Raw genomic sequence first — 144,179 nt, 5'->3', positions numbered from 1 at the left:
TCTTATATTACTTTCGTTCATTATGTATTCACGAGGGAGGAGTGGAAATTGTCAATTTACATGGGAACTCAGCACGGAAAGCCTCTTCATAGTCTTTGGATAGGCATCCACTTCAAAATGGATTCAAGGACATGCAAAAACGCAGGGAATCCAGGCAGAAGCCGGATAGTTATTCCAGACTAGAATAAATTCTATGGAGCCCCCAGATTATTCATGTAGTACAATGAGTACTGGTACTCGTTACTGATTTGCGTACGCGGTGATGGCGCCCGATATCGACACAGATGGCTTCCAAGGGATTTACATCAGGCAAATCTGGTCGCCGTGACATTAACGTGAGTTCACTATTATGCTCCTCAAACGACTGTAGCTCCGAGATACGAATAATTATACTGCTAAAAGAAGACATTGCCGTCGGGGAAGACATCAAGCATGAAGGGATGCAGGTGGTTCGCGTCTGTCAGCGTGTCTTCGATTACTACCACAGGTCCCATGCAAGTCCAGGACATAGCCTCCCACAGTATAATACTGGTCCCACCAGCGTGCGCCCGTAGTGCACTGTACTTTTCGAGCCGCCGTTCACCTAGATGATGGCGTATGTGGAGACGACCGTCGACCTAGTGTAGCAAAAATGTGATATCACCCGAAGAGTCGACACGTTTTCATTGATGGACGGTCGAATCCCTATGTTCCCCTGCCCACTGAAATTTTAATTGACGATGTCATTGGGTGAAATGTGAACACGTAGGGGATGTCTGCTGCGGAGCTCTGTGTTCAACGTTATACGATGAACAGTGCGCTCCGAAACACCAGCACCAGTATTGTGCTCTTTCGGCAGAGATGCCACGGATCACCGTCTATCCTACGTGGACGTCCAACCACTTAGCACCTAGTCTTACTTTCACTGTCCTACCCCTTTCCGTATACGCTCACGACAGTAGTTTGTGAACACTCGATCACACTCGATATTTCGAGGTACTCGTTCAAAGGCTCTGCGCAGTAGTAATCTACGATAAAATGAACAGTCGAGATGGCAATAAAATTTCTTTGTTAGCATAAGCTGCAACCGGTTAGTAAAGAAATATTATTGCGATATCGACTGTTCATTTTAACGTAAATATAGCATCAGGTTGCTGCTCTCCATAGAATATGTTTCCAAAATTTATAATAATAATGTGCCCTTTGTCAAAGTCGCTTATCTCCATGCATATCCTCATTTACAAGCCATATCTTCGCTAGTTTGATCCCCCGCCCGTGTCTGCTCCGCTTACATACTTATGTTACCGCAGCATGTGCACGCAATGCCATCAGGCAGCATCCAACGTCACGGTAGGCAGTGGTCATACTGTTTTGACTGATCAGTACATGCATGAAAAGGTTGCCCGCAGAATCGCAGGGTTTGTGGGCGGGGGGGGGGGGGGGGGGGGGGCTTCTTGGTGTTCACTTCCTGTTTGAGCCACAAACATGGGGTTAAGCCTTTGGCTTAGCCTGGACCAGTGGCCATTTCTACAGCCATTCGAACATCTGTTACAGTATATTAGACAAGGTTTGAATCGGAGATGGCAGCCAGGTAAACTGTGTGAATCGATTTATTCCTTTCCCAAAATATTTTAGTTGGGCTGAAATTAACGCCCGGCTGATGGCACCATTTCGATGTGCATCGTCCGGATTTTAGGTGTAAAAACAGCTTCACACGTTCGGATTTTATGTGCAGTAACAGTCATCCGTAAGCAAATCGGACTGGAGCGAAACTGATGGTTCAAATTTGGTCCACCTTTCTATCGGACCGTGGACTAAGATAAGTTTTACCGGCTTGAAGAGTCTTGCTTCGTTTGGATATTAAGTGAAAAAAAAAGTTCTGGAAGGTTTTTGAAGTGCGTCACTTTCACACTTTAAAACTGTACGGATCGGTTCAAACGTTTCGCGGGGATATATATAAAGGGGAGGAAACAGTAAAATATCCGGCTGGTATTTACTTCGTGTATACAGAATGGCAGCATCCCAACCAGCTGGAGCAAAGCAAACATAACCTTACTACATAAGAAGGGAAGTATTCACGATCTGAAGAACTGCCGCCCCATTACCTTACTTTCTGTTATATATAAAGTGTTCACTAAAGTCTTGATAAGTCGCATTAAAATGGTAGTGGAGACTACACAGCCCATAGAACAAGCTAGATTTCGCAGTGGTTTCAGTACAATTGACCATATAAACACACTGTGAGAGGTAATTAGTCGAGCCGATGAGTATGAAATGCTACTATGCATAGCCTTCATTGACTTCGAAAAAGCATTTGATTCTGTCAGCCACACTGTTGTCATACAAGCACTGGCTGACCAAGGAGTGGAAACAAAATTTATAAACATATTGTGCAACATTTATGACACGTCAGTAACATCTATCAACATAGGAAAAAAGTGCGAATTTCCCATTGGAAAAGGAGTAAAGCAGGGCGATTCTATATCTCCGAAGTTATTTATAGCAGTTCTTGAGACTGCTATGTCCAAAATTGTTTGGAACAATAGAGGAATAAGGATAAATGGTAAAAGGTTCACCAGCCTGAGACTCGCTGACAGTTTTTGATCAGTGTGTCCTACCGGTCTTAACGTGCGGGTGTGAAACATGGACTTTAAATGAGTTTTTCAAAAGGAAACTTAGAACTGCTCAGAGAGCAATGGAAAGGTCTATCTTAGGCCTCACTAAGAAAGATCGACAGAAAAGTCAAGACATTCGAGCAATAACAGGAGTAAAAGATATTATAGAACGGGTTAAGATTCTAAAATGGCAGTGGGCAGGACATATTGCACGAACGCAGGATGAAAGATGAACAAAATCAGTTTTAGAGTGGAGTCGCAAAGGAAAACGAAGACCACCAGGGAGACTACCTGATCGCTGGGATGAGGAACTCAGGGAAGTTGCGGGCTTCAACTGGCAGAAGACAGCAGCGGACAGAGATGCATGGAAAAACCTCTTAAAAATGTATTTAATAACTTAAAGAGGTTACATCTAGTATAGAGTCAATAGCTGAACAATAAATAAATATAAAGGATATGGTAAAAACCAGTTTTTATTTCCATATTCTTTTCCGTTTAAAGTCGTGCTAAATGTAACATCTAAAATTCGTTCTTACATGAAGTGAGTGAGCGATAACGTCTTAAAGTGGATATGGTAATTCCATAATCTTTCCCGTTTAAAGTCGTGCTAAATGTAACATCTAAAATTTGTTCTTACCCGAAGTGAATGTGTGGTAACGTCTTAAAGTGATTGAAATAAATAAATAATGCATTCTTATAATAAAATTGAAAAAGAGGGAGAAATAAGAATTGAAGGTCAGTGGTCATACTAAGTAGTTTTGCAGTGTAAGGATGAACTATTTGTTCCCTGCTGTTCAACCCTTTCGTAGGAGAAACAATGATGGAGATAAAAGAAAGGTTCGGAAGTAAGATTAAAATTAAAATTAAAAGGATGCTGACGATAAAATAAAGAGCAGAAAAAATGGGACTAACGGAAACCACCACAGATAAACTACCCATTGCTAGCTAAAAACTATTTTCTAATTAAAAAATAGGCATTAATTTGTGAAGAAATACCTGAAAATGAACTTTATGTGGAACTGAATGATGGACAGTGGGAGCACCTGGAAAGCAAATTGAAGCATTTCATATGTGGTGTGACAGTAGGATACTGAAAATTATGTGGGCTGATAAGATAAGAAATGAGAAGGTCGTCTGCAGAGTCGGTAAGGAAGGGAATATGTGGAAGAAGGGGCAGGATGAGAGGATATGGTTGTGTTAAGACGTCAGGGAATCATACTGGATGTATTTGAGGCAACCGTAGAGTGCTGAAAACTCTAAAGGAATAAATCTAGCCGGCCGAAGTGGCCGCGCGGTTCTGGCGCTGCAGTCCGGAACCGCGGGACCGCTACGGTCGCAGGTTCGAATCCTGCCTTGGGCATGGATGTGTGTGATGTCCGTAGGTTAGTTAGGTTTAACTAGTTCTAAGTTCTAGGGGACTAATGACCTCAGCAGTTGAGTCCCATAGTGCTCAGAGCCATTTGAACCATTTTTTTTTGAATACATCTAATATGCAATTGATGAGTTCAGATTTATGTTCTATTACCTCCAAACGATTTAGCACAACTACATTTTCAATCATCACAATGAATATCCAGGATGCAATAATGACAGTACTATGAAAAGCATAGATTGCTACTCACAATGTAGTGGAGATGTTGAGTCGCAGATAGGCACAACAGAAAGGCTGTCAAACAAGTGCGCTTTCGGCCGAAAAAGCCTTCATCCGAATTAGACAGTAGTGTGTACGTTGTCTAATTCGGATGAAGGCCTGTTTGGCCGAAGGCGTACTTGTCTGACAGCCTTTTTGATGTTTCAATATGCAACTCAACTTCTCCGCTTTATAGTGAATAGTAATCTATCCTTTTCATAGTATTTTCAATCATCTTAGCAGTTGTAAAGCTGCTCGGCCTGGCAGAATCAACGCAGGACTCCTTAGCTAAAGAGGATTAAAGCTACAGTTGGGGATATTACACCTCTTAAACAAGTGCCCAAAGACAATGGTAGTTAGTGAATCGTTGAAGACAGCGGATATGATGCCAGTCTATTAAAAAAGGGGAAGATATACCTGTGAGACCCCGGAAGAACAAGCGTACTAAACGATTCTTACGGACTTTGCCAAGAATTATTAAGAAGAGAATCGGAAAGATAAATCGTGTCTCTCTAATGGAGGAACAAAATGGATTTACAAAGAGACAATGTTACAAATGCTCACTAGTTAAGTGAAAAACGACGAGAATACAACCTGGACATATACATCATTATGAGAAGGCTTTCGATAAGGTGAACAGAAGCAAGCTTTGGAACATCACAGAAAAATGAGGTGTTTTAGCACACAGAAATTAAAACAAACACAAGAAACTGAAGATAGAACCAACAGAGATCAGTACTGTGACAAGGCCGTAGCCTTTCACCTACTGGATCCCTTATACATACCATGTTGTTAAGACAATGGAATCGAGTTAGCTAACAAGGTGTCAGATTTATACCAGGACATTCACAAATAAGCGCTCTGTACCTTGCTGATGACCAAATAATTATTCAGAAGACAACATTATCTCCTGTTTCCAATAATTTGCCTAACTGAAGTACGGTATGTACTGACTAGTAGTGTTCTTAGGCTAGCATTGCTAGCTATTCATCAAAACGTCCTAAGTCCCGAGTCCGAACCTAGTCACTGTTTGCATTCTGAATAAAAATCGTCAGCAACTGCGCTGTCGAGGAGGGCATGCTGCCAATCGGAGATCGGAATGTCGGAACTTTGAAGCTAGGAAATGTGAAAAAGTGTAACGCAAAGGTTCATTCGAGGTATAGAGGGAGTCAGTGACGTGAAATGGACACCTTGAATATTTGGATAAGAATTAATTGCATTATTGATTGTAGTCTAGAAAGATATTATCATGATATAATTAGCTCACAAATTCACAAAGACTTTCAGTCGTCGACAGTAAGAACCCGGAAGTATGAAAGCAGATGTCTTAGTTGATCATGTGACTGGTGAATGATTAAGATCACCGCATGGCGTGGATCATGTGACGATCAGCTGGTGTGCACTACTGCGATAAGCTTCTTCGCCGTATCCATGTGGCATCTCGCAGTCAAACAAGGCTGCTTGTTCATTGCAACATCAGACATCACGGTAGCAGTCCGTGTTGCGGGGACGAGTAGTTATCAAGATGATGAGCTAATGTCAGATACGAAGCGACGGCGACCAGTCAGACTTTGAACGACGCTCTGAGTGGCACTCCTCAACTGCTTCAGAACAGTAGGACGCTACTCGGCACTCGTGATTGGACACAGTAAATTCTGCAGGTAAGAAAATACTTCACTAGTCATCATTTCGTCTCTTTATATTGTAATGTTTTATAATTGGTGAGGTGTGACCTGCTGAAATGCTAAGATGGAATTTTCTTCACCGTATTATAATATGTGTGTTTCGTGACGATTACTGAGGAATTCTATAGGAAATATTATTTGGTTATGGGCTATAGCGAGTATGAAGGAGAAACACTTAAATTCTACTGCCACCTCTTAGCATATTTGCTCCAACAGCGGGGTAAAGAGGTATCCTTCTGCTGGGTGCCTGGTCATGTCGGCATATGGGGCAATGAACAGGCTGATCGGGCTACCAAGGAGGCCTGCAGGGAGCCGGATGTGGTCCAGTGTCCTATCCCCTTGCAGTCAGTCATCGCTGCACTCCACAGGAAGTGCATGGAATTGTGGGAGGACGAATGGCTGGCGGTGACGGCCAATAAACTGCGGTCGGTAAAGTCAACCACTCGGCCGTGGCGTTCCTCCTGCCGGTTGCTCAGGCGGGAAGAGGTGGCCCTCACACGTCTTCGGATAGGGCACTGTCCTCTCACACATAGCTTTTTATTACGGCGGGAGGATCCTCCGTTTTGAGATGCTTGTGGTGTGCCCATCTCTGTCCGGCACATTTTAACAGACTGCATTTTATACCGTGATGCACGGGCAGAAGCACAAGTTGATGGGGATCTACCTTGTGTTTTAGCTAGCGATGAGGCGTGTGTGTCTAGGGTTTTTAAGTTTTGTGATGTGTCTGGACTCTGGCCTACACTTTTAGGCTGGAGGTTTTAGTGTGTTGCAGAGTGGCTGACTCCTCCCTTTTTTCCTTGCGGTCAGCCAGCCACTTCCATCTGCTACATTGTTTTAGCTCCCTCTCCCATTTTCTTCCTGTGTTGTCCATGTTTTACTGCTGACGCCCTGCTTCCTCCCACGCTTCGGTGTGGGTGAGCACATTTTTTCAATGATTGTTCCCCCTGTTTTATGTTCCGTTTTATGTCACTGTTCTGAGGTTTTTTTTTCTTGACACCCGTCTCACTACGATGCTGCACGGGCGCTGAAGACCTTGCTGTCGTGCGCCCACAAACCCCTCTACTACTACTACCCCCTCTTAGCATATTCCTTTCGGACAGTACCAAGAGAGCCATCGAATTTAATAACTCCGTCAGCGTTCACAGATGCTTCCACAATGCGTAAAGGTTTGCGACGAACATCACTGGCGCATAGTGATTGTAAATGTTGAGTCACACTTTCGGTGCTCAGATACTGGTGTTGGATACTTGTTCAACAATTAGGATTCGAAAGAGTTATGCTAACATCGTGTACAAACACCCCAAAGAATTCTTGTGAATTTCTAGGGACTGGATTAAGAAAAGATATCGAACTCCATTAACGTGCTGTAGGACCGAACAAAAGGGAACACTTACCGTCGCAGTATTTCACGAAAGATTTATTTCAGATTCTCCGTAGTTGAAAACGAACAGATTCTTCGATGTTCATTCCACATTTCAAAAAAACTTCTCAACATTCGCACTTACTACCGGCAAGTAGGTGACGACCAAACCAGAAACAAATTGTGTAAAATATAATGAAATTCTATAGCTTCCATGTCGAAAAGTAAAGGTTGCAAGAGAAGAAATTCGACTTAAAAGTTATTTATGGATTCTTCCGTTACTTCCTGGTAGAACAATTCCATATTTAAGGTTGAATAAGAAGTTCACTTCCTTTGTTCTTCTGACATTTATTTCTAACTAGTTTTCGGCTTATTAGGCCATCTCCGGGAAGCAACTGACTTGCGTATATAATGGACACTAGTTCTTAGATAACCAAACATTATAAGAAAAGATACAATTCAGTGGCATACGATTTTGTACACCAAACTCTTTGGTTGAAATTACACTTTAAGAAATGGACACTATTAAGGGCAACAAATAATTAAACTACAAGCTATTACAGGTTACATTTTCATAATGCTAAAGTTTGTAAGGTCTTGACAGTGGTTGAGAAACTGTCAAACTAAGCATTCTTCATTTATGTTGTGCATCAAACACGTTTTTTAACATGAGGCGGAAATGTTACCTGCAGAAGAGTAAACTGAAAATACTACATACGAATTCATACAACATCTCCATTCTAGGAAAAGCGCAGAAATCCGTAACATCATCATAGATATTAAGTAAGGCGGGTGATAACTTCAGATTGCATTGATAGAACCAGTAGTCGTGCTGTTATCACACGTTGCCTAACGTCACCTCCACAATGTGAGTGAATACCTCCTGCTTGTACAACAGCACTCTGTGTTGTATGTGTTCTCCACGTATTAGTGTCTCCCTTGTTATTAGTTTTCCAGTAATGTGGCATTGCACATAAACTACGTTCGTGTTGAGAAAAAATAGAACGCTTTGACCGACTGGAAATAGATACTTATATGGATTTGGTGTCTGTTTTTTCGGACATGACATATAAGTATATAATTCTGGCAATACTGACCATGACCTTCTTCTTCTGTGCCGATGCACACATATTCCCCGAACTCTTACGGGATTTGGTAAGAATGTCTTCCACGAGTAATGAGTGTGTTGGGGTGAGGCACTAAGAAAGTAGTGTGCTGACATACAAGGTGAGAATGTCGGCCTCGCAAGAGGCGTGTTTGAGATAGTCCCTGCAGTCGCACTATCCTCTGCGTCCTCAGTGGCTCAGATGGACAGAGCGCCTGCCATGTAAGCAGGACGTCCCGGGTTCGAGTCCCGGTCAGGGCACACATTTTCACCTGTCCCCGTTGATATATATCAACGCCCGTCAGCAGCTTGAGGTATTAAAATTAATTCTAATTTCGACTAGAAATAGGGCGTTCATATTCACAGGACGTGCATATTAGTATGTTCTGCAGAAATGAGTAGCATTTGAACCATGTCAGCCCACCGTGTCAAGGTCAACATCGATATCGCTGCGCAACACCAACTACCCGTAAAATGTGCTTACGGCTGTCGTTGTCGCTATAAACCCAAGGTAGTGGATCAGTGTGACTTGAGCAGATGTGCAGGATGCCGCGCACCGAACCGTACTGTCAGATCAGTGAGTCTGAAAGATGGCGCATTATTGTCATGAAAGGATGAGCTGAACAGATTCGGGAAGTTACTGTTCATGTGGGAAGAAGTGTTTCGGCAGTGCAACGGATGTGTGCAGAATGGTTCATGGAAGGCCGTTGAACACGACGAGATGGGTCTGGGCGCAACAGTGGAACAGTGTAACACATCGTACGCCATCAGTCTGTGTGCGTTATTACGACATGGGTTAAATGCGCGTCTCCACTTCTCCGCCTACACTTGACGAAAGTGCAGAAATATACTAGACGCCAATGGTATACGGAACGACGTCACTCGGGACAGGAATGGCATCAGATAGAGTTTTTGGACGAATCCTGTTTTTCTCAAAATGATGGCCACATTTTGGTTCGCCGCAGGCAAGAGCAGCAACATCACAGTGACTGCTTTGGCACAAAACATACTGAGCCATCTCATGGCCTTAAGGTGTGGGGTGCTGCTGGGCACAACCGCAAATCACAATTGGAGGTTCCCAGTGCACTGTAAGCAGTGTCACCTTCGTGGATGAGATCCTGCAACCCGTAGCCATACTCTCTCTGCACAACTCCCCAGACGCCATTTATTAGCAAGAGAATGCACGACCACATTTTGTTGCACGAACACGTGACTTCACGGTGTCACAGTATGCCGGCCTTTTGCCCTGGCCCGCTAGATCACCAGACTTGACGCCAATCGAAACTGTATGGGATATGGTGAAAAGACGGACACAGCGCTGTGACCCTATGCCAACCGCCACAGATGAACTTTGGAACTTGGTGAATGCAGCATGGATGGCTACACCACAGGACGCCATTCGCGCCTCATACGCGTCGATGCCATCACGCATGAAACAAGAAATCAGAGCCCATAGCGGACCCTGTGCCTTGTAAGCAATAGGATACATCTGATTTGATCCATTATAAATGGTTTTTGAAAGCCTGCGACTGTAGATACAATAGGTTTGTTTATAAATAAATAAATCTTCTGCTACCAGTCACGATTTTCTTTATTTTACTATTTGCACGACGCGTTTCGAGAAATAATTCCCATTTTCAAGTGCGTTTTTATGATGTGTGTTAAGCCATTTCTTTTGATGTTGTCAGTCTGTCACACAAACACACACACACTGACAACATCAAAAGAAATGGCTTAACACACATCATAAAAACGCACTTGAAAATGGGAATTATTTCTCGAAACGCGTCGTGCAAATAGTAAAATAAAGAAAATCGTGACTGGTAGCAGAAGATTTATTTATTTATAAACAAACCTATTGTATCTACAGTCGCAGGCTTTCAAAAACCATTTATAATGGATCAAATCAGATTATTAGTGCCAAGCCAGGCAATGAAAGCTATATATAAATACAAAAACCTCAAAATGAAAGTACTAAAAACAGTTGCACACATAAGATTCAACAAGCACTGTCAACAACTAGGCATAATTCCGAAATATATAAAAGTGAAAATATGTTCTAGCAGCAACATAGCAAAACTTATAAAACATAAAGCAGAAAAACTCTGGCTGAAAACCGAAATAAGGCAGTTACATAAGAAAAAGGACTTACTAAACAGAAAGCTACTCAACATGCAGATAGAAGCAGCAAACAACATGGAACCTACAGTTTATGACAGAATTTGCAGGCATATCCAGGAAGTAGTCGACAAAGAGTACTTGACGATTTGCAACACACATAACAAGAAACTACAGACCTTGACATCCAAACAAGACAAGAGATCCAACCTTGAGATAACTGACAAAAACAAACACACATTTTACAGTAGAGTGGTAAACAACACTGACATAAAGTTCAACCAAAGAGAAAACGATCTACTCCAAAAAGGACTAAAATACAACATAAAACCTAACCTCAACAACCATACACTGAAACAGGTTATAGCTGCAACTAAAAGTGCAGCAGATGCTGCAAAATTAAATTCAAATACAAAAGCAGCAATAGGACACAAAGTAAGCAAGCTTCTTGAGAAAGAAATGAATAAAGATAAGTTTAGATCTAAATATACAATAAATGATACAAAAACTTTAAAATCTATAAACAATAAACTGGAAAACAACCAATCCATAGTTGTAAAGTCAGACAAAAGTAATACATTAGTTGTGATGAAAGAAAAAGAATACATAGACAAAACAAATGAATTTTTTGCTGCTAATAACATTCAGCACATTGAAAAAGACCCAACCAAACAATTCCAAAGTAAAATTAAGGAACAATTAAAGAACACACATTTCCTGTTGACAGAAAATGAAAAGAAATACCTTACATGTATGAATCCAAAAGCACCACGCCTAAGAGCACAACCAAAAATACACAAAAATGGATACCCGATACGTCCTGTGGTCAACTCTATAAACAGCCCAGCATACAAACTGTCTCAAAAACTGAATAACATACTGGTGAAAAATTATACATATGAAACAACATATGCCATAAAAAACAGCATGATTCTAGCCAAAGAACTAAGAACCAGAAAGCTCCCCCAAGATGCACAGTTTATATCACTTGACATCACCAACCTTTATTCAAACATACCCATACAAGAAGCTCTAACAGTAATACAAAAGAACCTTATGCAACACAAGAAACTTTCATACACAGAGATTGTAGAATTTATGGAACTCCTTCAGCTAACCCTAAGTTACAACTACTTTACCTTTAATGACAACATTTATAAGCAACCAGATGGCCTAGCAATGGGATCATGTATATCCGGTACCATAGCTGACATATACTTAAATCACTTAGAACAAAAATTATTTGACAGCCAAGAACCCTGCCTAAAGAAAATAGAATTTTATAGGAGATATGTAGATGACACACTACTGTTAGTGAAAGGAGATACCAAAGACATCACAGACATTCTTAATCATTTCAATAATCTAAATGAGAAAATCAAATTTACAGTGGAACATGAGCAAAATAAAAATATCAACTTTCTGGACCTAAATATTACAAGACACAACAACACATGCACATTCAAAATTTATAGGAAAAACACAATGACTGACACCACAATCCCTGCAACCTCATGTCACCCAAATATTCATAAACAGGCAGCTTACAGGTCAATGCTGCATAGGGCAACAAAAATACCATTGAACCAAGAAAATATGCAACAAGAAATAAACACAGTGAAGAAGATTGCAGTTGCCAATGGTTACAATGCTTCCATGGTTGACACAATCTTAGACAAAATGAAGAGAAACCCAGGTACAAACTGCACCACAGAAGAAAAAGAGAAAAACAAATATATATCTAGCATTCCATACATAGGCAATGTATCACAGAAGATTGCAAATATTTTCAAAAATCACAGAGTAAAAATTGGGTTTTCTACATCCAATAAACTACACCAAAAACTAATACATAATATAAAGTGTAATCATGATCCATATTCAGACTCTGGAATATACAAGGTAACATGCCAGGAATGCTCCAAGTTCTACATAGGACAAACAGGCCGAAATATCAACACCAGGTACACAGAGCACATTAGAGCATACACCCACAACAAACACGCTACATCACACATACATAATACAGGACACCCATTTGGAAAAATTGAGCAAAATGTCAAAGTACTCCACCGACTAGATAAAGGACATAAAATGGATTTGCTTGAAGAACTGGAGATATATTCACATTATAGAAAATATGAAGATAAAATATTAAATGAAAAACTTGAAAATGAATCAGTGAATTTCTTCAGATGTTTTGATAATATACTTAAATAAAAATAGTAAAACATAGAAATAAGCACAAATGTAAAATCAGTATAAGTAATTCATGAGCCAAATTGTAAAGATAAATTAACCTCTGTACAAAAGCATATCATAATCTGTGGAAGACCTATAATGTTATCTCTGTGAACTACCTATAAGAAGATCTTTGCAACTGTTTTGTTTATATCAGATATTTTCGATGTGTAAAATGTACAAGTTGTGTGTGATGTTAAGTGTGTGTGACTCTCTACACAAATGGACCATTAGAAAATTGTAAGTACAAATTGTTCTCAAACTTTAGCCACTAACCTCACAGAAAATATTGACACCCAACTAAAAATCGCGTTTCTTATGTATTACAGTAAAAGTCAACAAAGTGAAGCAGACACACACACACTGACAACATCAAAAGAAATGGCTTAACACACATCATAAAAACGCACTTGAAAATGGGAATTATTTCTCGAAACGCGTCGTGCAAATAGTAAAATAAAGAAAATCGTGACTGGTAGCAGAAGATTTATTTATTTATAAACAAACCTAATAGGATACATGTTGAACTGAGATGACTAAATTGCTAATCATTTCTGCAGACCGTGCTAATTTCCATGTCCTACGAATATGAGCATCAATCTCTAGTCGTTTAAGGTGTTATGCTTTTCCTAAACATGAGTGTGTCAGTATTTCAAATAATAAAACAGATGAAAATTTTTTGAGGACAAACTAGATTTAACTACTGTTCGATCTTATGTATGATATGATTTCAAATCACCATAATAAGTGTATGTTTCTTTGTCTGCATGTAAAACCCGCAGGTGGATTAACTTTCGTGTATCAGAAAATTTAAGAAAAGAATGCATAATCTCAGTGTAAGAGGCAAAGATCATTTTATCACTTTTACTAATGAATTCAGTCTATTTCACAAATAACTAAATTCGGCATTTGCCACGATGAGATCATCAGATTTGTGTTGTAGGACGTGTGAGAAAAGATAGTGAAGTGATGTTTGAAAACGCAGAAACAGTGACGTGTAAGATATGTATAAAAATCGCCGTCCAGATTGAAGTCCTTAGTAAGATATGGCATTTAAATTGACTAGGAGTGTCAAATACTTAGCAATATGGTCGTCCACCTTGAAATATGAAATATCGTTCATCCACTGAAGAAAGTAATTTATTCTGTATAAAACCCATATCTCGTATCTTTATCATGTAAGATTAAAGGAAGGGAGGGAGAGTTTGAAAGAAACGCAGCGCGATGCGTCACTGCGTCATTTATTCAAAGACGAACACTTTCGAATGTGAGACGGTACTTATCGACAGTTTTGTCCTTACGATTTTGGCTATATCACACGCCCCCAAATGCATTTCGCGTAATTAGGCCTACCATGAGGTTAATATTGCATAAATTCGGGATTATACGTATGCAAACCGTCTGTTGCACATTCGGAAAGGAGATGTTTGGAGAGAGGGATGAGGAGGGAAGACGAGAGACAGAGGGATGGAGTTATGGAGTCACTTTTACACCATGTATCCTCCACGACACACCATACGTAGCTTTACATCTACATCTACATCTACATTGATACTCCGCAAGCCACCCAACGGTGTGTGGCGGAGGGCACTTTACGTGCCACTGTCATTACCTCCCTTTCCTGTTCCAGTCGCGTATGGTTCGCGGGAAGAACGACTGTCTGAAAGCCTCCGTGCGCGCTCTAATCTCTCTAATTTTACATTCGTGATCTCCTCGGGAAGTATAAGTAGGGGGAAGATTAAAGATGTTCTCTTCATTTACCTATTTGTTTCTGGTCACAAACACAATATCTTACGAACTTCCTTATTCATAATAAACTTCAGCGCGAAACAAAAAACACCCACAGCAGGGTGACATTGTAGGGAGTCACCGTTCTCATGGCCGAATTTAAGAATAGCAAAACGTATTTCCCAAGCCTACAAGTGAATAGTTCAGACTGAAACACAAAAATCTAAATTTCACAAACTTCTATTTGCTGACGACCAGATCATAAGGGGAAGTGGTGTAAATGAAATAGAAGGAGCGATGTGTAAAACGAACCATATACAGGACACTGAGCACTATGGGCCTTAACATCTGAGGTCATCAGTCCCCTCGCATGCAGGGAATAACTAAATTCCCATTGCAGTACAGGTTCCTTATACCAAAACAAGAAAAAAATGTTTAGTAAACATGGGCTCTAAATCCATGCCTTAAGAGTTATAAGCACTTGTTTAACAGAACAGATGCGTTTCACATCAGTGAAGATTAACAAGTGCTTATAGCTCTTAAGGTACGCATTTTAGAGCCTAAGTTTCTTGTTTTGGTTTAAGAAACGCGACAATTTCCGTAAGTAAATCTCAAATGATGGCATTTAGTGGATTATAAGCAATAAGAGCAAGGATTGTGATAAATGGGTAACTAATCGAACAAATAATTGAACTGAAATATCTGGGACATGATTGTAACTATACAAAATAGGACGATTATGAAATTAATCTTCAAAGATTTAGGCATTTCTGTGGCACAACTCGACGAACATTAAAAGGTAATGTTCTTAACGAAACACTGCCCAAATTCAACAAAGTTGTTCTTCCGTCGTTGTTGTATGGGTGCGAAAGTTGCATTCTGTCTTCCGACCATATCAGACATCTTAATTTTCTCGGAAATGAGGTTTTACCGCAATGTGGCAGGAGACTCGCTCCTAGATCATCAGAGTAACGTTGGTATTAGTGGCAATTAATTACGCGCTCGGATACACATATAAAAAATAAAATACGGAATAAACAGAACGGTCATGTTCAACGTATGGAAAAAGAACTGGTGTGCAATAAAGTCCGTGGGAGAAGGAAATACTGACCACCTTTAAGAATATGGTGTGAACAGTTTTGTGGCGTATCATGCCACTAGCTCTAATATATGACGACGATGGTTATGATTACACTGATGAAAAAACGAATTTGGTGACCAGCTGTGTTACTGTTAGAGAAAACAGAATAAAATTTCCCTGAGCCTTAATACCAACACACTTATATTTCCTTGTACATATTTATGAAATCTGATGTTGTTCTGTTATAGTCTTCAGTCCAGAGACTAGTTTGATGCAGCTCTCCATGCTACACTATCCTGTGCAAGCCTCTTCATCTCCGAGTAACTACTGCAACCTACGTCCTTCTGAATCTGCGTGCTGTATTCGTCTCTTGGCCTTCCTCTACGATTTTTACTCCCCACGCTTCCCTCCAGTACTAAATTGGTGATCCCTTGATGCATCAGAATGTGTCCTGCCAACCGATCCGTTTTTCTAGTCAAGTTGTGCCACAAATTCCTCTTCTCTGATGTATGTAATCTGAAATAAAAAATGCTAAATGGGTCATAGATTGTGTCGTCGATATATCGCGGAAAATTACTCTTGTCAATAAGAGACGTGTCGGCGTTATCGGTAGTTATCTGGTTATTTGTCAGAGATTGCTGGCTGTAATCTGTTCGTCATACCCTCATTTACAGTCTGACACGCCGCTTCCTGTCACTACAAAGCGAAGCGTGCACCTGGCAACTCAGCCTCAGGGTCAAATGGGCAAGGAAAGTGACGAAGCACGGGCGCTGCTCGCCAGTATGCGGTGGACCCTCTCGCTGTTCGGTCAACCTACACTCACCTACACTAGTCTGCAAAACGTAAGGACTAAAGTAGCTGGCGCGTGATGTGTCACTGCCAAGTAATATAAGTCGATGAAGCTTGGACCATACATAGAAGTAACTGCTGTAGTGTACTGTTATATCCTAGTCGCCACTGTAGAGTCTTGTAGTAAGGAAGCGAGGGAGAGGATGTGGTTATGAATAGCTGGTATCCCCTTTCTACAACACAAATGCACACGTGGATTAATATGGTTCTTTATTTACAGGGACAGATAGCTGCTATGTAACTTTAATAATGTGTTGTGGCACAAGCTCTTCCTTAATAGTCCTCTTGCAGACAATATCGGTACTGGGTTATTTCGGAAATCCGCCTTATGCAAAGAAAACTAGTTTATTTTTATATTTCCCCAGACATCTGTAAATTACAGTATCACGTTTGTAATAATTTAACTACTCTAGACCTAAGAAATACAATATTTGCAATTAGCTACGTTTTGTTTGGACTCTCACCTTAAAATTAAAGCGCTAATTGAGTTGTATTATTAAACGCCGATTTTAGAGCTCGTTTCCGTCGTCTTTTTGACAGCATGTCAACTGCGAACTAGCCATGAAGAAAAGCGTTGCGTGTTTGTGGAGAGTTGTTTCGAGGTTAGAGGTTATGTACGTTTCTGTACTTACATTTTCCGTCCTGTTTTGTGTCCCTAGTTGGTGTCTCACTCAGCTACTATTTAGTGCATTGCTTTCACTCAGTTCTTCATAAATTTCCACTCACTACTTCGCCTCACAAGCGCTTACACAAAGTGTGGCGAAATGTGATCTGAGCAGACACTTCTGGCAATACACTCAGTGAGACGTCTCATGTTATTGTCGTTGCTCACTTGCTCATCTTTCGTCTTGTGTGTGTTATGGCGCTGATTTTGAATATATATGTGTGTGTGTGTGTGTGTGTGAGCAAGTGAGCAACGACAATAACATGAGACGTCTCACTGAGTGTATTGCCAGAAGTGTCTGCTCAGATCACATTTCGCCACACTTTGTGTAAGTCCTTGTGAGATGGAGTAGTGAGCGGAAATTTATGAAGAACTGAGTGAAAGCAATGCACTAAAAAGTAGCTGAGTGAGACACCAACTAGGGACACGAAACAGGACGGAAAATGTAGGTACAGAATCGTACATAGCCTCTAACCCTGAAACAGCTCTCCACAAATACGCAACAATTTTCTTCATGGCTAGTTTGTAGATGACATGCTGTCAAAAAAAACGACGGAAACGAGCTCCAAAATCGGTGTTTAATAATACAATTCAATTGGTGGTTTAATTATAAGGTAAGTGTCCAAACAAAACGAAGCTAATAGCAAATATTGTATTTCTTAGGCCTAGAGTAGTTAAATTATTACAAACGTGATATTGTACTTTACAGAAAATTAAAGTTAACCCACAGAAGATGACACACTGGTGTCGAAACATGTCTGGGGAAATATAAACTAGTTGTGTTTGCATAAGGCGGATTTCCGAAATAATCCAGTTTTTAAATTGTAAACTCAGAAGAACGAGAAGAGGAGCTTCAAACCTTAGTAAAATAAATATCGGTACTCTTGCTATTACATTAATCTGAACGCCAAGTACTGGCGTAGCCTGTGCTGAAATATGCCGCTCCGCAAATGAATGACAGATACCAACCTGGAGGACTGAGTTAGTGACCGTGGTAGTGAGTGAAGCCATCCGGTCAGCGGCGGCCGCCTAAGAACTTGCGGTCGAGAGGGCGTTGTAGCCGTTGCTCGTTGATGCGTCGCTGGCCTCTCTCGTGATAGGCGTTCTTGATCGATCGCCTGCTATCTATCTTTGCGCCACATCTTTGGCGCTACATCTTTGGCGACAGCTTAAACCAGCACATATATTACAGAAGGTAACTGAAAGAAGTACCCAATGATACGAACAGAATTGACGTTTTTATTGAAAGACGATAAATACCCTGAAGCAACTAAGGTTTATAATCCCCCCACTTGCGCGGATCACACCAGCTGTATTGCCGTTGGTGCATATACACCTGATGCAGTATGTCTTCCTAACCCATCCTACACATGACTGATCACATTTAAGTCGGGGGAACGACAGAACAGCCATTCACCGAATATCCTGTTGTTCCAAGAGCTCTTTCATCTGTCTGTTCGATACGGTCGCGCTCTGTCATCCATAGAAATGAATCCGCCCTCTGACAAGACACAAATGGGGAACGAGTACAAGCTCACAATAGCGTTCACTCTTCAAAGATGTCGAGATCAGTACGCCCGTGCAACATCATGTGTCTGAACATTACAACACCTGGATCACCAAATAGTCATTTCCGATAATGCCTCTGGGTGATTATGTGTTCCCGCCCGTCGATGTCGTTTTTTTTTTTTTTGTCATCAGTCTACTGACTGGTTTGATGCGGCCCGCCACGAATTCCTTTCCTGTGCTAACCTCTTCATCTCAGAGTAGCACTTGCACCCTACGTCCTCAATTATTTGCTTGACGTATTCCAATCTCTGTCTTCCTCTACAGTTTTTGCCCTCTACAGCTCCCTCTAGTACCATGGAAGTCATTCCCTCATGTCTTAGCAGATGTCCTATCATCCTGTCCCTTCTCCTTATTAGTGTTTTCCACATATTCCTTTCCTCTCCGATTCTGCGTAGAACTTCCTCATTCCTTACCTTATCAGTCCACCTAATTTTCAACATTCGTCTATAGCACCACATCTCAAATGCTTCGATTCTCTTCTGTTCCGGTTTTCCCACAGTCCATGTTTCACTACCATACAATGCAGTACTCCAGATGTACATCCTCAGAAATTTCTTCCTCATATTAAGGCCGGTATTTGATATTAGTAGACTTCTCTTGGCCAGAAATGCCTTTTTTGCCATAGAGAGTCTGCTTTTGATGTCCTCCTTGCTCCGTCCCTCATTGGTTATTTTACTGCCTAGGTAGCAGAATTCCTTAACTTCATTGAATTCGTGACCATCAATCCTGATGTTAAGTTTCTCGCTGTTCTCATTTCTACTACTTCTCATTACCTTCGTCTTTCTCCGATTTACTCTCAAACCATACTGTGTACTCATTAGACTGTTCATTCCGTTCAGCAGATCATTTAACTCTTCTTCACTTTCACTCAGGATGGCAATGTCATCAGCGAATCTTATCATTTATATCCTTTCACCTTGTATTTTAATTTCACTCCTGAACCTTTCTTTTATTTCCATCATTGCTTCCTCGATGTACAGATTGAAGAGTAGGGGCGAAAGGCTACAGCCTTGTCTTACACCCTTCTTAATACGAGCACTTCGTTCTTGATCGTCCACTCTTATTATTCCCTCTTGGTTGTTGTACATATTGTATATGACCCGTCTCTCCCTATAGCTTACCCCTACTTTTTTCAGAATCTCGAACAGCTTGCACCATTTTATATTGTCGAACGCTTTTTCCAGGTCGACAAATCCTATGAAAGTGTCTTGATTTTTCTTTAGCCTTGCTTCCATTATTAACTGTAACGTCAGAATTGCCTCTCTCGTCCCTTTACTTTTCCTAAAGCCAAACTGATCGTCACCTAGCGCATTCTCAATTTTCTTTTCCATTCTTCTGTATATTATTGTTGTAAGCAGCTTCGATGCATGAGCTGTTAAGCTGATTGTGCGATAATTCTCGCACTTGTCAGCTCTTGCCGTCTTCGGAATTGTGTGGATCATGCTTTTCCGAAAGTCAGATGGTATGTCGCCAGACTCATATATTCTACACACCAACGTGAATAGTCGTTTTGTTGCCACTTCCCCCAACGATTTTAGAAATTCTGATGGAATGTTATCTATCCCTTCTGCCTTATTTGAACGTAAGTCGTCCAAAGCTCTTTTAAATTCCGATTCTAATACTGGATCCCCTATCTCTTCTAAATCGACTCCTGTTTCTTCTTCTATCACATCAGACAAATCTTCACCCTCCTAGAGGCTTTCAATGTATTCTTTCCACCTGTCTGCTCTCTCCTCTGCATTTAACAGTGGAATTCCCGTTGCACTCTTAATGTTACCACCGTTGCTTTTAATGTCACCAAAGGTTGTTTTGACTTTCCTGTATGCTGAGTCTGTCCTTCCGACAATCATATCTTTTTCGATGTCTTCACATTTTTTGCAGCCATTTCGTCTTAGCTTCCCTGCACTTCCTATTTATTTCCTCAGCGACTTCTGCTTCTGTATTCCTGATTTTCCCGGAACATGTTTGTACTTCCTCCTTTCATCAATCAATTGAAGTATTTCTTCTGTTACCCATGGTTTCTTCGCAGCTACCTTCTTTGTGCCTATGTTTTCCTTCCCAACTTCTGTGATGGCCCTTTTTAGAGATGTCCATTCCTCTTCAACTGTACTGCCTACTGCGCTATTCCTTATTGCTGTATCTATAGCGTTAGAGAACTGCAAACGTATCCCGTCATTCCTTAGTACTTCCGTATCCTACTTCTTTGCGTATTGATTCTTCCTGACTTATGTCTTGAACTTCAGCCTACTCTTCATCACTACTATATTGCGATCTGAGTCTATATCTGCTCCTGGGTACGCCTTACAATCCAGTATCTGATTTCGGAATCTCTGTCTGATCATGATGTAATCTAATTGAAATCTTCCCGTATCTTCCGGCCGTTTCCAAGTATACCTCCTCCTCTTGTGATTCTTGAACAGAGTATTCGCTATTACTAGCTGCAACTTGTTACAGAACTCAATTAGTCTTTCTCCTCTTTCATTCCTCGTCCCTAGCCCATATTCTCCTGTAACCTTTTCTTCGCCTCCTTCCCCTACAACTGCATTCCAGTCACCCATGACTATTAGATTTCCGTCCCCATTTACATACTGCATTACCCTTTCAATATCCTCATACACTTTCTCTATCTGTTCATCTTCAGCTTCCGACGTCGGCATGTATACCTGAACTATCGTTGTCGGTGTTGGTCTGCTGTCGATTCTGATTAGAACAACCCGGTCACTGAACTGTTGACAGTAACACACCCTCTGCCCTACCTTTCTATTCATAACGAATCCTACACCTGTTATACCATTTTCTGCTGCTGTTGATATTACCCGATACTCTTCTGACCAGAAATCCTTGTCTTCCTTCCACTTCACTGACCCCTACTATATCTAGATTGAGCCTTTGCATTTCCCTTTTCAGATTTTCTAGTTTCCCTACCACGTTCAAGCTTCTGACATTCCACGCCCCGACTCGTAGAACGTTGTCCTTTCGTTGATTATTCAATCTTTTTCTCATGATAACCTCCCCCTTGGCAGTCCCCTCTCGGAGACCCGAATGGGGGACTATTCCGGAATCTTTTGCCAATGGAGAGATCATCATGACACTTCTTCAATTACAGGCCACATGTCCTGTGGAAACACGTTACGTGTCTTTAATGTAGTGGTTTCCATTGCCTTCTGCACCCTCATGTCGTTGATCATTGCTGATTCTTCCGCCTTTAGGGGCAATTACACACCCCTAGGACAAGAGAGTGCCCTGAAACTCTATCCGCTCCTCCGCCCTCTTTGACAAGACCGTTGGCAGAATGAGGCTGACTTCTTATGCCGGAAGTCTTCGGCCGCCAATGCTGATTAATTATCAAAATTTAGGCAGTGGCGGGGATCGAACCCGGGACCGAAGACGTTTTGATTATAAATCAAAGACACTACACTTTTTTTTTATTCACCAAAGACAATAACAAAAATGGCTACAATGAAATGACATAAATAAGGTGACAGATAATTGCAGTCATAAATTACAGCATTCAAAAGATGAGTCTTTAGCAGTAGCACAATTTAGCACCTTCACTATCACCTTCAACTGGTGGCGGTTCAGCATGCACATTTTCTTCTTCTGCAGCCGGTTCCTCATAATCACTTCCCAGACCAAAATTAATCATTCAGTAAATCCTTGATGTGTGTTCCTTCCAGGGTAAATTACGTGGACAGAAGAGAAGTCCCGAACAGCGACATCGCAAAATATTTCACTGTCTTGTTATTTTTGTCAGTTCCAGCCTTCTAAACGCATCTATAGGGAGTTCAAGATCTTCCTTTATATCAGACACCAGATGTTTCTCGCCATATTCTTGTATCTGCTGTACTGCTGATTTACTTTTCATGTGTGACTTGCAGGTGAGGTTAGGGTCGGGAACGTGACCCAATCCATTCCCTCTCTACTAGGAATCCAGTTCCTAACCTATACCCATTCGGTTGAAGACAATTCGGAGCATGTTACCATATTTCTTATTGTGATTCTGATATTTGAGTAGTTTCTCGAATTCATTTTCCATATACATCTTGTATTCAATATGTTCATCGCTCCCAATATTGTTAAAAACATAACTTGCATATTTGCCCATTAACCAAATCACTGCGGTATTTTTTGCCTGAGGGTACTAACTTTCCTCTGGTCTGAAGAAAATGTTAGTCGGTACATTGTTTGCTGAAGTTCTTGTTATTTGAGCAATTTTCTCCCTGGTCCACCTCCAGTTGATAATCCGATCTCCACAAGTGTAACGATGAGGCACACTATCAACGAGGTTGCATTTGCTGCAGAGGTTTGTGTCACTTAAACCGATGGCAAAGAGACGCTCATTAGAGCTGATGATGTTATTGACTACCTTGTACCACGCTGTTCTCACGTCAGACGAAAGAACATCACTACTGGTGTTTTTTCCAGACCACATTCCATGCTATTCCAGCATATTTGGTTTCTATGTTATTTTTCCTTTCATGTTTCCGTCTTTCAGCTAAAATCGCCTTTGCTGTAACGTTTTGATAGTTTAAAATCTTTTTGCTGAGATAACGTAGTTCAAGATAGTACTCCCTAATGTGTTTCAGCTTAAAACTTATTTTTTTGTATATTTATCGGCGGCTCTACACTTTCTGGCCTGACAATATCGTATAGTTTTGCTGTAATGCACCCTGGATCATTACACATTATGCTCCATGTTCGTTTGACATACAACGCCATCGCTTTACCTAGACCACGGGTACTTCTTTTTATGCATCCCTAAATATTACATTTGGCCTTCAAAAGATAAACGTGAGATTTTCATATTCTGTCGCTCGCTACGTGCCAACTATTTGTATTACAAAAATACAAGCTCGACTTTTTGTATAATATTTAATGTACACTCATGCTCATAAATCAAGGATAATTGCAGAATGTAGTGCCACACAACGTGACACTACACAAAACTGGCGCTAATAGCATAGGCACATAGGGAACACAGATCTGTAAGTCCACTGTATTGGTGATAAGTTGAGAAAACTGTCCCGAAACACATATGCAACAAAACGCCACTTTTTCCTGCGCATGTACCCCGACATCATAATGGGATATGATCACCTTACATACGTACACAAGCCGCACGACGCGTTGTCATACTCTGGACCAGGTGGTCGAGCAGCTGCTGGTGTACAGCCTCCCATTCTGGCACCAGTGCCTGTCGGAGCACCTGAAGTGTCCTAGGGATTTGAAGATTTGCAGCGAAACGTCGACCGAGAGTATCCCATACGTGCACGATGGGGTTTAGGTCTGGAGAACAGGCAGGCCACTCTATTCGCCTGATATCTTCTGTTTCAAGGTTCTCCTCCTCACTGGCAGCTCGGTGGGGCCGTGCGTTATCATCCATGAGGAGGAAGGTGGAACCCACGGCACCCCTGAAAAGGCGGACATACTGGTGCAAAATGACGTCTCGATACACCTGACCTGTTACAGTTCCTCTGTCAAAGACATGTAGGGGTGTACGTGCACCAATCATAATCCCACTCCACATCATCAAACCATGGCCTCCATACAGGTCCATTTCAAGGACAGTAAGGGGTTAGTACCTGGTTCCTGATTCACGCCAGATGCAAACCCGGGGATTATCTCTGTTCAGACTATACCTGGACTCGTCCGTGAACATAACCTGTGACAACTGTTCCAATGATCATGTACAGTGTTCTTGACACCAGGCTTTACCGACTCTCCTTTGACCAGGGGTCAGTGGAATGCACCTTACAGGTCTCCATGTCTGTTCAGTCGTCTGTCGACTGTGTGTCTGGAGACAACTGTTCCAGTGGCTGCTGTAAGGTCCCGAGCAAGGCTACCTGCAGTACTCCGTGGCCGTTTGCGGGCTCTGATGGTGAGATATCGGTCTTCTTGTGGTGTTGTACACTGTGGACGTCCCGTACTGCAGCCACTGGACACGTTTCCTGTCAGCTGGCATCGTTGCCACAAGCCTGTGATCAAACTTTGTGGCACACGGAGGTCCTGTGCTGCGACCCGCTGTGTTTGACCAGCTTCCAGTCGCCCTAGTATTCTACCCCTCATAACGTCATAAATATGAGTTAGTCGGTGCACTGTACTCAGAAACGCACCAACAAACCTCAGCATATGTGGACTGCTGCCAATGCCACCGTGTGACGACCGCAGGCCAAATGCACCGCATGGTCATACCACGAGGTGATTTAAACCCGCACACCACACACCAGAACGCTGTTTCACCATGTATCAGCATTATCCTTAATTTATGAGCATGAGTGTAGTTATAATTTCTACTGGGACACATTTCCACTACAGGCCGTAGTTTTCAAGTTATTTAAGAAAAACGTACAAAAGTGACCCTCAAAAGCATCTCCTCGCCCACGAATCTCTCACCAGACAGGATTTCTAGTACACTGTTCATGGCACTCTCTAATAGTGCTGTAAAAAAATTTGCGACTCCACGAATTATTTCCCACATTCAACCCTTTTTGATCTTCATTGAGTGCCCTTATTATGCCACTGGCTTATTCGAGCACTTATAAGTAGTAAAACTGAAATTTTTCTACATTGTATGACACAATTTTCTGAATTTTAACGGTATAAAATGGACACAATGCATCGTTGTATTCGTCAGGCACCCTGACCTCCTGACTAAGACACTACAGTGTTTTTAAGTGATAAGATTGGATCGAATTGTCGATGCAATTAGTTTTAGCGTAACGCTTACGAAAGTCATTTTTGTTTAGGTATCCTCACGGGCGCGTTTGAATTAATAGTTTTAACGAAGTGCCCAATTATTCTGGTGGCGAGAAATCGCAGTCAACACAGACAAAAAAAAGGTCGAATTTCGGGGATAGGTTATGTAGTTGGAAACTGTTGCACAATTGGTTTCCGTATTTCTTTTTTCCACTCTTTTAGTAATTAACTAATGCTCACATAAGTTAAAGCCAATGTAATCTGATATATCATCTCTGTCTTTTAGTCTCGGGTTTATTATTTTAATACTTTTGACACGTTTTTACTTTAGGTTTCGCCTCATTGGTTCCTACTGACTTCATGTGCAGGCGTTGTGTGGAGCTTCTCCCACGCTATTCAGCAGTTGACGTTTGTGCCTTTTCACGGGTAATTGACCTTTGTACCTTTACACAGGCACTTCGCGCTTCGCCCGCTGTCTCCGTTCATCACCTGAGAGCATAAATGTTCCAATGATTTTTATAGGTCTTTTTTTTTAACTTTCATTGTTGCTATGTCCCTCTAAATTGTAACGTTCTCTGCATTCCTAAGCCTGGTATGAAGATGATCGTAACTTACTGATATCTTTTATGCGATGAAGACTGTTGTAAATAATTTTTAACTGAATGTGAGTGGCTCGAATGTGAGTTAAGTACAATTTGTGCCTTCGGAGATGTGAATTAATTAATTGTGACCTGAATCGGTATCGCAGTCGATGGAAGTGCATTACGCAGTATCATCGGGGGAAAAAACTAATCAGAACAATGTAATGTATATGTGAAACGGAAACGCGTGTGTTTTGGAATCCGGTGTATGTGGACCCGTGGGTATTTTCAAGAAGTGGCAAACACATAATTCTCTGTTATGTATCGCCATTGTGAGGAAATCATGCCTTAGTTCACTCATGGTCTTGCGTGACAGTGAAAGATTATGCAGCCGGCCGAAGTGGCCGTGCGGTTAAAGGCGCTGCAGTCTGGAACCGCAAGACCGCTACGGTCGCAGGTTCGAATCCTGCCTCGGGCATGGATGTTTGTGATGTCCTTAGCTTAGTTAGGTTTAACTAGTTCTAAGTTCTAGGGGACTAATGACCTCAGCAGTTGAGTCCCATAGTGCTCAGAGCCATTTGAAAGATTATGCACTCGAACGGTAAGCACTACTCTTTAACCAAAACTTGCCGCATTTTCCTTATAGACTCCCTGTTCTGCGTTCATAGGTAGCAAACCGCGCTTATTACACGTCCACCGCGGCGCTCGGGGGCCACAGTACAGTTGCGACTCCTGAGGATGGTCTTATGAGAGCCCGAAACCGGTCGTGATAATAAGACAAATTTACAACTGAAGCGGTATTTTCTACCTCTAGCTTATAGAAAAGGCTGCTATCTATTAGGACACTTAAGGAAACTCGATATGGTTGTCGCCCTGAAGTCGGGGAGACTGCAAAACTTCGTACATAGTTTATTGAGATGAGCTCCAGAGTTTCAGAAGGCTATTTCGCGAAAAGTACAAGGCCTACCAAAAACAATGACATCAGTAGACAGAGCTTCTCTCCAGGCTACGAACCGTAACACACGTCGCGGCGTAGATGCGCACCATTAGGAGTCAGGCGTGTCAGAACAGGTAGTCATATCATCCACTCCATACTGTCAGATCGAAATAGTTCTTGCCTGCAGATAGGCAACCCAACTAGCAGTTTACCAAAGCTGACTTCTGTCGTAGCGACCTCCGTGATTTCCTCGTACGTAACCTTCCGTCCCTATTGACGTTTGTCGCATCACGAATGGTGTCAGTACTGAAACCTGTAATATGAGTTAATCCTCTAAAGATACTACATCCACTGTCACGTGGCTATTTTCAAGTAGTTGTCTTGTGAGACCCACGAGGACCAAAGATGACCACTTATTTCGTTGTTCTGCACTACTTAACAGCTATTTTGGAACTGATAACAAGTGCTCATTGACGCCGCATATTTTAGTGCTATTTAGAGTTATGTTACGTGGGCTAATTCTAGTTAAGTGCCCAACAATTTCTTATTGAACACAATACGTAAGTTTCTGAATGTCTTCATGGATGACCAATGTGCTGTCGTACTTGGAAGGTGCTTATCCTCCAACAGTAACAACTGTTAACGTATTTTTTCAGATGCGAAGATGACTGCGACGAAAACAGCTGAATATGAAATCATTCCACCTGATGGAGGCTGGGGTTGGATGGTGGTCCTGGGGGTCGCCCTAAATTACGTAAGTACTGCGTCTCAACTTTTCAAGTCATCAAATTAATGTCTTGTTCTAATTCTATGGAACATTGGTTCTAATGGAATACAAGGAGAACAATTAGCGGTTAATGAAGTTCAAAGCAGACATTTGTTTGCGATACCCAAATAGTGTGTAGAGAATTGTTGTCGGTACCAATTCTCAAAATAACAGTCATTTACAGAGAGAGATTATCTTAGCTTACTTTCAACGAGAGGCAATCGTAAAGTTTTACTTATCACCTAGGAATAAAGTTACGTGATTAATTTTTTGTTTGACTACAGATGCATGGAAGACATTTTTTGTTTTTATTTAATCGAATTTTTAACTTGTTCACAAATTTCAACATATTTGAAGGTTTTCACCTTAATTAAGATCATATCAGCGTGGTATTTTCCTAATATACTTCTGACCAAGAAGCAAGTGTTTTTGTTAATTGTGCATTTTGCGTTCCAGTTGTCACAGACGTAGCATTGAAAAATCCTTTAGTAGTTCTTTAGTAATTATTTTTAGCCCGCATCTCGTGGTCGTGCGGTAGCGTTCTCGCTTCCCACGCCCGGGTTCCCGGGTTCGATTCCCGGCGGGGTCAGGGATTTTCTCTGCCTCGTGATGGCTGGGTGTTGTGTGCTGTCCTTAGGTTAGTTAGGTTTAAGTAGTTCTAAGTTCTAGGGGACTGATGACCATAGATGTTAAGTCCCATAGTGCTCAGAGCCATTTGAACCCAACCATTAGTAATTATTTATTTTCGCTATTTTATCCCTTTGGTGGCTGAATTACCAAATATGCTGAAACACATATTATTTTATTTTCTGACTGATAAACCAGATACCAGTTTTCATAGTTCCAGTTTCAAAATTCCCTTAACACCGACTTACTTTTAAAAAGGTCTTCATCGCCAATTTCACCCCCTTAGCAGTGAAATTTCGAGCAGTCCCTTCTTAAATGGTGCCTACAGTTTAAGATCTACACCCTATCCAAACCTGAAGTTTCTATCCTTAAAGGTTTGGGCTGGGCGATGATGAGTTAGTGAATCAGTCTGGCCCTATTTCGTCCCCTAAGGGTCTCATTTTCGAAAAAAGTTGAAACACGTATTTTTTCATTTGTAACCGAGAAGTCACACATAAATTTTCAGATATTTATCTTTAACAATGTTTTCGCAATAAAATATTTTCATAAAACGTTTCACACTCTGTTTCACTCCCTTAGGGGTTGAATTTACAGAAGCATTCCAAGCGTATCTCTTATTTCTAGCAGAGAAGCCAGTACAAACGTTCATAGATTCATCTTCAAAAATGCTTACACAATGAAATATTTGCATGAAAACTTTCATCCACCATTTCACCCCCACAGGGTCCGAATTTCCAAAAACAGTGAAACACTTATATTTTTAATTATAACTGAAACCGAAGTTTAAATTTTCATAGATTTAGCTTTGAAAATGGTTTCGTAATAAAATATTTTCCATAAAGTTCTCATCACCTATTTCAACCCTTAGGGGTTCAATTACATGAAACACTGAAACACTATTTTTTTTTATTTGTAACCGAGAAGTCAGATACCAATGTTCATATATGTAGCTTAAAAATACTTCAGTAGTTCTTCAATAATATATTTTCAAATAAAGCTTTCACACACTATTTCGCTCCCATAGGGTTACATTTCCTAAAATACTGAAACACGTATTTCTTTATTTATGACCGAGGAACCAAATACCAATTGTCGTAGGTCTAATCTCCAAAGTACCCTAATAGCGACATTTCTCAAAAAGAAAAAAAAAACCTGCATCACCTATTTCACTCCCCTTAGGGTTGGAATTTCGAAAAATCTCTCCTTAAACGACACCTACAGTATAAGATCCACGCCTTCTCCAAATTTTAAGTCGCTGTCCTTACCGGTTTGGGCTGGGCGATGGTGGTTCATTCAGTTTGTTAGTCATGTCATTGCCTTTTATATGTAGAGATTCAAATCTTCGCCCCACGGTATTGAAGCACGTCACTAGACGAGCCAAAAACATTCGCCAAACTTATTGATAAAGTCGAGTAACGGGCGGTAATTCGATTTCTGCATTTGATGGGGAACAACGTTGCCACAGTCCATGCATTGTTGGTGGACGTGTACGACAACAATGCACCGTCATATGAGACAATAGTTAGTTGACGTAGTCGCCTCCAGCTTAGTTAAACAAGCCTGTCGAAATGTCATACCAACTCACTGCGAAAGGAACTAGATTGGAAAGACAGGCGATCCACAGTCGAGGTGACAGTGAAAAACGTGAAAGATCCCTAATGGATTAATTTTTAACATGTTTTCGTGACATTTTGAACATGATTCGTCGATTTCTGAGTGCCACGACAGCTCACAGCTGTTCAAAAACCCCGGCGAACTCAGACAGGAGCGGAAGTAGTCTAACTGTCTCAGGTCAATCCAGATGGCTTCCTTTGGCCTCCTAGTCACTATGAAATTGTGCTGGGAAACAAAACAGCAAAGTAAGCAATGGCAACATGAGGTTTCAACATCACCAAAATGGAAAAGACTCAACCACCGTGAGGCAAGGTGATTCACAGTGTTCCTTGGGACAGCCATGGTGTGGTGCTAATCGTTCACGCTCGCACTGCACAGACTGTCACAAGAGCATCCTGCGGAAATCTTATGGAAGGTTACCGGATGCTACCAAGTCATACATAATTGACGACGTAGGTTGCAGGCTCTAGTTTGGGATGAAGAGTTTGTCACAGGAGAGGAATTGGTTACGGGCCGCATCAAACCAATCAGAAGACTGATGGTTCGGATAAAAAAAATCATCGATGGGAAAAATACGTCACACTGAAGGGTGAATATGAAAAGACTGATCGACACCAAGACTCATATTCGCATCTCTATAGTTTAGATTTTTTGTCCGATTTCTTGGACACTGAGATGGCTAGTAATAACACAGTTAGTTAGAGCACTCAGAATAAGTAATACTTTATTAGTCACAACAAAACTTGTCTTTCCTCGCCAGGCTCGGCTGTAGCTATGAAACTGCACACGTGGACTTGCGGTTCAGAAAACACTAAATGAGCCACAATTACTGAGTCGCAAATTGATACAAGTTCATAGTGGCTGTAACGTGGCTTTACTACAGTCACTAGGAAACGCTAGTTCGTAGACACTTGCTGACACAGTTCTGATAGCAATGGCGCGCATACACAGATCACAGGAGAAGGATGCCTCTTCACTCCCCGACGGTTTGTACGGGCTGTGTCACGGCGAGAAGGCAGCACAACGACGTTACTCCGACAGGAACTTCCTGGAAGTGCGTAGGATCCGACCTCGAACTGAAGTGCCCTCCTGGTCTCTGACGACGCTATCTCATGGCAGGGGCGCGGCCGTGGCCGCTCGGAACTACGGGACGCACGGCTTCTCCCTAGCATCTCATTGGCGCCTCGTGATATGGCTTTGCTGTGCAGTATCTCTGCAGTGGTCAATACATCTTGCACCTCTCTCGATACTTGACAACACCACAAATACGAATACTAATAGAAATAAAAATTAATGACACATGTAGTGATTTTTCTGGAGAAAACAATGAGGAATGTTTAGGTACCATCTCCTTACGAACTTAAGGGTCCATAGTAATGAGCAATGGGAAACAACATGAACACACAGGCTCGGGGTAAGGGTTCCTGTACAAATGATGACATGAAAACAATAAATAAAGTAAGAAACTTGACTCTTTAATACGAATGAAGGAAACAGACCATTAGACAAGAAAGGCAGCAATTTTATTAATATTCTCATTCTCCGTATGCCTCCATCGTTTCCCTGAACATGTATGTCCGCTCTTCTTAAAGTAAATGCATTTGCTGTTAAGCACTGTTCTATTTATCTTTTAGTGAAAATTTTTCAGATTGTCTTATGCAGTTGTTCTCAGACAAGCCAGTAGCATTAAAAGCAGTCTCAAGTCCTGATTAAGATAATGCTAGTACACTATCCGCAGATAATTTCCGACGTACATTTTCTTGTTGAGCACGTCAAGCGACAATGAAATTTCGACATTACACTGACCGCTGAAAAGCCTTCATGGTAGGTTTTTAGCCTTGGCTGTGGTGAAAAAATTTAGAAACAGCCATAGAATTTGGCGCTTGTATTCCCAAAGTGCGAACAGCATTTACGAGTATGACCACGTATGAACAACAGCTGCTATCCCCATTTGTGGAATAAGTTTTCAGCCTTATTTATATGAACTGTCTTCAGACACTTTTTTTTTAGTTTGTCGAAATGTTACACGCATCTGAATTAAACATAAACCCACTTAAAATAACACATAATGCAAAATGATTTACATCTTCAGTGTCTTACAAGAGGTCTGTTCGCAAATAATGCTAAGTATAGATATAAATTCATCTTCTAGGTTTTTGTGTTTAGTTATTTTTGGAATCGCAACAACTCAAGTTTGGCCAGCAACAGCTTATCCCTTTGCTTAACAAACAGAATGATCGTATTTGTAAAAGAATCTCAGTACAAACTAGATGACTGTCAGTGGAACTCACACTTAAACAATATTGCAGCCACGAAAATGTAGGAATTTAAATAATCAGTAGGGTAGTCCACTACATCTAGTAATTTTCCAGTTGGCTCCTCTCTTACTTACAGAAGATCAGTAGTAATTAATTATGAAACTAAACCATACAATACGATCAGACTGTGGTGCTTAATGCCTCTCCCAAATGCCTGTTATGAAAACAATAGTTCTTTAATAACCTAGCTACTCAGTGTTTCCGATAAACGTAGCATTATTTTTACATTAAAAACACTGTGGGGAAACTTGCATTCACAAAACAAATCACCTTCCGCAAATTCTTGTGAAATTGTTCCTGAAACAAGTTCATACCGCTTTTCCGTAAGCAAGTTTACTGACATCACATGATTAAAGAGGAACCAGCTTCGCATTTTTAACGCCCTCTACCGATAGAACAGCCATTTATCATGTAATCGACACTAGAGATAAAATCACCGATTATTCTTTGTATATACCTTCCTAATCTATGACTGCAGACTGTAATTGCAGATTTGTCATTGTAAATAATCATTTGAAAGGCGTAAAATATCGCCGAGATACAAAAATTAATATAAGTAACTAATATTTGAGTCCTGGGACAATCAGGAGTAGAAGAACTAAATAGTATCGATACATGATAATGAAACGTGGTATTACTACAACGTGCCATAGTCAATATCCTGTGCAGACGACTCTTACGATGCCATTGCTTATGTTTTATTGTTTCTCTGCAGATGACCAGTCAAGCCCTCATCTCCGTGTTCAGCGTGTTGTTTGGACAAAAGCTGATCTCGATGGGACATGAGACAACAAGTGCAGCCGTCATAATGAACGTCATGACGGCAGTCATGAACTTCTCTGGTGAGTGCGAGAGATAATCTCCTCATTATATTGTTGTCTACTTGTTGCCGTCTTTTTTTCATTTCTTATGATATATCCAAGTGGGCAGGTTTAGTTGTTTTTCAGACCTTATCACAGTGAACTGGCAATGGAAGGATTCGAAGTTTTAAAAGCGGATGTACCGGATTCGTCTGAAAACCAAAGAAAGCCGTTCTGTATCCTAGGTCGAAACTGAGATTATGAAATTAATTTTAATGTTGGGTTAAAACTATCTCAATCAAACCTATGTGACCTTAGCGCTCTACTAGTTGTTACCTACAGTTTATTTCACATACCAGTTGTTCTGATACACACACGGAAAAAAATCGCAGTGCCAAAAAATAACTAATGTAGAGTAATGAAATTTCGGAAATACAGTAGAGCGTCGATTATCCTTAGAAACTGGGGGACATGGGTGTTCGGAAAATTGGTTTGTTCGGATAATCAAACTGTACGTGCTTATTTGCCAAAAAGAAGTACTGTACAGTAAATTTATTCATAAAAACAGGCATCTCTTTTAGTATTACGAAGTGACATACAAAAGCTGCTTCAGTGGGAATATATAGTAATAATCTCGTACTTGTCCCTCTTAGAAAGGACAACCCGTTTACGTTTAAGCATTTTGTATCGCCAAGTTCACTTCTTCACGCAGCAGCACACAAGTGGTCGTACCAGAGAACAGAAGGTGACTGTTTGCACCGTGAGAAGCTCTTCTTGGGGGCGCGCAGTCCTTCAAACTGCGCGGAGCGGCACGCCTCAACTCTAAGCTGGCGCAGCTGTTGCTGTGAACAGCTTTGATACTGCCGCTACTTCTACTGCCAGTGCCAAGCCGACAGAAGCGTGCTGATTGTTGAAACACAGCGACTGGCGGCTTGGCCGGTCAGCAGCGCCTTGTGAAGGCCCCATTAGAAGCAATGTTCCGCTAGCGGTGGCCCAGTGCGGCGACTACTGTGGGAAACTTGGTTTGGGAGTGAGGGAGATGATGGACGGTAGGGTGGGAGAGTAAGAGGCGCGAGCGAGTACACAGTTCGGTTAGGCCGGTATTACACTATCAAATTTCTTTGTCCAATATCTTTGTCCAATATCTTTGTCAAAGATATTTGATAGTGTAATAAGGACTTTGTCAAATGTCGTCCAATATTTGATCAAATCTAGGGCCTCGCTGTATATTTGATCAAAGAAACCGCTTGTCTTCTCTTCACTGCAATGTGACATGTTACCACATGGAGCGCTAGCATCGCTGTAGCGTTCTGTCGTCTGTAGTTTTTTTATAACCATTGCCGGTAAATACCATTGGTGTGTGCCGACAACTACAAAATTAATAGAGATGTCTGAAGCTGATGAGGCGCTTTACAACGTGAGGCACCCTGAATACAAAAATAGATTAAGAAGATTGGAGACCTAACCTGACCTAACCTAACCCAACCTAACATAACCCTCTCCTGTAGCAAGGAATCGGAGTGTTATAGTGAGCCTGTCTTCTGAAGATGTAGCAGTTCTTAAGTGAATGTTGTGCTTTGTGATAGGAGGATACACTTCATTGAGCACATACAGAAATGTATGCTCATCCATTCTTAAGTAATTGATGTACGACTTGACGTCTTCCACTGTAAGCTCACGTAACAAGTTTTGTTGAATGCTTTTATCGTGTCGTCGTAAAACCCACGGCTTCACCCAGATTAGATTAGTTTTTCGTTCCATAGATCCGTGCTGAGGAGATCCTCGTGGATGTGGAACATGTCGATTTTTCTCAGCTGAAATAACAATACTAATAGTATGAATAAATACAATACATCATTTGTTTCTATTAAAAATTTCGCCAATGGAGTAGAAGGAGTTGGCCAGTAGTAAGTCTTTCAGGCTCCTTTTAAACTGATCTTTATTTCTAACTAAATTTTTTATGTTTGCTGGCAAATTATTGAAGATGAGTGTTCCTGAGTAGTGGACCCCTTTTTGAACTAAAGTAAGTGCTTTTAAGTCCTTGTGCAGATCATTTTTGTTCCTGGTATTGTATGTATGAACTGAGTTGTTTGTTGGAAAAAGAGATATATTATTTACGACAAATTTCATTAAGAAGTAAATATACTGAGAGGCAGTAGTTATTATACCCAGTTCTTTGAAGAGGTTTCTGCAGGAGGTCCGTGAATTTACTCCACAAATAATACGTATTACACTCTTTTGGACCTTGAAAACTTTTGTTTGACTTCAAGATTTACCCCCAAAATATTATCCCATATGACATTATGGAATGAAAGTATGCAAGCTTTTTCATTTTTATGTTGCCTGTGTCTGCTAACACTCGAATTGCAAATACAGATTTGTTAAGGCCTTTCTGCAGTTCTGTGGTGTGCTCCTCCCAACTGAATTTATTATCAAGTTGTAATCCCAGGACTTTTAAGACTGTCAACCTCGTATGTATGGTTCCATTTTTCCTCCCCCACTTCTTTTCCGCATGTGCACACAATGCAATTGGAGTACGTAGAACTGCTGCGGTTAAATAACAAGTTGTTGTCAGCCATCTTGAACTTTGACGAAAAATTTGATGACAGTGTAATACCCCTTCTAGCGCTACGTCAAAGATCTTTGTCAAATATATTGGAGGGAATATTGGATCAAATCTTTGACAAAGAAATTTGATAGTGTAATACCGGCCTTAAGCGGTCGTTTGGTTGACTGACGTTCGGATAATCGACGCTCTACTGTACTTTTGTCTAGATAACATATATAAGTGATTAACATTGCAATATCACGGGTTAATGTAAGCGTGAGATAAACCATTGCAGATATGAAATTCTGGTACATTAATAAACAGCCAACAACCAATATAATGAAGGCAGACAGCCATGCCTTGTGTTGTACAGGTGCCGAATGCCGGTTTGTGGGCTGGAGTTCCATGCCTGGTGCACCTGGTCGGTCAATACAGAAATGGTTAGTGCTGGTTGTGGATGACGTTGGATCCGTCGGCCGGTGATGCCTCAAATGTGATCTATAGGAGACAGTGACGGCGACCGATCAGGTCAAGGCAACATGTCGGCACTCTGTAGAGCATGTTGGGTTACAGCTGCAGTAAATGGGCGAGCGTTATACTGCTGGAAAACACCCCTTAGAATGACGCTCACGAATGGCGGTACAACAGGTCGAATCAACAGATTGACGTACAAATTTGCAGCCAGGCTGCGTGGGATAACCACGAGACTGCTCCTGCTGTCTTAAGAAATCTCATCTCAGACCGTAACTCCAGGTGTTGGCCGAGTGGGTCTAGAAATGGGCAGGTTGGTTGTAAGTCCTCTACAGTTCTCTTTCTAACCAACACACGGCCATCACTGGCACCGAGACAGAACCAGTTTTCATCAGAAAATACAACAGACCTCCACTCTACCCTCCAATAAGCTCTCATTTGACATCACTTAAGTCGCTAATGGTAGTGGTTTGGGGTCAGTGGAATGCAAGCAACTCGGCCGCATGGCTCAGGGCCATCCGTGAAGTACCCCATTTGTAATATTTCGTTATTTTTTATCTAATTATTTTGAATTTTCTTACTCCTATATTAATATTACCAATGGAGCATTATTATTATTGTTGATAATATATAAATCATTGTATGTCACCATGATTATTGAACATGTACGACCTGTTTAACGTTTCCAGATAACAGGTAAAAATTCGAGGCAATAAATTGAAACGGAATTGAACTGAACTGTCAGTGTTTATTGAATATGTATGACCCGTTTAACGTTTCCAGGTAACAAATAAATTGAAACGGAATTGAACAGAATTGTCACTGTGGTACCAACTGCTGTTCAAATTGCTGCTGCAGATACAGTGCAATGCGCCAGAGCCATACATCGAACTCGATGGTCTTCCTCTCGGTAGTGCCACGTATCCGTCTCGAGCCCGATCTTCTTGCGACTGTACATTCCCCTGAACACTGCTTTCTATAGTCATGTGCAGTGGCTACATTCCAGAAAAAGTCTTTCTGCAGTATTGTAGGAGGAACATCAAGCTTCTAGCAGACATATTACATGACCTCGATCAATCTCAGTGAGGTACTCATAATGGCGTCTTTGACCCCTGAAGGGCATTCTTGATTAACATCGTCTCACCATGTCCAGTCTCAAAGGTAACTAACGCACACGAACGTAATAGCGTGAATTTAAAGAAAACCTGATTTGCATCCTCATTGGTGTGAAATTTGAATATAAATCACCTTTCAGATGTAGAAACACGCCTACCAACTTCCGTTTATTGCACAACTTCTTCTTGGCTTCGCAATTTTTTTCTGTCTGTGTATGATGAGTGATGACGAGAAAGTAATCTATTGTACTTGCAAAAATGACAGGTGGCCTCAAGTGTCTACATGTTTGGGTAATCATAGCTCGTGATGCGCAACCCCCCCTCCATGCTTAGCCAGTTACCCATTGCATGATAATGCAGCATGCACGCAGAGTTGCCACCGTGAGGTGCATGGGGACAGGCATGGGCAGAAGTGTGCATCTCTGCACAGTGCTACTGTAGTAGGTGTACATTATACAATGTGTACATTATGCAACAAATTTAATTATTTTTGATGTGGTTTATGGTCACTGACGTAAAAAAGATATTCCGTCCGTTACTTCACACTATTAGGTGTCGACTTTTCTTTTTTCTTTTTCTTTCTAAAGCAGCCTACGTTTCTCCTCATGGTTCAAGCTCCATGCCAAATTTCATCGAAATTTGCTCAGCGGTTTAGTCGTGAAAACGTAACAGACCTACTCTCATATGTATTATATTATAGTACAAAAGTGAGGATTTAACACTTTGAGGATTACACAAGCATTGTATTTGTTATAGTGAATCATATTATGTAGAGGGCATATCAATCAATACAAGTATTTTCCATTAAAAGCATTTTCATAAATATGATAAAACTCAAAATCCAAAGAATAAATAACTTTTTCAACAAGTAAATATTTTTCCCTAATTCGGGTAATACTCTTCAAATCAATAAATATCTCGTACGACACACTTTCTGAAGAAGCCTACGTTCTTCTTCTGCGTTCAGGTTATATCCGCACCAAATTTTTTCCATATCGGTTCAGCGATTTTGTTGTGAAATGGTAACAGAAAAAAAGACTTTCACGTTTATAAAATTTTTTCATGATCCGCTTTTGATGAAATGAAGCATATATGTTCCCGCAAGCTACTGTCAAATTACCTGTGAAAACACCATTAAGGTTCTTCTAATATACTTGGAGATTAGCGTGTTCAAAGAAACAGACACGACGGTTTTACAGTTTTTTATTTGTATAGAAGAAGATAACCATTTTCATCTGAGTAAGTAAGAAGGAGGCATGCAAAATTTGTGCTTAACACATCAAACCGTTTATCCACTGCATGGAGATACTGCAATATCTATCAAACGTAATGAAGTTTCATACTGTAGAACACTCAGTCTATGTAATTGAAACTGCGAATTCTTATTTATAATTTTATTTTTCATCTTTCATTCTTTACCACAGTGGATGGGAACACAGGTGAAGAGCTATCGCTGCTATTCAATCAATCTCCAGTGAGACAGGAATGGGGCAAAGGGGAAACCTCTTTTTATATACTTCATTGTCTACCTCGAACGCTGGAACGAACTGTCTGAGCTCCACACAATTCAGATAACGTTTATTATTTCCTTTATTTTAGTTGTTTTAGACATATTTAAGCATTCTGGAAGTGAAGCAGTCGGGTTCCATGCTAGGAATACTAGGCAGGTCACTACCAATTCCGCCATCATGGGAAATCTCCCGGAAACATTCATAAGAACCGAGGGCCTACGTTTGCATTTGATAAGTTTCTGGAACAATATGTTCTGGATAAAATTATGAAGTCCTAATATGCCTATTTGATAGCAAGATACTAAAGGCAATGAATTGCTTTGCATATACTGTGCATCTACCTCTAATGAAGTAATTCCAAATTTCTTCTTTATATATTTCATTCTTTGTCCCAGAAGGTAGTGCACGCTGGTATCGAAGCAGAGATAGTATCAATTGGAACCGTTTGGGAGGGGACTTCCAGTTCAGGGAACCGCAATAAAACCAAGCGAAACGTTTACCCCCTCCCTCCCACCCCCCTCCCCCCAAAGCTGTCCCCTTTACTGCTGCGGTAATGTCTTTTGTCCCAGACAACATAAAAAGAAATTATATCCCAGGAGTGGAGGTGGCTATTTGAGATGCCATACGAAACAGAATAAAGAATTCATTTCTAATGTTCAAAAATGGTTCAAATGGCTCTGAGCACTATGGGAATTAACATCTGTGGTCATCAGTCCCCTAGAACTTAGAACTACTTAAACCTAACTAACCTAAGGACATCACACACATCCATGCCCAAGGCAGGATTCGAACCTGCGACCGTAGCAGTCGCACGGTTCCAGACTGAAGCGCCTAGAACCGCACGACTACACCGGCCGGCCATTTCTAATGTAGAGAAGTCATATAGAAGGTACAGATTTGATGGAAGGGTTCTGGAAAGGTGTAGCACATTAGTTAACGTAACTAGATAGATAACTCTTTAAGGTTCTTATCAGATATGGTTGCCAAAGATGTCGAAGGAATCGAGAGGTATGATGCAAGTGCCGTAACAGATCAGTACGTCTACACAATAGTCTAACAGAGGTGATTTTGTGACTTAAATTTGACCAGATTCAAGAAAGATGACATTGATTTAGCGACACTATTATAACAGGATAAACGATTTCGAGCAGAAGACGGTTCTCCAGGACACTGAGCATCGCCTGCTGCCACTCACCGACCTGCATGATCAGCACCCCAGTAGGAGCAAGACACTTCTGTGACACTCATTCATGTCAGTGCCGAGGCACTTGCCTTGCAGAAGCCTCCTGGATGTGACCAGCTGCCGTGGTCGACGATCATTGGCTCTTTTCCAGAAAAATTACGCTTCCCCAGCGTCAGACAGCAGCAGCTGCATTTAAGGCCGCCCTTGTCCACCACATGACCGTGTAACAGCTGACATCAGTGTGACGTCCAGCGTGTGTTGACCAACGCCGTATCGATGATACTGCTGCCACTATAATCACCGGGCCCGGATCATCTGTCCATCCTCTGAGCATCCGAACTGTCGGGCACACTGCAGCCTTTCACAGACTACGAGTTCGTCAAGCCATTTCCTCCTCTGCCAAGATGTCAGTGGAGGACTTCCATGTCTGACGCTTGGCGCAGTCTGATGTATCCCGGGGAAAAGTACACATTCCCGGTTTCTTGTAGGTACAGTTCTGCTGAGGTACGGATAACCGGTGCATCACAGTTTGCGAGTTAAGTGGCGCCTCAACGTACTCGAGGCCTGACGTAGGCAGAGCAGAACGACTGCTATTACCATAACGTTTATGTTACACGCAGATTCACCTTGAAGTTATGGTAGTACATTGTCCAATTATATTAATACGACCACCACCTAGTTTCGTCCTCAAAGTCAAGAACTACTCACAGCCGGAAAGTGGCAGCACTAGCAGTGAGGGTACTCAAAGCCTGTCGAAGTGACGCAGAAAACAGTGCAGTCGTAGTCGTAATGTGATTTATCTGACGTCCATCGGGGTATGATCATTGGCTTTCCGGAATAGGGTGGAAGCATATGTGAAACGGAATGATATGTTCACTCTGCAGCGGAAACTTCCTGACAGATTAAAACTGTGTGCCGGACCGAGACTCGAAGTCGGGACCTTTGCCTTTCGCGGGCAAGTGCTCTACCAGCTGAGCTACCCACGCACGACTCACGCCCCGTCCTCACAGCTTTACTTCTGCCAGTGCCTCGTCTCTGCCTTCCAAACTTCACAGAAGCTCTCCTGGAACCTTGCAGAACTAGCACTCCTGAAAGAAAGGATATTGCGGATACATGGCTTAGCCACAGCCACAGCCACTGCCAGGAGATTTCATATGAGAAACGGCTAAGTTTGTCAACGGGTCGCCGTGGCCGGGCGAATATAGTGTAACTGTTGAGCCAAAGACAGCCCAAGTGAATCAAGGGGCTACCAACAGCGTCTTTTCAATTAACATTCGGCAAACGTTGCTGTATATGGGGCTCTGCAGTAGGCGCCTTGCTCACGCACCCATGCTGACTGCTGTTCATCGGCGACAAAGGTTGGGATTTGCGTGCCAGTACTGTAACAGAACGTTCACTGAGAGCCGACATATAACCTTCCAGGCTTTTGGTAGGTGGTCACATTAATGTCAGTGGACAGTGAATACAGACCAAAGCAATGTGGTGTCCAGCCACTGTGAAATAGTGCCAAGGCGACAAAGACGTGGGTGAAGCAGATCAGGAAAGAAGAACATCGACATCGACCACAGACAAGAATTTCACACAATATTTTTGGCAAGCTGAAAGAACATCTGGGGGAAGGTTTTCCAACGATGAGGACGTACATACAGCAGTTTTCGAATGGTTCAAACACCATAGACTCGATTTCTATCGTCGAAGAACTGAACGTTTGCTAGAACTTTCCTACCCTTGTTTACAGAGATTAAGTGACTGTGTTGAAAAAGTGTGTCATGTACCTGTGTCATTTCCAAGTATAGTGCAGCATTCGCTGAAAGTTACTCTATCTGCCATAATAATGTGTAACTTTGCTTTTTGAAGTTAACTCGCACTATTTCATTTTCAGATCAATGAATAACACATTTTCAATTCGGAACACAGTTTTATCACTCCTAACTTTCTGAGCTGACGGGAAGAAACGTGTCTTTTCAGGTCTACTTACCGGACCGCTGCTGAAGAAGTTCTCGATGCGGCAGGTGGCTGTCATTGGAGGGTGCTTTGTGGTGACCGGCCTGGTGCTCACCAGCTTCGCCAATTCCATCATTCACATCATCATCACCTACAGCATCTTCGTTGGTAAGACAAAATCAAAAAGTTCAATGTACACTTGCGAGCAATCGCATAATCGAATTCTCATTGTTCAGAATTTAAGCTATTCTGCTACTTTGAATAACTGGTTTCGATTATGAGCTGCTATTCTTTTTGTCCACTGCGATAATCGTGTTCCTTCGTTCTAGTTTTTCACTCTGTGTATACGTATCACTGTTTTGTTGAATGTATGGGTTTGCGTGCACTTTGAAGTTAAAGTACCATTTGTAAACTGTTTCACTGTACTACTTCGTAATCCAAGGATGACCTAAACTACGCGTTGACCTTCAAACATAGTACACTCTAGGTATTGTGTGAGGGCGATGTTTATTCCAGTTTCTAGTTTGCTTACTACTACAAACTTTACATTAATCATCAACAATTTCCTATTCAAAAGCACGTTACATAATATCGTAATTACATCTTTATTTTTTTTAATTGTGTTCTCAAGACACTAATGGTAGTAAAAATACAGTAAAAGTGCATTTGTCTCTTTACAACGCCATGCAGGCATCTTGGGTCCAAACATACAGGGTGTTTCAAAAATGACCGGTATATTTGAAACGGCAATGAAAACTAAACGAGGAGCTATAGAAATACACCGTTTATTGCGATATGCTTGGGACAACAGTACATTTTCAGGCAGACAAACTTTCGAAATTACAGTAGTTACAATTTACAACAACAGATGGTGCTGCGGTCTGGGAAACTCTATAGTACGATATTTTCCACATATCCACCATGCCTAGCAATAATATGGCGTAGTCTTTGAATGAAATTACCCGAAACCTTTGACAACGTGTCTGGCGGAATGGCTTCACATGCAGATGAGATGTACTGCTTCAGCTGTTCAATTGTTTCTGGATTCTGGCGGTACACCTGGTCTTTCAAATGTCCCCACAGAAAGAAGTCACAGGGGTTCATGTCTGGCGAATAGGGAGCCCAATCCACGCCGCCTCCTGTATGTTTCGGATAGCCCAAAGCAATCACACGATCATCGAAATATTCATTCAGGAAATTGAAGACGTCGGCCGTGCGTTGTGGCCGGGCACCATCTTGCATAAACCACGAGGTGTTCGCAGTGTCGTCTAAGGCAGTTTGTACCGCCACAAATTCACGAAGAATGTCCAGATAGCGTGATGCAGTAATCGTTTCGGATCTGAAAAATGGGCCAATGATTCCTTTGGAAGAAATGGCGGCCCAGACCAGTACTTTTTGAGGATGCAGGGACGATGGGACTGCAACATGGGGCTTTTCGGTTCCCCATATGCGCCAGTTCTGTTTGTTGACGAAGCCGTCCAGGTGAAAATAAGCTGCGTCAGTAAACCAAATGCTGCCCACATGCATATCGCCGTCATCAATCCTGTGCACTATATCGTTAGCGAATGTCTCTCGTGCAGCAATGGTAGCGGCGCTGAGGGGTTGCCGCGTTTGAATTTTGTATGGATAGAGGTGTAAACTCTGGCGCATGAGACGATATGTGGACGTTGGCGTCATTTGGACCGCAGCTGCAACACGGCGAACGGAAACCCGAGGCCGCTGTTGGATCTCCTGCTGCACTAGCTGCGCGTTGCCCTCTGTGGTTGCTGTACGCGGTCGCCCTACCTTTCCAGCACGTTCATCCGTCACGTTCCCAGTCCGTTGAAATTTTTCAAACAGATCCTTTATTGTATCGCTTTTCGGTCCTTTGGTTACATTAAACCTCCGTTGAAAACTTCGTCTTGTTGCAACAACACTGTGTTCTAGGCGGTGGAATTCCAACACCAGAAAAATCCTCTGTTCTAAGGAATAAACCATGTTGTCTACAGCACACTTGCACGTTGTGAACAGCACACGCTTACAGCAGAAAGACGACGTACAGAATGGCGCACCCACAGACTGCGTTGTCTTCTATATCGTTCACATCACTTGCAGCGCCATCTGTTTTTGAAAATTGTAACTACTGTAATTTCGAAAGTTTGTCCGCCTGAAAATGTACTGTTGTCCCAAGCATATTGCAACAAACGGTGTATTTCTATCGCTGCTCGTTTAGTTTTTATTGCCGTTTCAAATATACCGGTCATTTTTGAAACACCCTGTATGTAGTTCTATGAGGAAAACTGTCGTGCATATAATAAGAAAACTGTGGAGACAGCAGTACAGTTCGTAACTTGTCTATATGGATTTACAGGAAGTTCCATTTTTTGATGCGTTATAAATGGTTCACTATACATCCATGAACACATCTAAGCTGAAGCACGTAAAATTTTCACGGAAAATATTTCGGAAATGGAAAGTACTATTGATGTGCAGCTTCTACAGTATGGACTGATAGTCGGGTCTCGTATTGTTAGCCAAAAAACATAGTAGACGGAAAGTGTTTTTGTGCAAACATGCACTTTGTTAAATGCAACAATGCCTATTCACACGAACTAACTAAAAGTAGGGCAAATGGCACGCCGACACTTGTTTGTACCATTCAACCGGCATAGTTGCTAGGTACGATGCTGTTGTTTGCTTATAGTCTGCTTGTGTGCTCCTTACGTGAGACGGTCGAAGCAGTAGGTCGTGAGTGGACCATTTCATTTACCAATGCAGAGAAAGCCGGCATGCTCGTGGTATTCAGAGAGTGTAGGAAGAAAGCAGTTCGTTATTGTACGGTGTTTGTAGCAAGATATCCCAATAGACGTCAACCATCTCGGCAATTACTTACCAGTCTCTTCAACCAGTTATGAGAAAGTGGTATTGATCCGCACGTTAGCTCCCGCGTTATCGCACAGGGAAGTGGCATACTAGTAAGTCAGGCAAGTGTCCTATGCGTTCTCCATCGGCATACATTTCATCTCGATGACATCTCACTCCATCAAGAGGGGCTTGGAAACGATTATGAGAATCATGTTAACTTCTGTACATGGTTATTAAGACAGGGTACTCCAGATGTATCACATGTGTTGTTTTGTGATGAAGCTACATTTACCAATAGTGGCCAGGTAAGCCACCGAAACATGCACTACTGGTCTGTTGACAATACGTCAGATGGAACATCAGCATCCATGGAGTGTTAACGTGTGTTGTAGTATAGTGTGCCATTAGACGATGCACCTGTTTTTCATAGATATCCTGTGTGCATGCTTACAAACCACATCACGTGCGACCCTCAGATCGGTACAGCAGCAGACACAATAGCGACACACCTGCATGACACATCGAGATGACTTTTGTTGATGTTTGTTCATATACAGCTTCCACATCATCTTTTCATGTTCAAATTTGTACGTAATTATTGTCTGATGTATGTACCTATCAGTTTTGAACGCTTTTGATAATCAACGAGGGGGGGCTGAACTGTTCGAACGCACAGGGCAGTAGCAGGGCTGAGGGAGGGGGGAGGAGGGGAGGGGAGGGAATCGACGACTCGGTGAACAAGGAGTCGAATGGTGGATGGTGGTAGAGGACAGCAACTCTGTCTTGGAGCTTATATGACTTGGAGGGGATCGGTGGAACAACAACGCGGTATCACAGTAGAAGCTTCGAGTTCTTTCTAGAAAATCCGTCAGTTGAAAGGGACGAACAGGGGATCCATAGGGACAACTTTTGGCGTGAGCCAATTGGGCCGTTGTGTTGGTCCCAGAAGCCAGGCCCATGATTGCCCGAAATGTGCGCCAGAAAGTGCTTCCTCTCAGGGTTAAAGAGAGCTAATGGTATTTAGTGGAAGGCCGGACAAGCTACAGTATGGACGTGTTGGCCGGTGGGGACGCACTGTGCAGCCGTACCACGGAGCAAAGCCGGTGAGACGAAATGCAAATGCTTGCTGGCCGAATTGCTGAAATATTTGTCATGCCTGTCGCAAGCTAAATTCTTTACGCTGGCTGTTTTAGGTTGATCAATACAATTGTTCTCTTGCTTCAGTATTGTTACTTATCCATTTTTCACTCTCTCTGTCCTCATTCTATGTAAAGCGATTAACAAAATTGGAAGTTGGTTAGCCCCACGAATCTCTGTGAATGACTAATAGCAATTTTCTCTCTTGTTCTTTGCCCTTAGCAACGCTTATCTCTGTTGCAGCATGTTGGATCACAGATAATCTTATAAAATTGAAAGATGATGGTGCCTTCTGGGCAGGCCACTGCCCTGGTAATACCTGTCAGGCATCTCCCCTTTCATTTTGTTTCGGTGATTGTCATACATCTTCATACGTCTTTGATGTATCTAAATTTTCCCTGATTGATATTAATCTGATGGACTATTGGGGGCCGGCCGTGGTGGCCGAGTGGTTCTAGGCGCTACAGTCTGGACCCGCGCGACCACTACGGTCGCAGGTTCGAATCCTGCCTCGGGCATGGATGTGTGTGATGTCTTAGGTTAGTTAGGTTTAAGTAGTTCTAAGTTCTAGGGGATTGATGACCTCAGAAGTTAAGTCCCATAGTGCTCAGAGCCATTTGAACTATTTGACTATTAGGGTTAGCCGGTCGGAGTGGCCGAGCGGTTCTTCAAAAATGGTTCAAATGGCTCTGAGCACTATGGGACTCAACTGCTGAGGTCATTAGTCCCCTAGAACGTAGAACTAGTTAAACCTAACTAACCTAAGGACATCACACACATCCATGCCCGAGACAGGATTCGAACCTGCGACCGTAGCGGTCTCGCGGTTCCAGACTGCAGCGCCAGAACCGCGCGGCCACTTCGGCCGGCCGAGCGGTTCTAGGCGCTTCAGGCTGGGATCGCGCGACCGCTAGGGTCGCAGGTTCGAATCCTGCCTCGGGCATGGATGTGTGTGACGTCCTTAGGTTAGTTAGGTTTAAGTAGTTCTAAGTTCTAGGGGACTGATGACCTCAGAAGTTAAGTCCCATAGTGCTCAGAGCCATTTGAACCATTTAACTATTAGGGTTAGGGTAAAGCATTGATTGATCTCACGGTACTTGCATGCAGTAGTAGAATTAAGCTCGGCTACAGAGATAGATTTTTGGACCCTGGAGAAGGCCATTACATTAGGGGCAGCTTTACAACTTTTCTCAAGCAGCAAGGAAGTTGGCGGATTCCTTTGCAGTCAGCGAAGCGGGCCGTGGACCCGGCGGGGCAGTGTTTTATGGGCACCCATTCTGGTGGCCGACCTTGTTTCACTAGCGGCCGAGCAAGAGGGTGGGAACACCATGGTTGAATGCGAAATGACACTTCTTTAGAAACTGGCGGCGGCGGGAGTCCTGCCGACTGTCTAAACGCTTTATTTGAGGGTGGACGTGGTGTAGGAGTCTGGTCTCCTCATTCCGCGTGTGGGTCCAGGTAAAGCGGCGTCGGGCTGGCTCTCGCCGAACGTGTTTATTACAAGAACAGCGTATCTTGTGAAAAGCGATGACGAATTTCTCCGGAAGTCGCGTTTCCTAGATTCCGCAGCGCCTCGCCAAAATCGCGCCCTCTAAATCGTTTTATGGACGAGACAGAGCTTGTTTCCACCAGGATGTTCCTCATCTTGTGAAATGTGTTGGGGGTCTGGCTGCAGGACCTCCAGCCATTGTGTGCTGTTTTTTCGGAGAACAAATGTGTACTGCACTGTAGTGATTGGTTCAGGAAGATCGGGTCTCCTTGCTAGTAAACATGATTAGCACTGTAAACACTGCTGGCCTAGGATGGGTTTATTCGAGAACATCGGGGGAATGGCTGTTTTCATAAGGTTTTGAGCAAAAGGGAGAAGCGACTTGCTTCTCGACCTCTGTGGTGTACAGTCGCTAGAGTTCTTCCATTCCTACGAGGAGCGCAGTTAGTTGTAAAGACGTCTGGATACCCGGGCGAAACTTTACATTTTCACTGACGGGAGACAATCACTGGCGGATGTAGGGTCATCTCGCGCAGTACAGCACTTCGGCAGCGCCTGCATGCAGACGACAGCATCTCGTCTTTCACTAGCAATATCGGTAATGTTGCGCAGCTTCGGCAAATTCAGACGCCTGTCAAACGCTTTCACGATCATCTTTTTTCATAGTAGCCTTGTACTCGCAGTAGTCACTACCAGTGTCCATTGCATGGTTAATCGTATGTTGATGTGAGAGCAATCAGTGGAACGATACAGCAGAGTCTGTTTGCCTAGATTGGCATCTTTCCACTGACAGTAGCCAGTCTCATTTACACTTAAATTCAAGTAGAGTCCCCAGGTCTATTGCCAACCAACCTGAGTTCATGTTAATGAAATGTTGCATGGTTGAAGTTTCTGTTTATATATTTGTTTTCTCTTGACCTTGATATTAGTTAATAAATCTATTTGTGATACCATAGGTTCTTGTTATCAATTTCTTCAGTGACAACCATTCTCATTCCCTACGATGTCATTTATTTTGTTGCAGGTTTGAAGAAATTAATATAATTTTGTGTCAAGTTAGCCAACTCAGAGATAATCCGCACTGGGGCCACTAGTTACAAAAGTAAGATATCCTTACGCTATTGATAATCGTGGCACCTGATGAGTATGGAGGGTACGAATTTTTTTGTCGTTTGGCAGACGGAGAATTGCTGCCACCACAAGCTAGCTTGCAAAACCCTCAAATGGTTCAAATGGCTCTGAGCACTATGGGACTTAACTTCATAGGTTATCAGTCCCCTAGAACTTAGAACTACTTAAACCCAACTAACCTAAGGACATTACACACATCCGTGCCTGGGGCAGGATTCGGACCTGCAACCGTAGCGGTCGCGCGGCTCCAGACTGTAGCGCCTAGAACCGCTCGGCCACCTCGGCCGGCGCAAAATCCCCACCAATGCTGATCATTTTGTCTGCTAAATTATTGTCAACTCTTCATTTCGTAGCGGATAGTATCACTTAAGAACATTGTTTGTTACGCAGTTAGAATTTCCTTGATGTTAAAGTAACCATTAATAATTTCAAAGGTTTGAATTCACTCTTTTAGTTCAAGTCCCCCTTCCCCCCCCCCCCTCATTTTTATATGCATCAGTCAATATCTTAAGAAATATGTGAGGTATGGCTTAACACTGTTCTTGTCTCTTTAAGGCCATTCAGTGCTACTTTTTCCATTACGTTAGGGCAAACAAATTGTATTACCCGTTTTCAAGGCAGAAGTTCCTCCTACTTTAATTAACCACTCCATGCTATCAAATATGAAAAGACAGCCCACATCTTACTGCCTGAACATGGCAGCCCGTTACAAGTAGACTGTCTTAGGAATATAAGATGGTGATTTGTGTAAGAGCATTGATCATATCACAGCGGAAATTATGCATTAATTCGGCTGTCCTAAGTAAACTGTGTCCAGAACAGATGTTCAGTATTGCAGAAACCATGTTTCCAGATGCGTAAAGTGCCACACAGGATGACAGCAGAGCCGTCCAGGGTGACGGATGACCATCACACCAAGGGGCTTCCGCTGACTGTTGCTCACTCAACGTATTAGGTTCATTAATATAGTCAATCATACAAACGAAGAAATTAAATGCATAGCTGATAAACTACTAGTTCCATATTAGTTTCATAAGAATTGTCAGCTGGTATGTGGAAGAGGTAAGCGCGAGTTCCTGCATTTCATTTACTTGCTCTGGTGCACCTAGTCATATGTGTGTACTCGAATCCCGAGGCCGCACTTGACTGTACCAAGCTTACAAAATGGATGCCAATATGTAGCAATGTCACTGCCCAAGTGCAGCGCAACACACACAGTTTCAAGTAACTGTGACGAGCCCCACGTAATGTGACGACCTCGTTGTTGCGCTGTACCAGGTCTGGGGATGGGCTTGTTCACGCCGTCGGGCTTCCTGGCGGTCAAGACGTACTTCGTGGAGTCTCGCGGCCGCGCCGTGGGGCTGTCGATGGCGGGCGCCAACTGTGGCCAGATGGCGATGCCTCACGTGGTGCGGCTGCTGCTAGAGACGTACGGCTTCAGCGGCGCGCTGCTGGTGCTGGGCGGGGTGGCCATGCACGGTCCGCTCGGCTCGCTCTTCTTCCATCCCGTGGAGTGGCACGCCGAGCGCCGCCCTGTGGCCAACGAGCTGACGCTGCTCAAGGGCGAGTCCGACCCTGGCGAGGAGGTGCGGCCGCGCCGGCCCAGGAGGAACGCCTCCATGGCGTCGCTGGCCAGCTCCGAGGTGGGCGACATGGCCGACGTCGTGCCCGAGGACCGCCGCATGCGCCTGGGGCCCACCTGGGAGGAGGACGAGGAAGAGAGCGCGGGAGCGGCAGCGGGCACCTTCCAGAAGAGTGAGTAGCCGCACCACTGCCTCATCCATCTCTCGTCATGGTCTTCAGTCCAATAATTGGTTTGATGCACTTCTCCATGCCTGTCTATCCCGTCCATGTTTCTTCACGTCTGCGCGTCTACTGCAACCTTCGTCCATGTCAGCCTGCTTACCACAGTCTTCAGACTCGCTCTAGATTTTTATCCCAGATACTTCCCTTGATAAACAAACAGGCTATACTTTGATACCCAAGAATGTGTTCTAGCAACCGAGGTTAGGTTAGGTTAGGTTAGTGTTGTTTAACGTCCCGTCGACAACGAGGTCATTAGAGACGGAGCGGAAGCTCGGGTTAGGGAAGGATGGGGAAGGAAATCGGCCGTGCCCTTTCAAAGGAACCATCCCGACATTTGCCTGAAACGATTTAGGGAAATCACGGAATACCTAAATCAGGATGGCTGGAGATGGGATTGAACCGTCGTCCTCCCGAATGCGAGTCCAGTGTGCTAACCACTGCGCCACCTCGCTCGGTCCCTAGCAACCGAATCTTTCATTCAGTTCAGTTATACTGGAATTTTCTTTTTCCTGCAGTTCGATTCAGTACCTCTTTGTTTCAGGAACTATCCCTCTAATCTTCAGCATTCTCCTAGAGCAAAATATTTTCAGAGCTGCTGTTCTCTTCATATCTGATCTCTTTATCGTCTGAGCCGGCCGAAGTGGCCGTGCGGTTCTAGGCGCTGCAGTCTGGAACCGCGAGACCGCTACAGTCTCAGGTTCGAATCTTGCCTCGGGCATGGATGTGTGTCATGTCCTTAGGTTAGTTAGGTTTAACTAGTTCTAAGTTCTGGGGGACTAATGACCTAAGAAGTTGAGTCCCATAGTGCTCAGAGCCATTTGAACCAACTTTATCTTCGGAGTTTCACTTCAGTATCATGCAATTCAGATGTAGGGTAGTTAACAACATTCCATTATCTCACACAATTATATATAGTGAACCAAAAGTCCTAACAATTTGAAAATTCTTTCAATACTTCACGGTAGAGAAGTAAAAATTGATAACCTTGCTTGAAATGACATAAGAATTTATTGAAACCGATAAAAGTTAACCAACAGATGGCGTTTCATATGATACAAAATCAATAATTCGCATGACAATTGATTTTCAGCAAAGACCATCTCTTTTTTATTTTTAGCAAAGACCATTTCTTTCAGCATCTCGGCCGTCATTCGTCGACAATACTTGTAGTCGAAGGACAAAGTTGTGAAGAGCACTGCACATCGTATCAGTAGGTATGGTGAAAAAACTGCCTACGGAAGTTGTCTGTTATCATCCGTAATGAGGTCGGAAGACCACAGTGGACTTGCGACTTAAGGTAACCCCACAATCAGTAATCACACGGATGCGGTCTGGGAACGTGGGAGGTCAAGAATGATGGATGTGGCGACAATACGAGATCCTCACCAAATGATGTGCACAAGAGATCTTTGATATGTGTAGCAATATCGGGTGACATACCATCCTGCATAGAACTCTTGCCTTCCAGCAGATGTTTATCAGCCTGGCTAAAGATGATCTAACTACACGTCTCTTACTACAGCTCATTTTATACACGATTGTCATGCGGCATCCGGCCTCATCTGTTCGTCAGGTTTTGCACTCGTAGTTGGTTTGAACAAAACCGCAAGTCATTTCAGGCATATGTGTCAGTTTTTACGTCTCTACCTACGTTTTTCTGTGAATTAGTGGATTTTCAAATGTTAATAGACTTTTGGATCACTCTATAAAACTTGCGCCGCAAATATTGCAAAAACGGAAAATGCTATTGACGTGCCGTTTCCATAGAATTGATTGGTAGTCAAGAACTAGTACTGTTAGCCTATGAATAGATTGTAATAACACTTAAAAAGTGTATTTTTTGTGCAAACATACACTTTTTTAAACGGAACAGTGCCTATTGAGATTAACAAAGTAAACGTAGTGTCCAATATTTTGGAAGGTTGTGGTACCCACCTCTTCATACGGACTGAAAACAAAAGTGCCAATTATTGTGAGAGTTAGGAGTATACATCGCAGCATGAAAAAAGATCATCACACTTGGGTCTGGAAACGCATAGTTTCTCAGACATGTTCACCTGTTCATAGTGGCTGACACCAGTACCGTCCAGCCGTCCACTATTGTACGAGGTTGTAGTATCATAATAACACGAAAAAAAAGAGTATGCCACATGGGTCCAGAAAATGGTACTTTCTGCGACCTGTACACGTCTTCATAGGAGAGGTTGAACCTGACGTCCATTCATGACACTTGTTTTAGAAGGTGCTCAACATGACATCAGTCCATGGTAATCCATCCCTCTGCCCTTCGGCGTAAGGAATCAAGCACTATTTTGAAATACAATTGTATTGTGTGTTAACCGGGGACCTAGAAACGACGGAGAGGCTCCGTCCCCGCCGCAGCCGCAGTGGTCCACAACCCCACGACGACTACCGCAGTCCCACACCGAACCCAGGGTTATTGTGCGGTTCGGCCTCTGGTGGAACCCCCAGTGAAGGTCTCACACCAGACGAGTGTAGCCCCTATGTTTGCGTGGTAGAGTAATGGTGGTGTACGCGTACGTGGAGAACTTGTTTGCACAGCAATCGCCGACATAGTGTAACTGAGGCGGAATAAGGGGAACCAGCCCGCATTCGCCGAGGCAGATGGAAAACCACCTAAAAACCATCCACAGACTGGCCGGTTCACTGGACCTCGACACAAATCCACCGGGCGGATTCGTGCCGGGGACCAGGCGCTCCTTCCCTCCCGGAAAGCCGTGCGGTAGACCGCGCGGCCAACCGGGCGGGCACGAAATACAATTAGTTGCTGTACGTGCAGGCACATCTTTGAGTGGGGTTGCTTAAACTAATACCTTCAAGTGTTCCCACAACCAAAAATATAGAGGATTGAAGTCTTGGAAGCGGGGAGGACAAGGTGTTAGGCCTCCCCGATCAATCTAGCGGTCCTGATGCTGGTGTGCCATCGTGCTTAAACGACACCTTTAGTCTTTGCTGACGTGGCGCATCCTCCAGAAAGATCTGCAATACATTGATAAGTAATTAATAATATTGAGCTCCATTTAATCTTTGAGGTATGATGTATGGCCCTAGTATGTTATCACCCAGAACTCCTGTCTACACGTTGACGTTGAAACGATGTTGATACCCTCATTCTGCTATTGCATGGGGATTTCCATCAGCCCACAGTACTGGTTATGAAAGTTCACAACGCCAACTCTTGTGAACACGGTCACGTCGGTAAATAAAATCTTCGACGAAAACAGTGCATCTGCAGCATACTTCTGCAAGAGTCACTGACAGAACTGCGGTCTGCTACGGTGCTCCTCTAGCCTTAGTGCCTGGGTTCGCTGAAGATGCTATTGATGCAGCGGTTGTTCACGTAGTACCGTCCAGGCAGAAGGATGACTCACGCCTCCTGCTACTGTCAGTCACTGCACAGTAAACGTAAAACATGCTTCCCCACCTGGTTGCTCACTGTTCACCCTGCGGGGTGCTGGAGAACCTGTGTTCTTAAGACACGGCGAAAAACGGCCGAACAACGTATCGGATGGCGCTTTAGGGGTGGGAAAAACCGTCCGGTTGAAACTGATACAGGTATTTTAGTTCTGAATAATAGGTAGTTTTCGGTATTTCTTTGGTTTCAGTTGTAATAGATGGTTTTTATTTTTTACTAACAATCGAGAAAAAAATGAAAAATCAATTAGCCATAAAAGCAATCTTAAAATTTTTCGTTTTTAACTAAACCTTTTTTGAAAGACAGAGTAAATTTCTGCATTGGTTTGAAACATTTAGTTACTATAGAGAATGGGGAAAGCTAACGGGGCTATTGTAATAACAATGACGATAGAAACGAGCAATAAACTAGTGGCATAATATCTGATACTGTACTGGTGAGACAGTATTGACCCTGTTGCCGTGCTTCGTGGCATATGTACTGGTGTACGTGTAGAGTCCAAGATATGTCCCCACCTGGTCCACACGGTATTTTCTCGCTGTCGCCGCCGTCGACGGATATCCGCTGGTTGTAGTATGAAACTAGTCCTAGTCAGGAAATATTTTTACGAAGTGACGTAGCAATGAAGTAGAGTGCTTCAGTTGCCTTAAAAATATTAAAAACGTGTCTGCCATATCTATGCGGTTTTTGGCTCCAGGACAATTAAAAACTGATGATGTTTTCCTTCCTATGCAATTTTTGGCCTCGAGACAATTAAAAACCGATTTTACCATCCGATATGGTACGACCTCCCCGTGGTAGATAACTACTTAACTAACAATGCCACAACTGTTGACTGCCGTACTTGCGCAGTTATGCACGTTGAATAGTTCGGATGGTGTAATGTGCAACTCAAACCGCAGCCGTCGTATTGCGATTCATCTGCCATTCGTAGCTGACCCCATTCACGTTAAATCTATTGGTAATATTTCCGATAATTTTCTAAATCGAGGATTTGTAGAGGGGACTGGTCAGACAATTTCTGAACTGGAACCCACGGCCGAAAACGTACCGTTTCCATGCCACAGCCGTTTGAAAACATGTTTGCGAGGTATGTATGTAACAGGGTAGTCATGGTAGGGAGTACTTACGTCAGATCGGCTGATATCATTAGACGTCTATTCTGCCTTTCTGGCCTGGTTCGAACGTCATTCACGTGTCTGTGAGCGTTAGAGGAACATGCTTGAGTACATGTTTGTAGAATACACCGACATGATCCGTATGGTGAAGCTCACGATAATGGTCGCCTTTATCAAGAACATTAGCGTCCGATTCCATCGCACACCCCTTCCGCCACAATTACGCACCGGTTTCGCGAAAGGGGTACCTTCATCGTCAGCAGGCGTGGTTGTGGTGCTCCAAGAAGACGCCGCACACTGGAATAAACTACAAACAACAGTGTTTATGAAAACTGATTACGTTTTCTTTTTGTTTCTTTGCTTGTTAATGAGTGGCATTGTAAAACAAGTGGTGTACTGAGTCACGCCTAACAAATAACTTGTAAAAGTGGTCGCGTTACAAACATGGTTTCAGATGGTGGTAGCACGGAAACGGTACGTTTCTGGACATAGGTTCAAACTCAAAATATGACAAACTTAAGATACAGGTTCCATACAAAAAATTAGAGAAAATGTTTAGTAAACAAGGACTCTAAGGCTCATATGTTAAGGGATATGAGAACTTGCTTATCTTCAATACTTGAACAGCATCTCTTCTAGTGCAGGCTTTTTGCTTTCCATATTTTAGGAGGAAGTAGAGTGGCCCAAGAGAAGAAAAAATGTCTAGTAAACATGGGATCTAAAATGCGTACCTTAAGAGCTCAGTAGAAGAGACGTGTTTCACACTAGCGAAGATGAGCAAGTATTCACAGATCTTAAAATATGCGTTTTAGATCCCACGTTTACTAGATAATTATTTCTTATTTTGGACAATAATTCCTGCTCCCAAAATATGTAATGCAAAGATCTTGCAGTAGAAATTCTGTTTCATAGTAGTGACGATGAAAAGAGCTAATACCTCGTAAGTTACGTATTTTAGAGCCGATGTTTGCTAGACAGACAGTTTATACTTATTTCTATAAGTTACATGGAATCTTTCCTGTCCCTGAAGTTTTCCGGTGTTATTTGATACACACGTAAAATATGTATATGAAACTGAAAATCCTTAGGGGCAAGATCTTGTACAGAAATAAGTGAAGTGAAATGAAATGTCGTGTGCCTAGGGTCTACCATCGGGTAGAACGGTCGCCTGGGTAGTTACAGGGGATGTGCTCGCGAAGGTGAATACACGTGAAGAACTTGCCGTGCACATCACCGATCTGTTGCCCGAATTAAGGCCCGCCGAGTTGATGTTCGATACGCAACGAAACACACCTTCCAACGTGTTGACAAGTGCGTTGATATGGGTGGAGGACTTCCTGAACACCTCTTGTAGGATACATCAGTCATGTGTCCCACCATCATTCTTTCGACCACATCGCCTACACGGCATTTCGGTTCGTAATATGCACACGTGTTTCATAACCATTCATGGATGTGTGTAACCTTCAACCTACTAAAGTTCCGTAACGATCGGAAATCAGACACATGATCACAGGATTCTTTCGGTTTACTTTCACTAAGGAATCAAATGACAAATTATGTGCCATTCTTCCTGAATCACCATAGAGAACCCCACGTTCTTCCTAGCAGAAGGTGGATGCGTCAATCCAGATATGTATTCGTATATTTGAAACTTTGCCAGGAATGTGACCGAAGCATTACGACAGGCTTGCCGGTGAGAAGCTGCATATTGAAATGCGGAAGACCGTGGCCTTCGAACTTTGCTCACGTCGTTGCATATATAGGGTGGACCATGGGGGCAATGACTCGGGATAGAGATGAGATACAACAAAATGTTTTAGATAAATGTCGTAGGTGGCAATGAGGGTCACGCATTGCTGCTAATGGCTGTGACCTTGAAAGTGATTTTTTTTTTCCAAATGGGAACGCTAATATTTGGTTCAAGATTTGGCGGGAAATTTTACGTATAAAATGACGCATTATTCAAGGTTATGGCTAGTTCAATGAAGGTCAAATAAGCAAATATGATTTTAGTTCTAGTACGGAGTAACTGATAATGCAGAAGGGATACAGCAAATGCAATGTTGGGTACAAACTGGAAGGGGCATTCCGACAAATGATATTTCAGGAACTCATTCGACGATTTGTAAATCAACGATCTACTTTTTATTCATGTTTTTTTCTGGCTTGAAAATGCCACAATGACAACGAAGAGGAACACCTGTGGCTAGGACTGTCAGATAACCTGATCTGACACCATCGGCTTTTTTCCTATTGTCCGCCTGCTAAGCTGACTGGTAACGTGTGTACCTACCATGCAGCAGGTCTGGGTTCGATTCCCGGCTAAGTTGGAGATTTTCTTCGCTTTTGGACTGGGTGTTGTCCTGTCCTTCTCATCGTCACCGACGCTCAAGTAGCCCAATGTGGCGTCACCTGAAATAAGACTTGCACAATCCACACCATTATTTCATTACTTCTTCCTGTTGGGGTATTTGAGACACGTAGCTTACAATCAGGTGCCGGAAAATTCCGACCACCTCCGGCACCTCATCACGGAAACTTACAGGTCAGTAGTACCGCGAATGCTTCGGTGCGCGAAAAGATGTATGCAGCATTGTACCCAGATGTGTGTAAACCAAAACGGTCATCACTTGACCATCTGCTGATATGATAAAATAAGTACAGTTTTATACTCCTTATTTCTCTTTCATATTTGTCCGGCCTGCTGTCAAATAGGTCCTTCTTATGGCACGTCCATTCATATAGAGTTTGCGTAAAAAGATATTTCACGTACATTGCGTGCGTAGTGTAAAACCAAACAAATGTAAATGATTCGAACGCCGCACCTTACACGCAAGACTTGTCCGCAATGTTCGGTCCGTACTTACCCAATACGCTGCTGTTCAGTGCAACATAACTGTTGCAGAGTATAGCATGTTTAAGTAAGTCTTAACGTGGTCACAATGTCACCTCAGTGTTTCATCGGCGTTTCAATGTCTAATTATCTAGACAGCACACTCATCATTTCCATTGTTTAACAATATTATAACAATAAGGCGTTCTATTACGGTGACGCGGTAAATCTAAGATATCTGTGTTTGCTGAACATACCAGACGGACAGATGTTTTCGGGTCAGATATAAAACTGAGGGCTGCATCACCTTGTATATGACAAGAGTGGAAATGTCAAACATTCTAAATTCCATATTTGATATTAGTCTGGAGAACCTTACTTGAATCCAAAAAATTGATAAGGCATTCTGATACCGTAGAAATATGCTGATCACCTCATCAATACAAATATAATGAGACAAATTAGAAAATAAACCTTTAATTATTGATTTCCGTTCTCTGCGAAATAATTATGAACTAACTTAGAAAATAAATCTTTCAATATTGATTTCTCTTTTCTTCTAGCGACCAGATGTTTTTAAGTTTACTCTAGAACTTCCAGTGCTGTTGAGGAAGAAATGTCAACACCGTCAACAGGTCTACATAATCATCGGGTCTTCCTGTTTCGTAACAGATAAAAATGGCTGGTCCTTGAGATGAAGTACGGCATGGCATACAGCAGCCTTGGTCTTTCCTCCTTTGAAGACAATGAGTTTTTCCATTATTCTGTTTCAGAGTAAGAATTTTTTGTAGCTGTTTGAGATGGATAAGTATGAGACACACTGATCACACTTTATTTCTAGACCTTACATGCGTGCATTAACAACAACGTCTCAGCACCGGTTTCAAATCAAAGAATGCCTTGCTTGCATTTCTTCTACCATGCATTTCTGGTTATATGTTTGAAACATTGTCGCCGTGTTTTGGCATTAGGAACAAATTTAGAACGATTCTAGGGACATACAGCACAGCAGAATAATGAGAACACAGAAGCCCTGAAAGCCATGTACTGCTTTACCTGAGGCTCCCAAAGTCAGTTTTCGCAAACCTGCTTCCCAATGCAGTTTCTGATTTTTCTTTTAAATACTTCAATATTGATATTGTAAATCCAGTTCTAGCTGCCAGATTTTCTCTTCCACAATAAATTTGAACTTCATTTAAACGCTTACCCGATTTTAAAATTCTTGGGTTGTCAGGTTCCGTCTCGTTTCTAAAAACCATGTTATTTGGACGGAGTGACTCTTTGTGCAGCGAAGGAAAAGAGATATTAGCCTGAGGAAGGACTTATGTATGTCATGTATTGAACTGAAGCGAAATAGTCATCGTCCTGACCAAATGGATGACATGAACAACTGATTTCTCAAGGTCATTCATGTTACCAAAATCGATCCAAGTCCTTAGCTATGAACATTACACCGAAAAACTGTTCCTGAAATTTGGTTTTCCTCCTAGTGTCCGTCGGACAAAGCCATTAAGCATCGCAATCACCTTGGTGCTACCCCGCATTCACAGCAACATAATCACTTCGTCAGACTGTAAATAACTCATCAACCGCGTCCACGCGACACACATGTGGAATCAGCAAACGAACCCCAGTAGGTCCTTGCCCAGGATGGAAATGTGGTATTTTCTCGTGGTCTGTTCCTCAGACTAGGGCTGACTTTACCTTTGAATCTCAGATGGGGATCGAAATGAATACCAGTGTAAACATTATGAATTGTTTACTCTGTTTGAGCCAAATCTTTAGGATCAAGATTATACAGACGTCAGAGGAATAAAAAATTTAGTTCTTTGAAATCTTAAAAGAACAGTACTAGTGGTGTAAGTGTTTGTAACCTGTTCTCGTACCATAGAAAAGAACTGCCTGCGACAACGACGCTGATTTAAATACTTTGAAGAACCGTACGCAATCGCTAGAGATGCTTCCATGGTGTATTTTACTATGGTTTACAGTTCGTGACTGATTTTCGAAGGAGGAGCGCCACTTTCTATGCAGACTTGCAGATATACGTTTATTGGACGGCGCGGCAGGGTGCGCTGCCAAGAAAGCCAAAAGGAAGAACAATGAGAAGTTTCGCACTTGCCGTCATCCTGTTTCAAAAATATTAATAATGACTGCTGTGGATGGAAATTTACAATAATCTGGGATCTTCAAGTCACAGAGATAAGTTAAAGATTATTGGCAAAGAGCTAATCCCGCAGTAGAATCGTATCATGTGAAGGAGACTTATCAAGAAACATCCATCACTTAAACTGTGAAATGCAGATTTCGAAGAATAAATATGGAGAGTCTGTCGAGTCATGTCGTCACCGTGCAGTTTAAAGGAGTGTATTCGACTCATTAAAGCGTAAAATGTATCTGTTTCTTTGTAGTAATGCTATGTAGCTGAAAAGTTGTTAATAACAATGGAGAGCTCCTATTATTCAGGCAACTCGCTTGCGTTTAGAAAGGGAATAACCCGTTCTCATAAACACATATCAAACTATTTATCCCTGTTCTAAATGGTGTTTCTGTTCACTAAGAACAAGACGTCTTTAGTTACCTGATCGTTAAAACATGATAATTCCAATAGTAATGTGTGTGTGATCTTGGGCACTAATCACCTCTTATTTTATTCCACCAGTCAAACACCTGGACTGCACTAACTCCGAGTCTTTCCTCCAATTACCATTTAATTATTGAGACTATCACAGGAAGAAAACGAGTAACAAACACACACACTCGTATCACTTATACTCTCTCAGTCAAGAAAAACAAGTAAGACAATGACGATAACAATAACAATAATAGCAGTGAGCTACAGCATGAAATAAAATTTATTAAATAGTGTGGACATAAGCTATATTGTTATGAGGCAAGTTATCCGTCAGTTCTTCATGCAACTGAAGGATCAGTGAAGTTTTTAACGGAATTGCACTGTCTTATAAAATTCTAACGTATGTCACCCCTTTCATTAATTATATGATATATGACGAGGGTAAATGCGTGCGAGTAATCAGCTACGTCACATCAGATAGCTTCATCAAATATTTAAACTGTGATACTATGTACACGTTGCTGTTGAATGTTATGACACAGTGAAGTTGAAACCATTCGCGAGGTTTACAAAGAAATGCGTTACTAAATAATTTATTGTAATTTCCTGCTGCTACACAAATGTTTCGTTTCCCACTAGGGTCAAAGACGTTTTTACGATCCTTGCAAAATACTGTCGGTTATACACTTGAGAAAATTTCGTACATTTTATTTCCTACGACGCAGTTGGTTTGTTGTAATTGCCTTCTCCAGAGATGGAATTGCAGTGTAACTGCAAAGACATACCATCATGCTACGCCTGCGTTGGGAGTCAGTTCTCTGACGTAGATAGCAATAATCTTTGCGTCTTCTGCTGGACCAGGAAAGATGGCGGTCGACCACAACGGCGAATTACTTCTTACTGTGTTGTTGATACCGAATGAAACACGAGTTTTGACCAACCGCACTATGAGAACTTTACGTTCATTCGATCACGACTCAGATTTCTGAAGCAAGACGAAGCATCGATATGCAACTGAAACACTATAAATCTGCACACAGAACGTATACGCCCCCTTCCACTTCATCTTCCCGGGACAAGCATATTTATTCAGGCTTTCGTAACAAATAAAACTTGAAAATGATCCTTACAATTTCGATTCTAAAGTTAGTCTGCTGTTACCGTGCACTTAATCGTTGATCGTTCGTTTCTTCTGTTGCCCTGTACCACAGTTCGGAAAGTCACAGTTTATGGTTCAACACCGTTCGAAGTAGCTTCACTTAAGTCCACACACTTCAGCCGGTCCTTTTACTAAAGGTTTTCTTCCTCTCCGAAGTCCATATCCACGATCTAAATTACCACCCTGTCTCCTTTAATAACGGAACAATCTGCCTGGTGCTTAACGATGCATCATGCTGAATCGCGTTTCCACATCTTCCAAAACGCAGTCGACAAAACACTTCCACATTCTTCTGTTCCTTGTCTTCTGTAATAGTTCCCGGTTCGTGTTAAATCCTAACTTCAAATTCCCGCACAACCTTAATAAAGGTTCCGAAATCAGCGCACACCGAGTTCACGTGCAACCACTGCCATCTTTCGTTGCAGCATATCCTACAGATGTTCTTAATATGACTAATTGGGCTATCACGCTACATTAAATACAGATTAGGTCGGTTTGCATCACACGTTGTATGCAATCATAACAGAAATTTACGTGAATACGCACAACACAGGGAATATTTTGTTTTTTCAATTTGTTTGAAATTGAACGCAATGGAAGTACTGTGTGATGACTTAGAATGTCGATTTCGTACCGGATGCCACCTTCAACTACAAATCACTACCTTCTTTAAGTTCTCGCTTCCCACGCCCGGGTTCCCGGGTTCGATTCCCGGCGGGGTCAGGGATTTTCTCTGCCTCGTGATGGCTGGGTGTTGTGTGATGTCCTTAGGTTAGTTAGGTTTAAGTAGTTCTAAGTTCTAGGAGACTTATGACCATAGATGTTAAGTCCCATAGTGCTCAGAGCCATTTGAACTACCTTCTCTAGTTTTGACTCTCGAGGACTGCTATATCACCATAGACATTCAGATATCTCACTGAATGTGCCCCAGCGGACTCCAAGTATTCAAAAGGCGAAGGGTGGACACAAGCCATATAAATGTCCATTAACACAGTCCAGATACTTTTGATCAGGCACTGCGTACGATGGTGGCAGCAGAATGAGCCCACAGTCTCCTTCTACTACTGGCTCTCTAGATATACCCAAAGTATTTTCGTGATAACTACGCTATCTTCCATGACTTCCCATTTATGTTCCCCGAGTATTTTTGTTACATTTTCGTAAGGGCTACACCAAACTGTTACGATCCTAGATGCGTAACTTCATAAGGAATGCAAACGCTACAACTATGTAACAGAATCATTAGTGTACTGGATGCGATTTCTTTTACAGATGCATTGCAGTTTTCTAGAACCCTTCAGACACATCGTTCTATTCGCATTCCCTAATACTGAATTTACGTCTTCGTCACGTTTTATATCGCTTCTTAGTATTAACCCTTAACACTTCAGCGATGCGAATTGCGCAAGAAGCACACCATTAATCGGATACTATGGGCAAATTTCTCTGTGTTGTGGCATTAACTTGTAACCAACCACTTTAAAAGAGGACTTCTATTCATTATGTGAAACGGAAGTTTTCTCCAAGGTATTCTGCATTTCATTGCGATCGTTCAACAACGGTACTTTCCTGTTGATCATAGCATCATCAGTGAAAAATATGATGGTGCTGCAGATCCTCTCTGTGAAAAGGTTTTTTCTATATGATGAGAACGTGGTTATACTTTTCCTTGGGGCAGATCTGACATTAATTTCGTTACTACTGAATATTCGACGTCTTCTTTAACGTAATGGGTTTTATTAGTCAAGTATTCACCGAACCAGTCACTTATCTGTGGTGATACTCTATATGATCCTATCGTGGATAGTGGTCAGCCATGTTGGAGAGACTTGCTGTGGGATACGCAAAAAAAAAAAAAACTGTAGTGAATGAATGACTTTCTTATAGTCATTTTTTAGTTTTTTGCGGAATTACAGACAATGTGTCAGTTGTGGCCTTTATGGAACTGTTTCTAATGTGGGACGTAAAGAACGACAGTTAAAGTGGAGGACTCTTAGAACCTGAAATTATTGTTTGCGTTGTCAAGGAATCGCAGCCTTTTCGACGGGTCATTGTGGCTTGATCGAACTCAACCTACTATAATATATCAAAAAGTGTAATAAAGGGTGAACAACAACAACAACACAAAACTATCTGCTCGTGGTTGCAGAACTGCAGCCATTTCGGTGGCATGTTGCGTTCTTGATGAAACTGGCCCTATTGTGGGACGTTCAAAAAGCGTTATAACGAAAGAAAAACCTGTAGAATCTGTAACAGTCTGTTTGGTTGTTGCATAGTTGCAACCGTTTGATAGAGCGCAGCGGCCTTAAAGGACCTGAACCTACTGTGCTCTATCCGAAAGTGTAGTACGGCATGGGAAACATACAGAAAGTCAGACTGTTGATCGTTGCAGAATTATAATCGTTTTGGTATTCCAGGACCTACTGTGGGTTGTCCAAAGGTGCTGTAACGACTTGCAGAACCTGAAACTATCTTTTGCGTTGTAGCAGAATCACAGTCATTACGGAAGGGGGCTGGTGGACTTGATGGACTACGCCCTACGCCCTACAGTAAGACATGTATGGCGCAGTAAAGCATCGAAGACTCGCTGAATCTCACAGTATCTTTTGTGCTGTTGTAGAGCCGCAGCCGATCTGGCGGCGTGTGGTGGCCTTCATGGACCTGGACCTGCTCCGCAACCGTGTGTACCTGAACGTGCTACTGGGTACGGCGTGCATGATGACGTCGACGGTGAACTACTCGCTGCTGCTGCCGTTCTACCTGCAGCGCCACGTCGGTCTCTCGATGACCGACACGGCGCTCTGCCTCACCATGATGGCCGCCGGCGACTTCGTGTCGCGTCTCACCGTGCCTCCCATCACGGACCGCATCAAGGCCAGAGCGCGGTACACCTTCTTCCTCGGAGCCTGCTTCATGGCCCTCACGCGATCAGGTGAGTGTACGACCAACCAGCAAGTCCCAACACATGTCCTTCACTTATTGGAGTGTGAGGCATGTTATCACCGAAAATGCTGTTCCGATGGGATTCAGTTTTTCCACTCCCTTTCATCACTACTCACATCGTGTCGTAAAGCACGAAATGGGGCTAGATGAGTTTCCACTACACCAATCTGGTGGCAACTAAATCACTGCCACACTGGCGTGAATTGATGTTCGGCTTCAAAAAAAACTTACGGGTTGATAGGCCATGATCGAAGCATAAAACTTTAGCCTAACGTTTCATCTCCAACTGCGAGGGACATCTTCAGAAACAAAACTGCGAACTTCAACCAGAATTCGAGGGAGCACCGAATATATAGGCAATACTGAGGCCACTACACTCCATCACATGACGTCGGCTACAAGAAGAACACTAGTAATGCCGACGTTCTCGACTGAAAATCATCGATCGCCATTTTTATGGTGCTACGCTGGCGCCCAAATTTTATCTAATTCAGCACCTTACTCTTTTCTGTAAAATTATTCCACTGTCTATTAATTTCAATAGTCCCCGTACATACGAGTGCATGATAATGTGATGAATTCAGTATGACGCTCGTCTGACTGCATTTTATTTCGTGATTACCTTCTTCGTAAAAATTTTCCTCTACGTCCGATTTATCCATATGTCCCAGACGGAAATTCCTCTTCTGTTCGAGCATACGAGTGTTAACACATCTTTTCGTGGTACCTATGCAAACCATTTCACAACTACAGGGAATTTTATATACACCCAATGTAGCCAAACGATGTCATATGTCTTTTTTAAAAAAGATTTTTCTGTTCGTGGTGGGTCAGATGATAGTTTCCACGCCTTACTTACTCAACCCTTTCCCAATTCGATCTGTAATCTTCCTAATGAACGCAAGAAAACCTTTCTCTTTGGGAAGCAGTTGCTCCACGTTGATCTTGATTCTCTCGTTTGGGCGATGCGCTCGATCTGTCTCTTTGTTGGAATAACGATTCTTCTTGAATGTCGACGGGAGATGTTCAAGTGTACCGAGGTCTTAAACATACATCTTTTTTGTCTGGGATGATAGAATTTTTATGTTATGCGTAGCCTTCCTTGGACATCTGTGGTCGACACTTCTCGATTTGGATGTCAACGTTGCACTGTGAGAATGATGATCATTACTTTCGATCAAGAATGTTGCTATTACCACACATAATATCGTAGCCGACATAATGTGATGGACTGTTGTGCCCTCTACACTGTCTATGCATTCGGCGCTTCCTCTAATTTTGGTTGAAGTTTGCCGCTTTACCTCTGAAGATGTCTCCCGCACTCGGAGATGGAACGTTAGGGGAATTTTTTTATGCAATGACCACAGCCAATCAGCCCGAAAACTTTAAGGAAAGACAGTACCGGCTCTGGAAACTTACACTGATTGACGTTCGGTTGTTGTGCTTTCGGCCATCAGCTGTTTGGACAGTGTGGTATATGAGCTTTTTTCCATTTAGTTTCTAGGATGCAGAGCTGCAAGGAGCTATGGACTCGAAAGTATTGCACGCAAAGCTGATTCATTTTGTTTCCAGTGCTGTCGGGTGTCCAGGCGGATGCGAAATTTTTTGAATCAAGCAGTAATGAAGTGATGCAGTAAAGAAACTGCCAGAAAATTTCCCACACTGATTGTCAATGCCTCTCATAGCCTCCAAGTATCCACTGTCTACTTATTTATATTCTCACCCAATGTACCATCTATATGAAGATGGTATCTATACTTTTGGACACGTCAGAAAGAACAGATACCATTGGTGATATTGCAGCTCTCGAAGAATGAAATTTAAATGAAATCGAGACCATTAGCTTCTTGCAGTCGTTGATAAATATCAACAGGAACAGTTGAAAATATGTGTCCCGATCGTGACTCGAACCCTGGATCTCCTGCCTGCATAGTAGACGCTCTATCCGACTGAGTCATCGAGGACACAGAAGATAGTGCGAGTGCAGGGACTTACCTCTGGCATGCTCCGCGTGAACAAGAAGTTTTAAATGTGTGTCTCACGCGGAGCATGAGACACACATTTACAACTTCTTGTTCATACACTACATTTGTAGTGCCCCTCCCCACTATACTCATTACTCGTGGCAGTCAATCTACCGATTCCCGTAAGAGTTTACCAATGTGAGTGCATCCGCACTGAAGAAGATCATTGGCCGGTAAGCCTTATCTGTATGAAGATGATATCTGTTCTTTCGGACATGTCCCTACTCAAACTCTTACGGAGTTAGTTAGACGGAGTTAGTTAATCAACGGAGATACTGCAGCTAATACCTTTTCTTAAATAGAATCGTATAATTTTTATAGCTGCATTTGATAGATCTTGAGAAGGCAATTACAGTTATATAGAGTTCGTTAATGTTCACGTTCAAAACAGTCCTAAAAAAATTCGAGACATGTCCTACAGTGCAAGAGCACATGACCGGAAATGGCATTTGCGGTGCAAACACTGTCAAGTAGGCGTCTCGAACTAGGCTGGGTAGTTGTATACCGTAAAGGTTGGCCTGAGCTTCGAGAATAAAGATTTATTTACCCTTCAACCAACTTACGACCTAGATGCAAGTTCACCTACGAATGTTAGATATGCAAACAGGACATGAGCTAGAATCTAGGGTATCACAAAGGGCTTAGGAAAACTATTTCACATTTTTCTATCCTCCCAGATTTACGTGAGCTGAATGAAAGAAATAAACAGTTCGTTTTTCTAAAATGAATAGGTTTTGCACGCCGCAAAAAGCAACATCTGTATATTAGAACGAAGATTTCACCAATTTTTTCCTGTGCGTGGCTGTGTGCTTCTTAGAGGTAAAATACATGCTGTCAGACAACTGTCTATACCTACACTGCACTAAATTGTATCATACGGGGTACCTTCATTGAACTAGACGCTTTATTAAAAATAATTTGGTCACCACCTGTACACCGCAAAATAAAGAGACCTCGTTTCATGCTGAACGTAAGCGCGTAAAGACACAGTTTTCAGCTACGTGTAGTAAATGTTGGCGACTTATTTGAGATTGCAATACAATTTCGTGCACACGTAAAAGAATAAACAAATTGCTAACAATGATTTGGTAACCACACAAATCACATAACATAAATTTTGTCTTAAAAAATAGCTTTATCCTTTATTTAAGCTTGTATTGAAACTGTTGACGATGGATTCGAAGTCACATTTGCAATCGCCGTTCGAAAGCACGATTAACAGATGTAATTACAGTAGATGACATGGTAGAGCATGCACTGGCGATTCGACAACACATATAGTCTCGCGTAGTTGGGGCTTCGCCATAGACTGCATCTTTGAGTGCTTCCCAAAGAAAGAAATCAAGATGAGACAAATCGGGTGACCTCACAGGCCATTTCAAAACAGAATTTAGCCCTATCCAACACCCAGGAAAGTTGTCGCTCAGTATTTGCGTTGCAAAACAGGACGAATGAGCCGGACAACCGTGTTGTTGCAGCCAAATATACAGTCGAATATCGAGTGTATCTCTTCTAGAAGAACCAGAAGAATATTCATCAAAACGTGTGTGTAAGAATGACCATTTAGAACCCCTGAGATGAAGTGAGGTCCCACAATGTAGCTTCCTATGATGCCGCACCATATGTTTACGCTCCACGGTCGTTGATGTTGCGCCTGATGAAGGCAGTGTGGATTTTCAGCTGCCCAGTAGCGCACGTTATCCACATTCACGTTAGTGTGGTTAATAAACGTTGCTTCATCGGTAAACAGCACACGCTGGAAAAACGTAGGATCATCTCTGTTTCTGAAGGGCAAACCGACGAAATTCTGTACGACATTCGAAATCACGGTCGTCAAGTGCTTGATGTAGTGACAGATGATAGGGATGGAAATTCTGTCGATGCGGGGTGCGAAAGACACTCTGATTCCTCATTCCTTGGCAATACGTCTCGAACCATGGTGTGGATTCCTAAGAGTCGTAGCCAGAACAGCTTCTTCGTGGCCTCTGTCAGTTGCAGTCTTCTTTCTTGCCCTGTTGGTGACGTTCAGGCAGGCTGTCCGCAATAGCGTCTAAATAATTCGTTCAATTGCCTGGCGCGTCGGACATAGGCGATCGGGATAGGTAGCCCTATATAGCTATTCTGCTTTACGTCGTTCCTTTTACATTCACCATATAAAAGTAGTATAGACGGCCGCTGTGGCTGAGCGGTTCTAGGTGCTTCAGTCCAGAGCCGCGCTGCTGCTACGGTTGCAGGTTCGAATCCTGCCTCGGGCATCGAAGTGTGTGATGTCCTTAGGTTAGTTAGGTTTAAGAAGTTCTAAGTGTAGGGGACTGATGACCTCAGATGTTAAGTCCCATAGCGCTAAGAGCCATTTGAACGATAAAAGTAGTATATCCGACTTCTCCTCATCTGTGTACACGTCTCCAACCAAACATATGTTGAAGCAGAAATGAGCGGTCTGCAGTGCAGACAGGGAAAGAGGCAAATGTGTTGACATTCTGACACAGTGTAGCACCAGAGCTCTGCTTGGCGGTATTTGGACCGCTAATGCCGATTCCGAGCACCGCGCTCTCCAATACTAGGACATGCTTCGAATTTTTTTTACGAAACGTATGAACGTCAACATTGACAAATGCCTAAATCACCGTAATTGTGTTGTCAAGAACTAGCGAATGCAGTTATAAAAAGTATACGTTACCACTTAAAGAAACATACTTGGTTCAGTATCTCCGTTGGTACAAAACCATTAACCAAACAAAAGATATGTTCCTCTCCACGCTTTAACACTTGCCGAAAACCACGTTTCGATATGAATAACTTTAACAACGTATTACTCACCCTCTATTTATGTAGAGGAGGTGGAGATAGAGAGAGGGGACAAGAGGATATACAGAATTCAATCTTGTGTCAAAATTTCAAACCAATCGGTCAAGAACCTTCTGAGATACACGATTTTGAGAAAAAAACGAACATTTACATTCTGATTTACACTGGAGAGCCAAAGAAACTGGTACATCTGCCTAATATAGTGTAGGGCCCCCGCGAGCAAGTAGTAGTGCCGCAACATGACGTGGCAAGGACTCGACTAATCTCTGAAGTGGTGCTGGAGGGAATCCTGTTTGGCTCTCCATAAATCCGTAATAGTACAAGGGGGTGGAGGTATCTTCTGAAGTGCACATTTCAAGGGGTCCCAGATACGCTCAATAATGTTCAAGTCTGGAGAGTTTGGTGGCCAGTGGAAGTGTTTAAACTCAGAAGAGTTCCTGGAGCCATTCTGTATCAGTTCAGGACGTGTGAGGTATCGCATTGTCTTGCTGGAATTGCCCAACTCTGTCGGAATACACAATGGACATGAATGGATGCAGGTGATCAGACAGGATACTTACGTACGTGTCACTTATCTGAGTCGTATCTAGACGCAACAGGGGTCCCATATCACTCCACCTGCACACTCCTCACACCGTTGCAGAGCCTCCACCAGCTTGAACGGTTCCCTGCTGAAATACAGAGTCAATGGATTCATGAGGTTGTCTCCATAACCGTACACGTCCATCCGCTCAACACAATTTTAAACGAATCGTCTGACCAGGCAATATGTTTCCAGTCATCAATAGTCCAATGTCGGTGTTGACGGGCGCAGGCGAAGCGTAAAGCTTTGTGTCGTGCAGTCATCAAGGGTACAAGAATGGCCCTTAGGCTCCTAAAGCCCGTATGATGATTCGTTCAATGGTTCGTACGCTGACATTTGTTGATGGCCCAGCATTGAAATCTGCTGCAATTTGCGGTAGGGATGCACTTTTGTCATGTTGAACGATTCTCTTCATTCGTCGTTGGTCCCATCCTTGCAGGCCGCATCGATGTTGGAGATTTGGAGTTTTACCGCATTCCTGGTATTCACGGTATACTCGTGTAATGGTCGTCCGGGAAAATCCCCACTTCGTCTCTTCCTCGGAGATGCTGAGTTCTATCGCTCGTGCGCCGGTATAACACCACGTTCAAACTCACTTAAATCTTGGTAACCTGCCATTGTAGCAGCAGTAACCGACCTGCCGTATTCTGCTTGTTTACACATCTCTGTATTTGAATACACATGCCTATACCAATTTCTGTGGCGCTTTGATGTGTATAGACACACCCGTAAAACTACAGATGCCAGCTACTTCCGAGATCAACACTTCAGCCATCACTCAACGTCTCCTATGCCACACATATAAGATCACTGGATAAGATATCAGTAACACTGCTCTAATTGGAATTCAGTTGATCGTGTAGAGATGACTAACCATCACAGACGTTAGTCATAACACTGAAGTGATCTCACTGTGCCAGTTGGTGTGACGGAATCTCCACAGTAAGATGGGTCGAAATAGAAACGTAACGGAATGGTAGAAAGGTGGCAGTGGTAAGTTCGTATGGGAGCAAACTGCTGAGGTCACCGGTCCCTAGGCTTCCACATAACTTAATTAAACTACCCTTGGACTGCGCGTTTACCCAACGCGGCATGGTAGAACGGAAACATCGTGTTTGCTCGTCCCATGACCACATCACGACTGAAGTTGCCACAGTTGGCTGTGTTCCAACGCCTACTCTCATTGTGTCGACAAAGAATTGTGTAACAGTCATAGTCGCCTAATACGTAGTAAGCAGAGTGATCTTCTCATTTACCCCTTACTCACAAAAGTATGTAGTTATTATGGTATGCCCAGATTGTAGCATTTCTTCACTAAAAATTGTTTATAAATGATGAAAAGAGATGTATTTTATAAAACTGTTATAAATTTGTATTTGGTCCCATATAATTGACGCTGCATGTGATTTAAACAAAGCTCACTAAAGTCTCCAAAATCTATAACAAAATCGCTGAATAAAGTAACCTAAGAAAAATAAAGTTTTCGATATTATTTGCAGGGATAATAATTATTACAACTGGACAGTACATTACAGTCTGCCTAATGTCTGCAGTTCTTTATCACCTAACACTTGTGTTTTAAACCAGAGTACATTTTACTATAGCATGGAAGTGCCTTAGATGGCTTTATCCTCCAATATGAAAACAATGTAGGTCTTTTGTTGAGTACCAAATTCAGCAATCATGCTATAAAACCTCTTATCTCATTTATTGTGACTTTCTTCCATTTTTATATGGGCTGGATATAGGCGAAAAATGTTTAGAAATAAATTCCTTAGCTGAACGATTTGTTTTGGTGACAATTACCTGCAGTAACGTTGCAGTGAAAACTAAATTGGAATATTCAGCTGCAGAAAATTCCACTGGCGGCATATGCTTCGGTCCACGCACATCGTGAAATGCATGCAGCAGCGACTGTAGGGTTTCAGGTGGAATCACTTCAGTACACTGTGTATTTTACAATCTGTCTTCACTTTCAGTCAGTGTACCAGAAAGAACATCACTGTCACTTTATGAACCGCTGCTACTTTCACTAAAATAGTATGTTTCACAAGTATTTTTCTGTAACTCACGAACTTCATTGTTGAACACATTTTAAAAACATTGCAAAATCGAATGAAATAAACAAACTGAAAACATTAACTAAAAGAGAAACAGCACAAAAAGAATATTAAATAACCATACTGCAGAAAAATAACGACGTCAGATGAAATGAAAATTGTGAGCAAGTATTACGAAGTATCATGTCACTAAACGAATAATGCAGTAGCAGAGCTATCGCTGTACATATAAAGCGAAACGTTGAGCATCAATATTAAACACGCTACTTACGTCTAGCGGCAAATTTATAGAGAAAGCGGAGGTGAATAATGGGTTAAAAACGTTGAAAACTATAGGGGCTGTCGATGACTGTCAGGCCTTTTCAGTTACTGTCCATATAAAAAAATGACATCACTTGCTGCTGCCAGTGAAAGCAAATCCTTCTTAACCAAAGACCAAGCCAGCTTTGGTTGTAATGGACGTCTGAAGTCGTGTGCCTTGCAATAGCCGTTGCTCACAGACACTGGTAAAGCTGCATGTCTTCTTTGTGGAAAACAACACAGACACGAGAAAGCGATCGACTGGAGGAGTGTGACGTTTTGGGTTCAAATGGCTCTGAGCACTACGGGACTTAACATCAGAGATCATCAGTCCCCTAAACTTAGAATTACTTAAATCTAACTATCCTAAGGACATCACACACATCCATCCCCGAGGCAGGATTCGAATCCGCGACCGTAGCGGTCGCGCGGTTCCAGATGAAGCGCCTAGAACCGCTCGGCCACTGAAGCCAGCGACGTTTTGGGGTGTTTTCCGTACCATGACTAGGGCCTCTCATACATGTTACCGTGAGAATGAGGCAGAACATTTGTTTGAACATTCTTGGTGACCAAGAGTTGTCCTTTCTTCTGCAGCTTCGTGATGAGAATGCTGTTGACATTGCCATCTTCCAAGATGACAACATCTGTGTTCACAAGAATGCACACATATGTTTCCAGACTGATGAATACTCAGGGACCCTATCGCACATCTACTGGACTCTTCCACACCTGATCTGAACCCCACACAAAATTCTGGGATTATTTGAGAGTTGTACATATACTGTCAGAAAAAATAGCAACACCAATAATAATCTATGTAAAGTAAACAAATTTCGGGAATACATTTATCTAGGTAACATATTTAAGGCATCAACATTACAAGATCACAGATAAATCAACTGCAACATGAGCCATTCCAAAAATGTTGGTACATGAAAAACCGGTGTAGTCGCTAGAATGTTGAATGGAAGTATACAAATGTGCATACATTGCGTCGCGCAGATCTCAGTTTCTGGGATGGAATTTCATGCCAGCTGCAGTTGGTTAGTCGGTACTGGGGCAGTTAATGCTAGTTATGGATTAGTCGGTACAGGGACAGTTAATGCTAGTTATGGATGACGCTGGAGTAGCCATTCGACGATATCCCATATGTTCTCAGTTGGAGACAGATCTGGTGGTCGATCAGGTCGAGGAAACATGGCAACTCTCTGTAGAGTATGTCAGTTTAGAACAGCGGTATGTGGTCGACAGTTACCCCGCTGGCAAACCCCGCTGGAATGGTGCTCGTGAATGGTAGCACAACAGGTCGATTCACCAGATAAACGTACAAATATACAATCAGAGTTTCTTCCTGTCATACAAAAACGCACCCTAGATTATGACTCAGTGTACAGGTCCAGTGTATCTAGCATGCGAACAAGTTGGTTGCAGGCCCTCAGCTGGCCTAACTAATACTCGGCCATCATTGGCACCGAGAAGGAGCCAGTTTTCATCAGAAAACACAACAAACTTCCTCCCTGCCCTCCAATGAGCTCTCGCTTGACACCACTGAAGGCGCAAACGGTGGTGGTTTGGGGCCAGCGGTATCTCCACTACAGGGCATCTGACTCGGAGATGTCCCTGAAGTTATTGATTTATATCTGTTCTTTGTGTCACTGTGGTGCCAGCTGCTGCTCAGATTGCTGCTACAGATGCATATGATGCGCCAGAGCCATACGACGAACACAGTGGTTTTCCCTCTCTAGGTCAAGTGGCCGTCCGGAATCCAGTCTTCTTCCGACCTTGCATTCCCGCGGTCAATGCTCCCACCAGTCATGTGCAGTGCCTACATTCGTACCAAGCCTTTCGCAATATCGCAGAAAGAGCATCTCCTTTCTCATGTCCCTATTACACGACCACGTTCAAACTCAGTGTTGATAATGGCGTCTTTGACACCTTAAAGGTGTTCTTGACTAACATCAGATCACCAGGTCCAATCTCAAATGTAGCTAATGCTCACGACGATTTAGGCGTGTATTTTCAGTAAACCTGCTTTGCGTCCTACTAGCGCCACTCTTATGCGACTGGCGTAAAATTTGAATAGACTTAATATTGAATATATGTGTAGGGTGATTCAGTTCCCTCTACCGTTGCGTATTATGCAACCCGTAACACCTTCAAATACTAGCGCAAGATTTTCATATTCTCTCGCTCTCTTTGTGCGAACTATTACTCCCACAGAAGAAATAAACTTTCGTTCTCGAATCATCGAAGAAAAACGTACAAAATTAACATTCAAACGCGTTTTTTCTGAATAACTCGAAAACTGTGGTCTCCAGCAAACACATATTTCCCTGTAATTAAACTGCGTCATATTTCCTATCAAAAGGCCTTGTTTTTTTTTGTAGGGCTAACAGTTTGCGCGTAGCGAGTGATATAATATGAAAACCTTGCGTATGATATTTGAAGGCGTTGCATGTTGCACAAAACCCAGCGGTAGGGTCGGCTGAATTACCCTATAAACGTATGCGAGTTTAGTACAACTGTCGTCATTACTCGCTTCCCATTTTTAGTTGCATCCCTTCCATTCAGTGTCCATATTGATAACCTGTATTCTGCATTGCTTAATCTATACACTGTTTCCATGTTCTTGCCGGTCTACCACTTTTCCTTCGTCCAGGGGATATCCACCGCCATAACCGTCTCTACCTTCTTGCGCCACGCATCCTTTCAAGCTCTCCATACTAAAATAGCTTTTCTGTTTCAGTTGTCTTTATAACAGTTTTCCAACTTCCGTTTTCCTACGTATTTCGTCATTTCTTGTAGGATCCAATCTCGATATTCCGCTACTCCACTTTCTGTAGTCCATTTACATTGCAAGAATCCTCTTTTTCACTCTTTCATTAATTTTCTAGGTTTCTGACTCATATGTAGCAATAGTTTCCACAATTGTATGGTATATTAATTTTTTATATTGATTATTAGTTCTTTATTCTGTAAGGCAGAATTCAACTGTCGTTCTGCCTTCTCGCTTTGTCCAACTTTATTTTATTTCTTCTGTGCTCCTTCCACAAACAGGTAGTGTTACCCAAAGCTTTGCTTCTGTCAACTCGCCAACATCTGTTACCGGATCCATTGTCTCATTTTCTCTCATCGTAAGATATTCTGTTTCGCAAGATTTACTGAAAGATGGCAATTGTCATATCCTTCACTGAGTTTGCGTAGCATATATTCAACATCTTCAACATTTGTTAGAATGATCAGTTTGTCGTCTGTAAAAAGTAAGAAACACAACGTTTCTATTCCAACAAGAATTCCTATACCACCGCATTTACATTTACATTGTCGTAAAGCAACCTCTAAATAGATTTTGAAGAGAGTTGGAGTCCTTTTTTGATTTCAAATTCAACGGTTACCTGTTTACTGGCTTTGTATGACTGGTGCATCGACTATAAAATTCTCTCACGGCTAATGCATATCTTACAGATATCATTCTTCAACATTCTCTCCCACATCTTACTTAGCAGGACTTTGTCGCAAGCTTTATGTATATCCGTGAATAACAAATGAGTAGTCGATTTCTAGCCATTCTCTTCTAAGTTAAATTTCGTGAAGTAAATATTCCGTCAATATAGGAGCTTCCAGGTGGAAATCCATTTTACTCTTATCTTTCTCCTACGAGTTCTTCTATCCGCTTCTTTAAGGCTCTATCGTACCATCTAGCTTCTGGAGGCATCGCATTAAACCCTCTGTAATTTTTGCATTCTCTCCAGTAATATTTTCATATGTGGAAGCAATACATGCTTTTCCCGATTCACAGGGGTCAGATCTACTTTTAAACATTTATCAGAGAGCCTTGCCCCTCCGAATTGAGGCCATTTTGAAGGCTTTGTTACACGGTATTAGAGAAACGTATCTTGGGGTTAATAGGTTTTTGTCCGTTGTGTTTACGTATACAGTGTGTAATAAAATTATACCGAGAGACTTCGAGGATGTCTTGAGGGTCCTGAGGAACAAATTGAGCACAGAGACTTATGGTCAGAACCGTTGTTGAGCGACACTACAGAGTGTCGAAGTTGGAGAGCTGAACAGTTGCTGTTACTTCGCCTACCTAAGTATTTCTCCAACAGTTTCGCGCTAACTAGATCCTTGATAAAGCCAACAGTTCTTACTTAAAGCCTGTCTCTTCTGTTTACGCAACTCGATAAAAGCCCTAGAGCGAGAATATTGGTCGCAATAGCGATGTATAAGTGACCATCTTAGCGCATTTCCTTAGCATTCCCTGAAGACGAAAGAAAAATTAAAAAACTTATTTACGATTTTTTGGCCTAGAGGAAGTGCTGGAAAAGGTTAAGTGGAGCAACTTTTTGTAAATCCTCGGAAAAATAGGTGAATGCTGTAGGCAAAAACAGGTAATACACAATAAGTAAAGAACCTAAATGGAACCACTATAAGAATGACTGAACACGATCTGTGGCCACATAGGGATGTGTCTGCGATAACCATTCCGATACTGATCAACACATTCCGCTTGCAGATTTTACTTCGTTTTTGGTTTTGTCTTTAGAAGAAATGCGTTCTGGTCGTGGTTATCAGCAACCACGTTGGTAACTGAATGGTACTCAAAGGGAATGCTGTGGACTTGAGAGAGCGTTCGATGAAAGTCTTTCTGAAAATATTGAGAAATTGTTCGCAGAACTTTAGATCTTTTAATTTCGCAATACTCTCTGATGACTCCTCATAATAACTTAATTTCAAAAATCAGTAGGTATTTTTAACAGCAAAAAATACACTATATTGTTTTAATGCTAAGAGAACTATGGTAAAAGAAACTCCTTCATAAAAGAGGAAGGGCTTGAAGGTGAACTTTCCATTGCTCACAGAAGGAGATGAGACCCAAAACTTAGACAACGTTACTTGTAGTCAAAACGGCACTGCCGATCAGAAGGTTGAACATGTGATAGCTATTGTATTTGTCAAAAAAGCTTCAGTAAGCAGGTGATACATTTAGAGATAATTTACTTCGGCAGATAAGCCATGTTACAAAATTCCGCGGAATTTCCAAGGAAACACCTTATCTCATAACAGGAAAGTACCACACTAGAACGCTTGAAATATCGCTGTGCGGGAACCAGCTTGCTATCATATTGATTCGTACGATATAGAGGAGTGCTATATGTAGGGCAGCAGTAAAAGGCACGCATTGTATATTGAAACGTATCATCCCTAGATGCATTAACTAATAATTAAATAACAGAGTGACGGAAATTCGGAAACAACAGCACTCCAATAGATTGAAGAATTATTTAAAAAAACCGAATGTTAAATTAGAAGTAGTTATTATTTACGGCGTTCATAGAAGACCCAAATCGAGTTATAAAAAAGATTCTAAAATACTGTACGACAGCGTTATTTCATATTTTAACTTAGACACCTTATCGGACGAATGTGATATGCAGAAGATTGACAGTAATCCGACCACAGTAAATACACAACACAGTTTGTAATTTGTTTGTCTTTCACGATTTATCTAAATTAGTACAAGTTGATGTCACTAAAATGTAATTTTTGCTTTAGAAAAAGTTCTTTTTCTTTAACTTGCACATGATTAAATATTGTGGCGCTATATCAGTGAACAACTTTGTTTCTGAGCGCAACTCTAGCGAGAAGCTGGGCCGAAATGTACCAAGCACGAGAGCTAGGAGTGTGGTTTACGTATCCTCGTTCGGACAATGCGAATAATATGCTGATTACATTTTTTCTACCAAGCACTAAGTACGAGCTATTATCATTCATGTATGTTAAAAAAGTTCACTGATCTGTCTACCAGTGTGCTGCAAGATAACCTTGCTGAGTGGGATCATGCGCATAGAAAGCGGAGCTTCTGCACGGAATATTCACTTGATCCTTTAAAGGCCGAACCGTGAAGTGCAGATAGCAGTCAAGCATCAGTCACACTGCACGCAAGTAGGTGAAACCGTCCTAGGTATAATATGGCACGAAATCGTCTCCCAGATTCTACACTGATCGAATACTAATGAAATGACGCAGTGTCACAGTTACTGGTCCCATAGCGGTATGATTTTATGCATGTAGTTTGAAGCGGCGAATGAAAATTTGTACCAAGGCCGGGAATCGAACCAGGATTCTATTCAAATTTTCTCTCGCCACTTCAGTCTGTATATATAAAACCGATCGAATAGTTTACAGGAAAGCTACTAGATGGAGATGTCCAACTCAGACAGTCATTTGACGGGTACCCTTGTCATTATCGTCAAGACCCTAACTACAGTACCTTTCTGAAGCCCTTCTTTGAAGTCTGAGGTTCGGCTTATGGGTCAGTAGGAACAGGTTTCAATGACAGTTTTGTTGGTTTTTATGAATATCGAAACTCAGTCCTCTTGGTTTTAAAGCGACATGTGCGCATATTGTAATATAGCTGAAGAAAAGTTTTATTCACAAGCCGGCCGGCGTGGCCGAGCGGTTCTAAGCGCTACAGTCGGGAACCGCGCGACCGCTACGGTTGCAGGTTCGAATCCTGCCTCGGGCATGGATGTGTGTGATAAACCGTTAAAAGAGAACTAGGTCCGCGTTATATTCTTACATTGAACTTTAAAACTGGCTTGGCAGCTAAGGGAATTTAACCTTTGTGGGTACTTTAGAACTGTGTGATGATGATAATGAATATCGTTATGCCTTCAGCTGCCAGAGATGGATGGAAGGAATTGGGATATCAATTGAATGACTGTAAACAGTGAGTTCTAGTGCAGTAGGAGCAGGTTTGTTCTCATATTTTGGACGTATATGGGATAGATCTTAGTGCAGTTGTGGCAGGGAAGTGTGTATTTCAGGTAGGAGCTGATTTTGTGGGGGTGTTGGTACTTGAAATAAGGACGGGTGGCAGAGTTTTCGAACTGGATTTGATGGTGCTCAAAGTAATGTAGGCATTGGCAGGATATTAGTTTGGGTAGACGGAACGAATGGTCAAGTGGTTAGCACCAACTTCAGTCAAGTTGTCCTACATGACGGAAGCAGTGATGAAAGGATTGGAAGGTACCGGGCTAGTGTTAGATCTGAGTGTAGCTGCTCTCACTATAAAAATTCCAATCAGCATAGAAGTAGCCTTGGGTTCATTTAGGTAGGATATTCCGGGGCTGGGTTCGTTGGTGTGGAGCAAGAGTTAGAATTGGCAGTAGTAGCGAGGTCTTCCTCTGCTTTTGTATCCGCCCATTAGTTTCCACAATAGTGCTGTTTTGAGAATAATTCCATCTTTCGTGTGTAGAACATGAAGCGCAGGCTTCAGTCTTCTTTCAGCAACGATTTTGTGCAGGCAATTGACGTTCAAAATGTGCTTCAAACATCGTTGGTGAAAAACATTGAGCTTATGTGCCGAATTTCCTGACATTTTCCAGGTCTCACAAGCTTACATGGCCATTAGTAAGATGACAGAAGAGCGCAGTTGGAACTTTGTGGACGTAGTTATAGAGCTATATGGATCGCATTTGACTGGAGACTTTAGAAGCGTTCGCATCTAAGCTGCTGATGTCTGCATCTACGTTGCCGTTGTTACAGATAAGGCTGCCGAGATATGGTAAACGATGGGCACCTCGCGGTACGTTCTATTGCACTGCAATTTGAGTCCTGTTGAACTGCCATTCCATCCAACATCGTACTCATTATATATGTTTTTAGATAGGGTCTGCCTTTAGCAAAACACGGTTTTGTTTTTTAACCCAAACATGTTTCACTGCAGTTGCAGCATCTTCAGTGGGCTTTTATTTTTCATCTTTTAAAGATAAAGAGTATTATTTGTTGTTTCTATACATGTACCTATTAGTCTTTAAATCGTAATTACAGATATTTGAAAAAAAACACAAAACTTATGAATTCATACCTTTTTTTTTACCACATGGTGTGGTTTTTCTGATGTGTTGTGCTACAACAGGGACCGTTTTGTTCCACATTTTCTGATCTGCAACCACTTATACCTTAAATAGATAAATTGTTTAAGTTAAAATTACGATTTCAAAACTTGTTATTTATATGCCTGAATTTATTTTATTCTCTCTCTCTCTCTGTCTCTCTCTCTCTGTGTGTGTGTGTGTGTGTGGGTGTGTGTGTGTGTGTGTGTGTGTGTGTGGTGTCTATTTACATAATTTTTCACTTACATTTTCTTTTTATTCATCATGTCACTGTAGTAACACAACACATCAGAAAAACCACACCATCTGATACGAAAAAGGTATGAATTCGTAAGTTACGTGTTTTTTCAAATATCTGTAATAACGATTTAAAAACTAATAGCTACATGTATACAAACAGTAAGTAACACTCTTTATCATTAATAGATAAAAATAAAAGCCCACTTAAGATGCTGCAACTGCAGTGAAACATGTTCGGGTTAAGAAACAAAACTTTGTTTTGCTAGAGGCGGATCCTATCCAAAAACATATGTATTGTTAAAGCAAACACGGAAGAAAAGAGCTTCAACCCCAAGATGATTATTGTACTCATTAGTTGTACACTTTGTGGAATTTTTGCCAGAAAAACGATGTCGTCAGCAAAATCCAGATCCGTAAGCCTAATTTCCTCATTCGTACGTATTCTCGTGTTGAAGTTGTCTGCGGTTTTTATGATTATGGAATCAACGACTAATATAAAAAGCAGTGATAACAAAATGCAGCGTTGTCTGACGCCTGAGAGAACAGTGAAGAAAGGGGCGTTCCTCTCCTCTATTCTTACACAGTAACTCAATCAAATACCAAGTTCGGCTTCGAATACATCGCTCTTTCTGTGTTCCTCTCCGTCGTCCAATTGTCTCTTCAGCACGTGTACTCACACTATCTTCGAATTTAAATTACTGCGCCTCATGTCTTTAGCTAGATTTTTAAGTGTCTAGGTTCGATTCGTAAGACTGATTATGAATGGATTTTCCACTTCCTTGCGTTTTATCCTTCGCCACATCAGATGGTTACTTAGATTGTCGGTATTGCTGCGATTTGAATTTCACTCGCTCGTAGAAACGGCGCGACGCAAGATCGACAACACAACAGGTAGGTGTATTAGGTGACTGTTAAGGCAGTAAAAAAAAAAAGAAGGTGGAAACAGTTGGGTACTTGGCAGAACGATTAAACAAGTTACAAACATTCCTGTTGGCAGAACATCCACAACTCAGCATTGTAGAAGAGATTGAAAATACCGCTTCAGTTGTAAATTACCTTATTTTCACACGACCGGTGTCGGACTGTTATAAGCCCATTCTCAGGTGCCGTAGCTGTGCTGTGGTCCCCGAGCGCCGCGTAGACCAGTCAGGGAGTTCTGCGCTCATAGGCAGCACACCGCGCCTGGTACACGCGGCGCTCGGGGACCACAGCACAGCTACGGCACCTGAGGATGTGCTTATAACAGTCCGACACCGGTCGTGTGAAAATAAAGTAATTTACAACCGAAGCAGTATTTTCAATTTCTGCCATTAAAATAGCGTTGTAGGCGAACCGAATAGTGTTTAGGGTTGTCAGCCCTTCTATACTGACTACCCTTGGATGGTGCTACCTTGTGACATTTCAGGTATGTGAAGGATCATTTATAGATAAGATGATCGTTGGGGATTCTCTAAAGAGGAAAATGAGATACGTGGAAAAATCATTGTTACAGATGCGAACGGCAGTCCAGATTTCAAGATCTGTCATTATTTACCGTTCGATCTCATCAGCTGTGATTCCATTCCTGACCAGTGAGATGAGAATCAGCAACGTCGGGCATATTGTACTGAAATGTGATGGGGATGGGACAGAGAGCTGAGAGTGGCACGGAATGAAGCATCGCTGTTCTGGTCACAGACGGGTAATCGGTCGGACCGACCGCCGTCTCATTCTACTCCAGTGACGTAGGGTTGAAGGCTTAGCAGGCCTGATGCCGCTACTGCTATTCATGTAGCTTCTATTTGGTATTACGATCCTGAGTGCACCACTTTTCTGTCCTCCCACTACGAATAAAAACCTGATAATACCAGGAGTCGAACGCGTATCACCGCATGGCCATTACCACTCCGACCACCAGCTTCAGAGGCAGACTGGCATGGTACTGGTGGGCTTCAAAGTGTCCCTTAGTAGAATTGCCAGTAATGAAATCTTTAGCCGGCCAGAGTGGCCGAGCGGTTAAAGGCGCTGCAGTCTGGAACCGCACGACCGCTACGGTCGCAGGTTCGAATCCTGCCTCGGGCATGGATGTGTGTGATGTCCTTAGGTTAGTTAGGTTTAAGTAGTTCTAAGTTCTAGGGGACTTATGACCACAGCAGTTGAGTCCGATAGTGCTCAGAGCCATTTGAACCATCTGAATGAAATCTTATCTATGTAAGGTTTGGTAGATGCGAAGTTTAAGTGAGTGATTGCAGATCTTCTGGACATTAATGGTTCAGGGACGTAGGATAACCTTGAGATAGCTGGAAAGTACATGTAGTGAGGTAGTTGATTTGAAGGAGTGCGCAGATGTAAGATGATAAACAGGCATGGGATTGGTTAGGCCTACGATGCATATATTATACACTACTGCCCATTAAAATTGCTACACCACGAAGATGACGTGCTACAGACGCGAAATTTAACCGAGAGGAAGAAGATGCTGTGTTATGCAAATGATTAGCTTTTCAGAGCATTCAGACAAGGTTGGCGCCCGTGGCGACACCTACAACGTGCTGACATCAGGAAAGTTTCCAGCCGATTTCTCATACACGAACAGCAGTTGACCGGCGTTGCCTGCAGAAACGCTGTTGTGATGCCTCGTGTAAGGAGGAGAAATGCCTACCGTCACGTTTCCGACTTTGATAAAGGTCAAATTGTAGCCTATCGCGATTGCGGTTTATCGTATCGTGACATTGCTGCTCCAATGACTTTTAGTAGAATATGGAATCGGTGGTATCCCAACGGCCTCGTATCACTAGCAGTCGAGATGACAGGCATCTTATCCGCATGGCTGTAACGAATCGTGCAGCCACGTCTCGATCCCTGAGTCAACAGATGGGGACGTTTGCAAGACAACAACCATCTGCACGAACAGTTCGACGACGTTTGCAGCAGCATGGACTATCAGCTCGGAGACCATGGCTGCGGTTACCCTTGGCCTTGCATCACAGACAGGAGCGCCTGCGATGGTGTACTCAACGACGAACCTGGGAGCACGAATGGCAAAACGACGTTTTTTCGGTTGAATGCAGGTACTGTTTACAGCATCATGATGGTCGCATCCGTGTTTGGCGACATCGCGGTGAACGCACATTGTAAGCGTGTATTCGTCATCGCCATACTGGTGTATCACTCGGCGTGATGGTATGGGGTGCCATTGGTTACACGTCTCGGTCACCTCTTGTTCGCATTGATGGTACTTTGAACAGTGGACGTTACATTTCAGATGTGTTACGACCCGTGGCTCTACCCTTCATTCGATCCCTGCGAAAACCTACATTTCAGTAGGACAATGCACGACCGCATGTTGCACGTCTTGTACGGGCCTTTCTGGATACAGAAAATGTTCGACTGCTGCCCTTGCCAACACATTCTCCAGATCTCTCACAAATTGAAAACGTCTGGTCAATGGTGGCCGAGCAACTGGCTCGTTACAATACGCCAGTCACTACTCTCGATGAACTGTGGTATCGTGTTGATGCTGCATGGGCAGCTGTACCTGTACACGCTATCCAAACTCTGTTTGACTCACTGCCCAGGTGTACCAAGGCCGTTATTACGGCCAGAGGTGGTTGTTCTGGGTACTGATTTCTCAGGATCTATGCACCCAAATTGCTTGAAAATATAATCACATGTCAGTTCTAGTATAATGTACCCTTTTATGATCTGCATTTATTCTTGGTGTAGCAATTTTAATAGCCAGTAGTTACATTGTATTTATTGATTTGCAGAGTTTTTGCTTCATCTATATAACGGCATATTTGGTGAAGTTTCTTTTGTTTTTGTAGTGGCTGACTTGGTAGGCTGTTTCTGGCAGCATAAACAGCCCCTCGTTTACTGGAACATCGGGTGGGTGGAGTTAACATCACAGTTTGTTCTGTTACTGTTGAGTGGCACTGGTGTACAAGATATCTAGTTTCCCTTCGTGCATACTCTTCTATGTTACCCGTGCTAGTGCAACGCTACCTGATATGGATTTACATTACGAAGCGCAATCAGCTCCAACCCTCTACGATACATGCCTTGAAATTCTAGACAGACTTGGACATCGCTTCGCCTTCCAAATCCGCCTACCTTCCCCAACCTGTATCCTGTACCCACTCATCCAGTGACCACATCTTCGTCTCTTCCTGGTCACTTTCCAAACCAAAACAATAATCGGAAAACCCAGTTTGCAGAACCCTATATCCTACCTTCTGATCACCAATGCAAGTACACTTTTGGGCTTTCAACCTAGCTACTGGCACCCGCGAAAACGGACGAGTGGGAGAGACTGAGGCAGCTGCATACATTTCGTACTTGGGCAACGAGTCGAAGAAGATCGACAGACACCTATGACCGCGTAACACGAAGTGTGTGGTTTCGGCTCACTTCCCGAAACATTGGATTTATGATGATCAGTGAAAAACGATCCAGTCCACTGTAAGTTGTAAGTCTCCGGTATCCCCTGCCAGTGTGGCAAAGCATATTTTTGGAAGTCTGTGCGCACACCTGAAGAGCGATACGCCAAACGTAAACAGCGTTCGCACAGCTCCCACAGCCACAGACTCGGTCGTTATGGGGCCCCACGCAGGAGATGGCCATGCCGTAGCCTATGGGAAAACGATGCTTCTCGGAGAATTATTTATTACGGTTCATTGCAACACAAGCGTCTAAAATCCCGAATAATAAGAATCTGATATACAGAGAGACGAATTACGTCTTAGGAATCGTCGGGAGTCTCGGATAGGCGTACTGCGGACAGTGTGTCGAGCGGGATAAGTCACAAGAATGAAAACCTCATTGCTGTTGCGGCAGCAGCAGTTGGGAGAGCCGGTAATAGAACCAATAAACGTTCAGCCGGAGTCCATCAGTCGTCAACAGTCACCTGAAGATGACAGCGAGCCTCCTTGGCAAAATTTCGCACAGAACTAACGTTTTAGCTCACCAATAAACCTGAGCAGAATTAAAATCGTCATTCAGTAGTTAATTTTTTTTCGTCGTTTTGCCTTTAGTGATAATATCTATTCCACCTTGTCATGTGTTACGAACACTTCAGCTACATTGATATTGTGTCCTGAGATACCACATCCCTTAACAGTTATTATATTATTAAATATGTCAACATTAATAAAGCGTCAAGAACTGTGATAAACCAACGTGCTGCCACACCTGTGTTTATACTGGAGAGTTCTTTCATATCCCTTAGTAATACCGGAAAGACAATCCGTGTCTTGCACCTGCACTCCCTAAATGATTTCCCAAATCGGAGTTTCTACAAAAAAAAAAAAAAAAAAAAAAAAAAAAAAAAAAAAAAAAAAGGAAATTAAAAAATATTTCCCCATTTATGTACCAAGTAAATCCGCTCAAAATACCATACTGCAAGTGAAAGAGATACACCACAGCATTTCTCAGGACAGACCTGCTGCACTTCATGCTGTAAATGAAAGTGGTATATCAGAGCATGTCTCGGTAGAGATCTATTGCATTTGAATACAAAATTTACAAAATCCAAGATTTAAGTAGATATCTTACTATTAAGGTATGGAGACCTATGGGCTACCGTGGTAATTCTATGTCAGCGATATGTCCAGCTTTTAGACAGAAATCCACAGTGGAACGCCTCTGCATGCTCCTCTCTTTCCTGCGGTAAGCAGACGTGCCCCTTTTTATGTCCCATGTCGTAATTACAGAAGACACTTACGAAACATAATTCTTATTTTTCCTGTATCTTCACGGTGTTGGCATGTTACTTGCTGCTGTCGCCACCCCTTCCACACCTTTGGAAGGGTGTGTTGGATTTTCGAAGAAAAGTGAGTAAGGAAGACCTACAGTTTTGGTTCCTAGTCGTCTCTGATTTCTTTTCATGTCCTCAAGAGCACCTTTAATTGCCAGTCATAATCAGCGAATTCATTCATCGAGTGAATTTACGCTGAAACAAATCTTGAGAGGATCATACTTATCGTGCCGTTTGGTAACGATCTGGCCGCCCATACTGTCGCAGTAGCTACAAAGTTAAATTTTGGATCAAAATCGATAGATAAACAATGCACATGGCGATGCATTTAAAACATGTTCCATCTGTTTTCGAAGAGACAGTCCAGTATTATGCTTGAAGTAGCTATGTATCTGAAAACGTTCGGAAACCGGTTCATGGAATGAATAGATAACTATTCGAAAAAAAACGTGACTGGTTGCTGTTTTATGTGGCATGCACTAATTCCACGAAAACGTCTTGATTACTAAAAACTTCATGTATGAAGCGTTTCGAGTCATCATCATCACATAAAATAAGCTTAAGAAAGCACAAATAAGGGAACAGTACAAGGAAAACTAACAGTCTCACACACAGTTGCCATTAGGTGATATTTGCAAAAGATGTTATTTGTAGACTTACTTTCTTTCATGTACTTACATGTTTAATATATTTCCACTAACACAATGTGGTTCAGTCCTGGAACTCTGCACACTACTCTCAATCATCAAAAGCTACAGTGAATATACAAAAATTCACAGACACTATGGTGCTGCAGTCATCAACTGTGCGGCTGGTCCCGGCGGAGGTTCGAGTCCTCCCTCGAGCATGGATGTGTATGTTTGTCCTTAGGATACTTTAGTTTAAGTAGTGTGTAAGCTTAGGGACTGATGACCTTAGCGATTAAGTCCCATGAGATTTCACACACATTTGAACATTTACTGATGACCTTAGCGGTGAAGTCCCATAAGATTTCACACACATTTGAACATTTTTTTTATTCACAGACATACCTCTCATTACGTAAATACAGTGCTCGAAATACATTGGTATATTTCCGAAGCTTTAAAAGTGACTGTTTGGATCCAAAACACGTTACGGTATCAATACAATGGTTTAAGTAGATGTTTCTACCGTGAGTGGGGCAATATGTGCAGTCTATGGCCACCGCGTCACCTGTAAACGTTGCAGTACCCTAGAGCTGTGTTGCTTCAGGATTGTTTGGACAACAATAATGTGCGATCAGAGGTTCCGTATAGCTTCCGAGTGGGGCAGCAAATGAGACAGGCGGACGTCGCAGTGAATGCCACTGTGGGTCAAAGTGGCACCTCTAGAATCTGCAACAAGTTTCTAGCGACAGGGTCACCTGATGACGTGGCAGTAGTGACCGCAGAACAAAATGAAGCAGGTGTGCAGGACCGACATCTGTAAATAGACACCCTCAACACAATGCGACACGTCTACGCTGACAGTTCCAAACAGCTATAGGAGTCCACGCGTCAACACAGATGATACAAAGTAGGCTCCGTGAACAGGGATTACGCGTCAGAAGACCTTTCAAGATTCCACTTCTAAATTGGGTTAGATGTGGGGCTTATATCGCATGGGCACGAAATCGCTTTTTTCGGCTAAGCAGCAGTGGGACCCAACCCTCTTTTCTGATGAGACCTGCGACTGCCTCCACACTTATAATACTGATATTCGTGTGTGGAGGCTACAACAACAACGTCCACGTCCCAGCTGTATCGTAGATCGCCACCCTTATCAAGACCCTTGTGCCAATACATGGGAAGATGACTGGTGTGGAGTATCGGGACGACATCCTTGCAGGCATTGCGGCTCCATTTGCTGAACATATTTGAGCGGAATTAAGCTGATTGACGACAATGCGGGCCCCCACCGTCACAAGCTTGCGATAACTTTCCTATAGGAGAATACAGTCGGATGGAATGGCTCCCGTATTCTCCAGATCTCAACTGCATTGAAAATGCATGGGCCATGCTAAAAGGAGCGGTTGGTAATCTTTCCGTCCCACCAGAGATTGCAGAGAGGCCGCTGTGGAGGAATGCAGGAATATCTCACAGACTTATCTGGACAATTTGGAAAGGAATGCGCCTAACAGATTTCAAAAGTCTCTCCAGTTATGAGGAGGGTCAATGCGTTCATAAACAATGTTTTATGCAATATGAAATTGAAAATAAACTGTAGTGACTGCTTGAATTTTTTGTAAGACTTTATTTCTGTTCCTTTGATAGTGTTGATCAAGTGTAAATGTGCTTATCTCCCTTTTTTCGTGTTCTTGTGGCTGTATCTGACAGTACAAAACCAATTCTGTTTCCTATTATGTCCAGTATTGGGAATAAATCAAAATGCAACATTTATTTTGACGACTGTGCATTATTTCTAAGAGGAGTAGGTATATTTAAGTAGCCTTGTTGACCATACATTATAACAAGTCGTGACGCTTTGTTCTCAGCAATCGCGATGAGCACCGGGATGGTGCCCCTGTGCGTGTGGAACGCGCTGTGCGGCTTCTCTCGCGGCGCCGCCGTCGTCAACAACAACCTGTGCGTCGCCGAAGTGTGTCCCGAGGAGAAGCTGCCAGGCGCCGTGGGGCTCAACATGGTCTGCACCGGCTTCATGCTGCTCGCCGTGGGGCCCATCATAGGTAAGGGTCGGGTCTGGCGTCATACACTCGATACCTAACATTTACCAGTACTCAACATTACGCATATCGTGAGGGTGTACCGCATGTAACGTTTAGCCCGATAGCTGAATGATCACGGTGACGGACTGCCGTCCTAAGGGGCTCAGGTTCGATTCCCTGCTGGGTCGGGGATTTTCTCCGCTCAGGGACTGCCTGTTGTCATCATCATCATTTCATCCCCATGTGGCCCGTAGGTCGCCCAATGTGGCGTCGAAGGTAATAAGACCTACACCAAGGCGGCCGGACCAGCCCTGTAAGGGCCGTCCCGGCCAATGACGCCAAACGCTCATTTCCATTTCCACCGTATGTAGCAAGTGCGTCATTTTAAATGAACGATCTTAGGCAGGACGTTCTTTAGTTAGTGACCTCCACTGTTGCTTAAATCGCTCAGAATCTCTCCGAAGGTTCATTTAACCCCTACCAACCTGTACCATACGACACAGAGAATGTATTAACCATATGCCACGACAGTCAGTAGATGCTCAATTACGTCTCGTTAAAGCCACATTAAGGGGAACGAAACGGTAGATGTTTTTGCTAAGGAGTTCACATGTGACAGAGTAATAATAGATTATTATTTACTATGAAGAACTAGAGACGAAGCCGGGAAGATGTGGAACAAATAATGTGAGGAGTTTTTCAGATATAAAATTAAACGTTACTTTATCCACTTTAATACTTGTTGAGCTCCATGGCTCTCTATTACAATACTTAAGAAATACAGCGACTGGTAACTTCTTTTGTATTCTTATTTATGCCAGTAAACGTTACTGGGTTTCGCCCATCTTCGTTTGACGTGGTACACTGCTTGACAATCGCAAGGAACGACTGACACTATCTAAGGAACAACGGCCAGTTGTTACAGAACACCGATAATTGCTACGAATACCCGACCGATGGTCGTAATAGAAAATGTAGAGGGTGGGATGTGTACAGCGAAGCCTGTGCACGAACGGTCTACATTTGACACATCGTGCAGTACGTTGTTTGACGAAGGTTGTGGTGAAACCAATTAGTAAGACTTTGCGTGTGATACGGCAATATGTCTGCAACACATCATTCGAGAGCTTACGATCGGGGACGAAGGTTGAACGCCTCGAAATCAGTCAAAGTATAGCCTGTGTGGCCACAGTGTGTCCAGAAGTGGAAATTTGAAAATTTGTGGTAAGGTCTTATGGGACCAAACTGCTGAGGTCATCGGTCCCTAAGCTTACACACTACTTAATCTAACCTAAGCTGACTTACGCTAAGGACGACACAAACAACCATTCCCAAGAGAGGATTCGAACCTCCGACGGGGGAGGAACCGCGCGGACCGTGACAAAACGCTTGAGAACTCGCTGCTACTCCGCGCGGCCCAAAAGTGGCACGTTGCACTTAGAAAAGGCAGCTGAAGGTGGGAATGCTCTGCGGAAGCATATCGGTGGTCGTATATGGAACACCACACCGTAGAAGGATCGACAAATAGCTCTAGTGACGAAAAAGAACAGACATCTCACTTTTAGTCATATCGCTGAAGACATAGCAACCGCTATCTGTATATGAGTCTCTTTCAGAGCCATTTTGCGGCAATTAAATCAGGCTAGCTTTTATACTCGGAAGCCTGTTCCACGTATACCCCGTCAACCACGCCATCCTCAAGAAAGAGTTCGTTGGTCCACGGAGCGTGTTGGTTGCGATCGACAACAGTGGTGCAGAGCGATGTTCTCAGACTAACACCTCTTTACTATTGCAAGTGATTCTGGCCACCAGTTAGTGCTGAGAGAGAGTTGAACACGCCGTACACCACAGAATGTTCATGAACGTTATCCGCATGGCCTAGGCGTTATGGTGTGGGCAGGTATTATGCATAATTGCCGTACGTCGCTGCGTATCTTCGTGCTAGGTATCGTTACGGCACAGCGGTATTGCAGGTAGGTTGTTCTTAATCTTGTCCGCGTCTCTTTAAGGCAGCGACAGGACCGACTTACTTTTTGTGGATGATAATGCGCCCGTAGGAGATCGCTGATGTATTGGACACAATTGAAAGTTAAGATAGTGAATTTATGGAATGGCCTGAATGATCCCCGGACCTAAACCCTGTACAGAATGCTCCTGGCAGACATATTTTTCATAGAATACCCGCTTCCCGAACCGTACAAGAAATGAAAACCGAAAGACTAGAAGAGGAATGGCACAACGTCCCCCAAGGAATCCTCAACATTTGGGTAGCTAGCACGAGTAACAGGCGCAAAATGTGCGTTATTACCCGAGGAGGGCATATTCCTTAGTGAGGGTCCGATATCGACGTTTATGTAGGAAGTCTGACATGTGTTAAACAGGAACGTTATCCCGCTTTCTCATATTGTGAAATGAGTGTAATGAGCAAATCTACCACCCGACTAGTGTCACGCATGTACTGTGCTTCAAGAGTGCATTATTGCCTGCGATTATTCCTGTCCAACCACGACTCTATTCCTTAGCAACTGTTAAGCAGCGTATATATTTAAATCTCAGCTTGCATATCGTTGAAAACATACTCTGTAATTTGCATGCTGCAGGTGTTCTATGCAAAACAACTATTTCGTTTAACTCCTAAACTTAGCGAGTTGTACATTCACAATATATTGCTCGTTAGATAGTTTAATTTCTGTTCTTCTCGCCATTATCATATTTTCCGGATAAATAATCGTCACATAAACACTTTCTCTTTGTAGGTTGCACAAAGACAGCGCAGTATACGCTATTTTTCCGACTGACATGTATGTTTATAACGAAAAATATGTCTATGGTCAAAACTGCATCTTGCTTACGCGTTCTGAAAGTACTACTTTTGAACTGATACATTAAATGTTTTTAATCTAAGCTTTCACATGTACTACAAAATTAAATTCTATAATATTCATTATAATTCAGTAAACGTGTCACTACTGCAGTTAGTAGATTAACATACGCAGCGTTCAGTTTATTCCTGGTAAACAGTTTCTATTATTTTCTCACACAGAAGCGTCAATTAAAAATATTTCATGTATACAACCAACCGACTTCAGCAGGAATTTCAGAACCTGTCGGCAGCACATAGCTTTGACCATAGTCGTAATTTTTCCATGTAAACAAGTACGTCATTCGGTAACATGATGAATACTGTGCAGTTTTTCTGGAACGTAAAAAGAAAAAATATCTGTGTCACGATTGCGAATGCGAAAAACTGGAGCAATATCAAGCAGAACAGAAAGTGAGTACAAGTAACGAGTAATATGTTGTAAATATACAACTCGAGAAGTTTAGTAGTTAAATAAAATTATTATTTTGCACAGGGAAACTGCAGCACTCAAACTGCAGTCGTTGTTCTTAACGATGTGCTAAGTGAAGATATAAGTATGTATTACGCCGGTTGAAGGTGGGAGAAACCCCGAAACGTGTACTGGTATAAAAAATAATAGATAAAAAAATGGTAGTTGCTGTATTACTGCCGCCGTTCAAGGATTCTCACAATCACTATGTAAGCGGCTGCCTCAATAGACACCCACACTGAGTTAGTATTACACCATCCACACAGAGTAAACATGGCCAAGAGGAATACACTGACCTTATCTCCTTCGATTGAATAAAACAGTATTTCAATTTCCTGAGTCTGAGACATCCGTCTTCTAATCTTGCTCCTTGAGAGAGCAACTGTTTTACAAAACGAATTTCCGCCGGATATAAAAATTTCGTGCTAGCCACAAACAGTTCTTTCCAAAATTCTCCACTGCTGAGAGGACGTGCTGACTTCACTGTTTCAAACGCTGTGTGACAGGTTAGTTTCATTTCAGCATCAATCTGCAGCACATGATTTTTTCCTCTAAATCATAAGGGGGAGTTTAAATCGATGTCAGAACCGTATAATGCGTTATAAATAATAGTAACCAATTAAAAAAACTGCCATATTCCCTCCTAGCTCGAGAAGTGTGGCTTTATTTTCTTCAGTATTCAAACTGATGATTGGTTTCTCATAGTGCGATTGTAAAAGTCACCTCGTATGATTTTTGTCTTGTTTTACTGGCTTTGATTTTTACAAACATACAGCCATAATGAATATACAGGATGTAACAAAAATGTACGGCACATATTGAACGGCACATTCCTCACACGTAGATGAAGAAATTGAGTTATACTGTATGAGCATGTGTCTGGTTCAAGTGGTTCAAATGGCTCTTCTGAGGTCGTAAGTCCCCTAGAACTTAGAACTACTTAAACCTAACTAACGTAAGGACATCACACACTTCCATGCCCGAGGCAGGATTCGAACCTGCGACCGTAGCGGTCGCGCGGTTACAGACTGTAGTGCTTAGAATTGCTCGGCCACTCCGGCCGGCCGTGTGCCGGAAACGCTTTTTTCTATGTTACAATTCGTTTTTACAAACACATTAATTATGGGAAACAGGCAAGGACAGAACTTTAGAATCGAGAAAGTCATGCGCTCTTGGTGATGTCTGGTTACTTTGTGCATCACCTGTGTTTTGTTTCACATCTCCCTGTTGCCATGCAACATACGTCATTCCTTGTTTGCAGGTAACATCAACTGTTCCAGTGCACGGCCGTTCGAAGCACACGTGTTAGTACATAGAGTTAATCACACACTTTCCTGGTGCAGTTGCAGAGTACACAAATGCAGAGATGACAGATGCCCTTTTGATGCAGGTTATGAATTAGCCGACGGAAATGGCGCTCGCGCAGAACGTTTGTTCAAATGTTCAAATGTGTGTGAAATCTTATGGGACTTAACGGCTAAGGTCATCAGTCCCTATGCTTGCACACTAGTTAACCTAAAAGGACAAACACACACCCCCGTGCCCGAGGGAGGACTCGAACCTCCGCCGGGACCAGCAGCACACTCTATGACTGCAGCGCCCGAGACCGCTCGGCTAACCCCGCGCGGCTGAACGTTTGAACCGGGAATGATTTGCAGGACGGAGGTGCCCCGACAGAAAAACGTTGATCCTCGTCTTAGGGAACATGGGGCCTTTAAGCCTGATATTCACGACCGGGAAGGGCCTAGAAGGACGAGGACATCTCAACGGGTGGCGGCACTTTTTCACGCAGTTGAGGACGACACTAGTGTCAGTACAAGACATGCAGGTGCAACAATGAACCACGTGACTGCACGGCGAGTGCCGCACGTGGACCAGTTGTATCCAAACCATTTACAGCGTGTGCAGGCACTATCAGCAGCTGATTTTCCTCCACGGGTACTCTTATGCGAATGGTTTATTCAACATCGTTTCAGCGAGATCAGATTGTAAATTTTCACAACCGGCATGTATGTGTAGGCGTTGATCTCAAGCAGCTGTTTGAAGCAAGTCATCAATAAAGATTGTCTGTCAATGTCTGGGCCACATTGTTGGTGACGGTTTGGTAGGGCCTCAACTTCTTCCACCCAGGCTCAACGGACAAAACGATCATAATTTCGTAAAGAGTGTTGTACCTGATCTGTTAGCAGATGTGTCTTTAGCTGTACGACAAAACATGTATTTTATGGATGATGGAGCACGTCTTCATTTTAGTGTTAATGTCCGTCGGTTTCTAAATAAATATATTTGAAGATAGTAACTGTTCTCGAAAGAACAAATACCATTCGTGACCGTGCAGCTCCTCTGGAACATACGATAATTAACTGAAACCCTCAGCTACCGAAAGGTGTTGTTGATATACCTCGATGGGGTCAGCTGAAAATTTGTGCCCCGACCGGGACTCGAACCCGGGATCTCCTGCTTACATTACGAACATTACATATGTATATTGTGGAGAGTTGGGAATGTGGGCCTCACGGGAAGCGTGCAAGGGATAAGTCCCTGCAGTCGCGCTTGTCTTCTGTGTAATCGGTGGCTCAGATGGATATAGCGTCTGCCATGTAAGCAGGAGATCCCGGGTTCGAGTCCCGGTCGGGCACACATATTCAGTTGTCCCAATCGAGGTATATGAACAACACCTGTCGGCAGCTGAGGGTTTCAATTAATTATCATTTACTCTAAATAAATGATTCCGTGACAGATGGCCTCCATGCTCGCCGGACCTAAATCCAGTGGACTTTTATTTGTGGGAGCATTTGAAAGCTTTTCTGTATGTAAACCCAATACAAGATGCTCAGAGTTATGGAAGGGTATGAAACAATGAGCAGTACTCCAGGGATACATCACTGCATCCGGGGTTCACTACGATGGCGGGTTGATGCATGTAACAATACCCACGGAGCGCATATTGAACATCTCCTGCGAGAAAGTGTTGCATATGGTATGCTGGTGTGTTCTGTTCGTGTGTTTTTCTCATGATTGATGAGTTTTGGAAAATGAGTTGTAATATGTAAACAAAACGTTTCCAGACCAGGTTCATATGACATAATTTTTGCGTCTACGTGTGAGAAATCTTTCCTGCAATTTGCGACGTTCGTGTTTGTTACACTGGGTTTGAAAAATGTTCTTATTTACTCACGTAGTCACACAATGATACAATCGAGTCATGTAGGTACATCATTCCAGTCACAAGTCTGCGAGATGAATTTATCATGACGTCATTGAAGAACACTGGTTAGGTCCATGAGATCTCGTACAAACGTGATAAACATAGAAATTACAAAAATCTTACAAAGACATATGCATAAAAACTAAAGTCCCTTTAAGGTTTGCATCTCTTCTATTGAAGAGCTAGACATCGTATGACTTCGACTTTCGACACAGGGAGGTAATATGACAATAATTTCAGTATTTTGTTGTCTGCTGTTGCGAGAAGCGTTTTCACGCTGAATGGTCTGCTGTATTTTATGCTTCTCCAATGCAGGTGTGAAGTGATCGTCGCTTGTCTTCGTCATTGACAGTTAAGTATCACATAGTGAGATTTGTTCCTCTTCACATTCACAGTAGGGAAAGTCCGTTTTTCCGAGTCGCTGCACTAAATTTTTGTTGGGTCCGTGCTTAAATTTTACGCTTGTCACCATTATAGAAAACCTGCGTAGGATGTTTTGGAATACCACTTTTTAGTAGCTGGGACGCAAGGATTGTGCTTTCATTATGACTGCCCCCTAAAGACATTAGAAATTTTCCATTCATTGCATCACTTGTTTCATAGTGATGTCTCCAAAGTCTAAATCAGGATCTTTGCCATATTCACTGCCAATGCCTGTACACCATTTCGTTGGACCGATAGCCGGCGTCAATTTATGCTTCATCGACACGGGTATTTTGTGTCACAAAACAAACAATGGGGCCCGCTTTATGTTTCAATCAAAACACTAATTATCTCTCTGTGTGGGTTGAAACGTAAGGATTAATTACATTTTCATTTTAGCGATAATTTCTCGCCTTTCTTCTTCTCACTAATTCGGCATTTTTACCAAAAAAGAGACAATACCATCGAAACTAGGTCAACAGGCCGTGCTGCTGCACGTATCTTGGTTTGTAATGAGCGTCACAAGAAGGGTTAGGACGGTTGAGGGGAACTCCTGGCTGACATTCTCAAGCGCCAAAGAATATGAGTGGGGTGGGGGAGGGTGGGAGGCAGTGCCAGACCACTGTGAGCCCCTGAGGGCGCCAGTACCCGCACAATCGCTTTGGCTTAATGGTGGTTTAGGTGGAATGCAGCACGGACGACTAGTATGAGATTTTTTGAGAGAATTTTGGGACTCATTGTTGTGGGTGGAGACAGTTTCACTCTCTACACTCTATCATTACTTAGAACAGAAACCTTGTAACTGCAGAAGTGCTCAAATACTGATACTTAACGTAGTGGTTTGCCAATAAAAATGATGATAGTGGTTCGCTTTAATATATATATGAAAAATGTCCTAGACATAAATATCTTTTCGTTACTTGTAACAAGTCGAGAGTGCATGAAATCTTTCTTGTTTTCAGGATACGTTCGTGATGAGACGGAGAACTATCCACTGTGCATGCACCTGCTGTCGGTCCTGGTGGCAATAGCAATGTTTTCCTGGCTCGTCGAAGGCGTACTGCACTGGTGTCGCCGCAAGAGATGAGTGTGGACCATCTTATGACTGGTGTTATGCCAAAGTTTAACTAACAAAACTGCCATGACTTTCATACATAACATTGTTCCTGTACAAGCGAAAATACACTTTTGTTTGTGTCAACACTGGAATGAGCAGATGATGTAACAAAATAATTTTTCACTTAGGACTATGAACGTTGTAGCACATAAAGAGTGAGGTTATATCCGTCATATAGCGTAGTTACAGCCATAGTAGGTGAAAAAGTCGTGCTCCTAAACGACACTTGGTAATGATTCTTAATCATTTCTCTATGTGCTTTGTATGATATAGCTTGATAACTGTGTTGTGCAAACCACGAGTTAAAAAGACCTGTCTTCTGTTTTGCCAATATCTCACAATTTATTTAGTTTCCTTATGTATTAGGCTTTCCTTGTGTAGAGAATGTCAAAGTACCGATTTCCGTTCTTCCGACACAAAGAGACTGGAGCCCAGGAAGTCAGCTAATATAAGGTGTCCACAGACTAGTTGCAGAGTTGAGGCTGGGCACTCAATTCAAAGATGAGAAACCTCGCAAGCTGCACAGACACCCAGACAAGTATTCCAGAGGCAATGGCTCCTCCAAGATGCAGTATTACTAATAAGAACCCAAAGAAAGAGTAAGAACCATATCTTGTATGTTGTGATGGAGAAGAATACAGAGCATGATAAAGAAGCATGATGACGAAGAAGACGTTAATTACAAAGAGAACTAAATGTATGTGAAAAGAGAGGCTGGATGTTTTGGTGGAGATCATGAAGATGAAGATTAAAGTGAAGAAGATGACGATGAGCAAAAAGTAGAAGAGGGTGGTCATGATGAGGAAGACGAGGTTTATAATAAATTGGAAGTTAATCTCCAACGAATCTCCAGTAGATATCGTCTATATCTACTGGAATAACCTGAATGCATTGGTAGAAAAATTTTTTCCTTACTAGCTTCAAAAGCAGTAGGCAATAATCCAAATGACAATGAAATTACTAACTGTTGAAGAAGAACTTCGGAAAGCAGCGATTACTACTTATAATTTACATCTGCAGAAAATGAAATGAAAGAGTCAACTGTAGGATGATAAATTGCATATGGGAACATTCAGTAAGTTGCAAGACCACAACGCAACCAAAAAAGATACAATTCGCAAATTCGAAAGATTCCCACGGTTCACACAATTATTCCATGGGAATTTGCTTACTTAACAGCACACTTTGAAAATGGTTAGAGCTTGTACGTGATTTCAAAGTAAAATAGATCAAATGGACAGACTTAAAGTGCTAACATTTCGAGCTGGACATGCTGTCAGCTATTGGTACTACCATACAGTCTTAAGATTCAGGACCTGGCACCTGCTTTCAAGTTACGGCACACGCATTGTTAAGTCATGTCACACACACTGCCAGCTTCTGGTTTTGGAATACTAGTTCAGTTCTGAATGCTTGTTTATTTATGTCAGCTATTACTGCCTCTCACTTAGCATTACCAGCAGAAGATGACCAAATTTTGTACTGCAAGATAAAATTAATATCCTAATGTTGGGTCACTATGGTGTCTGAATGACTACGAGATTGGTTAGATGAATGCATGCGACCCTGTTTCTAACCTATACGAATGTTTATCAGCACTACTCAGTTTGCTATTTTTCTGAAGACTTACTTCAAGGAATGATGTGTTAAGATCAATAATGACGAACTTACTCCATTGAGCCAGATCTTTGATGTTGTTGACCGAATAAAATTTGTTTAAGTTGATGGTACTTGGAAAATAGTTTTAACAGCTTCACCTTCCCAGATGTTTTCGCTACTAGTTAATGTATTAACAAAAAGCACTGGCTGGTGGTAGGCATTCTGATCATATTTCTTTGATAAATGCATTCTGAGCATGTGAAAATGTATGGATGAATGATGAACTACCTCAAACTGCTTTTTGGAAGTATGAGATGTTGTGAATGCCAATGCTGTTGGAATAACATGGTTTACTTTGGTAATTGTCATTGAAAAGTGCACTTTAAGCTGTAAATTAGATGAGTGATAGTGCCCTTGTGTGTTTTTCAGCACTATATAGAACCAGTTTTATGTGTTTTCATTAATTTAATGCATAGTACAAATAATAGACTATAGTCATCGACCAACCAATAATGTATTTCAGTAGTGTCAGCTAGTGAACCGTATGAATTTTTGTAATTAATACACACAATTTCTATGTAGAAATATTTAATTTGTATGTCCATTGTGCTTGTAAAGCGTGGTACAAAGATCAAATTTTGGTTGCCAACAAAATATTTTATAGAAGAATTAAGTTAAGATAATACTGTCAAATGTGTTTTGTGTTGAAAGTCATACATGTTTTGAAAAATAATGTAATTTTATTTTCATGTAAAATTTGAATTTTTGTTCGCAGCCAGGAATTTGTAATTATATTTGTGTTTTATGATAAGAGACCAGCATGTGTTTTGTACTCAAAATCATTATTTATTACTATAAATACATTTATTTTGCTGAGAAAGAGTATATTTTGGAGATATCGATTTTCCGTTTGTGTTTTGTTCAACCATTACCTTTGGACATGTTTCACATCTGTCTTGTTCCACCACATTCTTTGGTCAAGTTGTATTGAATGTAATCTATTTGTGTTAGGAACTTCTCCTTGTGTGTTACAAAGTTATGTAGTTTAAGTATTATATATCAATACACCACATATTTTGATCAGATTTATGGTATTATTTGGTGTGTGATAATGGGAGATACAGTCTGTAAAGATTTTAGAGAGCCTTGGCACCAAAGTTCCATTTGGTAAATGTTGAAGGATTTCTCGAAATCTCATTTTGAACATAACCTCTAACAGGAATAGTTGGAATGCAAGTAAAAGGCAATGTTGGGCTGTTCAAAACAAATATATTTTTCTAGTGTAATCCATGATGGATTATTTCTGATGCTCCAAAAATGGTGCAAGATGAAACTTTACTGATAAACTTATAAAAATGACAGGCGATGACATTTTGTGCTATGAACCACCAAAACATAGCATCAGATTGAAGTGGCAGCGCACTTTACAGATTTTAGATATCGAGATACCATTGCCCTGAGACAAATGTATAGAAAAATGTACACGTGGAATTATTTAATCGTTACTACATTGAGGCTTACACCAAGTATAGACCTAGAAAAGGAACTAATTACATTCTCCCGCTAGCTGACAGTACTTCAGACTACCTAATTGTCTGTAGGCTTGCCTGCTTAGCATAGTATTTCAGTCAATATTTGTTCCCTGCGTTATGGGCTTTGTCAGATTACTTTTGCTATATCATCGCCTTTACATCTAAACATGAAATGTTAGTTGCCTTTGTAGCATGTTATTTTTAGCCACATGTCTTTAGGTATGTGCATAACAGTCAAGTACTTAATTTGGGAATTCATATTTGACGAACTAGTTTGACAGTCGCATGTTCAGAAATGGCTGTTCAATCTGTAAGTATATGGAACAAACGTGTGTGTGTGTGTGTGTGTGTGTGTGTGTGTGTGTGTGTGTGTGCGCTTGAACGTACTGACGTATTTTAGATGTGGAAATACTAAGTTACACCCTTTTTGTAATTTTTTGGATAGGGGAGACTGGGGCTAGTTGGCATAGTTTTTACTTTGCGATTTTTCTAGTTTTTCCTATAGTACTTCCCGCTTTAATGGTCGATGTTGCAGATTGTGGTATCCCTTGTCTATTAATTAATTATGAAAGTATCACTTAGAATTGCATGCTTAACTCGTAAAAAAAACGTTTACTAAAACGCTACAACTATCCCAATTTATCTGACATGTGAGGCAAGTTGGCAAACGTTCTGAGGTAAGGGCATGGTTAACAGGTTATGAGGAATAGACACAGGTTAGTAACTAAGATTCTTTTATTTCCTTACCATATGAAGGACGAAGATGTGTTGGCACTTTCTTTCAATTGCAAGTACATACTGTATTAGTGTCTGTCAAAATGCCAACAATATTAAAATATTATTAAGTTAGTAAACGAACACAGAAAAGTTATATGATAGTAAAATACAAAAAAGCAACGAAATTATAGAATCATAACTTCGTGTCCACCAAGAAAATAGGTCAACTGCTCACTTGAACTGGTGATTTTAGTTTTCGCTCGATTTTGCTACTAAATCGAGCCAGGAACGTCAGGCCATCGCCAATATTTCTTTTCTTTCACCATTGTGGAAATAAGTATTTCATCACCATCAATTTCCAATATCTTTCCAGGATACAGATGTGTACTATACTGCACCATCACGAAGTCTTCCACGTGATACTGCACCGAATTGTCTTCTTGAACTACATTCATGGTGTCCTCTTTAGTAGTCGGTGTTGACGAGCATTCTCGATATGGTGGAGACTTGGGCCCATATTGCTCCTCATTGTCTGTACTTAGTGGGAAATCGACGCTATCCCCAGAATCATCATAGCTTATTGTATCTGTCGTTTCGTCTTCAGATTCCATCATCACTCAATCATTTCCCTGAAAATGTTTTCTCTTCCTCATTTTTTGAGTTACAGCTCTTATGCCAGTCTTCTCTAAAATAGGCTTACTAATTGAGACTTGCTTTCTTTTTTCCAGTACGTTTTTGGTGGGAGTGTCTGTCAAGATAGCAGTGTGTCTCCTTTTCCTGCGACGGCTAGACAGTTTTCATGAGCCTGATTTTGGAAAAGGGTTAATTTCTTCTGGTGTTACAATTCGGGACGATGATGGTGTGCTTGGAGTAGCTGCATCAGTGTGGAAGGACTATACTGAGGAAGCGAACCAGTTACAACGTCGGCATTCACAGTCTGGACACCATTAGGAGGCGGGCGATCAGTGACAGATGATGGCAGAAAGTCGAATTCATGAAATAGGTAAGGATTGAAAGGTCAAATGCCTTTTACTCTAAGCCCTGTGGTGATATTGGATGGGGTTGCTACAGTGCAATAGCAGCTTCACAATGCTAGATATGCAATAAATTGAAATCGTTTGGTCAGGATGATTACCAATCCAAGCACCACAAGCAGTTCGGATATATTTTTTAAGTGTTCCAAACACACTCGGGTCCAGAGGCTGCAATTTGTGACTGCAGTGTGGGGGAAATGATAGGTCAACCATCCCACTTTCTTTCAGTAAATCAATTGCTTCAATTGACAAATGAGAGTCATGGTTGTCAAGCAGTAGAAGTGGTGGCCGACCCGACCTAGAATAGTGAATGAAGTGCTTGGAGAACTTAATACAATGTGTTTCTACCATTCAACCTGATTTGTTGAAATCATCATCAGAGCCAGCTGGAGCGCCTGGAACAAAATGTGGTTTTATTTTGCTCTAAGAAACGTAAAGAACAGACGGATAGCATTACCTCCAGCTGATACACATGTTGCTCGGCTTCCGAGACTGCCTCTTTCAGCAGAGGTTATCCTTTCAATTTGTTTCAAACCTTTCCGTGCTACCACTGTCTGGTATCTGTACTGTTGTGATCCCCGTTTCATATATTTTCCATATACGCTTAGCTTGCAACTTCAGTGTATCCAAAATATTGCATGGGGGCTTAATTATTATCTTTGAAAACAATTTTTATTTTTAGTCGCTGTATGTCCGATTACGAAGTCTCGTAACAGGTTGGCCCTGACTAGTATTATTACGCAATCTGACTGCATAGAACAACAACAAGGAATGAAAGGAAATTTCCGTTAACACAATTAATTAATTAAGTCCCCAGCAACTATAAAACCTACGAAACCAAAGCACAAGTGTACCTGTTCTGTGTGTGGAAGTGTGATTCAACGTACACATCTGGCACGGTTCTTCCTCAATACGACAAGCCATTTACCATGAAGAAATTAAAAAAATAAACATAAATACTGTAATTGCACATCGAAACCAGAAATACAGTCTAATACAAGAACACGAGCCAAATGCTTTGTTGACTGAACCTGTGACCAAGGGGGATTATTGTTTAACACATTTGAAATAAAAAAATAAGAAAATTTTCTTTACCTTTATATATCTTGACGAAAAGTACTCTGATCATTACAATATCTCCATTCGAACAGCATCTGGTGTCTAGCCCATCAAAACATCTGCACACAACATGGCCTCAAATAGTACAGGTATCAACATCCTCTCTCCAAAGCACTAATTACCACCACATCTCAACAACGACTGACTACTGCTACTTCTCAACAAGCACTTCCTACTACCGAGTTCTCGACAAGCACTGACTACTACGAGTTCTCAACAAGCCCTGCCAGTGGAGGCGGCGGAATAAAACTCTTTGGCGCAATCTCTGGCGCTGTGGCTCAGTGTAGCCACCTTTCATATGCCCTTCCTTCATGGGCCAGAATTTGATGGTTTTTTTGCCAGCATTGGTGGTGAAAATACCACCAAATTCGTTCACAAAAATTCAGACAAAAATAAAAGATAATATTAATACGTAAATATCACATAATTAAATAAAATTTTGGCTTTGCACTGACATTTCAATAACCTAATATATGAAATACAGTAAGCAATACAAATTCTTTCATACATGTGACTTTACATAATAGTTTACACAATACACAAAAAATCAGTTTATACAAATATTCACATAAAATGCTTTTAATGATTAAAAAAAAAAAACAAGTAATTGATAGTTCCAGCAGTAGCACCCAGCAATGGTCAACAGGTGCAAACACCAACAAGTGACATCATTTTAGTAGAAACAGTTCCATTAGTGGCACCCAGCAATGTTGAACAGGTACAGACAGCAACAAGTGACATCTTTCAGCAGAAGCAGTTCCATTAGTGACACCCAGTAATGTTGAACAGGTGCAGACACCAACAAGCGACATTATCTCAGTAGAAGCAGTCCATCAGTGGCACCTAGCAATGTTGAACAGGTGCAGACACCAACAAGTGACATTATGGCAGTAGAAGCAGTTCATTAGTGGCACCCAGCAATGTTGAACAAGTGCAGACACCAACAAGTGACATTATGTCAGTAGAAGCAGTCCATCAGTGGCACCCAGCAATGTTGAGCAGCTGCAGACAGCAACAAGTGACATAATTTCAGTACAAGCAGTCCATCAGTGGCACCCAGCAATGTTGAACAGGTGCAGACACCAACAAGTGACACTATGTCAGTAGAAGCAGTCCATCAGTGGCACCCAGCAATGTTGAGCAGGTGCAGACACCAACAAGTGACATTATGTCAGTAGAATCAGTCCATCAGTGGCACCCAGTAATGTTGACAGGTGCAGACAGCAACAAGTGACATCATTTCAGCGCAAGCAGTCCATCAGTGGCACCCAGCAATGTTGAACAGGTGCAGACACCAACAAGTGACATTATGTCAGTAGAAGCAGTCCATCAGTGGCACCCAGTAATGTTGACAGGTGCAGACAGCAACAAGTGACATCATTTCAGCGCAAGCAGTCCATCAGTGGCACCCAGCAATGTTGAGCAGGTGCAGACACCAACAAGTGACATTTCTCAGTAGAAGCAGTCCATCAGTGGCACCCAGCAATGTTGAACAGGTGCAGACAGCAGTCCATCAGTGGCACCCAGCAATGTTGACAGGTGCAGGTAACAGTCCATAATAATCACTATCACTAATCACACAGTTCAGGCATGAACAATATTTGAATGCACACACAATTGCTTTTTCAAAATTATTATCAATGCTCTTACACTAAACATACGAATTATAACAAACACACAAATGATGTCAGATAATTGTCATTTTAACTATTACAAATACACAAATACCAGTAAACCCATAATATTTATGGGTGTCAGTGCAAGCCACAACAAACAAGTAAAGTAATATTTAGGAGATAGGTGGGTGGGATTAGGAAAGGAAAACACACAAAACACACTCACCCATCTTTCATCCACATTAAGTGCTACTGTGTAATTGAATAGTGTTAACTGTGTAAATGCAATTCTGTCAAAATTTGATGTTCATCATGTGTATCAAGTAGTAGTGGCAGCAATGTATAACAGTCAATAATAGTTAGTCAACGTCATAGTCATCATGTCAAGACCAATGTTTGCCAAGCCATATCAAAATGTACGGTTGCTGAACAACTGTCAGTGAGCCAAGATATTCAAATGCTTCCTCTCTCAAAAAAAAATATATACTGCTGAGTGATTTAACAAAGTGTGTGTGTAGACAATCTTCCTTCTACTTGAGTGTTCTAGTCTGCCATCTTCATCCTCCTTGTTCCATATAAACCAACAAAAAAAATGCTTCTCACTTACTTTACCTCTTATCCACCAAAACTCCAATAATCATCAGCATCACATAATCTCAATACCTCAATAATACGTCTTACGTCGATACATATAAATCTTATCATCAATATCATTTACCTTACCTCTTGTCCACCAAAACTCCAATACTCATCAACTTCACATAATCTCAATAATACCTCAATAATACCTCTTCAATACGTCGATACATATAAACCTTATTACCAATATCATTGCACTTCCATAAAAACTCTTTCCTCTAGTCAGTCTCCTCGAACAAGTACAGATAAAATCCTAATGCAAACCTCATCATCCCATACAATCCGAAGACACACTGTCAACACACAACCTCTGTGTAATCCATCTGACCCAAATCTTCTACTCATTATAAATTATAAAATACATTTTGGTTACCTTGTCCATCATTAAATAAAAGAAATGCATACATGACCTCTAACAGACTTTAGTTCGAATAACTCTCAGTAATTAAGTACGATTACGGAGTGTGAATGATCATAATATTTCACAGTGTGTACACCACTTCAAGAATCACGGCAGAAGCAAACATGTGGAGTATTTTTTGTGACAAGTGTCACTTCCTATTTCAATTGCTCACGAAGAATGCAGTGTAATAACTGTCAATGGTCTAAACCTAGTGTTGGTATGTCATGTCGTTAGCTTCCTTTCTATTAGCACAAATTTATACAGCTTCCATAAAACCTCCAGTTCATGTGACTTCTATGAAGTTTCTTGTACTAACGTCGTTCGTCGAATTATAGCAGTTCATTTTCTCATCTTAAAAATATAAGGCATTGAGCGTAAGCAAAACATGCAATAGCGAGTAAATATACCAGTAGAGAACAGAATGTCAACAAGTGGATGCAGCACAATTCCTACAACGAGGCTCTGCCAAGCGAACAATCTATAATTAATACCATAGTGTGACCTAAACTCTATGTTCGTACACAGTTTATCAGCATTTCTATATTCTAAATTGAAGAGTAGTTATGACAACAGAACAGAAATGTGTAAATATGCAATCCATACGCACAGCAGCAAACAGATATCTTACGTAATAAACAGGTCATTAGCATCATATCAGCATAAGCAAATAAATGTTTGTATGTAATCTTAATAAGTAAACATGAAGGCGCAAGCAGATACATCACAAAGTATAACCTGCATACATAACCATATCAGCACAATTAATCATGTGACAACTATAATTTAAATAAATAAGCACAGCTGACACATAATAGAAAAATATGACATCAGTGAAAAAGCATAGCAGCCAAGCGATGCATAATATATGCAAGTAATAACACTGTTCATTAATAAAACATTGTCAAAATCAGTTAATGTACGCAAGCACGTCGCTTCACAAGTAAATTCATAGAACACGAAATTTAGCACAAAGTATGAATCACGTAATCGCGAGCAGCAAATTACATCTAAAGTACGTACCTAAGTGGAAATATGTTACCCGAAAAATAAACTCAATTAATAGTTACCCTTTTTAGTTTATTACTTTTTTTCGAAATTACATTCTTCCTGAAATTTTCTCCATAACAAGTCGTCTTAACGTCGGACACGCACAGAAATTACCTGAAGTTCTTAAATATTTTATACAACCGTATCCTGAAAAATACTGAACGTTAATAACATAATTTATCAAGTCACTATAGCTTTATACTGAGTTTAATCGGAGAAATTAGACTGTGTATTTGTTTACGGCTGTCAGTGCATTCGCACTGAGCGCTCGATCAGCTGTAGGCGCGTGACGTAGGAAGTGATTGTTTCCGGTCAACGACTGCCTTGTGCGGCGCGCAGACTTGACTGTTGCTTTGAATATGTGCAGCCGCCAAAACACAGCGCGGTATCCTTGTACTCTCTGCGTGTTTACATGTAGCTGTTAGTTTCTCACAAGTATGCCATTCCACAAAAATTTTTACGTTCGATATGTGATGTATTCCCTTAGAGCGTCGAGATTTAAGAGTTTCTACTTCGACAGTGTTATCATGAATAATTTTGCGAATTCTATATGGACCGTTATAAAGCAGAAAAAATTTGCGACACAAGCCTTTTCCTTTATGAGACAAACGGTGGGACTTAATTAATACCTTTTGACCAACTGACAAAGTTTTTAAACGACCAGGACGTTTAGCTGATTTCTCTCTTCTAGCAGCTGCAGATCCAATATTTTGTAGAGCCAGGTTGACAACTTCAGAATGCCGCAGTTTCCGTGAAGGCGGAAAAGGAACGATTTCAGAAATGCGATTTGTCGGTGCTTTATTTTTTAATATCAATATAGGCGGTAAAGAAGTTGAATCATTATCGAGTTCATTCAGAATGTTTTGAAAAATATGAAGATACTGATCCCACGTTCTGTGATTCTGATGACAATAAAGACGACACAATTTATTTATTTCCTTCATCCATCTCTCTGAAGCGTTAGATTGAGGGTGAAAAAGTGAAATGAAAATTGGTTTAATCTTACGACGCCGTAGAGTACGAAGCCAAATTTTAGACCGAAACTGTGATCCATTATCTGATATAACCTTATCAACATGACCCACTTCTTTAAGAAAATGTTTGATGAAAGCATTAGATACTGATGTCAATTCCACTGCTACGAAAATGTACGCAAAACCATTAGTAGAACGAACCACTGGACCGAACAAATCGACTGCAGCCACGTCCTTTAATTTCGCTGGAATGATAGGAAATAACGGTGCTCTGTGAGAAATAGTTGGCGGCTTAGCCTTTTGACATAATTTGCATTTGGCAAGAACAAATCGAATACGTTTTTCCATATTACTGAAGTAGCAATTTTCTCGTAATTTATGAAAGCATTTTCTGGGACCAAAGTGTGCATAACGGAAATGTGTGTACCAAATCAGTTTATTAACCCACTCATTAGGAATACAAACTAACCAAACAGAGTTGTCGACCGATTTTCGTTTAAAAAGAATGTCATTGCGAACTAAATAATGCTGTCTAATCGCTACGCTTTCCTTTCTCCTCCACTTCTCCTTAATGTCCTTCCAGATGGGATCCTTATTTTGCTCCTTAGCGATGTCCTGGAGCGAAGACGAAATAAAGTTCTCAAACGCAACACCTTGAATATACATCAAACAATAATTGTTTTCTATGCAGTCCTCTTCAGCACTTTGTTTCAAATCCACAGGTGCACGTGATAAAGCATCAGCAACAATATTTGAAGATCCCTGTATGTAGACAATACTAAAGTCAAATTCCTGTAGATACAACGCCCATCGTGACAATCTGCCATGAGTTAATTTTGTCGACATAAGAAATTCCAGAGCTCGATGATCGGTGTAAACCTTAGTATGTCTGCCAAACAAAAATGCCCGAAATTTTGTGAAAGCCCAAACAACAGCCAAAGCTTCAAGTTCCGTAATCGAATAATTCTTTTCGGATTTAGAGAGAACACGACTTCCAAATGCAATAGTCTTCTGTACTACAACGCCGTTTTCTTCTATCTCTTGAAATAAATGTGCACCTAGGCCTTTGTATGATGAGTCCGTCGCCAAACAAAAATCTTTAGACAAATCCGGATGTGAAAGAAGTGGAGCAGCAACTAAAGCATCACGAAGTTGTTCAAATTCTGACTGAGCTTCCTCATCCCAACACCAATTAGAATTCTTTCCAGATAGTTCACATAAACGAGGTGTAGCCAAATTGTCCAATCTAACAAAGCGTCTAAGAAAATTACAGACGCCAAGGAAACTACGAACATCACGTTTTGTGGTAGGAACAGCATAATTACGAATTGCGTCTAGTTTTTCTGGATCAGGAAGAATACCTTCTGTAGAAATAATGTGACCGAGAAATTTCACCTGAGAACGACCAAATTCAGATTTTTCCAAGTTCACTGTAATGCCAACTCTTGCAAAAATACGTAATAATGAATCCAAAATTTTGTTGTGCTCACTCCAAGAACGTTTAGCAATAAGAATGTCGTCAAAATATGAAGTAATATTGTCACGAAGTTAAACAGGTAAGATTTCGTTTAAACTACGAATGAATGCTGCAGAAGATACAGTAAGTCCAAACGGTAATTTCCGAAACTGGTTACAGTTACCAAAGGCTAAAAAGGCAGTGTATTTTCTACAATCAGGGTGGAGTTCTATTTGCCAAAAACTTGCGCGCATATCAATCGTGGATAAAACTTTAATTCCATGGAAATGTTGAAGAAGTTCATCTAAACTTTGTGGGCGGTCAGTTTCAGGAATGATGATATTATTTATCTGTCTGGAATCCAGAACCAAACGAATTGACCCATCCTTTTTAAGAACAACATGTAGTGGGCTGGTATAAGGACTGACTGCTGGCTCAATAATGCCCTGATCTGTCATGTGTTGAAGTTCACTCTTAACCTTGTCTCTGTAAGCCAAAGGAATAGCGTACGTTTTCCCCCGAAATGGTGTGTGTTCTTTTACTTTAAATAAATATTGTAAGCCTTGTATAGTTCCTGTGTGATGACTAAACACTGTAGCATGTGAAGTCAAAATGTGGTGCAGCTCTTCTCTTGCAACGTCATCTGGCACTTCAGCTTTCTTAACCTTTTCATTAATTAATTCTTCGCTATTAATTATATCATCCATCGCGTCTCTGTATCTATTGTCATTGTCATGAATAAACGCACTGTCGTCATAATGCTCAACGAAAACATCAGAAGTAAGAAACCTCAAACATTTTGTATCTGATTCATATCTTGCTAAACACTCGAAAAATTTCAAACATATCGGCATTCCGGCAACAGTCAAATTCACACTTCCTTCTTTAAAGTTTAAAATTGCCTTATGTGTGTTAAGAAACTCCATGCCTAATATAATTTGTGTATTGAGTAATGGAACATATAATAAAATTAGCAGAAAATTCGTATCCTTGACAAATGAAATTTAGGTTGGTCTGTTGTTTAACTTCCACACTTTTTCCAGAAATAGCGCCTCGAATTGTAGTTTTAGAAACAAGTAACACAGGACAAGCAATAGTTCTTACTCATATACGAAAAACTGATTCACTAATGACATTCAGTGGGCTCCCAGAATCTAAAACTGCAGTGAACTTATTCTTACCCACACATACTTCAATAACAGGATGTAAAAATGCGTCTACATTATTTTCCTTTTCGTCTAGCAAAATGTCTCTCATGTCTTCCAGGCGTACGTAGTGTAAAGTCGTAGTGTCATTACTTTCTGAACCGTCTATATTGCTGCCAGAAGCCGAAGCTGCAAGTCATTGCCGATTGTTTGCGTCGCGTCTTTGATTATTCGCGTCATTTCGCGGATCAATTTCTACGATTTGCACTTGTCTCTCTGAAGTTCTGTCACGTGGAGGATGCCAATTAGGTCCTTCCTGTCTGTTGGATGCAAATTCTTGGTTGTGTCTATTATTAAAATTTCTGTTTTCCTGTCTGTCTGCATAACTACTTTTTGTGTGATTTCGACTGTCACTTCTGAAATTACTGTTATACCTACTACCCTGGTTATTTCTGTAGTAAGAATTTCTATTACTGTATGAATAATTTCTGTCTTGATGATACCGATTACTGTTTCCGTATGATTGATCATTCCGGTACGAATTACCGTTATTATAATTGTTTGTGTAATTTCTGTTAGAACGTCTGTTATTGTCATAGGGCTGGTATCTATTGTCCTGTCTGTTACGTCTGTCATTCTCAAAATTACCCATATAACGCCCGTTCCGATCACTATCCCTTTTCTCTGAAAATCTATCGTAATTACTGTTACTGAAAAAATTACAGGAAGTCCCGTCCTCATTGTCATACTCGAGTTCTTGTAGCAAAGTCTTAAAAGTCTCAATGTCGTCTTTACATCTTCCAGCTAAAGCAATTTGTCTTATGGATTGTGGCAGCTTAGTTAAACAAATGCGAATTAATTCAGTCGGCCTATAAGGGTTGGACAGGAACTGATTCTTTCGAATCATGTCTTCAAAGTATTCTGCCGGCGTGCGGAACTCAGACTGTTTGAAATTACGCTGCATAATCAGACTATGTTTGACTCTATCTTGCGTGTTTTCGGACCAATATGCCGATAGAAATGCATGATAAAAATCATTTAGATTATTACAATCTCTAATAAGTGCGCGCATCCGCGTCGCCGGTTCGTTTTCTAAATATCCACACATAAATTCCAGTTTGTGACTTAGTGGCCAATTTGGTGGAAGTGCGTACATAAATTGATCTAACCATGAACATGGATGTATGTCATTCTTAGAATTACGAAAGATCTTAAATTTCCGAACAGTCAAGAAGTGTTTGTAGTCAAAGTTTTCTCCTCGTAGCGACAAAGACCTACCGCGACTGTTCCAGTCCGAATGTCGATTATTGTCAAGTTCGCGCGCCTGCCGCTCTCTTGTTGCTTCTCGTAAATGAAATAAATTATTTTCTTCAAAGCCCTCTGCTATCTGTCATTCAAAATTTCTTCTGCTGTCTTTTCCTACGATTTCGCCTTCAATTTGTTTGACTTGCTTTCGTAATGCCTCAAATTCCCTTTTGACGCGTTCGTTAAATTTTCCCTGATTTTCAACATGTTTATTTATGTTCTGGTACTCTTCGGTTTCTGCAAATGGCAATGGTGCTGTATCATCTGAATCTCTGTCCCCATTTAAACTAAGACTTGTCAATTTATCTGAAATCTCCTCAACTCTTTCCGATAAGTCACCTATTTTTTCTTTCTGTTTATTTACGTCTTCCGTAAGTGTCGCGACTCGGGTTTCAGTATTGACGCATTTGGTAGTTAACTGTTCATATTGTTGTGTTAGATTATTTATTCTGTCATTTGGTACGGATTCCTCGATTCTCTCAAATATTTCTTCCTTATCGTGTGCACTTTGTAAATTTAACTCAGAAAATTTCTGTACTATCACGCGATCTCTTTCTTCCTGTTCTGTATCCTGTTCCCTTTGTCTAATCTCTACTGCAACTAATCTATTATTGTGAGCATTCAAAATCGGTTGTACTTCTTCTCTGATTTCTTTCTTTAATTCATCTTTCATATTTTTGAAACATGTCCCTATTCGTGAATCTAACCATGTTTCCAAAGTTCCCATCTCTGTTTTTAATTCAGATCCTAACCGTGTTTCCATTGTTCCCATATCAGTTTTTAATTCAGATCGTAAAGTTCCCATCTCTGTTTTAATTGTTCGTATTTGTGATCCCAATGAGTCTAACCGTGTTTCCATTGTTCCCCTATCTGTTTTTAATTCAGATCGTAAATTTAATATTGCACTCATCAACTGCTCTATATTAACTTGATCGAAATTCTTTTCGCCCCTAACATTTCCCGCAAAACCAGTTTCCTTCGTCATAGCTGTAAAGCTATCTGTGTTCGATACTATTCCAGAATCTTCTATCGTTAATCTCGTCTTCTGTGAATTTTCTGATTGAGAAAAATTTTGAAATGGTTCCGGACTATCTTCCCGACTTATTAAATTGTTTTCCACTTCATTATTCATGATACTGTTTTCCTCTGTTGGCGAGTTCGCCATGTTAACAATTTCGTCAATCTCACTATCCATCATTTTTGCCTTTTTCATCGATCGCGTAATCATTTACAAAACATACAAAACTCGTCGCTATATGAAAATTACACACAATGACTCCTTATCTCCAACAATACCAATCACACGAAATGTTTCCCTCCAACACGATTAACGAACAATTGAAATAATTGCACTAAATTGTCAAACGCGTATACAAGACAACAAAATTAAATTCTGAAATACCATTAGAAGAATGCCAATTACCAAATCTACACATGCAATATAGACTACAATTACTAAACTACAAATTACTACAACAATACTACTGTCTACTATTTTTACAATCAGAAGAATTCCAAGGGACGATCCGAAGCAGCGGTCGCCACGTGCATGGGGGCTTAATTATTTATTTTAATGCAAATACTTTTATGGTTTTTACTAGTTGTATGTCCGATTACGCAGTCTCGTAAACGGTTGGCCCTGACTAGTTTTTGTACGCAATCTGACTGCATAGAACAACAACAAAGACTGAAATGAAAATTTTCGTTAACACAATTAATTAATTAAGTCCCCAGCAACTATAAAACCTACGAAACCAAAGCACAACTGTTCTGTGTGTGGAAGTATGACTCAACGTATACATCTGGCACGGTTCTTCTTCAATAAGACAAGAAACTTCAAATACCATTTATACTGAAGTGATAAAAAAAATTAGAAATACTATAATTGCGCAAGAAAACCAGAATTACCCTCCAACACAAGAACACAAGCCAGATGCCTCGTTGACCGAACCTGTAATGATGCATTATTTACGACATTAAAACAATGAAAAATAAAGCCAGTTTTGTTACCTTCATATATATTGACGAAAAGCACTCTAATCATTACAATATCTCCATTAGAACAACATCTGCTGTCTGTCCCATCAAACAACTGCATAAAACATGGAACAAGCACTCTCCACTACGACCTCTCGACAAGAACTTTTCACTACGACATCTCAGCAAGCACTGCCTACTACGAATTCTCGACAAGCACTGACTACTACGAGTTCTCAAAAAGCCCTGCCAGTGGAGGCGGCGGAATAAAACTCTTTGGCACAATCTCTGGGGCTGTGGCTCAGTGTAGCCACCTTTCAATATTTTTAAGCAAACTGAAGAAATTGATCACATTTTCTTCATTAAAACTGGTGGTCCTGGCTAGGCTTGTGGCTCCAGGTGTTCGGATGGATAAACTCTGATGCCTCTTCATAAAATACGTGTATGAAACAGGTCCTGCCATTTTCCTTTGCTCCCAACAAAGTGGTACGTTAACTTCATTTTTGGTGGAGTATTGAAAAGCAAATTTTCTAACCTACTCCTGTTCAAGAGAGAAAACCTGTAACACAAAATACGTAGTATGTCATCAGTTGAGAATCTGATATTATGACAGGCATGTGTAGTAGCTAGATGTATGGCCTAGGAGTTCAATAGAACTACAGGGAAAAGCTTACATAACTATTTTTTTTAAGTTATGTCACTTGGCTGATACACACCTTCCTAGGAGTTTTATATCCACTTACAACATCAGGGACTTCATCAGTGAAAACATCACATTCTCTCGCTTTTAGGCAATATCTAGCTAAGCTCCGTACAGGGATATTGAATTCCTCTGCTGAGGTGTCTCGGCTTCTCTTGTCGATAATGTGAGCGCGTATGGCATTCTTTACGTTCCGAGCAGTATGGTTTGCGCGTTCCGTCTTTCTCTTGTAATTCCTCATGATAAACTTCAATGAAATGTATCAGGAAGTAGTTTTAACACTTCAGCAGATACCCATGTGAAAGAAATGTCAGTGAGGGGTAAATTGACATACGCCACGTGGTCTATGCCAACATGCCCCTAAGCCGAGACGCCTTCTTGCCCCAACAACACATTTTAGACAAGATGGATGCCTCACCGCTACTCAAAAAGTTTTACGAAGGAATTCAGTACTTGAACACAATTACTATTGTCTCCTCTAACCATCACAGCTGCTTAAAATTCCGATGGATTCTAGAGCTTCATGTAATAACAAAAAATTACAGTGAAAGAAAAAAAATAAATACTATCACGTCTTAAAAACAAGAAACATTAAGTCCTTCCTCTCTGGGAGTTCTCGTCAGAAAGAAACTGCAATGGAAGGTACAACGTTGTTTGTGAATTTAACTGATGCTATCCTAGCGCTCAGATCTTATAGCGGTAGAAAAAAGAAACTGGTTTCCAACTTAGCCCATAAGCCTACTAGCCCCGGTCTCCCCTACATTATTTTCAATGTGGTATAAAAATTTCATATCCTTGAGATTCTTTTGAACACAGTCGAGAGGGATACTCTTGAGCTACAGTGTATTACACTGTTTTAATGGTCACTTAAATGCTACACTGTGATTGGCTGTTTCGTTTTAATACTACACTCTTATTGACCTGACAGTAAATTAGGAGGGGAAGGGGGGAAGAGGGAATGAGAGGGTGTCATGTGTCACATGATGGTGATGATAAAGTCATAGTTAAGGAGGCTGTGGTTTATCGCTTGATAGATAAGGGGGCGCAGCCTGTTGTCATCTGGGATTTTTGATTTTCTGGCATCGTCAATGACTGCAGTGCTGCGACAAAAGTGCCAGCTACTGGCAGAAACTAGAACTATGCGCCATAACATACATAGATGTAGATATACTCCTTAAGATATTTGTTACTGGAAATTCTTGAGATAAGCTGTAATAGTGTCATAATACACTTTAAAATAAATAAATTTTCTACCGTGAATTCATGAAGATTACGTATTCCTTAAACGCCGAAGCTGCGATAAAATTAATAAATATTAGATGAAGGCTTGATATACTTGTGGGTAGTGGAATCTGCTACAGCTTAGTGTTTGTCTTCCACTGCACTGATATTGGCATCAAACATACTCAGATCGCACAAGGACAAACAAAGGCCACGTTACGTGTACACGTGTCTAACTAATTTACGATAAAATAAAATAGTGTATACGACACCATGACAGTTGCAGAGCAAACAATTCATTTACTGGCGTTATGTAGAGGTATAAGCTGTAGCGAAAGATTGGTAATATACAATTTAAATAAGAAACAAGAGGGAACAATATCAATGGAATCTCAAGAGATAAGTGCTCAGATTAAAAAGGGCATAGTATAAGGATTAAGTGTTTCTCCTCTGTTGTTCGACCTGCACATCGAGGAAACAACAATGGAAATAAAAGGAAGTTTTAGGACAAAGGTTAGAACTAATGGTGGGAGGATAGTAATAATAAAAATCTGTGATCCATGTCTATCCTCACTAAACGTGAGGATACATAAAAGGCATTATTGACTGGAATGATCAGTTCATTGAGAGTAATGTAAGGGGCCCTAATATCGCCCCCACTCCTTATTTCGTCTCCCTAGAAATTTTCGGTTTCCACAGTTGGTCACACAGAATTAGCTGCGCGTATATTCGTGACCCCTGTCCACTGTGTTGTTGACGAAGTTTGTTGTGATGAGCACGTGTAGCTTGCATGTATGAAGGAATTCATTATTATATACCAAGGTGAGTTAGTGTAGCAATCATATTAACAGCTTGCAGTTCATTTTGTGAAATACTGGGCTCCATTTCAATGGTGTGTTGAAGTCTCTTGTGTGTAACTGTGATAGTCAAGGGTTTTGCTTATGCTGCTGTAACGGCCAAAGTAATTAATCCGAGGATGTTCGTAATTTCTTCCCCCATGCAGTTCTTATTTTCGCCCCAGGGAAATTTAGAACAGTTATTAGACACTGATTTCATGTAGTATTTATAAGAACTGCTTTTTTTATTTCTTTTGATATGAGAAAAAGCAAAGGGAGAGAAATGGAATCGTTGCACAGAATTCTTAGTTTTTTATCGCGAAATATGCTGTTTATCTATACTGACATACAAATTCATAAGGTACACGTCTTTGGGAAGGTGAGAAGGCTTGAAAAGATTCTTCATTCATGACATTCAAGTGATTCATAATAGTGAAAATCCCTGGCAATTTTAGAAAGGAAAACTACATTTAAATGAATAGAGCCTTAGAGAATTTTTGCGAGGGACAAAATTACAACACTCTTTTTGTGTTTCTGCTTTTACAACGTTAACGTTTATGTCAAATACTCGATATAATATGTTACAACACTTTAATTGTAACTTGCCTTCATGTGGAGCATAAATTCAAGAATATACATAACAGTTTCTAACCTTTTCCGTAATCTTCCAGGACTTATACAGGCTCTAACGTTCTAAGAGGTCTAAATTTGTGCTCCCTACCTTACATCAAAGAAAGATGAATGTATTGAGAAATAGCAGAAATGAGATTGCCCGGGAACAGCGCTTTCCTCGCTAAAAGCAATGTCCTAAAATCAAACGTAGGCCTTCATTTGATGAAGAAATGTTTGAGTACGTACATCTGATGGATAGCACTGTACAGAAATGAATCATGGAATGTGGGAATACCAGAAATGAAGAGATTCAAAGTACTTCGGATGTGGTGTGACAGGAAGATACCTGAACTCAAAATTTAGTGAGCTGGTAAGATATGAAATGTAGAAGTTCCCCGCAGAATCGTCGAGGGAGGGATTATGAGGAAGAAGTAGAAGAATCGGCAATATGATAGTATATGTATTAAGGCATTGGAGAATGACTTTGAAAGTACTAAAGCGAGCCACAGAGAGCAAATGCTGTAGAAGAAGCAGACACAGGGTTGAGGAAGTAAAGCTCTGAAGGGACTGTACAGGAAAAGAAATCGAAGCGAGCGGAGTCAAACCAGTCATTAGATGACACTACCTCAGTGAATTTAGCAGTCAGAGTGCATTCATGCAATTCAACAGCATTTCATCTTCAATCATACCATCAATGACGTTAATAACCAGTTTGTTCACAACGAAAAATTCGAAATTTGTGATAAGTTCTATCGGACCAAACTGCTTAGGTCATCGGTCCCTAGGCTTACACAGTACGTAATCTAACTTACGCTAACTTAAGCTGAGGGCAACACACACAGCCAGCCCAAGGGAGGACTCGAAGCTCCGACGGCGGCAGCCGCGTGAACCGTTGCAAGGCGCCCCAGACCGCACGGCTACATCGCGCGGCTGTTCTCAAAGATTGTGTAGCACTACACTCTTTTTAAACAGATGCAATATGGAATTTGTTTGTTACATTTCATTCCCTGTCCATAGATGTTGAGCGGACTCTTCGAGTAATGACTCATCGAAGGGTCAGGGACTTCAGACAAATACCAGGCGAGGTGTTAATGGATAAGAAGGAAGAAAGGAAGATTAGTGTTCAAAGCCTCGTCAGCATTGAGGTCATTAGAGATGGAGGAGAAGCTCGGATTGCTTCAAGGATGGAGAAGGAAATCGGCCAGTAGCGATTTAGGGAAATCACGGAACACATAAGGGGAGTACCTCACAATTGGTTCACCTCTTACTTTAGCAACAGGCAGCAAAAGGTCATTATTCACAATGTTGATAACGGCTGTAATGTGGGATCTGAGTGGGGTACTGTCAAGTGGGGGGTGCCCCAGGGATCAGTGTTGGAGTCGCTCCTGTTCCTTATTTATATAAATGATATGCCATCTAGTAATATGGGTAACCTTAAATATTTCTGTTTGCTGATGACACTAGCTTGGTAGTAAAGGATGTTGTGTGCAACATTGACTCGGTTTCAAATAGTGCAGTACATGACCTCAGTTCATGGCTTGTAGAAAATAAACTAACGTTAAATCACAGTAAGACTCAGTTTTCGCAGTTTCTAACACACAATTCAACAAAACCGGACGTTTTAATCTCACAGAACGGGCATATGATTTGTGAAACTGAACAGTTCAAATTTCTAGGTGTTCAGATAGATAGTAAGCTGTCGTGGAAAGCCCACGTTCAGGATCTTGTTCAAAGACTTTATACTTCCATTTTTACCATTCGAACGGTATCAAAAGTGAGTGATACTTCGACACGTAAATTAGTCTACTTGGCTTATTTTCATTCACTTATGTCGCATGGTATTATGTTTTGGGGTAACGCTTCCCATTCTAGGATATTTGTGGCTCAGAAACGGGCAATTCGGGCAATAAGTGGTGTGAGTTCACGAACCTCTTGCAGACCTCTGTTCACGAGTCTGGTTCTTTTGACATTGGCCTCTCAATATGTATATTCCTCATTGTCGTTTCTTGTTACCAATATTAGTTTATTGCCAAGAATAAGCAGCTTTCACTCGGTTAATACTCGGCAGAAATCAAACCTCCATTTGGATCGGACTTCCTTAACTGTTGTGCAAAAGGGTGTGCAGTATACTGCTGCATCCATTTTCAATAAGCTGCCACTAGAATTCAAAAATCTTTGCAGCAATCCACGCGCTTTCAAATCGAAACTGAAGAGTTTCCTCATGGGTAACTCCCTCTATTCTGTCGAGGAGTTCCTTGAAAAATTAAGCTGATTCTTATTGTATTGCTGATAGCGTTTACTTAAACTTATGGACTTACTTTTTTTCAGGTTCATGAACCTTTATTTTTATCTGTTATTACTTTTATGTTGTAGTTTCATGTACTGACACGTTCCATGACCTTGGAGATTTGCACCTCAATTTGGTCCTACGGAACTTGAAGTGTAAATAAATTTAAAAAAAAATAAATAAATTGGGAAGGTCGGACTAGGATTTGAACCGTCGTCCTCCAGAATGTGAGTCGAGTGGGCTAAGCACTGCGTCACTTAACTTGGTGTTAGCGGGTAAGAGGTATTCTCTGTTGGGAACATTTCAGAGGAATTTCCACTTCTGATATACCAACTTCACACACCCCTGGTCAGAACCGCGGGATGGGAACTATTTATATCTTCATACTGAGATGAATAGCCTGACAAAAAACATGCGACGAATAATCTACGCGATGTCTGCTTATTCATGCGTGTTTTAAGTAATGTTGATGCTTTGCTCGACAAGTGGAGTCTATGGTTCGAAAACTAATGTCTACCTAAGAAGATTAAGTACTTCACAGACAAGTTAAGTGTTTTGCTCGGCAAGTAATGAGTATCTGGAGGTAATGTGGACAAGGGCAAGTGCTTTTCTGACAAGCTGTGTATGCCTTGGCAAATTGTATGACAAATGTGTGGCCTGACAATTAATATGTACCTGTCAAAGTAGAGTACTTGTCTTGATGCAGTTTATAACTAAAAATGGTTCAAATGGCTGTGAGCACTATGGGACTTAACTTCTGAGGTCATCAGTACCCTAGAACTTAGAACTACTTGAACCTAACTAAGGACATCACACACATGCATGCCCGAGCCAGGATTCGAACCTGCGACCGTAGCGTCCGCGCGGTTCCAGACTATAGTGCCTAGAACCGCTCGGCCACCCAGGCCGGCCTTATAACTAAATTCATAACTATTTATAGCACTACTAGAGTAGAAACTACTGTCGTCATCATACACACGCCATTCTCCTCGCTTAGCAGCTAGACAGAAATAGCTATCAGGGCCGGATCCAGGGGAGAGGCGGGGGAGGGGGGGAGAAGCGAATAATGCCACCGCAAAGGCTGGCAGGTTTTTGGGGGCTCCAAAATCTTAAATTGTAATATTGCTCAAAAAGAATTAATTAAACAAGACATTGAAGGTTTTGGATCAACGGAGAAGTACGAGAAAAAGTTGGAAAGACAAATCATTCATAAAGTCTGTTGTCTTGCGGGAAACTAGCTACTGTATTGTGATAGAGATGACAAACGAAGCGGCGGAGTTGGTCAACTAGGGTATGTCTTTCAAAATTGCAAAGCTTGCTATTGGCAGTGTGGCCCACTCAACATCTACCAAGCACATAGCTAACACTTGAAAAGTACCTACGTCAGCCTGAAAGCAACTACATAACCGAAAAAAGAAATAAAGGTAAATATCAGCGTATGATGAACTAATAGTTATTATAGAGCAGCCTTAAACACATATAGCAATATCGCTGAGCAAAATTGTAACAAATATTTAAAAAGTGAAATATGCGCTGCTCGTCGCTCGTCAAAATCTTTTGAACCCTGACATTGTGGTGATTAAGCGGCGTTTAAACATGGAAAGATGCACGGCATCCATCACTCACCACTACCTCTTCTTGCGATCCGCCATTAATATCATTTGCATTAGTCTTCTTCTTACAATACTCCTCTAGTTTTTCCTCCTTCGTATGTAGTTTCTTTTAAGTTATCCCCCATTCCCAGTTACTTCTCTGTGTTGAACCAATAATAAATAGATATTAATATTAAGGAAATACTTGAAAAACCTATAAAACGTTATTTTTGAGCTGAAGCAACAAAACTGCACTACACTAACTGTTTGTTCAGTTTCACAGTATTTCAGACTGTTTGCATCCCAAAAACTTCATTTGGGATTTAACTGTTACCCTTCACTGCAATAAATGAAAGCGCTTTCAAAACTGTTTGTTTTGAGCCATGAATCAGAAACGTGACAGCTCGGAAAGCACACCTCCTCCATGTCGTACCACAGCCGTTTTCCTTTTATGTACTACTAGCGAAACCGGCAACGCTTTGCAGTTGCTAAATAAGCATTCTTGCCTCCTCTCTCTGCCCATTCCTTCTTCCCCCTCTTTTTGTCCATCTTCTCCTACTCCGCCCTCTCTGTCCAGTACCTTCTCATCCTCTCTCCGTCCATCATTTTCTCCACCCACCTCCTCTCTGTCCACCTTCCATCTCTCTCTATGTCAGTTTCCTCCCTCCCTCTCTATCCAACATGTTCCCAACTCTCTCTCTCCATGAGTCTTGTTTACTGTTGGGAATTCATGTCGCTTGAAGTGACTGAGTAAATGCGATGCAGACTTCTTCATCTCCTGGATTAGTGAGGATACTTGCCTCATTGATAGTTTTCACATAGTTTTAATCTGCGAATACTTGGGATTACAAGGCTTGGGATGATTTTGTAGTAGTAGTAGTTTTCTAATAATAAGCCAATATGCCAAAATACATTGTTCCTCTTTTCTGTTAAAACCGACTGCGAGAAAGAAAACTAAAATGCCAGTTTTTACGACACACCACGGCATTTCCTTTCTCGTAGTTTGTTTTAACAGGAAATCCGTACATCGTCGTTTAAATAAATATGTAGTCTATTTCTCTTTGGATGTTTATTAAAGTGTCGTGTGAATATTTGGAGAACGTTAGAGATTGTTGCTAACTACATTTCCCTATCATAGCGTATGTCTCTCAAAATGTTTGTAAAAGTATCACGTAAATGTGTGACGTAAATTAGTCAAGACTGGTATGAGAATTTTTGTAACAACATTTCCCCTTTATACATCTTGATTACAACAGATATTGCCTATTTTACATTCGAGTGACTGTTAGACCACCGTGTAAAAATTTAATTAAATTAGTCAATAACTTTTCGGGATTTTTGGTTAAAAATTTTTCGACGTAGAGTGTGCTCATCCGAACGTTTATTAAAGTATTGTGTAAAAATGCGAAGTAAAGCGGATAAGAAGTTTTTGAGATTTTCGGTAAAATGTTAAGCAACTACTTGTGTTTATATAAAACTTGTTAGTATAGGTCGACACACTACAGAGGTGCTTGCAATGTATGTGTTTTTTTCAACAAATAAAAATAAAGCATTTACGTGTAAGTCATTTGCTGTCGTATGACCTACTTTGTACAGCAGAAGCGCCGACGATTGCCGGAACCGTTGTCTCCAGTATTGCTGTTCAGTCTTCAAGACGGTGTAGGAATCTCTCCTCTCCCGGTTGCGAGCAGCCGACGCGTAGGATGGTAACTTCATTGTAGAGTAACAGTGTTCACCTACTTTGTTTTGACTACAACTAACAGTGATATAGTGAACTGTGATATAGTGGTCGAACTGTGGTCTGTGCCGCTGATACAGGTCTAAATGTGCTGCCCTTGTTAGAAACATATTTCATTTGCTAAACACAATTTATTATTATCCGTTGACTTCGAACAATAATCGTGTAGGTGAAGAAGTTTCTGTCGCCGGTATTACATCCTTCCTGTAGGCAGTCCAAGAAAGACGAGTCCAATGATTGTATTAAAATCTAATATTTGTATGATCGGCTGACAGTGTCCAGGCATTAGTGGTTTAATGCGAAAAGACTTTCGCACTGACACGGACGTGTTTTCGTTAGGCTGTACTGCGAATGCTATAAACTCTCACATTGTCTGACGGCAGGGAGCGCCTCTCGAGAAGTCAGTATAGGAAAAGACCAGCTGAAAGAGAAAATGTAGATACAATGGAAATTTCCATTAGATACATTTTTTTCAACCTAAAGGTTTTGAACAAGATGATCCTGGCACGAATGCAGATGCAGACATAAATCAGTCCCTGCCTTTGGTAGGTGAAGATGTTCCTTCAACGTCACAGGGTAAAACGATCGTTGTATATGAACGCGAAACTGTTCGAGCCTAGTCTAGCAACTGCACATCTCACAATCAAATTCGAAGTTGTGCGGTCGGTTCAGATCACGCAAAACGGCCTGAAAAAACAGACGATTTTGTTAGCTCAACCTTAGTCGAAAGAGGCCCTCTTGATCAGATTACTGAATTAGACAGATAGTCTAAGGATGATTCTAATCGTCGCTCTACTTCTAAAAAATACAATTACAGTTTGTGAAATGGTGAAATTGCTCAGAGAATATGGTCAGTTTATTCAGAAAGCGCTGTTGTTTTTTGTTTCCGTTGAAATCTATTTTCTGACATTAAAATATTGCTCACTTCAGGTGGTTATAGTAACTGATGGCAGATCTCTGAGAACTTATGTAGCCACGGTGGGATCCAAGTGCACCAAAAGTGGGTGGAGCTCATCAGAAGATTAAAATATGTCAATACTGTCGATGCAGGAACTCTGGAGATACTGAATGCGGAAACCCGGCACTGGAAAGGTGTTGGCTTGACAGTGTCTTCGTTGAGGAGGAATTTCAGACAAGCTGTTTACTCACAACCAGGAGACATTGTTAAAGTTGGTCAAATTATTTGGAAAATTTATTTCAGTTCTGGGAGAAAATCTAGTGCTGACAATAAGTCTCATTATTATCTGGGAAAAATATATAAAATGAACTAATTCACATTCTCCATCACAAAATTGAAACCAAAACGCAGTCTCTACTGAAAGCTGCTAAATATTCTAGTAAAATTTTGGAGTGTGTACCAGACATTTCTTCTCCCGCGAAAGTGATAATAACGATGCGTTTCGTTAATGTCAATTCTAGACTGGTGATGGTGAGAAAAATTTGATGGTGAGAAAAATTTATGATCGCTGTTCTGTGCCTGCGCAAAGCGTTGAAGCCATTGAACGCAACAAGATGGGAAGCGGGATTGACGCAGTCGCCCCTGTCAAGTAAGGAGAGCAATGAGAGAAGCGTTCAGCGACTTTGAAAGTAAAATTTTGGCAACCAATCTGAGTAAAACCCCAAAGAGGTTTTGGTCGTACGAAACATCAGTAGACGGTTCGAAATCCTCTATTAATTCACTCAGTGATCATACTGGCACCTCAAAACAATATAACAAAGAGAAGGCCAAGATACTGAATTCAGTCTTCCGAAACTTCCCTACTTTCAATCAACGTACTAGCATCGAAATGGCAGATACTGAGATAACCGATCGCGGAGTAGAAAGCAGCTACACTCGCTTCGTAGTGGAATGGCATCAGGACCAAATTAAATACCTGTAAGATTCTCCAAAAATTATGCGAAAGAACTCGCTCCCTTTCTATGACCAGTTTATCGTAGATCGCTGGAGCAACGAAGGGTACCAAGTGACTGGAAAAAAGCGAAGGTCAATTATGTTTTCAAGGAGGGTTGCACGACAGACGCACGTAACTATAGGCCTATATCATTGACGTCAGTCTGTTGTCGAATCATGGAACATGTGTTATGCTCAAGACTAACTACGTTTCTGGAGAATGAAACCTGTTCTATAAAATTCAACATGAATTCCGCAACAAAGATCTTGCGAAACTCAGCTCGCTCTGTTCCTCACAGAAATCCATAACACTGCAGACAAGGCGCTCTTAACGGAACAAAACCGCCGATATAGAGATAAGTGTTCCTATTACAACGTACGTAAAAGATCTAGTAGAAAGTGTCAGAAGCTCTGTAAGGCTATTCGCAGATGCTGTGGTTGTCTATAAGAAAGCAGGAATGCCACGAGGACAATATCGATTTGCAGAATGGTTTACGAAGGACTGACGGATGGTGCACGCACTGGCAGTTGACCCTGAATGAAAGTAAACGTAACATACTGAGCTTACACACGAAAAGAAATCCACTATTCTACAATTAGAATATTGATGACAAATTGCTGGGAACGGTATCTGTCGTAAAACGTCTATGCGTAAGTATCCAGAGCGACCTTAAGTGAAATGACCATATGAAGCAACTAGTAGAAAAAGCAGATGCCAGACAGAGATTCGTGGGAATAATCTTAAGGAAATGCAACTCATCCACGAAATAAAAGGTTTATAAGGCGGTTGTTGGACCGATTCTTAAGTAGAACTGACAGAACAGAGAGAGCACGTTCAACGGAGAGCGGTACTGTTCGTCGAGGCTTTGTTTAGCTAGCGCGAGACCGTTACCGCTATGTTCAACGAACTCCACTGGCACGCGTTACAAGAGAGGCATTGTGCATCACGGAGAGATTTACTGTTGAAGTTTCGAGAGAGAACTTACCAGGGATAATCGGACAACATATTACTTCCTCCCGCATACATCTCAAGACATGAACACGACGAGAAAATTCGAGAACTGAAGCTAACACGGAGACTTACCGACCATGATTGTTCCCACGCGCCATTCGCAAGTGGAACAGGGAAGGGGGGATCAATTAGTTGCACCAGACATACTCTTGGTCACACGCTGTTAGGTACCTTGTGGGGTATGATGTAGATGTAAATAAAACATAGAAGAGGTCTGTGATGCACTGTGTGAAATATTTGAAATAATCAGAGACGCAAATAAGGACCATATGGCAAACCTTATCCGCGATATTACACATTACTCCATATTAATGTTTTCAGCAAACAGCTACATAGTATTACCACAGTTGTATTGAAAGCCACTGATGTACTTCACGACACAATAGAATATTTCACAGTTGCAGGTAGGACTCCAGATTACAAGAGAACCTGCTACATGCTAATAAACTGGCGACCCAACTCGATATAGAAAACCTAACCATATATGGAACACTTGAGATCCGGAAGATTTAGGAGAAGAAACAGTTCCAGCACGTGGAAGGAGATGAGAAAATTGAAGATGGTTAGGTTTGGTTAGGTTAGGTTAGGATAGGACAGGTTAGGTTCAGAAACGCAGTACAAATAGATTTTTAATCTGAAGTACTGGATGTTACAAAATGTGCTCTCGGCGAGAGTTTTAAACAGCTTAAAACCCGTAGTGAGCTTGTTGACATTAGTAAAGAAAAAGACATATGACCTGACGTTCTAACAATCAAATGTTCCGAACTGTGCTCTAGTTTTAATCAAGGGCCAGCTAAGGGCCTCATCTTCCTGACTTTCAAGATAATTTAAATTGGTCTCAATGTTGATATAGCGCGGTAGCAGACCATCTCAAACTTTGAAACTCATTCTGGAGTATGACTTGGCGATCAACGTAAGTGTAGTCTTAAGAATTATGCTAAAACAACCAGTGACAGTGGCAAGTGTTGAAAGAATGTCTTTGAAGCTTAAACTGATTAAATGTACGGAATTCAACAGTGGGCCAGGCACGACTATGTGGCCTGGCGACGGGTGTCGATTTAACAAGAGCTATACTGTGTTTATCATAAAGAATAAACCTGAGGTAAACATTAAACAATATATTCTTCCGCGTTTTCGGGAATCTCGTTGGATTTCCTTTCACTTGGAGCAGAAGCCAAGCTTTCTCTAGTACAGTCAAGTACGATAATAGCGATACATTTTATGCTGTGCGTTACGCGCACATCGATTGAGCGATAATATCGGACAACAACTTTACCGGCGCATTTAACTAGAACAGCACTGGCTAGCCAGCTGGTCCAGCTAACCTGCAGCTGTGTGAGCAGTTAACATTTACGACGTAAAAAGAGACGGGCGGAGAAACAGTATAGCTACAGATGTCATTTACTTTTGAAAGAGAATGAAATAACATTCTCCCAAAACTCCAGCACCGCACGTTTCTTTGAGACCAGACGGAAAATGTAACAGACTTTCGCTCTTATCTAACATAGTACTGTAATTAAAAACAGTGGTGATGAAAATTCCTAAAAAAACACAGGGTAATTTTTCTGCGTGCGGTGTGTGTGACGAAGACGTTTGTTGCAGGGTTTTCACGGTGTAATTATTTACTGAAGCCACTGAACGTATTATCTATAGTCAATTGTCCGGTAATCTCTGAACTCCTTTCATATCCAAATCCGAGAAATACGTTTCAGTACTGGAACTGTTATCTGCTACATTGCTAACCAGTAGATCGAAATCAGTTAATGTGCTCTCCGCGAGAGTTTAAACATTCTACAAGAATGATAGTTCGGTAGATGGGATGGGTTGTTTGGGGGACGAGACCAGACAGCGAAGTCATCGGACACATCGGATTATGGAAGGACGGGGAAGGAAGTCGGCCGTGCCCTTTCAAAGGAAGCATCCGGGCATTTGCCTGGACGGATTTAGGGAAATTACGGAAACCCTTAATGAGGATGGCCGTCCGAGGGATTGAACCGTCGTCGCCCCGAATGCGCCACCTCGTTCGGTAGAATTCATGCAGACATCCCCCAGACTGTGGCTAAGCCATGACTCCGCAGTATCCTTTCTGCCAGGAGTGCGAGTTCCGCAAGGTTCACAAGAGAGCATCTGTGAAGTTAGGAAGACAGGAGCCGAGGTACTAGCAGAATTAAGCTGTGATTACAGGTAGCGAGCCGTGCTTGGTTAGCTCAGTCGGTAGAGCACTTGTCCTCGAATGGCAAAGGCCCCGAGTTCGAGTCTCGCCACTAACGGTGTTCCAAGAGGATTTAACAGTATGGAGCACGAAACAGAGTCCTCCATTTCCACAGTACGTATTAACAGCTCGACAGAGCACGACAGCACAGTGAGTGAGCCTGATCACGAATTTTGAAATAGAAACTACATACCTGAAGTGTGACTAAGAAAAACGTAGAGAGCTGTTAATAGGTCAGAATATCTTAAAGTTTCATTTATTGTAACAGAGTTGTAAGACATCGAACATATAGGTAGGACCTACTTGCAAGAGCATAACAACGCCAGTGTACGTCTGCTAAGGCTGCAGACCGATCATCGCGTCTGTATTTGTTTACATCATGTTTATTCTTATAAAGAAGAAAGTATGGTTGAATTTTGGATTACAAGGGAGTCCTACAGGAATTCGGTGATGCCAAAGCAAGAAAAATAAATGTAACATAAGGTAAGTGTGTAAAGGTATATTTGAACCGTAGTAAAGTTAGCTTTGAAAAGCGCGCCGCAGCGCGTAGCGTGAAGCAGTCGCCCTCCGTTTTCTGGCGGTGGCGCCGTTGTCGCAATTGAAGGCTTCGGTGTCTCCTTCTAGCGGGAAAGGGGAAAAGTGGGCGGTTCGCGTGGGTTTAAGAAGTGGCTGTATGGGCTCTCGGAAGAGTTGGCAGTCGGGGCATCAAGAATCGACTTCCCTGCCGGTGCTGGAGGGACAGCACGCAGACCGCGGCATCAGCTAAGTGACGCGAGCAGCGGCTACGTGGTATGGGGCGTTAACTGCTCTTCGCGAAAGGAATCTTCCTGAGCGTGGGTTCGCAAGGGGCCTAATTTGCAGTTAGGCCGTATTCTGCCGACCGGCGAGGAGGTTCTGAAAATCGGCGCGCCTTCCTGCGTCCGTTGAATCGGCTGGCAGCGGGAGGCTCGGCAGAGCATTTGGAGGTGCTGCGTTGGTTCAGTCCTGGGAGTGGTAACGCACCAGAAGTTGAGTACTGATGGTTTACAGAATTAATGAAGTTTAATTGAATTCAGTATACTTATTCTTGCTAATTATACCAGCCGTATATATTGGGGGTTTCCCGTCATTCATTCTCGTCTGCCCATCCGCGGGAAGGTGGTAATATTAGAAAGGGTGGTCCGTTTGTGCCCTTTTGAGGACGAAAGGGGGGGGGGGGGGGAGTCGGAGTAAATCTGTGGTTCGGAATGCTTCTTTCCCCTCCCAGCTTACCTACGAATTACTCGACTGTTAGCCTCTGCAATGTCTGTGAAAGTCTAAGGCACCAACGGCTGTACTGTTTAAAACGCAAGGCACTAAGACCTGATCCATTTTCTCGCCTGCCATAACTAATATTACTAGACTCACGTGTAAAAGGTACTCTAAGAAAGGAGAAAAATTCCTTTTGTCTCATTGTAAGAACTAGTCAATTGTATAACGAATTCCTGCTCATCTGGAAGCTGTAACTTACGTAAATTTGTCTTTATGTGTATTTGGCTATAATCAAGCAAGGCTGTGAATGTACGTAGTGGATTTTTTAAATATTGTTTCTAGTCAGCAAATACTGTTGTGTGCTTTTTTCAATGCAATAACTTTTAAGGCTTTTACTCAACGTGCTTATGTGTTTTATACAGGGTAGTTGGTTATTAGTGTATTTTCTTGTCATGCAAAAGTTTGCCATTTCATGACGGGTAGAAATTGTTGCCTTGAAAGGAAAATGTTGTAAAAGTTCGCAAGTCCTACCTTGCGAGCGTGTGTGTTTGCCGCAAGTTAACTGTCATAAATTTGTAAAATTTGTTCTTTATATATTTTGGAAATGTTAATGTTATTAAACTGTGAGTATCCCCTCCCCCCCCCCCCCCCCCGTGTGCATGACTCATGCGTTTTGGTTTTTCTATTTTGAGAACTTTTGTAAACGGGATTGTCTTTATATGTTGCAGACAAGTTAGATTCTGCGCGATTTAATGAGCCTGAGTGAGGCTGTTGTGGGCGGCCGTAGCTACCACCGTTGTAACCAAATGGGAAGTTCGTCTGCCCAAAAGTGAAGTCATATATTCAAATTGTATTCATTTATTACTGGAGTAAAATTCACCTGTAATTTAGCTGAGTTTGAAATATTATACAGCGTCGCGTTGTATACGTTAAATTTCTTGCCTGTACTTGCCTTTTACTGGCGTGACATCTTTTATACTAAGTTAATAATTTAAAAGCCCTTTCCTATCGTAAATTGTGACTTCTTCGTTAAATGATTGTTGTTTTTTTAAAAAAAATATCGTCAAGTCTTGCACCAGATTTGAATGAGTGTTAATGAAAATTGTGCGTAATATCACGTTATTCCTTGGCATCTATTTCCACTTTATATATTGTGTATTAATTGTGACTAATAACCTTTCGTGAACCAGTAGCAATTTTACGGTTCAATATTTAACATTAATTTTAGTTTCTATTTATGTGCGCCATTATTCTTCATTCATTAATTCAAATTAGATTTGTTTAGGGTACGACTCCTTTTTTTTTGTCGACGGCCAGAGAGATTGCAAAACGTCACCCGCCTGTGCAAACCGTTGTTGGAGGTGATGTTTCACTTGCCATAGCCTGCTTACATTGTCTTGTTCTCTGAGACGCGTAGTTAACAAATCTGAAATGCCTGGGCTAGCAGGCCAGAACGGATTAGGTTGTGGAAAGGGGCCAAAATGAGTTTATGTCAGTTGGACTCATCATATAAGCTTCATTTATCAACACACAGTATTACAACAAGGATACAAAACACTAAAAATTTTAATCGACCTCCTTTGATTAACTTTAGATCGGCTGAAGGCCACATTCAAAATCCCAGACACAAGACATAAGCAAAACTGAAATATAAGGTTCTTCTGGAGGTTTCACCCAAGAATATTTCCTAAATCTTCAATCTAATCGGCTGAAGGGCTTAGCATTTTAAATTTAATGGAACTGGGCTGAAGGTCGCATAATAAGCAATAAGAAAAAGGCAGACGGTCTTATCTTTAAAACATTTCAAGCAAACAAAAGCATCACAATCTTATGCCTTAAGAGAAAGACAAGAACATTAATTTACGAGATATCAACACTCGCCTGAAGGCCGCACATCAGGAAATAATTTAACGGCTTAAGCCCTAAAAGAAAGGTTTCAATTTTGAAGGGCAGCTGGTCGTACCATAAAACATATAAAATTAAGAATAACAATCTCTTGCCTTAAGTGCAAGACAAGAAGATTAATTCGGGATATATTAAAACTCGGCTGAAGGCCACACATTAACCAAAATACTAAAACTCAAACAGGGAAGTTACTATGTAACAAACACGGAACGGCGCTCAGAAGATTCCAATGGTCGCCATGGAATTGTGAAACTAACGCCAGTTTAGGCGAGACAGCCAGCCTGAACAACAATCTCTAAATCGGGAGGTGAGCCAACCGACAGACAGCCGACGAAACAACCAACTACCTGATTTCGGTCATCAGACCGAAATCACTACAACTAAAATGCCAGGGAGGCGAAGAGACCAGTAACACTCGTCTTCAAATATTGGGGTGTTAACAAGCCAGGGCACAATAACGAATGACATACATGAACATCGCAACGGTTGTTAAACTACACACCGTGGCGGACAGTACCAACACGGCAAGAAAACACACACTCGCTGCTCTGTCGCAACCGACCAACTGGCTACTTCAGTACGCAGACAGCATTACAGCATTTAAAGCATTGCTCAGATGAACTGACACAGGGCACACTCGTAAAACGAATCACTGATGAACAACTCGAACAAATCACAGGTGGACACACACACCAAACCGAAAGACGGTCGGTGACGAAACACAAGTCGTCTGACCAGACGACCGACGAACATCCAACCAAGGTCGTTGCCACTCAAACCAAGTGTGTCAGCAACGGTCGGGCGAGTCTAGACTATCCGGAGCTCACTGCAGCTCCAACCCGACACTTCTGCCGCGTTCGAACTCAAGGACTGCCAGGTCCGAACTCTACGACACATGACGACGGGGAAGTAATAGCCCTCCAGCAAAGATAATACGGCAGAGCAAATATCGATACGCGCAGCTGCTGCCACGCACGGGAAGGCAAGAGAGTAATTAAGTGACACCAGTAATTGCAATTTAAAATGACGAGGTGGCCGTACGGTAAAAGAAGATGTTACATAATAGATGGCACGAACATGAGCCACGCACGGCTCAAAACTATTTGTCAGTTATAACGATAACCTATTTCTGAGATTATTTTCATGAAGTTAAAAACAGAGAAGGCACGTTCCACTGTGGAATGTGATTAGGAATTAATAATATTCCAATGGTAAAGTTTACAATGTCACCAAACCGACCATTCCGAGCCGCATTTTTATCATTCAGAACGTGAGCTCAGAATGATATGGTTTTCGATGTATTTTTCCACAGCTAATTTTGCAGGTTATTCCATTCTGACACAGCGTCGCCAACTGACCCATTTAACTTGTATCTGCTGAAATCTGAGGCGACCGAAATGACGTCTGGTTTCTGCTGTGATGCTGAAGAAGAAGGATGAGAAACGATTATCATGTTCATAACACAAGTATTTTCTGGTGTGTGGTTTTGCAACTGCACAGTACAACCAAAATTACTTGCGTTATTCATGTACATGAGCAGGTTCTTCCGGTTTTAAAAACTCTTTGGTCTAAATTCGAAGCCATAACCCAAGTAAATGACGGAACTATGTATTATATAATCCTGAAAGTTAAAAAGAGAGGGTTCGAAATCTTTTTGTTTATCTGCTGTTCTGCGCTCATAGGCAGCACACCGCACCTGGTACACGCGGTGCTCGGAGACCACAGCAAAGATACGACACCTGAGGATGGTCTTATAACAGTCCGAAACCGGTCGTCTGAAAATAAAGTAATTTACATCTAGCGGTATTTTCAACCTCTGCTAATTCAGAAGGGACAACAATGTTTTAAGTACAGATTTGAGCAACATAAACATATCTTTCAATGTTTTAAGTGGCTCAGTTCCGTCATTTCGGAAAACAAAATTCACTCCGCAGAAAGCACTTTAGTTCATTTCGTAGAAAAATTAAGAGGCCTTTGTAAGCTACGCAGCTGTATAAAATATATCTTCATTTTCTGCAAGGGTAAAGAGAAGTTTCAGTTCATCCCACTGTTCCAGATTTGTCTCATTAGCTGTAAATCCTGCATGGCCAACAAGTGCCACAATGATGCTGATTTTACTTTGGTGTGTGATTTTCATTAATAGTTATGTACAATTACCTGCGCTGAGCTAAAATTTTGGATTTGTACGAAAACCAAGTGCTTACCTGTCTTGTAACAAACTCCAGTTGGCGTGGTAGAACGTTGTGTGTTAACGTCCGTAGAACGTCTGGTATCTCATGACGCCGTGAACGATAAAGACGGTCGCCGCCAGCTGTATCTCGAATTGGAGACGTCGATGTAGACACGCTCCCATGTATTTATTTATGCCGCGGCAAATGGCGAGTTATTTATGTCCGAGTCTAGTGCCACTCAGGCCCAGTTTCTATGTGATCAGCAACAACAGTTTTTTCTAGTGTGGAGTCTCAAAGTATTGCGGAAACATCTGAAGTTGATTTTGACTCTCCATTTATTTCTCTTGTTCATAGTACACAAGGTACTCAATGTAAAGTGAATGTAAGAATGAATAAAAACAAAGATCAAATCAATGGCAAAAGAAGAAGTAGGTCTTTTCAGTCTAGTAGTGCTCACGGTGAACTTCAGAACAATGTGAGAAAATCTTGTCCTCAGTGTTTTTCTAGACGCAAAGTTTCCACTGTGGTAAGCAAGGTCATATCCAGATGGTATTTTTACAGCACTACGATTCACATTGTCAATCTAACACAAGGCGACCGTGTAGCTCGCAGAGTGTACATGTTATCGCGTCCAGGAAAATACTAAAAGCACAAACTCCGGCAGACGTTTCCGCTTCGCACAGGACTTCTGCTGTAGTCCACAGGAAAAAAAAAAAAAAAAAACGAAATTCTTGCGCAGTTACAAGTTGCTCAAAAGAGAATAAAGTTAGAAAGGTTATAATACTAACAGGTGCATCTGCTTCTCGAATCAATAAATACAAGTATGAAATTATCGGTGGCTCACATCTACAGAAGTTAACTTTTATTCTATGTACAGTTTACCAGTAACTTTTCGTGACATTACAAAAAGTGTATCATTTCGTGTGTTATGTTCTAAAAGAGGGCCTCATATAAATGTTTCTGACTTGTGCAATAAGCACAGTGAACTGTTTGAACCAGGATTAGGAAGGACTCAAGATTTTTAAACACACATTACTGTTAGAAGACATTACGCAGTCACGATTTTTTCATGCTCGGCCTGTCTGTTAAGCAGTTCATGAGCGGATTATTCGGAAATTACAACGATAAAAAGACACTGCGGTTATACAACCCGTGTCTGCAAGTCGATGGCTATCCTCCTTAAATCGTTTAGAAAAAGCTGTCAGGAGTTTTATGTCTGCGTACTGATTTCAAAACCACAGTAAATCCACAGACTACCGTGGATTTATTTCCTCTCCCATGAAAGGAGGAATTAATGGACAGACTCGGACAGCGCAGATCCTTTGCCAAGACAGATTTACCTGTGGCGCACTGGGTGATCAATCCAAGAGATATTTTGTGATCGACATGCACCTACGTTGGCTCCAGTTTCATTGAGTACCATTTGTAAATGCTTCAGCTTGTAACACTCCAATAATGGAACCCATAATAAACACCCTTTCGTTGCAAAAAGAAATAGAAAAATCAGTCATCCTGACAGTGATGACAGCTACTGACAAAATTTACACTCTTGACAGTTTGAGTAACAAGAATGTTATGTAAATACTAATACTTCTCATAAAGAAATGACTGAATGAAAGAATACCATATGATACGAAACAAACTTTAAAGAAATAACTCAAAACATTATTATTTACAAAGATTGAAGTCCAGACCATAAACTGACCATTTATCCTGTAAGAGAGTTGTAGTCGCATCGAGCTGTAAGTTCGCTGTGACTACAATGAAACAATGTAATTCGGCAATGGAGATGTTAACTTCGCTTCTCTCTTGTACTGTTGCAATAGTAGTACCCATGTTAAGCGCTACTAGATTGTTTTAAAACCGATCTGAAGTTTAAAAGTTTTGCGGTTGGAAGTATTAGTCAGAACTCGGACTGAAGTAAAATCATCTTTACCGTTTAGACAGATAACGGGATAATTGATATATGTGACAGAAGAATAACTCGTGTGATTCCTAATTTATGATGGGACTTAGTCTTCGTAATACTTAATAGTCACGAACATCAAAGGACACAGAAAGAGACTGATCGCCGATATAAGCTCAATTATTAGACTTGAGCAAGCAATAGATAAACGCAATCACGAAGAACTTACAGTTGCGTCGTGTTGTCAGAAGCTATCGTGGAAGTCAGAATTGCTGATGCTAACAGTCGCAATTCCCTGAATGAAAAATCGGTGTGTGTGCTCAGTGTAGGAACAAATAATTGCGAAGAACAATAAACTTTAATTCAACTTTAATTCTGTGTGACGCATACATCATTTAATGGACATTTAAGGTGTATTTGTGGGATTAACTGATTCATCGGATAAAATAAAAGTGAAAAGTGATTTAGTGACAATTTAACTATAAACAGCAATAAGTTTATACCGAAATACGACGCATTCTGAACATTGCTAAAGGGTATGTTATCTGTGGACTTACGTCGTGTAGTTGTTGAATACGCGACGTAGCGACACCTTGACGACGGAATAATAATTAACAACTCAACATCCTCGCAAAAATCATGATGTGACATCGGCTTGGGTGATGGATTGATGATTCAAGACATTATATTTTCAGCGTTTGAATACCCATTTTCAAATCGGGCAGAAGAACTACAGTCAGCAAGTTCACGTAAACTGAAAAGTCTGTCACGAACACCCAAAGCAATTTTGGTTATCATTTCACATCAAGAGAGTCATCGCCTTGTCGAGTGGTGCAGTCGCTATATTAATGAGTGGAGAAGATCGTTAGACATCGAACACCATTGCTTTAGTTACAAGCAAGGGCGGCGCACACACTCCGGCGTGCTGCTCCATCAAGACGTTGATACCAGTTTTGAGAGACAGTATCCGAAAAATAACCAAACCGTCCGAGTAGTTTGTTTTTATAACAGTTACAGATTGGCGTTGTCGTGATGGACGGACGCCGTTCCACGTCATCTCGACTGGGACAACCATCACCATCGAACCGGGACAAAACGAGACGTCACAAGCTGCTGCTATTTTTCAACGTTTCCTGGAACAATTAGCAGCCAAAGTCGTTTCGTGTATAAGCTACCTGGACGATACTGTTGTTACAGATGATACGCCTGCTGATCATTTGGCAGGTTTAGACCATTGGTTTCATGTTCTTCCTGTGGCTGACTTCAAGTGAAACAAGGAAAAGTGTTCGTTATTCCACGAAGAACTTTAATATTTAGAACATGTTATAACAACACGGAGTATTCACACTGCTACTTCGCACTTGCCTGCGTTTAAAAAATCTTCAGGCCGTCATGGAAAAGCTTACGTATTACGTTAAGTTTATTGCAAACGCTGTGAAAATTACTGATCCGCTGAACAACTTCCGACAAAAGAATGCCCCGTTTGTGTCATCCCAAGAACGCCAGGACTCATTACAGCGGCTAAAGGAAGCATTCTTAAGTCGTTGTTGTCGGACTCATTTTGATCCAGCTAAGCCTGTTGTGTTAGCTGCTGATGCATCTTCTTACGGGATGGCAGCTGTGCTCTCCCATAGAATTGGTTAATGTAATAGACCCATTGCTTTTGCCTCGAAAACTCCTAACAGAACATAGTGCAGTTACAGTCAGGGTGAAGAAGAGGCACTCACCATTATCTATGGCGTTACCAAGTTCTATTTCATTCGAGATCATCAACCTTACAGCCTTTTTCTATCTTTCCTAGCCTTTTCCACCATGGACAGCACAAAAATTGCAAGGTTTGGATCTGGTTATTGTCTACTCACAACTAAAAGTTGTTGTAAAGGGGCGCTGTACATCTTTCGAACGCTGTCTCGTTGTCCCGTTTATCGGTCGGAACCGACGGTAAGTTTGTTTCATCCAAAGATTCACTTTATCACATTGATGCCCAGGATTTTGGAATGTTTCAAAATTTTCCTCTTCATCTACATCTACATGGATACATTGCAAATCACACTTAAGTGCCTGGCAAAGGGTTCATCGTATCACCCTCACAAAATTCTCTATTATTCCACCCTCTAACAGCCAGTGAAAAAAAAAAAACGAACACCTATATCTTTCCAGTGCGAGTTCTGATTTCCCTTATTTTATTGTGACATATCGTTTCTCTCTATGTAGCTCAGCGGCAACAAAAAAGCATTTTCGCATTCGGAGGAGGCAGTTGGTGATTGAATTTTCGTGAAAAGATGCAGCCTCAACGAGAAAAGCCTTTGATTTAATTATGTCTATCCCAAATCCTGTACCACGTCCGTAACACTCCCTCCACTATTTCACGATAACAGGAAACGTGCTCCCCTTCTATGAACTTTTTCGATGTACTCCGTTCATTCTGTGCGGTAAGGATCTGACACCGCGCAGCGGTACTCCGAAAGAGGACGGACAAGGGTAGTCAGGCAGTCTCTATATTACACATTAAGACCGTCTTCAACTGTAGGCGCTCTCTGTCAGTCAACAAACGAGGTCGGGCTGTAACCTTTTGTGCTGTACGTGTCTCTTCATGCTTTCACTTCACTATCACATCGGAAACAGTGGACCTATGGATGTTTAGGAGCGTGGAAATCTCGCGTACAGAGGTATGACACAAGTGACACCCAATCACCCGGCCACGTTCGAAGGCCGTGTGTTCCGCGGAGCCCCCCCATTCTCCTCTCTCGTGATGTCTAAAGATTACTGAGGTCGCTGTTATGGATTACCTGGCAGTAAGTGACAGCAAAATGATGCACCTAATATGAAAAACGTATGTTTTGGGGGTGTACGGGTACTTTTGATCGCATAGTGTATATTTCATCTGTATCTGTTTCTGTTTTGCTACAATACACCACGCTTCAGAGGACGTTTCAGCACCGAGCTGGAGGGAATGACAAATATGTTTCACCGCAGTTATATTAGGAACGACACGTTTCAACAGAACTGATGAAAAATTAGCCACGCCAACCATCATACTTGTACCATACATCCCGATTCCTAGTTCTAAGTCTCGGGGACTGATGACCTCAGATGTTAAGTCCCATAGTGCTTAGTGCCATTTGAACCATTTTGCAAATCCACCGTGCTTGTAAACTAATAATTAATCTTTAAAAGTGGTAACATCTGTCGGAAGTGAAGGTGCAGAAATTCTTTCCGAACGAAGGTGTGAAATAAGCGGTCTCAGAGCAGGTCACTTGTAACAGGCAATAAAATGTCATACAATCATTCTTGCCTATGGATGCATGACTGGTCATAATACACGGTTGTTTTGTAGTAATGAGGTCAGTTCTTTCACTGATAATTATAGGATAAGAATAATTTCCTGTGTCTGGAACTGGAACGGATGACATGTTTTATTAACATTCTGCACTTAGTGCAGTGGACTTCTAAATTTTTATAACGAATATGTAGAATCAAACTTCGTCTAAACTGCCCCAAGTGGTCAACAGTTTTAATGGTAGAGCGCTGAGTAACAAAATTGCAATTTTAGGTACAGAGTTTTTCACATTGTTAGTAATTGCTCGCTGCTGAAAATTTTGAGAGGATTTTGCAATTCATTCCATTTTCACTTTCCAGCCATGCTTATTTGTTTTTGCATAATCAATTAAATCCTTCTTGCAGGCACTGACAGAACTATGAGAGCATCTACAGAATTCCTTACTGTTCTGCCCAAATGGATCAGGTTCTAACCAATCTGAGAATGAATGAAAAAGTAAACTAGCTTTTACAAATGTTTACATAATTACAAATACTGACAAATTTTGTAAATTTTACTTTTCATGCGAGAATATTCACAATACTCTCAAGTCCGACGTATTTTAAAATGTGTTTATGCTTGGCTCTATAAAATTAATAGAATACTTCACAACACGAACCACCATTTCAATGCGTTATTAAAAGCTATGCTTATGCAAAAATAACGCTAAGCTGAAATGTAGCATTCACGTTCTAAAATCTGGAAGGAGATCTAAATTCAAGACTTGCTCTGAGCCTTGTAAAATCTAACAATGCCTCTGCACACGAAATTAGTGCTGCTGTATCGAAAAGTAAGCTATAATAAGAAATAAGTGCAACACACATGCATTTCAACGGAGGTTCCACTTCCTATTCATCGAATATTTTTTTTCAGTTTCCTGGTGTCTTTTGTAGCCATTGCGTTCAGTGATACGGTACGTTTCCTACACACAGCACTCGTATGCAACTTGTAGTCGTCACTAAGGTAAAAATGTTCATTACGTTAGATCATACAATAACACGATGATAGCTAATGGACCAACCTGCTAATCGTAATAGGTGACGTAATTAAGTGCAGTGAACTTTTCAAATGACAAGTTACTAGATTATGTCATATAGAAACGAGTGTCGTTTTCCCCTACATTTGTATTGCTATTCTATCCATACTGTCGATTCACTTAATATGAAACTATCACGTTTCTTACGTAATTTAAAATAGTGACTACGGGAAGTAACCGCTCGACTGTGGATGTTTTATTCCTAATTCTTCATCAAAAGACCTACAAACATTTAAGAAGAACCCCTCTTAAAAACTGAAAATAAAAATCCCACTGATCCTCTTTCCTCTTCTACAGCCGTTCCTGAAAGCTATTTCTTCCCTAAACATGGAGGAAAAACTCCCAAATTGGCATCGCTGACTTCTGTGAAAAAAAGTTCAGTCTGCAGTGAGTAGGCGTGAGTTTGCTTATTTCTCTTTGTAGTGTGCTACGAGTAAGTACCACGTGTGGAAATAGACGTTTATGTAAATACGCGCTTTCACGAATCCGGTCTCTCCTGCACGTCATTTACGACACAGCAAGCAGTCGGTACGATAAGCAAACCCTGAGCGTTGAAAGTAATTCGAGAACATAATTCGCCTCTACTCTACGCTTGTTGCTTCCCTGCAGTGGTTACAGTGATCCTGCCTCTGCCACGCACGCTCTTCTCTGTTCGAAGAACGAGAGAAATTGACCAGATCTGATACATTCTGCAAGCTGCATAACTTAATTTTTGTTGACATAATTTTGGAGTTATAACTCAAAATGTACAGTAAGTGCACAGATGTTATGGGATAGCGATATGCGCATACGAGTATAGATTACACAAGGTACACTACTAGCCATTAAAATTGCTACACCACGAAGAGGACTTGCTACAGACGCGAAATTTAACCGACAGGAAGAAGATGCTGTGATATGCAAATGATTAGCTTTTCAGAGCATTCACACAAGGTTGGCGCCGGTGGCGACACCTACGACGTGCTGACATGAGGGAAGTTTCCAACCGATTTGTCATACACAAACAGCAGTCGACCGGCGTTGCCGGGTGAAACGTTGTTGTGATGCTTCGTGTAAGAAGGAGAAATGCGTATCATCACGTTTCCGACTTTGATAAACGTCGGATTGTAGCGTGTCGCGATTGCGGTTTATCGTATCACGACATAGCTGCTCGCGTTGGTCGAGATCCAATGACTGTTAGCAGAATATGGAATCGGTGGGTTCAGGAGGGTATTACGGAACGCCGTGCTGGATCCCAACGGCCTCGTATCACTAGCAAGCGAGATGACAGGCATCTTATCCGCATGGCTGCAACGGATCGTGCAGCCACGTCTCGACCCCAGAATCAACAGATGGGGACGTTTGCAACACAACAACCACCTGCACGAACAGTTCGACGACGTTTGCAGCAGCATGGACTATCAGCTCGGAGACCATGGCTGCGGTTACCCTTGACGCTGCATCCAGACAGGAGCGCCTGCGATGGTGTACTCAACGGCGAACCTGGGTGCACGAATGGCAAAACGTCATTTCTTCGGATGAATCTAGATTCTGTTTACAGCATCATGATGGTCGCATCCGTGTTTGGTGACACCGCGGTGAACGCACATTGGAAGCGTGTATTCGCCATCGCCATACTGGCGTATCACCCGGCGAGATGGCATGGGGTGCCACTGGTTGCACGTCTCGGTCACCTTTTGTTTGCATTGACGGTACTTTGAACAGTGGACGCTACATTTCAGATTTGTTACGACCCGTGGCTCTACCCTTCATTCGATCCCTGCGAAACCCTACATTTCAGCAGGATAATGCACAACCGCATGTTGCAGGTCCTGTACGGGCCTTTCTCGTTACAGAAAATGTTCGACTGCTGCCCTGGCCAGCACATTCTCCAGATTTCTGACCAACTGAAAACGGCTGGTCAATGGTGGCCGAGCAGCTGGCTCGTCACAATACGCCAGTCACTACTCTTGATGAACTGTGGTATCGTGTTGAAGCTGCATGAGCAGCTGTACCTGTACACGCCATCCAAACTCTGTTGGACTCAATGCCCAGGCGTATCTAGGGCATTATAACGGCCAGAGGTGGTTCTTCTGGGTACTGGTTTCTCAGGATGTATGCACCCAAACTGCGAGAAAATGTAATCACATGTCAGTTCTAGTATAATATATTTGTCGAATGAATACACGTTTATCATCAGCATTTCTCCTTAGTGTAGCAATTTTAATGGCCTGTAGTGTATTAAAGCGCACTGCATTGGCGGAATTGTCATTTGTATTCAGGTGATTTATGTGAAGAAGTTTCTGACCTGATTGTGACCAAACGACCTGAATTAAAGGACTTTTAACGGGGAATGGTAGTTGGGCTAGACGCATAGAACATTCCATCTCGGGAATCGTTGGAGAATTCAATATTCCGAAATCCACAGGGTCAGGAGTGTTCTGATAGTATCATATTTCAGGCGTTACTTCTCATCACAGACAACGCAGTGGCCGATGGCCTTTACGTAACGATGAGAGCAGCGGCGTTTGCGTAGATTTGTCAGCGCTAACTGGCAAATAATACTGCGTGAAGTAACGACAGAAATGAATGTGGGACGTACGACGAACATATCCGTTAGGACAGTGCGACGAAATGTGGCGTAATGAATTATGGCAGCAGGCGACGGACACGAGTACCTTTGCTAACACCTGCAGCACCTTTGCTGGCCTCGTGTCAATACCGGTTGGACCCTAGACGATTTGAATACCATGGCCTGGTCAGATGAATCCCGATTTCAGTTGGTAAGAACTGATAGTAGGGTTCGAATGAGGCGCAGACTCCAGGAAGCCATGCATACAGGTTGTCAACAAGGTAGCGTGCAAGCTAGTGGTGGTTCCATAATCGTGTGGGGTGTGTTCACAAGGACCGGACCGGGTTCTCTGGTCCAACTGAACTGATCGGTGACACAAAATGGTTATGTTCGGCTACCTGGAGACCATTCACCGCCATTCCTAGACTATGTTCCCAAACAAATACGGAATTTTTATGGGCGACAATGCGCCATGTCACCAGGTCACAATCGATAGCGACTGGTTTCAAGAACATTTCGGACAATTCGCGAGAATTATTTGGCCACCCGGATCGCCCGACATGAATCCCATTGATCATTTATGGGACATAATGGAGAGGTCAGATCATGCACAAAATGCAGCACCGGCAACTTTCTCACATTTATCGATGCCTGTAAAGGAAGCATGGCTCAATATTTCTGCAGGGGACTTCCAACGACTTGATAAGTCCATGCCATGTCGAGTTTCCGCACAACGCCGGGCAAAAGAACGTCCGATACGATATTAGGAGGTATCGCATGACTTGCCATCTCAGTGTATTTCAGTACAAAGGTTTCACCTCTGTTCTGCTGAGTGGTGTCTCTTACCTTGTTTTAAAGACTTATTCATGTCAAAAAACGCATGAGTAAGTGTGATATACCATGGGTGAATGACATCGTGGAAATGGTTGACTACGTCTCAAAATGTAAGGAGAGGATTGCAGGCAGGGGTGCAGATGGGGTGGTGGGGGTTGGGGAGGGGGAAACTGGTATCTTCGCACTGCGCAGCCAAATCCTTGGAATCGGTTCCCGAGTTCGATTCTCGGCGGGGTCAGGGATTTTCTCTGCCTCTTGATGACTGGGTGTTGTGTGATGTCCTTAGGTCAGTTAGGTTTAAGTAGTTCTAAGTTCTAGGGGACTGATGACCATAGATGTTAAGTCCCATAGTGCTCAGAGCCATTTGAACTTTTTTTTTTTTTTTTTTTTTTTTTTTTTTTTTTGAATCGGTCCTGACGGAGGTGCAGGGTATTTGTATCAAACCAGTGTTGTAACTGCAGATTATAGCAATATGTACAACAGCGTCTTAAGACAGTTTGATTCCTCTACAGTTTGTAGTAACTTGGGGGTAAATGTGTTGCTTGCCCTGTGTATCTGGATAAGAATTTCTTACAACATTGACTGTAATGTACTTTAACACTGCTGGAGTATAATTACCCCGTAAACACACAAGGAATTTCAAACGCCGGCGTGGCGAACTGGGAAGTACTAAATCAACTGCCTTAGCTGATGATGTGGCGGGTGGATGACTAATACCACCGCATTACGTAGACCACGTGACAATCAGGTGGAATGCAGTTCTGCGATAAATGCCCTTTCCGTATCCATGTGGCAACACGCAGTCCAACAAGGCCTCTCGTTCGTTGCCTCATCAGACATCACGGTAAAAGTCCGTGTCGCGGGGAGGGGGTAATTAACAAGATGACAAGCTAATGTCAGATACGAGGCGATAGCGACCAGTCCCAGTTCGAACAAGGCTCTGAGTGGCATTCCTGAAGCGTTTGAGAACAGTAGGACGCCACTCACCGTTATCGTTTGGACACAGTGGCCTCGACGAAAATTCTGCAGGTAAGAAAGAACTTCATTAGCCATCAGTTCGACTCCAAACAATGTGATGCTTTATGATGGGACCTGGTGAAACACTAATGTAGGATCTTTTTAACTGTAGTCAAATGTATGTAAGCGACATAAGGATTATTATGTTACTGTGTAGTAGTAATTCGTTATGGATGGTAACGACTACGGAAGGAGCATTGAAAATATAATGGAAGCAGCGCAGTTCTCTTGCATAGTACCAATGAGCCGCTGAATTTGCATTCTTGTAAATAGTGACTGGTTTTTCCACTGTGTGGAAAGACTAGAGACTACTTGTTCAGAGCTTTGGTGCTCGTATACTGTTGTCGCATATTTTTTACACAGATAGCGTTGGAACAGGCTACCATTGTGTCTACTATCACAACGTGAGTTTGGCTTCGGGCCAGATTAAGGTATTTTTTTCAGAGTCTGCTGATGTGTTGTAGGACAGTGTGTAAGAAAACATTTACCCTCATAGTATTTGAAGAAAGATATATCTATACTTCTATGTCGTCTTGTTCATTGTGAAGTTTTCGAAAAGATGACCGAAGACTACAAAGTTCTTTAGAATATTCATAAACAATTCAGCATTGCCTTTTATCACCGGCTTGTAGCTAACGACCGAACGAGAAACAAATTAAGTAAAATGTGTGGATATTATATCACTTTTGTACAGAAAACGTAAACATGGGCAGTAAAGGAAATACAAACTAAATCGTTACCGACCAACGTACTCGCTGAAAAATACTACATACGAAATCAAACAATACAAGTTTTGTGATATCAGTTGGCGTACGTTAATCGTCATATATCTTTAGTGGCATGACTGTCAATTTTAGATAACATTTACGGAACCGCTATCTACGCTGTTTCCAAACATCGCCTACACACTATGTGTACAGATGAAATATGAATTGGATATAT

The 144,179-nt window shown here is 41.7% G+C and overlaps 1 protein-coding gene across 1 annotated transcript; it reads left to right on the top strand.

Annotated features, from left to right (window-relative positions):
- Positions 1 to 27,502: 27,502 nt before the first annotated feature.
- Positions 27,503 to 96,574, top strand: LOC124798801 (monocarboxylate transporter 2-like). The gene is made up of 7 exons (XM_047262330.1): positions 27,503 to 27,592; positions 32,879 to 33,005; positions 41,760 to 41,903; positions 49,615 to 50,091; positions 63,887 to 64,198; positions 88,354 to 88,545; positions 96,450 to 96,574. The coding sequence occupies exons 1-7, from the start codon at positions 27,503 to 27,505 to the stop codon at positions 96,572 to 96,574; spliced, it is 1,467 nt and encodes a 488-aa protein (XP_047118286.1).
- The last annotated feature ends 47,605 nt before the right edge of the window (positions 96,575 to 144,179 follow it).

This window comes from Schistocerca piceifrons, chromosome 5 (genome assembly GCF_021461385.2).
Source record: "Schistocerca piceifrons isolate TAMUIC-IGC-003096 chromosome 5, iqSchPice1.1, whole genome shotgun sequence".
Taxonomy (NCBI): Eukaryota; Metazoa; Arthropoda; class Insecta; order Orthoptera; family Acrididae; genus Schistocerca; species Schistocerca piceifrons.
The sequence above is the reverse complement of the archived record's forward strand: the minus strand, read 5'-3'. Positions and strand labels throughout refer to the sequence as shown.

Bases quoted from the DNA above. Each gene is read 5' to 3' on its own strand.
- LOC124798801 (XM_047262330.1), top strand. From the start codon at position 27,503: ATGACTGCGACGAAAACAGCTGAATATGAAATCATTCCACCTGATGGA. The intron at 27,593-32,878 runs GTAAGTACTGCG...GTTTCTCTGCAG, and splicing joins TGGGGGTCGCCCTAAATTAC to ATGACCAGTCAAGCCCTCAT. The intron at 33,006-41,759 runs GTGAGTGCGAGA...GTGTCTTTTCAG, and splicing joins GGCAGTCATGAACTTCTCTG to GTCTACTTACCGGACCGCTG.